This window comes from Microtus oregoni, unplaced genomic scaffold, assembly GCF_018167655.1.
Source record: "Microtus oregoni isolate MIOR12 unplaced genomic scaffold, Mior012 000015F_ref0000493, whole genome shotgun sequence".
NCBI lineage: Eukaryota > Metazoa > Chordata > Mammalia > Rodentia > Cricetidae > Microtus > Microtus oregoni.
Window position 1 is genome coordinate 44,196,619 of NW_024543074.1, and position 144,179 is coordinate 44,340,797.

The following is a 144,179-nucleotide window of genomic DNA, read 5'->3' on the forward strand; positions in this document are numbered from 1 at the left end:
CCCTCTATATGCTGTGAATACCATTGGTTAATAAAGAAATCTGCCGTGGCCTATGATAGGGTAGTGTAGAGCTAGGCAAGGAAAACTAAACTGAATGCTGGGAGAAAGAAGGTGGAGTGGAGGAAATGTCATGTAGCTGCCACTGGGAATAGACATGCCAGAACCTTGCCGGTAAGTCACAGTCATGTGGTGATATACAGATTAATAGAAATGGGTTAAATAAAGATGTAAGAGTGAGCCAATAAGAAGCTAGCGCTAATGGGCCAAGCAGTAATTTAATTAATACAGTTTCTGTGTGGTTATTTTGGGGCTGAGCAGCGGGGAACAAACAAGTGGCCTTCTACAACAAACAGCCAATGGCTAGGCAGGATTTCTGGACAGAGAGAATGCTGGGGAGAAGAAGGTAGACACCAGGAGACAGAGCAAGCAGAATAGACAGTAAGGAGATAAGGTAATAAAGCCACAAGACAGAAAGTAAATTAATAGTAATGGGTTAATTTAAGTTACAAGAGTTAGAAACAAGCTTAAGCTAAGGTTGATTTTCATAACTGATAAGTCTCCACGCCATTTTTTGTAAGCTGGTGGCCCCGAAAGGAAGATCTATATATAGTAGTCTTATCTCTAGACGCAGTAAACATATTTCCAACTGCTTGCTAATACTGTTGATAATGTGTGTAGGGGTCTCTTTGATCATTCAGCCAGCAGTTTAACAATCCATGGAAGACAAGGAGGTAGTTTGGTTCAACATGACTAAGTAGCAAGTGTTGGAGTATTTAAGCACAGCACAATTCAGTGAAAATTTCCCTAGTGTTAATTAACTCAATCTATGTGCACAATAAAGCTTAAGACACAACTGTATCAAAATTCTTTGTAAAGTACATGTGACATTGTCCATAAAGATAGGTTGTGTAGATAGTCAAGCTCATGATAAGGGACTGGGGAGGATCTGGTGCAAAGATCATCAGGCTATTAACTATGTCCATCCCAAGCCTTCTGCACAGATAACAGGCTGTGCATCCCTCCCTTTGAAGAAACAACCCTGTGCTTAACTAGCAACATTCCTGGTTCCTCTAGTGCTTATCTGTGAGTACAAGAACCTTCATACCTCCTGCAATGTGGGGACTTTATTGTTGCAAGCTATTTGGTTACTCCATGTAAAGTTTGTTACTGTGATTGGTTTAATTTAAAAAAAAACTAAATGGCCAATAGCTAGGTAGAAAGTATAGCAGGGATTTCTGGACAGAGAGAGCTCTGGGAAGAAGAAAGGTGGAGTTGCCTGCCCGACAAAGAGGGAATAAAACATGCAGGAGAGGTAAAAGCCATGAGTTATGTGGCGACATGTGGATGAATAGAAATGGGTTCATTTAGGTTAGAAGAGCTCGTGGGGCAAGCCTAAGCTATAGACGGAGCTTTTATAATTAACAATAAGTCTCTGTATCATTTTTGTTTTGTCTTTTTGTGAACTGGCAGCCCAAAGAAAAATCTGTCTGCACTTTATTCCAGTTCTTTCTCCGGCTAAGATCTTGTGATGGTTAACTTTGTCAATTTGACATAACCTAGAATTGCTTGGGAAGAAAGTCTCAGTAAGGGATTGTCTACATTGGGTTGAACTGTGAGCATGCCAGTAAGGGATTATCTTAAATTAATGTATGTGGGAAGACCCACCCCAGTGTGGGCACCACCATTCCCGAGGCAGGGTATCCTGAACCATGTAAGAGTGGGAACATCGAGTTGAGCACACGTGAGCATGCGTTCATTTCTCTGGGTTCTTGGCTGTGGCTATGACTAGTTGTTAGAAGTTTCTGCCTTGACTTCTCCACAATGAGAGACTTCAACCTGAAGTTGTAAGCTGAAATAAATCCCTTTCTCGTCTAAGTTGCTTCCTGTTGGGGTATTGTACCACCACAACAGAAATGAATGAGAAAGAGATCTATTATAGACTTATAACTATTTGAGCTGGGCACAAGGCTGAAGTGAGAAGATCCCTCAGCCCCAGAGGAGTTTAATAGCTGCCTGGACATCTTAGCAAGATCTATGTCTACTTGATTGTTGGAGTGCTTGCCCAGCACCCACAAAGCCCTGGCCAATGTCTGATGCCTCACATTGCACCAACCAGGCATTGGGGTACATGTTAATGTTCTAATAGTATTGGTATTTTAATGTTAGTTAACTAACATTTAATATTTTGACTTTTTTTTTGCTCTTTTGGTTTTTTTGGGGGGCCCACCACCCAGCTCCCAAATAAAACATATGGAGGCTTAATTATTACTAACAAATGCCCTGCCATAATTTGACTTGCTTCTTCCCAGCTTTTAACTTAAATTATCCCAGCTACCTTTTTTTGATTGATAAATATTTTTATTAAAATAGCCATGTACAAAATCATCATCCAGAAACCAGTTCTTCTATATACTGAGAGTGAATATGCTGACACAGGAATTAGGAAAGCATCCCCATTTACAAAAACTAAAAAAAAGACAGAATATCTAGGAGTAAATCTAAGAGGCTTTACAAAGAAACCTTTAAAACACAGAAGAGATAAGGATTCTAGCAGATGGAAAAGTTCTCCCTTGTTCATGGATTAGCAAAATTAATATTTTTAAAATAGCTATATTCAGGCTGGAGGGATGGCTTAGAGGTTAAGAGCACTGACTGTACTCCAGGAGGTCCTGAGTTCAATTCCCAGGAACCACATGATGGCTCTCACACTGTATACATAATAAATCTTTAAAAAATGGCTATATTCTACCCAAAATTTAGCAATTAGCTAATTAATCTATCTACTGATCTAATTTAATGTATGTTCAGTATTATGCTGAGTTAACAGATTCACATGTGATCTGCTTGTTTACTTTTTCTGGTACTGCGGAATGAATCTAGCCTTTGTGCAAGCTTCACAAGTTCCCAGCTACCTTTTGCCTCTGGGCTTCCTCCCTCCCTTTTTAACTTCTGTATATCCTACTCCATGGCTGGCTGGGTAGCTGGCCCCTGAAATCCTCCTCCCCTTGTTCTTCATTGCTCCCCCCTTGCCTCCTTTCTCCTATTTATACTCTCTGCCGGCCAACCCTGCCTATCCTTGCTCCTGCCTCACTATTGGTTGTTCAGCTCTTTATTAGACCGTCAGGTGTTTTAGACAGGCACAGAATCACATCTTCACAGAGTTAAACAAATGCAGCATAAACAAAAGTCACACAGCTTAAAACAACATTTCCCAACAGATCATTAGTCAAAAGTAAACTGCTTCATATAAGTTCTTGTCTCTGGTTGTGTTTTTTAGTAGTTTGAGGTGGAAGACAGACATAGAGGCATACATCTTTAATTCCAGCACTTGGGAGGCAGAGGCAGGCAGATCTCTGAGTTGAGGCCAGCCTGGTCTACATAGGGAGTTCTAGGACAGTCATGGCTACATACAGAGACCCTGTCTCAAAGAAACAAGTAAAATAAAAATAGAAGGCATAAACCAGAGTTGTTCTGGCACATTAGGCAGCATGGTCTTAAACGACAGGAAAGAAAACTGTATTTCCAAGTGGTGGGAAGTCAGCCTAACAGTAGGGGTAAGACTGGAGGCTGCCAAAAACAAGAACAAACAGAAGTCCCCTTCAGTCTCTCGGAGATAGTCTGGAGAAGCAAGCGGTTTGTGCAAAGTGATGGGCTCCTCAGTCTGTCATATCACCAGCCCCATGGATCCCAGGTCACAGGTTCCAGCCTGGGCTAGGACAAGGTGTTCCCAGGGCCTTAGATGTGGATACTGAACAGAGAGAGGAAAAGGCTGTCTTGGCCCTCCTTTGGCCACCCTGCCAGATATGATAGCCAAATCTCACTAGTTTGTACTCGTTCTCTTCCTTACACCTTTGATTCCTGGACAGGGAACTGGCCTTTCTGCAATAGAAGGTTTTTCTGTCCAAAAGGCTTTGGCACCCTGCCGCAATAAAGAGCCCTGGGTGCATGGAGAGTGCCAAAGGACAAACACCAGAGCCCTGTTGTGGTGAAAAATACGACTCCATTGCTCCCTAGTGGGCCTGTGTCCCTCTGGTGTCTCCTATAGAGGCCTCAGGGAATCTTCAAGAGGACACAGGGACAACTCGGAGGCCTGTGACCCGGCCCTTTTAGTCCAGGGCGTGTCTCTGACTCAGCACGACTTGACTTGGCGAGTCCCAGGCCACAGTTGCTTCTTTTCAAGGTGAGGATCCTGCTGTTCCAAGGACACTTCTCCAGCCCCTCGCAGTCCAGTGCTGAGCTAGAGCCACGCCAAGGCACAGAAGCGAACTCCCACGCTGGTGTGTGTGAAGAGGTGGCATTCCTGTCACCCACAGAGGTCTCCTGCGAGCACGGATTTGAATAAGTGTCGCGTCCGCCAGCCGGAGCTCAGACTCCAAACTTTCACGGTGGAACAACGGACACCACCCCCGGGCTAGGCCTGGCACGACGCGGACATTGAAGCCAGGGTCAACCCCTTAGAGATCGTGCTCTCCGGACGCGGCCCCTCCCTGTTGCTTACCCTCCCACGTGGGGCTGAGAAAATCGGAGCTCCGGACTTGCTGCAGGCACGTTGCACAGCAGATTCTAGCTGGAGGCCCTGAGTGGAACCCAGCTGGAGGCGGAGCCGACCCGGGAGTACCGCCCCTCTCGGTAAATGCACTAGCCTCTAGGTGCCTGGCCCGCACAGGGGGTGTGGTCCCGAGAACTCGGCTTTCCCCAGCTCCACGCCAGGTCCTGGGAGATTTTGCAGCACCTGCAGCCCGCTTGCATTCAGCCACCGGGAAGACCCCGGCCGGGAGCCTCAATCTTCCGATCCTCTTCTACCCTCTCCTGCAAATTGTGAAGGAAAGGTTGGGAGCATGCGTGATTACGACGAGGCGACCGCCTTCCTAGGAGACTGGGGCCCCTTCCAGCGCCTCATCTTCTTCCTCCTCAGCGCCAGCATTATCCCCAATGGCTTCAATGGGATGTCAGTCTTGTTCCTGGCAGGGTCACCGGAGCACCGTTGCCTTGTGCCTGACACCGTGAACCTGAGCAGCTCGTGGCGCAACCACAGCATCCCGTTGGAGACGAAGGACGGACGACAGGTGCCTCAGAGCTGTCGCCGCTACCGACTGGCTACCATCGCCAACTTCTCTGCGCTGGGGCTGGAACCAGGACTGGATGTGGACTTGGGGCAGCTGGAGCAGGAGAGCTGCCTGGATGGCTGGGAGTACAGCAATGACGTCTTTTTGTCTACCATCGTGACCGAGGTAGGTGACAGAGCTTTGCTGGAGACAGACAGTAGGAATGGACATTCCATTGCATCAGTGCCCCCCAGCAGTCCCTGGCAGTGCCTGGGTTAATGTCACACTCAGTCTCAAACCTCCCAGGCACAGTGGAATTATAAGTTCATTTTCAGCACAGGCTCAGAGCTGATGATTTCTGTGTAGCATGGAAGGGATGGAAAAGAGTGTTGTCACCAACTGCCTTTTCCTTTCTGAGTTTCACAACAGATAGTTTCTCAAGAGCGTCAATGCTTCCCTGGGCAGGCCAAACCCCATTCCGTCTTGATACATAGTCAGAGATCCTTCCTGGCCACAGAGGAGAGAAGGAATGTGGTGGTCTCTTGAGCTCAAGTATGCACACACACCAAGGAGCTTGCGACAGAGAAGGGCCTCTGTGTTGAGGCCCCAGTTTCTCCAAAAGGAGGCTGCTGTCCCTTGACGCTGGCTGGAAGCAAGGAGTCAAAAGCAGAAGCTGGCCTTTGGACACTCATGGAGGGACCCATACACCCGTAGGAAGTGTCACCTGGTGGGCAGAGGCTCCATCTGGGACCACCTACCTCTATGTAGTCTGGGAAAGGGTTCCCTAAGTCACCAGAGTCTGGATGTGGACCTGTTCCCTTTCCCTGTTTTCTACTGCACAGATTACTCACAAGCTCTTGCCTCTTAACATATTGGGTTATTGGAAACATGTATTGTGTTTCTTGATAATGACCAGGTGATAGCAGGTCAACACACACACTCTTTCTGGAAAGAGCTTCCCCAAGGACTGATTTCCGGCTTTCCCACCTCCCAAAGCTGCCTCTGTTCTAGCTTTCTCCCAAGGGGGTAAGGGGGGTGTAAAAGCAACAGCAACACAACAAAAACTATGTTCTTCCCAAGGGAGGGGGCGACAGCTAACAGCAGCCTCGCCTACTTCTTTATCTCTTTCCCCCAGGACTATGTAGCAGTCATCAAAAACATGTGTCTGGCCCCAGGGTGCAGACAGCTAGGGTGTGGGTCCTGGCTGCAGACCTGAGATGCCTGTCGGGGGCCATATCAGCTGTGTTGAGAGTTAACGTCAACCCTACTTAGTGTTGGATGTCAGAAGCCAAAATTCAAATCTTGGCTTGTTTTATGTGTGACTTTGGGTAAATAAACTTCATGGAATAGCTAGATCTGGAGATACAGCAGGAAGGAGTCATAGAATATGAGGCAAATCTGGAGACAAGGGATGGCCCTGTTTAGCAAAGAGCATGGCCGGTCCTGGGAACAGGAGCCCTGTAGATTGGGTAGGTGGAGTTCAGGAGAGGTTAAGAGGCTAGAGCTGCCTCTAAGGCCAGCTTGCGCGTATTCTGAAGAACTGACTATATTTTGAGGACCTGGAAATAGCAAGCCTATGATCTATGTTTTTATTTTCTTTTGAGACAAGGTCACAGGTGTAAGCTTGTCTAGTGTGTAACTCACTGCACAGCCCAGACTGACTTTGAACTCACAGTGATCCTCTGCCTCCTAGATACAGAGAATTAGAGCTATATACCACCTCTCCCAGCCCTATCTGTGCTCCTAGAGTCCAATCTAACTGCCATGGAAAGCAAGATTGGGGGAAGGCTGTGGAAGTCACTCCTGCAAGAGAATACTCAGTCAAGGGTGGCAGCTGTGGAGGATGCAGGTCTCATGGAGAGTGGGTGAGCCTGCGCCCCCCCCAATCACGCTAGCACCCTGCCTGTGTCTGGTCCTTGGGTGGCCTTGCTGTGCCTGGCCCCAGGGCATCTAAAACTGAGAACAGCTCATCCTTTAGTTCTGGAATTATTCCCTGCATTAGAGTTGGAGGTTAGACTCACTGTCTGCAGCCTTCATGGACATCCACTTAACCTGGCTGCTGTCCTTCTGGATGGTTTTGTTTGCCTAAGGCTTGTGATGGGGGGAGGGGGGGTGAGTAACTACCAGCTTTCCAGTCCATAGGTGTGCCACCGTGCTGTCCCCAGGGGCCTTTGGGCACTCCTAGTAACTCCTTCCTCATGTACTCACGTGTGCACACGTGACCTGCTTTACTCGGTGGCCTTTCTCTCCCTCGCTTGCTTTTTTGGATGGTGGGAGTCAAAAGGCAAAGGGCGCTGGTAGCTGGAAAGAGAAGGAGAGGAAGCAAGAACCAGAGTGAGCGGGGTGGGGTGGGTCTCTCCAGAGGGGGCAGTAATTCAGAGTCTGGGTGGCAATTAATCGAAATAGAAACAAAACAAGTATTGAGGAGAATGTGGGGAAGATGGAACCCCCGTGTATTACCCGTGAGAATATGTCACTCAGTCCCAGTTACCACTGCAAGCCCCTGACATAAGCAGTTTATAAAGAGACAAAGTCCAGGCCTGTGATCATTGCCTCCTGTCACTCTGAGGATCCTTGGTGAGGCAGAGCATACTGGTAACGCGGGTGCGCTAGAGTGAAGCAGCTGTCCTTGTGGAGAAGACACATAGGAGGGAGAAGGAGGAAGAGACCAGGGCTCCCAAATCTCCTTCCAAAGGCCTAGCTTCCTTCCAGCGGGCCTCACCCCTTCAAGAAACCCCAACCCAACCCACAGCAGCTTTAAGCTGGGAGCCAAGTCTTCAATAAATAACTTTCAAGAGACACTTAAGATCCAGCCTACGTCCCAGCACCCAAGCAGCCGAAGCAGAAGGATGGCTATGAGTTCCAAGCCAATCTAGGACACAGCGTGAAACCCTGTTTCCAAACAAAACAAAACCCAAACCTCAGGAGAATGTGCAATGACACAGCTGCCGCGAGAAGAGTGTTACTGTCCTTCAACAAAGTAAAAATAGAAGAAACTGGGTGTGGTGGCGCATGACTATAATCCCAGAGGCAGGAAATGGAAGCAGAAGCCCAGAGTCATCCTTGGTTACATGATGAGTCTCAGAGCAGCCTGTGATACAATGACCCTGTGTCAAAGAATGGTGTAGTAGTAGTAGTATAGAATTACCATACAAACAACCCTTTCCACTTTAGGTAAACACCAAAAGAATTGAAACCAGGGTCTCTAAGACTTATCTGTTAGGCTGGGAGAGTCTTATCTGTTAGCAGCATGTGCTCTTGCGGAGGACGGCAGTTCAGATGCCAGCATCCAAGTCAGGTGGCTTACGAGCACCTGTAACTCCAGCTCACACCGGCACTCTCCCATGTGCACATTCACAATGAATGCATGTTACAAATTACCCACCCATCCGTGTTCATAGCTGCATTGTTCTCACTAGCCCAGAGATGAATGCACCCTGATCTCCATCAACTGCTCGAAGTTTATCTGAGCAACAGAGTTTGATCTCACTCTAAGAGAAGGCAAGTAGTGGGCACAGGCTCTATGAATGGCTGGTGAAGACATCATGCTTGCTGAAACAGGCTAGTCCCACAAATACATCACTTCACTTACAAGACTCGGGTAAAGCACAGACATGACAGCATACCCCTGGAATAGCACTGAGAAGGGGAGGAGGAAGATCAAGGTCAGCCTGGGGTACATAGTGAGACTCTGACTCAAAACATGAGAGGGGAGGGAGATAGAGATGTTGGGGCATATTATTTTCAGGTGTGTGACTTTTGTTTATGCTGCATTTGTTTAACTCTGAAGCTGTGTTACTCTGCCTGTCTAAAACACCCGATGGTCTTAATAAAGAGATGAGTGGCCAGGAGCGAGGTAGGAGCAAGGACAGGCAGGGCTGGCAGACAGGATAAATCGAAGGAGAAACTAGAAACGGGGCAAGAGAAGAAGGAGAGGAGGACATCAGGACACCAAACTACACAGCAAGCCATGGAGAGAGAAGTAAAGTAAGGTATACAGAAATAGAGAAAGATAAAATCCCAGAGGCAAAAGGTAGTGGATAATTTAAGATAAGAAAAGCTGGCAAGAAACAAACCACGCTAAGGCCAGGCATTCACAACTGATAAGCCTCTGTGTGATTTATTTGGGAGCTGAGTGGTAGGCCCCTCAAAAAGACAAAAGAGTAAAACCATCACACAACAGAGAGAGAAAGAGAGAGAGGAGGCAGAAAGAAAGGGGAGGGTGGAATATGAGATAACTGTAGGTTACTGTTGCTTGATGTGCTCCGAGGACATTCCCAGCTTTGTTGTTGTTGTTGTCGTTTGTTTTTCAAGGCAGGGTTTCTCTGTGTAACAGTCCTAGCTGTCTTGGAACTAGCTCTTGTAGATCAGACTGGCCTCGAACCCACAGAGATCTGCCTACCTCTGCCTGCTGCATGCTGGGATTAAAGATGTGCACCACTACAGCCCAGCTCCAGAATTTTTTTTTTATCATAGATGCTAGAGTTTTCTTTCAGAGCCTCATGCCTATGTAGCCAGTGCTCTTGCCCACTAAGCCATCTCCCCCACCCTCTGTACAATTTCTCAAAGAGTAGATGAGCAGTGTCCACCTCCAGAGCAGTGGCCCTGTGTGGGCCATATCATGTGTGACAGAAAAATGGTGTCACAGGTTGAGTAGTGAACAGCACTAAGCACAGACCCTGGTTACCTTCATCTCTGCCTGGACATTGTGGGTATTTGGGGAACTTTCCCCAAGGCTTGGGTTGTGGCAGGTAGAAAAAGTGATGACGTTTGTTGGATGAGAGTTGAACCCCTGTCCCCACAGATGCAGTGCCAGGACCTGAGAACAAAAGATATGCTAGAGCCCGTGCTGACTTAGCAGTGACAGTGAGCGAAATGACCTCACCCTGTAAGGCTGAGCCCAGGGCTCCTGACAGGTCCCTACAGCCTGTGACAAGAATAGAAGGACTGTCCTAAGAATGTGCCTCTGCCTCATCCTCCACACCCTGATATTCTCCAGAATGAAAAGTCCATCCGACTGTCCCTGTGCCCCTCCCCAGGAGGACAGGGTCAGCCAGGAGTCCAGAGAAATGCCTTTCATAGTTGTCAGGAGATGGGAATCTGGTGTCTGGACTGTGGCTCCCTTGTGTACACCTGTCTCTGTGGGCTTCCACATACAAGTCATTTCCTCCCTTAGGGGCTGTGTGTGTGGTACAAGCCATTCAGTCTCTGTAGCTGCTAAGAATCAAATTTCTTATCCTTATTTTGAAATAACTTATGATTCAAAGAAAAGTTATTAAAATAATACAGACCATTTACACATACAGCTAGCTTACACATACAGCTAGCTTCCTCTGACCTTAGCAATTTCTTTATTGTTTTTCTCAGACAGGGTTTCGCTCTGTAGCTCAGACTCACTGTATCATCCAGATAGGGCTCCTCTTGACTCTGCCTCCCACCCCCATGCTGGGATAGCCAACTGTGTCACCACACCCAGATCTGACACTATCAATTTAAATTGCCCATAATGCATTTATTTAAGCAGGGAAATTAACATTGGTCAAAGTACCACTAGCGTCGCATGTCTGTGTTCTGATCCGGTCCATCGTCCCACCACACTTTGCTGTCACATCCTGGTCTCCAGTGTGAGACGGTTTTTCTGCCTTTCCTGATCTTTTGGGACCATGATGTGTCTTCTGTGTTGTTTTAATGAATGCCCCCCAACTTGGGTTTGTATAATTTTCCCACCTATGCAGTTTGGGATAAGAATGCAGCTGAAGTGTTATGTTTTCCCAGCGTCAAGCCAGCTATATAATGCTGACAGGGTCTTAATTGCTAGCAATATGAATATTGTTCATTTGGTTAAGTTGGTGTCTGCTGGATTTTTCTGCTGTCACTGTTACTGTTTTCCCTTTCATAGTTAATAAACATTTGAGGGGAGATATTTGGAGATAATACAAATTTTACCCCCTGAGTTTAGCACAGATCTCCAAACTTTGACTGAGGTGACTAGTTCGGTAGTCTTTGCCTAGCGGCAATCTGAGATGATTCTAGAAATAAATGCTTCCCCTCCACAGGCGTTTGTTTCTGTGTATATTTATTCATGTATGCGTGGGCTCACATCTGTTTATTTCATTTAATCAGTTATGCCTACGACTGTCCTTAATATTAATATGTCAGAATATTAAGCTGTATGGCCTTGAACCAAGTCATTATTCCCTTTAAGGAAAAAGAATAAGAATACGAGGTGAGGGTTTTCCATCTCTGGACTCTGGGCTGGAAGTTTCTGTGATCACCCCAGGGAAGGGAGTGTCTATCCTATCTAGTAGCTAAATTATCCACAGGGTAGTGTCTGTGCAGGAACAGAGGCAAAGATGTGTGGGACTTGAGATAGGGAGCTTCTGTTGGGGACGAAGGGACCCTGAGCACCCTTTTAAACAACCTGCGTGATAGTGGACGATTTTCTGCCGCGGTGGTCCTACCTTTATCTCTAGGGTCATGATTTAGTTCTCCAGTAGCTGTACCTGAGTAAACTCAGATGTCTCCTGCCCTGAGGCTGAAGGAGCAGAGAGACACGCAAGGGCGGGGCACTGGGCATGAGCTGGCTTTTGCGTGTCTTCTTGGCCTTAGTCCACAAACTAGAAGTGCCTATGTGAACCAGACCCAGATTCACCTAGGCTCTGGGCTTCAGGCCTCAAGGGAGTCCTGTGTCCTGAGGGCCAACCTGCTCCAAGACCCTTCAGTAGCCTAACATGGAGCTGCTGCCCACCCTAACTGCCTTTGCCCTCTTCTGCAGCTGGCTATGTCCCTGGGAGTCTGGGGATGTGGTAGCTGGAAGTGTGACTCCCTCGTATAGAACCTGCACAGAGGGCCTGTGTCCCAGGAGGCACCAGCCTTGTGCCTCCCTTCCTGGGGTCAGGACACTGGTTTTATTCATAGCCCCAAGGTGGGCCAAGTTTTCAGAGGAACATAGGACCCCGTTACAAGCTCATAGAGAGCTTCAGAGGATGGGAAGGAAACAGGGGCACTGACTAAGCCAGTATGGGGATGGCCACTCCAGCAGACTTCATCTTGCAACTGAATTTAATACAGACTGTTTCCTCTGGAGTCTAGGCAGGCCTGGCCAAGGGAGTAATGGGCAGTTTGCTTTGTTCTACTCCAGCTAACTGGAGTTGTACAGGTCAGAGCCTGTGACAGCTCAGAAGTCCACCACTGGGTCCTGACATGAGGCTCAGGTTTAAATGGAGGACAAGAATTCTGCTCAGCTAAGGAATCCTGGTCAAGGTGTGGTCCCGCCCATCATCACCATCTGGACTCCAATCTCTCTGGCAAAGTGAGCTGACAGGCTGCCAGACTGTGTGAGATTTTCTTTCCAGAAAGCAAACAGGCCCTCTGGCTGGCACCAGCTTCCCAGAATTTTCCTTCTCCCAAGAGCTCCTAAGGAAAATTACAATTTTTTCAGGTCCATTATTGCAGAGAGGAGAGTACAGGTGTCTCTTTAGATTACCTTCATTCCTGCCAGGATGGTTATAGGATACTCTAGGATACTGCTGGCTGCCAGGATGAGACACTCGTGCCCTCCCTGGAGTCATTAAACTAAAACAATGGGCCCCAAGACACCAAATTGGCAAATTGTCTGTCGAGATGGCTTGAGTATTAACTAAATCCCTCAGCACTCAGATTTGCTCTCATGGTTTCAAAGCCAGCGTTCCTGCCAGCTCCAGGGAGACTTTATTTCCTGTCAGCCTTCAGAAATCTGGCTTTTGCCAGTAAACAGAGGAAGACTCGGGGAGTGCCCCTGACTTGTGTGTACTTCCTTGTCTACTGGCTGCTCTGTCACCGTGGGGCTGTGTTCCTCTGACAACTGGCTCTAGGATGCCAGAACGCACCTTTGTTCTCAGGCTATTTCACCCGCTGCCAAGCCTCGGGATAAACAGACTTTGTCCATCCCTCCCTGTGGGTAGCAGAACCCATAGACAGAGTTCAAGGTGACATGGTGACAGCAATCAGGCAAGCTAGTCAGGAGGGGCCTGGCAAGGGGTCTCGGGCAGCACTACTGTTCCTTCCTGTTGCTGGTTATTTTCTTATGTGGAAGGGCTGTGTTGGTACCTGACACATATCTCCAATCCCCCCCCCCCACCAAAAGACAAAAATCTCTATGTGTGACCTAGCCAGTGTGGAGGGAATTGGGGGAGGGGTGGAGAAAGGATGGGGTTTACTGCTATTACACCGCAAGTTCCCAACCCACTGTACTCTTATAAGAAGTATGGGTATCCGAGGGTAGCAACTCCTGCTCAGTGTTTGCAAGAGGGCGGACAGATGTGGCAGCCCACGCCTGCAATCCCGGAACTCAGGATGCAGAAGCAGGAGGATTCCAGATTTGAGGACAGCCTGGGTTACACAAAGAAATCCTTTCTCAAAATGAAATAACTAAATAAATCGCAGTGCCTGGAGCCAAACTCATCCTGACTCCTTGGGGGTGGGGGTGGGGGTCCCTGAGCAGCGGCTGGTACAGATTCAGTCTATTTGTTCATAGTCCCAGAGTAGGGCCTGGGAAGGCCATGATAGATCCTGTCCCCAAATACAGGGGCAGATTCAGGTCCCCTAGGGCCTCTTTCCCAACTCCACCTTGTTTCTCAAACTTTCAACTAACGGCTATTAGCAGAGCCCCATGCTCCTTGGCCATTGCTCTAACCCAGAAGTTAAACCCGAGTCAGTAAAAGAATGGCTTTCTTTACATTTTTGGACCCCAAAGAGAAAAATTCTTAACTTATGTCCACCTTGTCTATAGCAATATTGCAATTTACAAAAAGGATTAAACAGAAGCCGACTTAGGAGCCTGGGGTGTAGCTGGGTTTGATTCCCGATGTTGCATAAACTGGGTGTGTTAGCCACACCTGTAATGCCAGCATCTGGCGGGTAGAGGCAGGATTGCCAGGGGTTCAAGGAGCCCTGCTGCATGGCTAGCTGGAGGCCAGCGTGGGATACATAAGAGCTTGCCTTGGAGAAGAAAACAAAAGCCTGCATATGATTGATAAGTCTGCACATGTAGATTTGATGATAAGTTAACCAGAACTATGAAATGGCTCTTTTGCCGCAAGTCAGCTCTTCTGGCCACAGCTCACAGCCCTCTCCTCACTCTTGCGCAGAACTTTCTGGATAAAATTTAACTTTGTAGATCGTGTGACACTGTTACAGCCAGTTTTTGTTTTGGTGGTGTCCTTGGTAGAGCCCCAGACCTCTTGCACCCTAAGTGAGTGTTCTCACACTGAGCTACTTCCCCAGCCTTGGGTAACCACAGAACTCCTCGCCGACACCTCTCCACCTTTGGTAGCTCTTTCTGTAACCCAATCCAAAGGAAGGAAGACACGGAGATCATTATTAGTTTTAGCAGTTGCTTGTCTTCCATTGTTTATAAAGAAACATATATCGCTGGGCGGTGGTGGCACACGCCTTTAATCCCAGCACTCGGGAGGCAGAGACAGGCGGAACTTTGTGAGTTCGAGGCCAGATTAGTCTACAAGAGCTAGTTCCAGGACAGGCTCCGAAGCTACAGAGAAACCCTGTCTCGAAAAAAATAAATAAAAAATAAAATAAAATAAAGAAACATATGAACTGGGCAGTGGTGGTGTACGCCTTTAATCCCAGCACTTGGGAGGCAGAGGCAGGTGGATCTCTGTGAGTTCAAGACCACCCTGGTCTGTCTACAAAGCAAGTTCCAGGATGGCCAGGGCTACACTGAGAAATGCTGTCTCTAAAAACCAAGAAAGAAGAAAGGAAAAAAAACTATAATAAGCAAATAGCTAAGAGGACCAAAACAAAACAAAACAAAAAACTTGAAGCCAAATATTTGCAAATCATGTATGTGACAAAGGCGGGTGGGGGGTGGCCCATCATTAAAAGGAAATACTGCGCCTACAGAGGACCTGAGTTTGGTTCCCAGAATCCACATCAGTTTTCGGTCCAGAGACCTGATGCTCTCTTCTGACCTCTGAGATCATCTTCTCTCTTGCTCTCTGAAAAATAAGGCAAACGTTTATGTCAGAACATATGCGTTAAAGGACTTATATCCAGAATGTGAAAAGAACTCTTAGAACTTAATAATAAAATGACATGCTTACTTCGGCAGCACATTTACTAAAATTGGGAAGATACAGAGAAGATTAGTGTGGCCTCTACACAAGGATGACACGCAAATCCATGAAGTGTTGCATAGGAAAAGAGAAGACAAACCAGCTTTCATAAAGGGAAAATCACTTGGTTATTTTGGAGAATAGTTATTTCTCCATTTCAAAAAAAATCTACAAACCAGCAAGTAAATGAAAAGATTCTGAGACTTCCCAAACAGCGTGTCTGCTTCCTGATGAAACAGACTTGTTACAAACACTCTCTCCAAAACAAAGCTAGGGCAACAACCCGTCTTCTCCCCCACACCCTGGCACACAGAGATGGATACAGTCAAGAAAACAGGATTCTTGTTCCCCGTGACTCACAGTGTTTCATCCAGAAAGGCCACCAAGCCCGGCCCCACCTCATCCCTGCATTCCCTAAGCTCTGGGTTACAGCGGCTAAAACCTGGTGAATGCAGTCAGGAAGTCAAGAGGCTGCCATCCTTTCTCCACCCATCCCCTGCAAACAGTGGCAGCTCTGTCCACCAGCCATTAGGTCCAGAACCCCAGGGCCTTGATTGCTTTTTCCCCTGCTTATTTCTGGGTCACAGGTTCCATGCAAGAGAAGAAAGCCATGAAAGTTGATGGGGAGAGAGAGAGAGAAGCCAAAACCACACAAAGGGCTTGCCCACAGTCAGCAACTTCCTCATGAAGAGGTGCCACCCTGAGAGGAACAGGCCGCTCTCCCTGCCCACTGCTCTTACGGTTTCACCTAGGATACAAGTGGCCTAAAGATCACTGAAACTGTCTGTACACGGGAGAAGAAGCCTAGGATTGCTCCAGAAAACAGCAGGGATTTGGGGGTAACTCAAAGGTATCTCTAATAGAGCAACCAGCTAATCCACAGGTCACCTCATCACCAGAAAAAAAAAACATTGAAAAAAGCAAAAAAGCAGCTGAGAGCATCCTTTCTGAGGTCAGAGCAAACCTCAGAATGACTCCACCCAGTGTCTAACTAGAGGTGACCCAGCTCAGTGGTAAACATGGGCAAAATATGAACGTTAGTCCACCGGGAAGTGACATATTCTTGTAAAAATAAAGAAGAGAAGTCACCCAGACTTCTGCTTCTTCAATGTTTAAGTTTTAGTTGCGATTCTTGGTTTATTTAGTACGTGTGTGCATGTGTGCAGCAGCAGGTAGACTTCAGAAGATAACTTGCGGGAGTCAGTTCTCCCCTTCCGCTCTGCGAGTACCAGGGGTCAGTCTCTGGCTACCAGGCTTGACAAGCCGCTGAGCCATCTTGCCAGCCCCTGCTTCTTCGATTTTAAATAAATGAATTGAATAGTAAATCCCAAAATATTTACTTATTTATATTATTACGTATTTAAACTTTTTATTTTATGTGCATTGGTGTTTGGCCTGCATGTGTTTCTGTGTGAGGATGTCTGATGGCCTAGAGCTCATGACAGTTGTGAGCTGTCATGTCAGAGCTGGGAATAGAACCTGGGTCCTCTGGAAGAGCAGCCAGTGCTCTTAACCACTGAACCATCTCTCCAGCCCTCATTATTTCATTTTTTTTAAAAAAAAATTATTAAATTTTTCATTTATTTTTCATACCAACCACACAGTTTCCCCTCCCTCCTTTCTTCCCATTCCCTTCCCCCCACCTCCTGTCTATCTCCCCATCCACTCCTCCTCTGTTCAAAAAGGAGCAGACCTCCCATGGGAGTCAACAAAGCATGTCGTATCACATTAAGACAGGACCAAGCTCGTCCCCCTACATCAAGGCTGGGCAAGGCATCCCTGCATGGGAAATGGATTCCAAAACGCTAAGTCAAAGACCAGGAATAGGTCCCAATCCCACTGCTCCTCTGCTAGGGGCCCCAGAAACAGACCAAGCTCCACAACTGTCATCCATATACAGAGGGCCTAGGTCAGCCCCATGCAGGCTCCCTAGCTATTGGTCCAGAGTCTATAAACTCCCATTAGCTCAGGTCAGCTGTCCCTGTGGGTTTCCCCATCATGATCTTGACCCCCCCTCCTTGTCCTATAATCTCTCCTCCCTCTTGTCAACTGGACTCCTAGAGGTTGGCCCAGTGCTTGGCTGTGGATCTCTGCATCTGCTTCCATCAGTTACTGAATGAAGGCTCTCTGTTGACAATTAGGGTAGTAACCAATCTGATTATAGGAGGCCAGTTCAGGCACCCTCTCCACTATTGCTTGGAGTCTTAGCTTGGAGTCTTCCTTGTGGATTCCTGAGTATTTCCTAAGTACCAGGCTTCTCCCTAACCGCAAAATGCCCCCCTCTATCAAGATATCTCTTTCATTATTCTCCCCCTTCATCCCACTCACAACTTAACCAAACAGATCCCTCATGTTTCCAACCCCCCTCCCTGCCAGCTCCTAGTTTACCCAGGAGATCTCATCTATTTCCTTTTCCCAGAGAAAACCTTATGTCGCTCTTAGGGTCTTCTTTGTTACCCAGATTCTCTGAGGCTATGGATTGTAACCTGGTTATCCTTTGCTTTACATCTAATATCCATCCACTTATGAGTGAGTACATAACATGTTTGTCTTTCTGAATCTGGGTTACCTCACTCAGGATGATTTTTTTTCTAGTTCCATCTATTTGCCTGCAAATTTCATGATGTCATTGCCTTTTACAGCTGAGTAATACTCCATTGTATAAATTTACCAGTTTCTTTATCCATTCTTCAGTCGAAGGACAATAATGCTGCTATGAACATAGTTGAGTAAGTGTCCTTTTGGTATGATTGAGCATCCTTGGATATATGCCCAATATTGGTATAGCTGGGTCTTGAGGTAAATTGATTTCCAATTTTCGAGAAACCACCATACTTATTTCTAAAGTGGGTGTGCAGGTTTGTACTTCCACAAGCAGTGGAGAATGTTCCCCTTCTCCACACATCCTCTCCAACATACACTGTCCTCAGTACTTTTTTAAATCTTAGCCATTCTGACAGGTGTAAGATGGTATCTCAGAGTCATTTTAATTTGCACTTCCCTGGTAGCTAAGGATATTGAACAATTCTTTATGTGTTTCTCAGCCATTTGAGATTCTTCTGTTGAGAATTCTCTGTTTAAATCTGTATCCCATTTTTAATTGGATTATTTGATACCTTTATGTCTAATTTATTGAGTTCTTTATATATTATGGAGATCAGCCTTCTGTCTGATGTGGGGTTGCTAAAGATCTTTTCCCATTCTGTAGGCTGTTGTTTTGTCTTGTTGACCATGTCCTTTGCCTTAAAGAAGCTTTTCAATTTCAGGAGGTCACTTTTATTAATTATTGATCTCAGTGTCTGTGCTATTGTCATATTTAGGAAGTGGTTTCCTGTGCCAAAGTATTGAAGGCTACTTCCCATTTTTTCTTCTATTAAGTTCAGTGTAATTGGATTTACACTGAGATCTTTGATCCACTTGGACTTGAGTTTTGTGCAGGGCAATAGATATGAATCAATTTGCATTCTTCTACATGCTGCTATCCAGTTAGACCAGCATCATTTGTTAAAGATGCTTATTCTTTTCCCTAATATAATTTTGGCTTCTTTGTCAGATATCAGGTGTTTATAAGTATGTGGATTGCCAGGCAGTGGTGGCACACTGCCTTTAATCCCAGCACTCGGGAGGCAGAGGTATGTGGATCTCTGGGAGTTCAAGGCCAGCCTAGTCTACAAGAGCTAGTTCCAGAACAGCTAGGGCTTTTACACAGAGAAACCCTGTCTCACAAAACTAAAATAAATAAATATGTATGTGGATTTATATCAGGGTCTTCAATTCAATTTTATTGATCCACCTGTCTGTTTATATACCAGTATCATGCAGTCTGTATTACAGGGATGGTGAGACCTCCAGAAGTTCCTTTATTGTACAGGACTGTTTTAGCTATCCTGGGGTGTTTTGTTTTGTTCTTTCACATGAAGTTCAGGATTGTTCTTTTGAGGTCTGTGAAGAATTGTGCTGTGATTTTGGTGGGGATTTGCCTGAATCTGTAGATTGCTTTGGCTAAGATTGCCATTTTTACTATGTTAATCCTACTGATCCATGAGCATGGGAGATCTTTCCATCTTCTAATATCTTCTTCAATTTCTTTCTTCAAAGACTTAAGGTTCTTGTCATGCAGGTCTTTTACTTGTTTGGTTAGAGTTATCCCAAGATATTTTATATTATTTCTGGCTATTGTAAAGGGTGTGGTTTCCCTGACTTTTTTCTCAACCCATTTATCATTTGTATATAGGAGGCTGCTGATTTAATTAATCTTGTATTCAGCCACATTGCTGAAGGTGTTTATCTGCTATAGGAGTTCCCTAATAGAATTTTTGGGGTCTCTTATGTATACTATCATATCATCTGCAAATAATAAAAGTTTGACTTCTTCCTTTCCAATTTGTATCCCCTTGATCTCCTTTTGTTGTCTTATTGTTCTAGTAGATATGGAGAAAGTAGACAACCTTGTCTTGTTTCTAGTAGATATGGAGAGAGTCGACAGCCTTGTCTTGTTTCTAGTAGATATGGAGAGAGTGGACAGCCTTGTGTTGTTTCTAGTAGATATGGAGAGAGTGGACAGCCTTGTCTTGTTTCTAGTAGATATGGAGAGAGTGGACAGCCTTGTCTTGTTTCTAGTAGATATGGAGAGAGTTGACAGCCTTCTCTTGTTTCTAGTAGATATGGACAGAGTCAACAGCCTTGTCTTGTTTCTAGTAGATATGGAGAGAGTGGACAACCTTGTCCTGTTTCTAGTAGATATGGAGAGAGTGGACAACCTTGTCTTGTTTCTAGTAGATTTGGAGAGAGTGGACAGCTTTGTCTTGTTTCTGATCTTAGGAGAACTGCTTTAAATTTCTCTCCACTTAATTTAATGTTTGTTGTCAACTTGCTGTATATTGCTTTTATTATATTTAGCTACATTCCTTGTATACCTGATCTCTCCAGAGCCTTTATCATGAAGGAGAGTTGGATTTTGTCAAAAGTTTTTTCAACATTTGATGAGATGATCATGTGGTTCTTTTTCTTTATATGATAGATTACGTTGACAGGTTTTCATATGTTAAACCATCCCTGCATCTCTGGGATAAAGCCAACTTGATCATACTGGATGATTTTTTTATGTGTTCTTGTATTCAGTTTGCCAGTGTTTTATTGAGTATTTTTGCTTTAATGTTCATGAGGGAAATTGATCTGCAATTTTCTTTGTGTGGTTTGGGTATCATGGTAACTGTGGCCTCATAAGAAGAATTTGGCAGTTCTTTCTATTTTGGTTGTTTGGAACAATTTGAGGAGTATTGGTATTAGCTCTTCTTTGACATTCTGATAGAATTCTGAACTGAAATCATATGACCCTGGGCTTTGGGGGGGGGCTTTTAATGACTGTTTCTATTTCCTTAAGAGCTATAGCTATAATTAGACTATTTATCTGGTCTTGATTTAATTTTGCTGTGTGGCACCTATCAAGAAAATTGTTTTACATTTTCCAATTTTGTGGAGTACAAGTTTTGAAGTATGACCTAATGATTCTCTAGATTTCCTCAGTGTCTGTTGTTATGTCTCTCTTTTCATTTCTGAATTTGTTAATTTGGGTTTTCTCTCTCTGCCTTTTGATTAGTTTGGATAGGGGTAAATCTATCTTGTTGACTTTCTCAAAGAACCAACTCTTTGTTTCATTGATTCTTTGTATTGTTCTCTTTGTTTCTAATTCATTGATTTCAGCCCAGAGTTTGATTATTTCCTGCCACCTACTCCTCCTGCATAAATTTGCCTCTTTTTGTTGTAGAGCTTTCAGGTGTGCTGTTAAACTACTATTGTGGTATTTCTCCAAATTCTTTATGTAGGCACTTAGTGCAATGAACTTTCTTCTTAACATTACTTTCACAGTGCTCCACAAGTCTGGGTATGTTGTGGATTAATTTTCATTGAATTATAGGAAGTCTTTAATTTCTTTCTTTATTTCTTCCTTGAACCATGGTGGTTCAGATGAGAGTTGTTCAGTCTCCACGAGCTTGGAGATTTTCTGTAGTTTGTGTTGTTGTTGAACTCTTTAACTCATGGTGAGTTAAAGGGGTTATTTTAATTTTTTTGTATCTGTTGAGTTTTGCTTGATGACCGAGTATGTGGTCAGTTTTAGAGACGGTTCCATGAGGTGCTGAGAAGAAGGTATATTCTTTTGTGTTTGGATGAAGTGTTCTGTAGATGTCTATTAAGTTCATTTGAATCATAACGTCTGCTACTTCCCTTGTTTCTCTTTTTCTGTCTGGCAGACCTGTCCATTGGTTAGAGTGGGGTATTGAAGTCTCCCACTATTAATGTGTGGGGTTTGATGTGTAGTTTAAGCTTTAGTAATGTTTCTTTATTGATGTGGGTGCCCTTGTATTTGGGACACAGATGTTCAGAATTGGGACTTCATCTTGATGGATTTTTCCTTTAATGAATATGAAATCTCCTTCTCAATATTTTTTATTAATTTTAGTTTGAAGTTCATTTTGTTAGATATTAGGCTAGCTACACCAGCTTGTTTCTTAGGTCCATATGGCTATAATATGGTCAAAGAACTATAGGAAATTAGGATGGTAAAAATTAAAAGAGGCATGGAGAACATTCTCATCAAATACAGAATACCAAGAAAGAGGCAGACACTGTGCATATGTGTGTGCGTGTGCGTGTGTGTGTGTGTGTGTGTGTGTGTATGCGTGTGTGTGAAGTAAATAGAAACTCTGGAGTGAAAATAAACAAGAGCTAAAAATAAAAATCCCAAGAATGTGTTGGTGAAGAATTGGACTGGCTGAAGAATGAACCAATGAATTTTCAGATAGAAGATTAAAAATTACAAAATTCAAAGAGCAAAGACGGGAAAGGAATAACAAATGCACAGAGTCTCAAAGAAACACAGAATGCCACTAACGCACCAATATATACACAATGGGAATAAGAGGAAGATAAGAAAAGAACAGCAAAAAAAATATTCTCCAAGAAGACAAATTGGATGGAAAACATTGCTCTCCCCGTCTCAGCAGCTCAACAAACTCAGTAGAGTAAGACAAGGAAATCATTATTCAGATATGTCATAATAAAAGTACTGAAAGATAAACACAAAGAGGAAAGTTTGAAAACAGCAAAAATATGACTTGTGACATTCAAGTGAACTCAAATGTGGTTAGCTTTTCGTGTTCACAAATAACCAAAAACCAAAGGTAGTGGTGGTGATGGGGGAGACATTCTAACTGCTGAGAGAAAACAATGCTCACTCCTACCAGCACCTCTTGCTGTATACCTCTTTAATTTAGACCATCCATTGCTTGGGGGGGGGGGGCAGGTTGTAAAACAGGACTGCCACTTTGGAAAATAGAATGAGAACTCCCTTAAGGGTTAGACAGACACCTACCCTATATCCTAAGTATTACACCACTATACATATAATTAAGAGAAATGAAAATACATGCCCACACACATAAATACTTATGAAGGCATTATACACTGTAGCCAAAAACAGTGCAATGCCTATACATTTAGATATAAAACACATGCTATAGCAATACTGTGAGTATCATCCATCAGTAAAGAGGAAGGTAGCACTGACCCAGGCTTCCACTGCATGATGAACTTTGAAAGCATCACCCTAAGTGAAAAGGGCCTATAAAAAAAGACAGCATAACAAGGCAAAGATGTGGCTCAGCATCAATGTGCTTGCCTAGCATGGGCAAAGCCCTCTGTCCAGCCCCTAGTACTACAAAACAAAACAAAATCAAACAAATTTAGGTCTATATGATATGAACTATCCCCCCAAAAGAAACTCACATGATCAGAAAATAGATGAGTTTCATAGGCTGGGAAGAGAAGCCAACAGGGTTGCCTGCTAACGGGCTTGAGATCTAGTTCAAGAGTGATGAAATATTCTAAAAGTAGGTGTCGGACCCGGGAGATGGCTCAGAGAGCAAGATGCTTGCTGCACATGCATGAGGACCTGAGTTTGGATCCCCAGCACCCATGTAAACACAGATGTAGGATTGTGTGTCCATGATCCCAGGGTTCCTATGACCAGATGGAAGGCAGAGACAAGAGAATCCCCAGAAGCTCATGGGCTAGTTAATCTGGCATACACAAGGACAAGCAAAAAGCAAGATGCTCCAACTTCTCTGACCTCCATACACGGACCATAGCAATCAGGCACTAGCATTATCACACAGAAACACACATATACATATATGTACACATAAATGCACAAAAACAAAAGGACCACGATCAGATACTAGCACTATTAAACACACAGAAATACACAAAGGATAGGAGACACTGCTGACTCAACTCTATGGCTACATTAAGAACTGCAGAACTACACATTTTACAAGCGAGACTTCTGTAATGTACATCATATCTCAACAAACCTGTCATTAACAGAAGAAATTAAACACTCGGGGTTCTTGTTTGTTTCTGTTTTTTTTTTTATTTTGCAGATGATCAAGAAATTTCACAGCCAAGTTATAAAGAAGGAGCTGGGGTGGATATGTACTTTGTTGTTAACTCTCAGCTCTTCCTTTCCTCCTGGGAGGACACTGTAGAGACCCGTTGCTAACTCTTAAATGGACCGATGCTAATTTCTCACTCACAGTCATCTCTGGGATTAAGTCTGTTTAGAGAAGGATTTTATGCCCTATGGTAAGAGCTTTCTAACTTTCTTCATACTTGAATGGAAGTTTTATTTCTAAGAATCTTTCCTCAGGCCACATTCAAAAGTAAACACTAAGCTTGTTACCCACGCCACTTTAAGCCATGGCTTTCCTTAGTGGAGAGGCACAGGTCATTTGAGAGGGAATTTTTTGCTTAAGGAAGTTTGTTTGCACTTCTGCTTTCTGTCTCAGGAGGGACTATGGTCTCTTCTTTAAAGATGATGAGAAGGGGGACTGGGGAGATGGCTCCATCAGTAAGGTCCTCATGCCTGCCTCGAAAGCATGAGGGCTCTGTTCGGATCCCCAGTAACCACATAAAAGCCTGACATGATGGCGTGTGCCTGTAACCCCAGTGCTGGCAGGCCGTGGAGACAAGCAGATTCCACTGACTCCAGGTTCAGTGAGAGACCGTGACTCAAAATACACACAGTGGAGGAAGACCACATGTGCATACACAGGCACCCTGACCCATGGCCTGCACAAACACACCCACAGGCACAGGTATGTCTACCTGTATGCATGCATACAAGCATATGCATGGATTTCACATACATACAATTTTTTAAATAAAGCAGCAGGCTGATAGAGATGAATGTGCGGGCAAAGTCACATGTCAGAAGTGCCAGAATCTAAGAAAACCTGTGTTCTTTGCTCGGCATCAGACTGCCTTCTGGGGGTTTCAATTTTGTGTAGGATGCATCTTTATGGTCCTTCACAGCTTTGGTACGAGCTCACAGTCATCTCTGGCTCGAACTGCTTGGATAATTAAAAATCAAAGGTGTCTTTCAAGTGCAGCGCATAGAACTCCCTAGCCCCAGGCCCCATTTTTCTGTTACTCTTAATTGGCTAGTATTCACTCATCAACAGTTTAGGTATGTACCAAGTGCCCAGCCTGTGTTGTTCTAGGCTATCTAAAACACAATTGTACCGATTATTCAGGTGTGAGAACATTACCCTTCTGATGAAGGATAAGAGGGGAGGCTGCCTTGTTTCTTTCCCTCTAGTTAGAGAGCAAGGATGAAGTAGCCCAGAATAGAACCTGCTCACAACAATGCTGGGTTCATGCAGACACACGGGCATAGCTGGGCTGTCTTGCTTGACCTTGAGCTTTATGAAGGAAAGAACTATGTCCTGTGCATGCCCAACACAGATCCTGGCCTGGGGCAGATTTTTAAAGCCTTCTGACCAAATGATTAATTAACTCCACTAAACCAGTGCACTAAAAAAACAATTTGGACGAGTCCCTCCATTGCTCCCATGCCTTCATTTATTCACTTATGAAACAAGGAAAAAAAAAGGAGTACCCATCCCATAGGACAATGTTGAGAGCTCTCGAAGCAATAAAACGTGCATACTAAGCATCTGATATGGCCACTGGGTGTGGTGGTACAGATCTGTAACCTTAGCTCTTGGGAAAATCAGAAGTTCAGGGTCATCCACAGATACATAGCAAGTTCAAGGCCAGCCTGGGCTATCTGAGACATTGTCTCAAAATAAAAATACACTGGGGTTGTTATTCTTATTATGACTTATGTTGGGAGATGTAAGAAGCCGATAGTGACCTTCCATCTCTTCTTCTCTTTTTTGTTTTCCTCCCAGCAGTGATAAGATTGAATCCAGAGCTTATGTATGCTGGGCAAGCACTCTGCCACTGACCTACATCCCCAGTCTGTTCCTCATGACTTTTGTGACCTGGTTTCTATCTACTGAAACAGAACCGAAGAAACATGGTACAGCTAGGTAGATCACACTCTGCTCTGTTGTAGGAACCCCAGTCCTAGACCCTGAGGATCTAGGGGTGCACATCTAGTCCTCCTTCCCCCGCCTAGCTTGAATCAGCTGGTTGCCACTTTTTAATCCTCTCAGAAAAGAGAGGGGAAGTCTGTTTTGAAAACATTAATGTTTGGCTTAAAAGGTCATCCCCAGAATGAGGCCAGCCATGCCCCAGCTGGTCAGTGGGGCATCCACCGTTAGACTCTGATCCTCTAACTAGAAGTATGTTTGTGTGTTCATGTGTGTACCCACATGTGGGGAGAAGTTCCATCCAATCAAGAGAAACAGGTCTTCTAACAGATATGTTATGTTGCCAAAGGGAGTTCACTGGATCCTGGCTAGGACTTTGTCTGCAAACCCAAGCTCCTCATGGCTTTCCAAAGAGACTCCTTGGGCACAAAAGCTCTCAAAAGGAGACTAGAGCCCTAGAGCAAACCATGGACAGCCATGTTGTTTAATCACATTTACCAGGATCTCCCAAGACATACAGTACCCCATATGGGACTGAGGCAAATGGCTGCTGTGTGTTCACAACTGGTCAGGACACCCTGTTGGGCACCTCTTCCTCTTCATGGAGGGAAAGAGCTGTACCCACAGCTGTAGATAGAAGTTTCTGTCCTACCTGGTCCCACATCCACTTAGTCCCAAAGAAGCACATAGAGACTTATATTAATTATAAACTGTTTGACCTATTGGCTCAGGCTTATTATTAACTAGCTCTAAACTACTTAAATTAATTCATAATTCTTATCTATATTTATCCATTTGGCTTGGTATCTTTTCTCAGTAAGGCATTCTCATCTTGCTTCCCTCTGTATCTGGCTGGTGACTGCCTGTCTGCCGTTCCTCTTCCCAGAATTCTCCTAGTCTGGTTGTCCCACCTATACTTTCTGCCTGGCTACTGTCCAATCAATTTTTTAATTAAACCAGTACAAGTGACAAATCTTTATAGTGTAGTATTTTTACAGTTTATTTACAGTATTATTCCAAGCTTTTCTTTTCGAAACAAGAACCCTGAATCTATTCTCCTTTGTTTAGCTTTTTTCTGATCATTATCCATAACATCTTGTAACCAAGATGCTAAACAAAAACAAAAATTTATAATACATTTTTTGGAATTTGGTCACAGTTATCTAGGCTACTTCCTGCTGATTGGGGGTGCTGATAATCAAAAACTTTAGGATTATGGTCAAATCCTGACTGAAGTATTCTGTAAGGCTGAATCGTCTCAGTCAGCAGTCTTGAAGCTGTTCTGAATGTAGAACTCAGAGGAAATCACAACAGAGGCACTCTGAAGCGTTGGATCATCTGGGCTGTCTGTTCCCATTGGCGATTTTTCAGGGGGGGGGTCTTCCTTGATCAAACCTTATATTTCTTAACACAGAATGAATCCACAGCCTCTCATTTCCTGTGGAAACAAAAACAAAACCTGTTCTCCAAAGTGACATATCTTTGGACTTAAATTTTGAAGTCAAGACTTTTTCAAAATATTTAGGTTGGATTAATCCAACAGCATTAGTAATCAAATATCTTTTAGCAGCTGTTGTTCCTCCAGCAGTCAAACAATTCAAAGACAACACAATAACATACAGTATCCAGATTATCTGTGTATTTTCCATCTTTACATGGCTTTTATTTTTTACTCTATTTGTTTTATTTTTACTTTTAAATCTTGGTTTTTTTGAGTCAGGGTTTCTCTGTGTATCTTTGGCTGTCCTGGAACTCACTCTGTAGATGAGACTGGCCTAGAACTCACAGAGATCCACCTGCCTCTGCCTCCCAAGTGCTGGGATTAAAGGCGTGCATTGCCATGCCTGACTACTCTATTACTTGTTTTAAGGACTTTATCTATCCTTTTTCCTTTCTATACCAAGCCTATATATTTTTTAAACACACTGTAAACCCTAGAGGGTTTTTCCCTGAATTTGTATTTACTATATATCTCTATCTTTTTCTGACCACATGAGTCTTTAATCCGCTAAACTGCATGGCTGGGATTAAAGCTGAGGCTTTAGCAGCTGGCTCCTTCCAATTCTTTAGCTGTGTGAGAGTCTAGCTTCATGGTGGGGGTACTGGCAGGAGCCAGATTTATTGCCACAGCTCTGTTGAGTTTCTGTGTCCAAGCCACCACCAAGAAGCCTGATGCTGGTTGCTCATAAACACCACTTAAGTGTTGGGTGGCAGAACCTCTTAAAGAGCTGCAAAGTTTTTACCGCTAATGCTGAGTCAGAAAGCCTCTCTTAAAGGAGCCACAACCTCTGCTTGCTGCCAGCAAACGGAGCCTACCAGAGAGAAGACAGTTACCAAGAAGCTGCACTTGACTCTGTTCTTGTCTATATAGAATTTTTTTAAAACTTTTTCAGGCTTTATGTGGAAATTCTTGCCAAATGTTTGGGTGCCATTTGTAGATGGAAGTTTTTTTTCCAGCCTGGTTGAGCAGTTATTCAGTCCTAAAGAAACACACAGAAGCTTATATTAATTATAAACTGTTTGGCCTTTTAGCTCAGTCTTATTATTAACTAGGTTTTACAACTTAAATTAACCCAGACTTCTTGTCTATGTTTAGTCACGTGGCTTGGTACCTTTTCTCAGTAAGGCATTCTCATCTTGATTCCATAGTTTCCAGGAAAGAGAGTTGCAGGGAACTGATCCATTTCCACCCCTACTCCCAGCACCCATGCTTTGGTCCAAAGAAAACAAGTTTGATTACCATTCCCAACAGGCTACCTCATGATAGGCAACCTATGCAGTCACACAGAGCCTGTACACTTGATCACAATATTCTGCTTTGGGTGCTATGAAATCCTTCCCCCCCCCCCTCTTTTCCAAACCTTTTTTTTTCTTTTTGAGACCAGGACTTGCTACATAGTGCTGTGGAATAATCTTTTCGTGATGATGTGTCTTCGCCAAGGTACCTTCTGAGTGGGTTAATAAAAAGCTAAATGGCCATTAGCTAGGCAGGAGACATAGGTAGGAGAGTCACACAGAGAACTCTTGGGAGATGGGCAGAGTCACCAGCAGGCACACAGGGAACAAGAAATACTAGAGGACAGGTAAAAGCCACAAGTCATGTGGCAACACATAGACTGATAGAAGTTGGTTAACTTTAGTTGTAAGAGCTAGTTAGTAACAAGACTAAGCTATTGGCCAAGCCATTAATAATATGTCTTCTTGTCATGATTTGGGAGCTGGCTGGCAGGACAGAAAAAAAAATTCACCTACAGTGTAGCACAGGCTATCCTCAAAACTCTTAATCCTCTATGCTTACACCACCATACCTCTCTGGAAACCCTCAATTTCAGTGACTAGGAAGATGGCTCAGCCAATAAAGGTTTGCCATGCAAGCAGAATGACCTGAATCTGCTCCCCAGAGCCCATGTGAAAAAGTTCAGTGTGGTGGACTACATTTGTTATCCCAACACTGGGGAAGGTAGACAGAGGAAACTCCGGGAGTTTCCTGCCCAACTGGACTTGCCTAATTAGTGACACCCTGCCTCAAAAAATAAGGTGGATAGCACCTGAGATGTGATAATCGATGTTGACCTCTGACAGGTGTGTGTGTTCATGTGTATGCACATGCACACAAGCGTGCACACACACACACTGAAAGAAAAGAAGAGGGAAGGAGAGAGAAGAAGAAGTGGAGGCCACCTAAATTTTGTCCTTGCCCATAAATCTCAAGGCCCAAATCAGGAGCAGGAGAGAGAGCACGAGCAAGGAACTCAGGACCACAGGGGTGCACCCACACACTGAGACAATGGGGACGTTCTATTGGGAACTCACCAAGGCCAGCTGGCCTGGGTCTGAAAAAGCCTGGGATAAAACTGGACTCTCTGACCATAGCGGACAATGAGGACTACTGAGAACTCAAGAACAATGGCAATGGGTTTCTGATCCTACTGCACATACTGGCTTTGTGGGAGCCTAGGCAGTTTGGATGCTCACCTTACTAGACCTGGATGGAGGTGGGGGTTCCTTGGACTTCCCACAGGGCAGGGAACCCTGATTGCTCTTCGGGCTGGGGGGGGACTTAATTGGAGGAGGGGGAGGGAAATGGGAGGCGGTGGCGGGGAAGAGACAGAAATCTTTAATAAATAAATAGATTAAAAAATAAAAAAAGGCAAAGTGCACCAAAAACAATTGTCCTTGCCACTTTTGAACCAGGGATCCAGCAAGTTCAGTTTGCATTAGGTAGAATTCCCACCTCTTGTTTTTGCTCATACTGGGTCTGGCTCTATCTCCATAAGCCTCTCTCTTTCCTTCCTGTCTCTAAGTCCATCTATTTATTTATTTATCTTTAGTGTCTCAAGGTTTCTCTGTGTAGCCCTGGCTGTCCTGAAACTCCCTATGTAGACCAGGCTGGCCTCGAACTCAGAGACCCACTTGCCTCTACCTCCCAAAGGCTGGAATTAAAGGCGTGCACCCCATGCCAGGCACTAAGTCCTTTCTTTGCTTCTCTAGTTCAAATTCCTGACAGTGAAACAGTTTTTGTTTTAAACCACAAAGCAGAGAACATTCTATGAAGCTCTTTGCTGCCCAGATGCAGCTGAATAGTGACAGTTAATGGTTGGCATGGTAAAACCGCTGCTGGCATAAGATTTGTTGCATTCCATGCAAGGCTGAGTGTGGTGACAGAGGCCTTCTACCCCAAGTCCTAAGCAATTATCGTCTGGTGTCATATTCCTGGAAGAAGAGTGGGAGCTCTTTGCCCTGCCTTTGGAGATGCAATGACTTCTGGGTGTCTCTGTGTGTCAGGGTTCAATCTCAAGCCACTTTCCTAGCCTTGGCCAGCTTTTTTGGAGGAAGGTAGCCACTCGCTCAGGCACACCTTGCCTACTCCTTCTGATCTGTAGGGTGAACAAGCCTAGGAACCTGGCTGGACAGCAGCAGAGAGCTGATTGCCTGTCCTGTCTCTCGGAGCCCATTCAGGGACCTCAGGTCCATTTTCATTTCTGAGTAATGTCCTCTTTAGCTTTATTTAACATTAATATGGATGGGTGGGTAATGGGGGGGGAGGCGTGGGTGTATGTACCACAGCATGCATGTGGAGGTCAGAGGGCAGCTTTATGAAGCTGGTCCTCTCCTTCCACCCTCACGTGAGCTCCAGGAATTGAACTCAGGTGGCCGAGCTTACTCAGCAAGCACCTTAACCCCTGAGTCATCTTGCTGGCCCCATTTCTTGGTGATTATAAAGAAAAAAGACTTGGGCTGGCAAGATGGCTCAGTGAGTAAGAGCACTTGCTATATGGCTGCTCATGCACCTGAATGTGAATCCCTAGGACTCGTGTAAAAAAGTCAGGCGTGGCTGCACACACCTGTGACCCCGGCATTAGAGGTTGGAGACAGGTAGATGCTGGGAGCACACCGGCCAGCTAGCCTAGTCTAAATTGGGAGCTTCCAGTTCTGTGAGAGTGAGAGGCTCTATTTCAAGGATATAAGACAGGATGTGGTAGAGAAAGACACCTGATATCTTCTACCCTCTAAAAGTGTGGATGCACACTCACATGTGTGTAATACACACATATAAAACCATACACATATACCAACACACACAATAGAATAAAGGCTGGCTCAAGTCAAGGTTATGAGTGCTGAGAAGTTCAAGGCCAGCGGCTATGTCTAGTGCAGGCCTTCCTGCACAGGGCATCAGTGCAAGAAGACATAAAACTCGTTTATATCTGTCCTCTAACAAAGCTGCCGTTCCCTTTGGATTAGGCCCCACCCTGATTACCTCATTTTTTTTTAATCACCACCCAAAATTCCTATCTCCAAACACCATCATTGAATTAATTATGTTTACTTCCTTAACACCTCACAATAGGGATTAAATTTCACCATGAGTTTCAGTGGGAACAGTCACATCATAGCACCAAGTGAGGTATCAGTCTGGATAAGTGATTGATAATCTCAGATTGATCCTTGGGTTGCTTCTGAAGGTGAGGGAACTGAGTTCCTGGTCCATGTTCTTCTTCTGCAGAGCCATGCTTGGGCATCCTACCAGCATCGTGAGCTGGAGCGGCCTTGATCGGAGGAAGTCTATAGGGGAGGCCTTAGGTCTCGGGACCTAGGCAAGCTGGTGCTTTGCAGAAGGCATGACCACAAGGGTCACGAGGGTCACCAGGCCCTTCTAAGCTGAGCGGCTGGGGTAGCGGAAGCCATTGCCACAGGCAGACCCTTGGGCATACAGTCTGCTGTGACTCCTGGCTTGAGTTTTTATCGCTTCCCTGACTTTGTTCACCTTGATCGCCTTAGCTTTTCGGTTTATGCTTTCCATTTGTTAGTGTTTCTAACCCCCACTCCCACACTACAGAACTACAGAATGCAGTATGGACTGATGCATATGCAGGAACTATTTTAAGTCAACTACACTTTGAGGGCAGCTGTGGGGAATAAGAACAGAACTGTTCCACAAGTGCCACAGCTGTAGGATGCCCACACAGTCGGGCAAGGGGTAGGCTGGAGGGTCCCTCTCCTCTGCTAGCCCATCTTGTGACACACTGCTCCCATACACACCTCCAGGCCAAAATATATGAGCACACTTTGAAATCTCTGCAGCCTCCCTTGAGACTGGGCTGAGCTGACTCCAGGGGAAATCTGGGAACAGAAACTCTGGCTGAAACTGGTTTTATGGATCCACCAGCAGGAGCTTGTTAGTGTAGTAGCAATCCACAAGGCCTGGGGACTGGGAGGAACCACACTGCTGGGAAGGCTGGGTGGGAGGGAGGGTAGAGGAGTGGAGGAAGGAGGCTCAGACACCCCTTGGAAAGGGTGGGGCGTGCTGGCACAGTGGCCCCTGGAGTGGGTTAGATGCTCCATCTAGGTTTGAGGGGATCAGGGAACCAAGACTTCTCAGAGAAATGTTTAACACCTCACAGCACTGAGGCTATTTTCAGTCTTCGACAAAGATGACGTTTTACTCCTGGACGAGCTAGCTGTGCCCTTTGCCCTTCTTTTCTGGCCTTTCAAACCTCTCTCTTCTGTGCTGTCTTCTGTGAAGTAGAGGAATGAGGATCTCTTCACTTCATACTGCTTTGTGGTTACGGGCTTGCCAACCTCCTTATAGATAATGCGAGCAGGTTGAAGCCCTCTCCCCCCTCCCAAAGAGGGAGCTGGGTCTCAATGGGAGGCAGTAGCATGCCCCCCGGGCTTCTTGTCACACTGAATGGCAGAGTCACACCCAGAGCTACGAGGCCTGTGCTCTGTGCAAGGGAGGACAGTGCACCTGACATCCATCTGGCGCTCCTTGGAGCGGGGCACGGGTGGGTCCTGCTGGAGGACTGGGCTCACGTTGCATGCTGTCTTGTTGGCAGTGGAATCTGGTGTGTGAGGATGACTGGAAGACACCCCTCACCACCTCCCTGTTCTTCGTAGGCGTTCTCTGCGGTTCCTTCGTGTCTGGGCAGCTGTCAGACAGGTAAGGACTCTGGATGGGGAACATGAGGTGGAGCTCCTTATCAGTCCACAGCCTGTCTTGACACAATGCCAAATTCATGGGCTTTTTACACAGACAAGGATCCTCGAGGCACCGAGTGGATAACAGGAGAAGCCTAGCATTTGGGAGGCTGGGGTCTGAGGAGAGGATTAAAAGTTTAATGTCAACCTGAACTCTATATCAAGACTCTATCTAACTAAGTAAATCTTTCCCAGATAAACCTAGTGTGCAACCTTGACTGTAGCACCCCTACATAACAAGACCTGCCCTATCTAACTACAAACTAGCTAAGTAAATAAATAAGTCTTTCACAGATGGTACTAACATGTAACCCTCACCTCCGCATCCTGCCAAGACTTCTGTCACACTCCCAATCTGAACTCACAGGTCTTTGACCATCTTTGATCAAAGTATCGACCCCAACAGAAAGCAGGGCCCTTGTGCCACAAGCCCCTTTGCAGAACAGGATGCTGGTATTATCATTGCCCCTGACTCTGCCCCCAGCTCTTGACAGGGCAGGGGTAGGTGACATGTCACTGCTGCACAAACAGCCAGCAGCTCGAGTAAAGCCAAGTCCTGTCAGATAGGCACTCTCGGAGGCTGGGAACGGAGCCATGGCTGGGCCTGCAGCCATAGAACTGACCCAGGCTGGCTTTTGGTCACCAGAGCCTGCAGGCTTCACAGGGACAAGATTGCATTATCCTGAGTTGTGTCCTGCTTGCCCTATATGTTCTCTTGTGGCTACAGCAGATGGGAGTGTTTAATAGCGGTGCTGGACAGCGCTTCCTGGGAATCTGCCCCCACCGCCAGCTTTAAGGCCCAGAGGGAATGGGGCAGGGATGCTCCGCCCTGCCCACTGGTCACTACCGGAATAAAACATTAAAGCTTAAACCAATCAGTGACACAGCAGACATGGCTGAGAATGACATCGTCCCAGAAAGCAAAGGTTTGCAGCTGTAGAGACGCATCGACATACCTGGGCAACTGCATAACACCCCAAGGCTCAAACTGCCTTGCAGACAAATAATATTTGGAAGACGTCAGGTGCTGGCATGAGTGTGGGTGCTCCTTGACTTTCTGTAAGCCCTGTCCTAATAAACCCACCCTAAACCGAAGAGATTAGATAGGAAAAAAAAAACTCTTCACACGCCTAATATGACATGCTAGCTCGGCAAACAGCCAGATATCTGTCAGGAGTGTAGCTCACAGTCACTGCTCAGCACAGAGAGAGAGGCTCCCAGGCCTCATCCCTGTCCAGCAAGGAGAGTGGAGAAAATATGAGTACAGAATTCCAAGCAGGGATTCTAAGTAAATGCAGAGCACTTCCCACCATTGCAAAATCATGAAGTCCTAGGTTGAACCACTGTGAATCAAGGATTGTCATTTTTCAAGCTCACTGGGTGGTTCCAAGTGCAGCCAAGGTTAAGAAGCAGCAGCCCCTGAGGGGGTTTTTAAACACACAGAATTCCCATGGGGATGGTAAAAGTATCTGCAATCTTATCCACTTCTCACAAATGGTGTGGCAGTTTCTACCAGTGCTGCCTCTTTCTTTCTTTCTCTCTCTCTCTCTCTCTCTCTCTCTTTCTCTCTCTCTCTTTCTCTCTTTCTTTCTTTCTTTCTTTCTTCTTCTTCTTTCTTCCTTTCTTCCTTCCTTCCTTTCTTTCTTTCTTTTAAGACAGGCCCAGGATGGTCAAGGATGGCCTCAAAACCACTGTATAGTCAATGGTGGCCTTGGGCTTCTGATCCTCCTGCCCAACCTCTCAGGCGCTGGAATTACAGCTTATGCACCATTCTGGGGACCAAAGCCCAGAGCTTCATTCAGCTAAGCAAGCACTCTGTCCACTGAGTCAGACCCCTAGCCCTCCCATGCCTCCTTCTAAAGATCAGATTTGCCCATGTGGTCATCACAGAAGATGCCCGTTTCCTCTAGAGGCAAGACTTAGCACCCCAAAAGGTAGTTCCCGGGCAGGTGGATGCTGGAGGCCTCTCCAGGGAGGAAGCTAACAGGTGTCAAAGGGAAAAGAAAATATCTCAGTCTTGAGACAAGACAGACCCTATGGTGAAGCTAGGCTTGGTGTTACAACACACCCTGAGTTACGCTGTTGTGTTGTGTTCTATAGGTTTGGCAGGAAGAAAGTCCTCTTTGCGACCATGGCTGTGCAGACTGGATTCAGCTTCGTGCAGATTTTCTCCACCAGCTGGGAGATGTTCACTGTGTTATTCATCATTGTGGGCATGGGCCAGATCTCCAACTACGTGGTAGCCTTCATACTAGGTAGGAATGACTTTCGAGACTTGGTGTCCCTTCTTTCCACCCTGTGTAGTTCTGGGCAGGAGGGAGCTACTGAGTGTGAGTCCAAAGTGTCCTCAACTTTAGATACATGTATATATCTAGGGGGGTGGGCTGCAGCTATGGACGCCTCAAGCCAGTCACAGCCTGGCAGGGGCTCAGAGGGGGCCATCTGTACTGGACTAAAACCAAGAGCTGGAGCTGGGAAGAAGTAGCCACACAACAGTAGACACATCCTCAGGAGCAAGGGGCTTGGAACAGGAGATCCTGGGGTTGGGGAGACAGCAAGGATGTGAAGTCCTTGATCTGGGATATAAAGGCATAAGGCTGGTGGCCTACGAAGGGACTTAGGGGGGTTGATAAGGCGTATATGCAGTGGGAGAGTCACTTGCTCAGTGTCAAGAATTTGTCCCACCTGGGCAGATATGCTGTGGCCTAGATCTGAGTTCACGCCCTGAGCAGATGAGCGTTGCACAGGACGGCTGCACCTCTCTGATAACAGTTCTCCTGTCGGAGGGAAGACCAGGCTGAAAGGGCGGGCAAGCCATCAGTTTCTAGGCCCTAGGGAGGTTCTGGGGAAAAGTGAGGTGAGCTTCATGGAAACCATTCAGGGCTGTTCTCAAAAGTGTGAGCCCCACCACCAATATGCTCTCTGATCCCCCCGTCAGGATGAGAGGAAATGAGAGTCACCCCAAGCGCGATGAACATCAAGCCCTACAGTCTTTAGAACAACCATGCTAGCCGACCCCAAATTACCCCAGTTTGTCCCTATTGTCCCAGCACAATTATTGATTGTGTCTCTTCAATAGCACTTGTGCCTTTCTTGCACCTGGCTATGTGGCTCTGATTGTTCTCGGGAACCTGTGACTCACTGGCCTTGGCAATGGTGTGTTCTATTAGCCAAAGACACGCACACCCTCTGTCAGGCTGCCAAGGTGGAATTGTCCTAATTCCATTCCTTTAATTATTGATGAAGGGCTTCTTGCCACAGGCCCAGCCTCATGTCTGAGGAGGGACGACACACGAGGAGGCAGAGCAGGCAGGAACCACATGTTCCCAGCAGGTGGCCCTCTATTGAGCAAGCCCTGGCATGAAGAGAGCTGTTCTCTGCCCGGGACCAGGGGTGGAACGGGAATTTTTCCGAGGTCATCTGTGAGGCCGCACACATGTTATCAGGAAGCAGAGATAGGTGAAGGCTAAGTTTTAGGACAGCCTGGGCCATGTAGCAAGACCATAGCTCATAAAAGCCAAACAAAACTCACCATTAAGAAAAACTGCCATTCTGTAGAGAGCAGAGAAATTTGTGCTGATGGAAGAGCTGCCAACAGTGACTGGTGTGGCCCTGGGGGAGACCTGAAGGTCACTCTGGGCAGAAGGACGAATCTAGAGCAGCCCAGGCTGGATTTGAGAAGGGGTCTATGCAGAGCAGTCACCCTTCTGATGCACCTGGCTTATTGAGAGAGAGAGAGAGAGAGAGAGAGAGAGAGAGAGAGAGAGAGAGAGAGCACAAAAGTGTGAGCACAGGAGTGTGGGCAGGTGGGAGGCTGTGGGAAACACCAGGGGTCTTTCACAATTGCTCTCCGTCTATTTCTTAATGTAATGTTTATTTTGTGTATGGAAGGGGTACACGTGTGCCTTAGCTCATGCGTGAAGGGCAGAGAACAGCTCGATGGGGTTCATTTTCTCCTTTCTTCATGTGGGTCCCTTGGCTTCACCTCAGATTGTCACGAGCCAACCAGCTGACCATTCACCTTATCTTTGGACTTAAGATCTTACACTGAGCCTAGAACTCTAAGGCTAAACGGGCTGGTCAGCCCACCCCAGGAATCCTCCCGTCTCTGCCTCACCTGTGCTGAGATTTCAAGCATGTTTCACGGTGCTCGGCTCTTTTAGGTAGGTCCTAGGGATTTGAACTCATTTTCTTATTTTTGCATGGCGAGGACTTTATCCACTGGCTCAGCCTCCCAGGACCCCAACCCCAGCTGTTCAAGACTCACAGAAAAAGACCTGCTCCTCCAGACAAACAGGGGCTCCTGCTCTGAGAGCCTTTTCTGTGACAATAGGGCAGTGCCACAGCTCTGGCCTTCCTGCTACCCACTTGGCCATGGTCTCACGTGCAGGGTAGAGAAGGAGGAGAGGGCCAGGTCAAGGGTAGGTTGGAGCTGAGGTGTGTCAAATCAACAACCAATAGAAGGCTCCCTGTCGACTTGGGTCCACACCCCTCATCCTAGCGGGCCCTACAGGAAACTGCTAACAGTAAGTAGGTCCTGGGATAACATTTGTACTAAGACCTCAGGTCTGAAAGCCTGTGAGTGTCACTGAAAACAGGTCTGTCTCAAAACAGGCGGAGTTCCCAGTCAGTTCCTGAAAGGGAGAACTTGGTGGAAGGACAAACTCCGTGGCTGCTGGTTTTCCTGCAGCGCTGCAGCGCCCTCTGGTGTGTCAGGACTAAAATTGCTACATTCCCAGGGCATTTGTTGGGGTTTTTCTTTGAAGCCAGATTTGACCCCAACAGATTTTCATTTAAGAAATTCTGTCTGTGCCTACACTTTATCCTCCATACTCTGGGAAAGAATCTAGATGCTTGGGATGGTAAAAGTTCAGCTTGGAAATCAATCTTTGCACTGATTGCCTAAGTTGAATTCTTCCCAAAGCTGTACAGAGTCTCCTTCTGGGCTTCTCTTAACCCTCCCCAGGCTTGCCAGTCTTAGGTTGTACAAAAGGCCAGCCAAACTCTCCAAAGCAACACAGAATGCGGAGGAAGTGGGACTCAAGATCAGGGTCAATGACCTCCCGCACCCCAGCTTTCTCCCAGACTCTATGTCATTCTCAGGCACAGCACCATAACCTGCCCACAGACTTCTGGGTAAAATGGCAGCAGCACCCTCCTTCCTCATCTATAAAGAACTGCCTTTCTGTTTTCTTCAGGAAAACCTAGCCACCTCCTGTCTCGACTGATTCATCAGTATTTTCCAGGGCTTCTAACACCAACACCCAACCACTACCCCACCCCCACCCCTGCTATCCCACGCTAGGACAGTTCTTTAGACATGCTTAAAGCTTGCCTCCTCTTGTCCCTATGTTTCCCTTCAGTAAGGGTACAACTGATGGCGCCTTCTACAGCTTTGACTCACAGGAATCTCAGATTTCTTTGAAATTGGACTAGGCCAGTTATGTAACTTTTATCAGCCTTGATATTTTTATTACCTCTTAATGTATTTATCTTCGTGATACTGAGGATCAAGCCACGGGTCTCCTGAATACACTGTATAGTTGATGTACACACCAGTCCTTAAATGCTTTTAACTTGAAATGTAACTTTGACTTGTTATTTGAATGGAATGACGTAGCCAAATACCAGACTGGCTTAGCTCAAAAACCAAAATTTTATTTTCTGCATCATGACAGCATGGCATGAGGCCCCTGGTCACATTGTGTCATTCGTCAGGAAGCAGAGAAAGATAAACACCTGTGCCCAGTGCGCCTCTCTCTCTGTCTCTGTCTCTCTCTGTCTCTCTCTGTCTCTCTCTCTCTCTCTCTCTCTCTCTCTCTCTCTCTCTCTCTCTCTCTGTCTGTCTCTCTCTCTCTCCAGCTGTGCACACTATCCCATGCCTGACACCATCCATGTTTAAGGTGGATCTTTCCTCCTCAGTTAACCCAATCTCAGTTAACACCCTCACAGTTATACCCAAAGACTTGTCGCCTAGGTGATCCTAGAGCCCATCATGTTGACAAGCAATATTTTAACCATCTCTGGGGGATTTAGCATAGAGGAACCCACATTCTCCCCACATTGTGACATAGGACACACCCTCTCAGCTCATCCTAGCAGATGCACATTTCCCAGGCTTGTTTCCTGAGCTTGATTCGGCTGTAGGCCTCAGCCGCATTGAGGTGCATGTCCTGCTGCCTCCTCGTGACGTGTGCCTAGTGGTTCCTGGAGCTGACTGACAACGATATGATGTAAAATCCTCCTGAGTAGAGGAGCCACTGAGTGGGCACAATCTCCTAGGGCTGGTCATGATCTCAGCAGAGCCAGGACACACTCTTTGATTTGGATGTAAGGTTTCTGCTCTCAAGAGACACTGAGAAGCCAGGCTTTGCCTACAATTATGAGTCTATGGGGGGGGGGGGCAGAGTAGGAGGACGGGGATCTGCTGAGCAGAGCTGGAAATCATTTCTGCCACAGGTCTTTATTCTGGGTGAGAACACAGAGAGTTTATTACATCTGCCTACTTGAGGCCCTCTCCTGGTGTTCCCTAGAGAGAACTGCTTGGTTATTAGCCAGTTTAATGATCAGACTATGAACGACATCCATGGTCTCATTCATCTCCCCTGTGTCTCCACTAGCATCCCAGCTGAAATCCATGAGACCATGAGAAATGAAATCCATGAGACCATGGATTTGAGCAGGCAATTTTCCTCCTGAAGGCTTGACATATGTAGGTTGATAAATATCGTCAACATCACTACATCGCTGTAGTTCATTTGTTTGCTATGAGTTTGTTTGGATTTTGTTCGAGTGTATACATGCATGTGTGATGTTCATGTGTATGTGTGGTACCCCTGTGTGTGCATGTGTGGAAACCAGAAGTTAAAGTCCTATGTCTTCTGCTACACTTTCTCACTAAATCTGGAACTTACCCATTTCAGCTACGCCAACTGGCCAGGAAGCTCTCAGGATCTTCCTGTTTCCATCCCCCAAGTGCTAGAGTTACAGACGTGTGCTACCATGTCTGGTTTTCATATGGGCTCTGGGGATTTGAACTCAGGTCCTTATGATTGACTGACCACCACTTTACCCACAGAGCCCCCCAACCCATTTGTTTGTGGGGTTGGTTTTTTGTTTGTTTCTTTGTTTTTGAGACTTGGTTTCATGTAGCTCAAGCTGGCATTGAACTCGGTGTATGCAGCCAAAGAACTCCTGAGCCATCCCCCTTATATTTGCTGAGCGCTGGGATCTTAGGTGTGAGGTGTCACATCCAGTTTGCATCACTGTCACAGATACTTGAATGTAGACAAGTGGCTTTACCTCCTTATGCCTCAGCTGAATATCTGCAGGGCCAGAGTCAGAGAGATCGTTATGTGAGCAGTTAGCCTGGAATGGGGCTTGGAGAAGTGCTCAAAAAAGCGATGGCTGTGAAAATGATGGTGGTGACAACGATGGTAATGATAATAATGTGGTGGTGATAATGACGCTGATGATGGTGGTAATAATATGATAATGATAAGTGATAATGACTGATGATGGTGGTGATCGTGTATGTCTTGGTTACTGTTCTGCAGCGGTGATCTCACACCCTGACGGAAAGCAACTGAGGGGAGAAAGGGTTTGGTTCAGCTTATAGTTCCGGAGGGGCTAGAGTCTATCAAGGTGGGGAAGGCGTGGCAGCAGGAGCATGGGGCTGAGCTGGCAGTCAGGGAACAGGGTGATGACATTTTCTCCCCACCCCAACATGGAGAGAAAAAGAAGTGGATTCGGGCTATAAAACCCCACATTCTACCCTTAGATGTACTTCCTTCAGCAAGGCTCCACCTCCCAAAGGCTCCATCACCTTCCCCAATAGCGCCAGCAGCTGAGACTAAGTGTTCAAACACACAAGCCTATGGGGAACATTTCTCACTCAAATGACAGCAATGCATAAGGAAGGGAGAGACCCCAAAAGTGACAGAGCATTAGGACTAATAAGGAGTTGTTTGTACCGTCCACCTTGATCCACAGGCTGGCAGATCTCTGTCCTTACCTGCTACCTGGAGCATAGCTAACTCACCTGTGTCTGTTAGCATCTGCTCTACGACCCTGTCCCAATGCTACCATTTATCTACTGACCTCACACACAAATCAGAGTCTCACTTAGTCCTCTGTGCTTTTCTTTCCCATGATCAGATTCTCTGCTTCTAGATTTCTGCTTAGGAAGAACACACGCACGCGTGCGCGCGCGTGCACACACACACACACACACACACCCCACATACCCATTCATTATCACATCATAATCCCAGCCAAAGACAGCCAGGCTATGGTAGAATGTGTTCATTCATAAATTAAGGAAAGATCTGGAAATGATACTCAAGAAGGTCAAAGTAACCAGACACCACCCTAGGGAAAGAGTCTGCAGGCAGTGGGATGGCCCTGGGGTTAGAAGTCTGGTCTGCAAAAAAACTGTGGAAATTGGGAGACACCCAGCAGGAGACTATGAAGTTCAAGGTCAGCCTGACCGTTCTCAAGAAACTGAAAGAAAGATCAGAAGGAAACCACAGAGGGGTGTGACTCCCTTTTTCTAGGACCACGTCCCATGCAGTGGTGCTGCCCACATTTGGGAGGGGTGTTCCTAGCTCAGCTAACCCTATCCAGAAATTCAAGCATGCTCATAAAGTTTTGTCTTCTGGGTGAGTCTAGATTTTTCAATTGGGCAATCAATATTACTAGTGTGGGCAGGCCCTACACAAAAGGTAGGCCCTTGGCCATATCGCTGTCCTTAGGTCAGAGGGCCCAGAGTGGATAGAATTCTAGTGTGCTAGAATCCTGACCCGAGCCACAAGGCCATCTCTGAAGACCCGCTGCTAGTGACCTGCTGTGTACTTGCTGCAAAGGACAGAAACCAGCTGCCAACACATCCTTCCCCAGCACTGCAACTGCACGCGCCCTTGAGCCTTTGCACTGGTCACTGGGTGTGTGTTCAGTGCTAGGGCGGCCACTGCAGGGACAGCAGACCAGCTCCTTCCCTGCCGTCCCATCAGCGAGCACTGTCTGCCTGGGGAGCATCGGCTCCAGTGCTGACTGCCAGCCCTGGGAAGATCCAGAGGCAGCTGGCTTCTAGGTGTCATGTCCAAGGGTTCAAGGACAGGAGTGCGTCCTGACAGCCGGAAGTGCCACTGTTGTCTCCTAGACCAGTGTCTTTTCGCAGTTGTGGACAAGCGTCCCACACCCTGACTCCATACAGTGTCTCAAAAGAGCCACTTCTTGTCTCCTGGACAGGACCGTCTGTGTCTCCCACTGGCCTCTTATTCTGAAGATGCAGCATTCTCAGAAGGCATTGGTAGGGCCCTTGTCATGCGTCCATGGGTTCAATCCCGAGTAATGGAAAGAAACCCTGTCTCAAAAAGCAAACGCTGGCCGGGCGACGGTGGCGCATGCCTTTAATCCCAGCACTCGGGAGGCAGAGGCAGGCGGATCTCTGTGAGTTCGAGACCAGCGTGGTCTACAGAGCTAGTTCCAGGACAGGCTCCGAAGCCACAGAGAAACCCTGTCTCGAAAAACCAAAAAAAAAAAAAAAAAAAAGCAAACGCTGAAGAGAGTGGAAACGCTAACTCTGCCTCCTTGTTTTGAACAGGAACTGAAATTCTGAGCAAGTCAGTTCGAATTATCTTCTCCACATTAGGAGTCTGCACATTTTTTGCAATCGGCTACATGGTGCTGCCTCTGTTTGCGTACTTCATCCGAGACTGGAGGATGCTGCTGCTGGCACTGACACTTCCTGGGGTGCTGTGTGTCCCCCTGTGGTGGTGAGTACAGCCACCTTTCCAAGTCAGCCTTCCGCTGTGGCAGGCGGACCCAGAGATGAGCCCACTGCCCACCCAGCTGCATCTGCATGCTCTGTACTGCAGCTTGCCCCGGTGCCCCCACACCTCCAGCACCCTGCATCTCTGTGAGTGGGCGCATGCACTGTACAAAACCAGGTTCTCGGGAATTCCAGCTTTCTTCCAGATGCTTCCCACTCCAGTCCCATGCCCATTTTCTTGTTGTTTGTGGCACTGGTACTGTTGGGCAATGTTTTAAACTCTGTCCTCAGTTTTGGGCCCCTTCCGTTTCTTTAGAAATCCTTTTTCTCTCTTCAGCCACAGTTCAGATGGTCCCAGTTACCCATGAACTCCACGTACATGATGCAAAGAACAGAACCAGAAAATAGTGCCCTGTTTTTCTTCTTATTTCCCAAACAATACACTCCAGCCACTCTTACACTGTGTTTGCATTTTATTAGGTGTTGAGAGGCTGATGGTGGGTAGCTCAAAAGCAGAATGCCCAAGGCCTATCTCCAGCAAACTCCTCACAAATGGAATGATACACATTGTGTTGGATATTATAAGTAATCCAGAGATACATGCATAAAAAATGTGTATAGATTATATACAAATCTTATACCTATTTTATTTGAAGTTGCTTTGTTTTGCTGTGCTGGGATAGAATTCAAGGTCGTGTGTATGCCAGCAAACATTCTTCCACTGAGCTACACTCTAGTCCCAATTTGTTTTAGATGAGACCCTGCTATGTTGAGCTCCTGGCCAAGTGGTCCTCCCACCTCAGCTTCCTGAGTAGCTAGTGTACAGACACACAAACCACTGTGCCTGGCTATGCCATTTGATGTAAGAGGGTAGAACATGAGAGAATTTGGGGATCTGTCAGGGATCCTGGGATCAGTTCTACAGCGACCAAGGAGCATGCAACTGTTCTTCATAACTATTATCTAAGGTGTACTTGTTACATATATGTGCTTTGTCCTAAAAATGATAATTATTTTTTCAGCAGAATTTCCTGTATTCTAGGCTTGCCCTGGACTCCTCAATATGAGCCAAGGGTGGCCTTTTTTCCTTCTGCCTCTACCTCCCAAGTGCTAGGCTAACAAGTGTTTGCCACTACAAACAGTTCATGTAGCACTGAAGATGGAGCTCTGAACTTCATGCATGCTTGGCAGGCTCTCCCTGAGTTATGTGCCCAGTCCCCAAATCGGCTGTGTTAGAACAGTCTTAGCGAAGGTGTTATTTCTCCTATGGCAACCCTGCCCCCATGGAAACATTCATTTTAAGATGGAGACTGAACCTCAAGCCCCTGTGAATACTGGGCAAGTGGTTTGCCTCTGAGCTGATGCCCTCCAAGGCTTCCCCAAACCGGTTTTAGGACAGCAGTTGTGGAAATAGCCAAGTTTGGAGATCTCGACTAAGTCTTACCAGGTAGGGGGTAACTGGAAGCTTCTGGAAGAGAATGAATTTCTTGTTTGTTTGTTTTTGTTTTTAGAGACAAGGTTTCTTTGTGTAGCCCTAGTTGTCCTGGAACTCGCTTTGTAGAACAGGCTAGGCTCTAACTTAGAGATCTGCCTGCCTCTGCCACCCAAGTGCTGGGATTAAAGGCGTGCGCCACTGCCCGGCAAGAACAGATTTTTACAAATAGAAGTAAAGTTCTAGTCATGGCCCCCATTCAGAATTTCTCTGCTCTCTCATATTAACAGGACAAAAGGAGTCTGCTTGCGCTGTTGTTTGCTTCCTCTCTCCTAAGTCATCTTGGTTTTACTGCGTTCTGTCAAAATCCGGTCTTCTAGAAATGGCCTATTTTACTAACTGCTCAATTGCCACCTGCTTACATAGCTAAGGTAATAAAGGTTTCCTTGGTCAGTTTGTGGCATCTACAGTTTGATTCGCTTGACCACCCTTGACACTTGCCTGGGAAACTGGCTAGAAGGACCTTCTTCTTTCTGCAGCTGTCTTGCAGCCACAGGGGTTGACAAGAGTCTCCCTTGGCCTTACCTGAGGGGATGGCTCAGGTGGCCTCCTCCAGGCTACTTCCTTTATCCCCCAGCCTGCTGTGGTTTTACAGCAGTAACATTTGAGAATGAGAAGCATATGAAGGTTTAGGTAGAATTAGTATTTGGGGAAAAAAAAAAAAAAACCTTTCCTGGCTTGCTTTGCTTTGTTTATGATTTCACTGGGGTTTGAAAGATCACTTAATTTTTTTCTTTTTTTATTGTTTGTATTAAGCTATATATTTTTCTCAACTCCCCTCACTTCCTCCCCTCTCCCATTCTACCCTCACCTATGACCAGATTTACTCAAGAGATCTTGTCTTTCACCTTCCTATGTAGATCCATGTATGTCTCTCTTAGGATCCTCTTTGTTGTCTAGGTTCTCTGGGACTGTGGCCTGTAGGCTGGTTTTTCTTTGCTTTATGAGTGAGTGCATACTACATTTGTTTTTCTGGGTCTGGGTTATCTCACTCAATATGTGTTTTATAGATCCATCCATTTGCCTGCAAATTTCAAGATGTCATTATTTTTTTACCACATTTTCTTTAACCATTCTTTGGTTGAGGGGCACCAAGGTTTCCAGGTTCTGGCTATGACAAACAATGCTGCTATGGACATCGTTGAGCATGTCTTTGTGGTATGATTGAGCATCTTTTGGGTATATACCCAACAGCAGTATTGCTGGGTCTTGAGATAGATTGATTCCCAATTTTTTGAGAAATTGCCATACTGATTTCCAAAGAGGCTGTACCAGTTTGCACTCCCACCAGCAATGCAGGAGTGTTCCCCTTACCCCACATCCTCTCCAGCATAAACTGTCATCAGTGTTTTTGATCTTGGCCATTCTGACAGGTGTAAGATAGAATCTTAGAGTTGTTTTGATTTGCATTTCTCTAATGGCTAAGGATGTTGAGCATTTCCTTAAGTGTCTCTCAGCCCTTGAGATTTGTCTGTTTAGGTCTGTAACACATTTTTTATTGGATTATTTTTTCTTTGGATGTCAAGTTTCTAGAGTTGTTCTTATATTTTGAAGATCAGACCTCTGTCCGATGTGGATGAAGATCTTTTCCCATTCTGTAGGCTGTTGTTTTGTCTTGTTGACCATGTTCTTTACTTTACAGAAGATTCTCAGTTTCAGGAGGTCCCATTTATTAATTGTTGTTCTCAGTGTCTGTGCTATTGGGGTTATATTCAGGAAGTGGTCCCCTGTGCCAATGCATTCAAGTGTATTTCCCACTTTCTCTTCTATGAGGTTCACTGTGGTTGTTTTTATGTTAAGGTCTTTGATTCATTTGGACTTGAGTTTTGTGCATGGCAATAGATATGGATTTATTTTTATTCTTCTACATGTTAACATCCAGTTATTGCAGCACCATTTGTTGAAAATGCTTTCTTTTTTCCATTTTATATTTTTAGCTTCTTTGTCAAAAAATCAGGTGTTCACAGGTGTGTGGATTGATACCCAAGTCTTTGATTCGATTCCATTGGTCCTCCTATCTGTTCTTATGCCAATACCAGGCTGTTTTCATTACTTTAGCTCTATAGTAGAGTTTGAAGTTCAGGACTGTGATACCTCCAGAAGTTCTTTTGTTGTACAGGATTGTTTTGGATATCCTGGGTCTTTTGTTTTTCTATATGAAGTTGAATATTGTTCTTTCAAGGTCTGTGAATTTTGCTGTGATTTTGATGGGCATGAATTGAATCTGTAGATTGCTTTTGGTAAAATTGCCATTTTTACTATGTTAACTCTACCTACCCAAGAGAATGGGAGAGAAAGATCACTTAATTTTTAAAATGTTTATTCATATGGGTGTTTTGTCTGCATGTCTGTCTGTGCACCATGTGCATGCAGTGCCTGGGACAGCCAGGAGAGGGCCTCAGATCCCCTGGAACTGAAGTCACAACAGTTGTTGGTGACCATGTGGGGCCAGGAATTGAACCCTGGTCTTCTGGAGGAGCAGCCAGTGCTCTTAATCTACTAATCCTGGAAAGACAGCTTTGTGAGAGTTAGATATTATGCTGATTTATCTGGAAGTTTCCAGTGGAGCCCAGGCTGAGGGTCAGTAAGGAAGGGCAGGCCACGCTCCACACAACTCTGTGCCTGAGAGAAGCTCCAGATTGGTTACTTTTCCTATTGCTGTCACAAAATACCTGACAAGGAAGGAACCCCTGGCTCACGGGTTGGGGGTACAGCCCATCGCTGCAGGGAGGCCGTGGGAACAAGGACTGGAGGCTGCTGGCCACACTGTGTCCACAGACAGGAAGCAGAGAGCACGGAGAGCTGGCGCTCAGCGCACTTTCTCCTTTTATTCAGTCCAGCTGTGTCAGGTGTCTTCCCACCTCAGCTAACACAGTCCAGAGCTTGTCACGAGCTTGCCCAGAGGTCCGATATAAATTCATTGAGATGTCATGCTGTATGCTAGAAATGGAATTTGTGTGCTGATTAATACTAGGATGTTTGCAACGCTAAAATGACCCAGGACCATTTTGCTATGTGTTTGCTAACATCAAATCCTGTGGTTATAAAAGGTTATGAACCATTGCAAATGAATCCTAGGTTTATTCCCGAATCTCCCCGGTGGCTGATATCCCAGAGGAGATTTGAAGAGGCAGAACAGATCATCCAGAAAGCCGCAAAGATGAACAACATCGTGGCCCCGGCAGTGATATTCAATCCTCTGGAGGTGAGTGAGCGCGTGTGTGTAGACACCTCCTTCAGAGATCAGCTCTGCAGTCTTTCTTTTATGGAGTTTAATGCAACTCACTATTTGTTAAGTGCTCACAAGGCACCAGGAACTGCACTGGGTATCAGGGATGTGATCGTGGTTACATTCTCAGATAAAATCTTGGGAGGCATGGTCCTGCACACCTGTGGTCCAGCCTTCTCAGGAGGTGAAGGCCTGAGACTTCTTACGTCTAGGCACTTAGGGTCAGCTTGAGTAACATAGTAAGATACTACCTCTCTTACTAAAAATATGCCTAAAGGATTATTTATAAATTAAAAACAATTTTAGGCATTTGTTATATTTTGTTCTTTTTGTTTGTTTGTTTGTTTTGCTTTTTTGAGACAAGATTTCTCTGTGTATCTCTGGCTGTCCTGGAACTTGCTCTGTAGACCAGGATGGCCTCAAACTCACAGAGATCCGCCTGCCTCTGCTTCCTGAGTGCTGGGATTAAAGGCGTGCGCCATCACTGCTCAACTTGTGTGTTTCATTTTGTTTTGTTTTCATTTGTTTCAATTCATATGCACAGTTGTTAGTTGGCAGTTTTATTCCCTTAGTACCTAATTTGTGTGATTCTTTGTGAATTCTGGATATTAACCCCTTGTCTGCACTGTCACTGGTAAAGAATTTCTCCCAATTCTATCAAATATTTGCTCTATGATCATATCTAGAATATCTAGAAGATTATTTAAGGTTTTTTTTAGAAGTTTTAGTATTTCCAGTTTTAAATTAAGACCTTTTGTCCATTTTGACTTGATTTTTGAAGAGGTAAAAGATAGGAAACTGATTTTATTGTTTGCAGGTGGAGATCCAGCTTGTCAGCATCATTTGCTGACCAGGCTATCTTTCCGTTTTGCAAGTTTCCAGTTTGTGTTGGCATTTGTGCCTAACCATTGCAAAGTTACATACTGATGATTTTTATAACGTAAAACATATAACATATAACATAAAACATATAACCTATCTATTGGTTCTTTGGGACTGTCACATCATGCACCCCAATCCTAATCATCTCCCAGCCTTTCCATGTCCACCCTTTACCCCTGTATCCTTCTCCCCAAAAGAAGAAAAACAAATCCATATCCTTCCTCCATCTTTCCCACCTCTCCAGCACATATTCTTTTGTCATAGTGGCCTTGGGCACCGCAGTGTGTCACACAGTATCCCTTTTGCTCAAATAGCTTTTTCTGCAAGTGTTCATTGCAATGAGCTGTTGGCCATTGATACCCCATCAGCACTGGACCATCACTGAACCCCTCTTAGATGTCTGATACCACCCTGAGTCATGGAGGTCCTGCAGCTATGCTTCAACAGCTCAACAGTAGCAGTGGACCAACTCAGAGCCCTGGATGTAGGCTGGGGTGGTAGCTGTGTTGGTCAGTCTGGGCTTCCACCTCTCCTGCACCCATGCCCTAGGAGACAGCTCTCCTGCTCCAGTGCCCAGGGCTGTGGCCAGCTCTCCCATGAGGGGTGGTGCCAGCTTTTCCACTGGGGTGGCCTGTGAGGGTTAGAGCCAGTTCTCCTTAGGCCAGTGAGGGGCAGGGCCAGCTCAGCACAGCTCTTAGACCTCCACGTGGTCCTGGGTGGCAGAGAAGACCCTGGGCATCCTCATGGTCATGGCCCTCAGCCACAGGTCAGGACTGAACAACACCATGGACTCAGGCAACAGTGCAGATCACCCAGATCAGGATGGCCCCAGTGGAAGCATGGCCCTTGGACATCAACACGGCCTCCATGGTGGTCCAGACCACAGGCATCCATCTGGCCCTTGGTGGAAACACGGGCCATGTACATCAACACAGACTCCAACTGTAGCTGGACCACAGACCCAGACTCAGTCCTCGGGTGCAGCCCAGGCCAGAAGTTACCTTGGCCTCCGGTAGCAGCACAGGCCCCCTCTGATCAGTAAGGCCCCAGAAGCAGCATCGCCCTTGGACAGTAACATGATCGCAAGTGGTGGCCCAGACCTCAGGCCTCCACCTGGCCTGGCCTTCGATGGTAACACAGGCTACAGACATCAACATAGACCCTGGTTGCAGAGGGCCACGGACCCAGACATGTCTGTTGGTGGCAGCAAGGACATCACATGGTCTCGGGTGGTCACACAGGCATTCACGTCAGCCTGCCCTTCACTGTCTTCCCGTCTTCAGTTTCGCCTCTCTCCACAGCACGTGGACCACTCTGCTCATCTCTCCAAACATTTCCCCACAGTTTGCTCATGGTAGGGACACTTGCTGTATGGCACCCACAGCAGGCCTCTTAGGCTGATGGCTTTGAAATACTCACCGTACCTGGAAAACGTACACCTGAGGGCTGGTCGACCCTCAATTCCCACTGTATTCTGAATTACACCAAGGCCTGCTAGAAGAGCAGTACATGTCCTTGGTTGTTGTGTCGTCCACGTCCTCAATGCCCAAGAGCACAGGCTCAAGGCTCTGCTCCTGAAGGCAGGCGGCCATGTGGAAATGCTGATATACCATGACATTTACTCATATTGTGACAGTGAGGGCTTTTGGGGTGTCAGGTCAGGCTGGTTCCTGGAGACGAGAAAGCTGAGACAGAGCCCCCACGCAAAACTGTAGGAGGCAAGCGCAGTTGAGACAAAGGGAAGTAATGACAGAGGAAAGAGGCTAAGAACCCCAAGGAGCAGACGCTACATGGCAGCCGTACACAGAAAGATAGTGGGGTGGCCAAAGCCTGAAGAGGCAAGTTCACACTTGGAGGATGGTGAGATTAACATGGATGAACAGAGAAGTCGGTGAGATTAACACAGATGAGCAGAGAGGTCAGGGTACTGCTGGCCGGATGAGGGAGAGGACCCTCAAGGCCTTGGTGGCTGCATTGATGTTATGCATGATGTATGCTAGGGCCTGCACTACTGGCTTCACCAGCAAGCAGAACTCTGTGGGGGATGGTGGACATGTCAGTGACAGACCCCAAGGACTTCAATCATCCCTGGTTATCAGGAACCTTTCCAGAAGCAGCCACCTTGGCCATGGCTGGAATCTTCATTTCAGTGGCCACGAGCCCAGACTCTCAGAGGGCTACCTGGACAAAGCATCCTTAATTTTTGCTGTTTGAATTCAAAAGTTCATCCTAGTCCCTAGTAAACTTAGACACAAAAAGGACGTTGTCATAAATAATGCTTCTGCCTTTCAGGGCCATGTGTGTATTAGTGTTTATCAGATGGAAAGTTTCATTTCTATCTTCAAGAAATGCAGTGTGGCCGGGCGGTGGTGGCGCACGCCTTTAATCCCAGCACTCGGGAGGCAGAGGCAGGCGGATCTGTGTGAGTTCGAGACCAGCCTGGTCTACAAGAGCTAGTTCCAGGACAGGCTCCAAAACCACAGAGAAACCCTGTCTCGAAAAACCAAAAAAAAAAAAAAAAAAATGCAGTGTGACAGTGTGGTTATGGAGGTAATATTTACATCATAAAATTGACATGAACAAAAGAAGAATGAAGTCCAGAAGCACAAACCCCTGGATGGGTCCTTTCTTCTGCCTGCTGTGATGTGCATCTGTCTTGAACTGGACACACCCACTAAGGGAAATGGATCCCTTGATTTCCTAGCCCTGACAGTTCCCCTGCCCACCACCCGCTAGGACCCTGTGTAGGAGTGTCTGCAGCAGCCTGCACCGCCAGTGCAGCCTTCTCAGAAAGCCGGTGAAGAGACCATGAGGTACAAGGCAGTCTACCTGACTCATGTGATGCTCATGGTAGCCACTGCTAGGGCTCTAGCCATGAGCTTCATTTTTCAGGAAAGGAGATGGAAGCACAGAGAAATGACTTGCCAGAGATCACACTGCTACTGAGCTGTGGTTTTTCCTGGGTTTCTCTGGGATCAAGTGCATGCTCTAATGAATGGCAGATTTCCATTTATGTCGAGGTTATGCCATTAACTTGGACAGGAAGCCATGTAGAGTCTCATCATCTTGAAGAGCAACCTTAAGCTTCCCTGGCTTTGGAAGAAGCCCCTTCAACCTACTCATGTACCTTATCCAGAGACATTTGGGCGGCTCATCCCAGATCAAGGACAATCATGGATTCAATAATATTCTTGTCCGGATGTTTTTGCGCCCTTCTCACTAATCATGGTCACCTAAGAAAGCTTTAAGTAAACAGGTTCCCAGGTCTTCAGTCCAGTGAAAGATTCAGAGGAATCTTGCCTGAGGGGACCTGGCAGTCTGTATTCCAACAGAGGCCCTATGGAAGTGGGATGTGTTGATTCAGCCTGGCCCTTGGGTCCTGTGATGTATGTGGGATCCCTAGAGCCCTGCATGAAAATGTCCAGGTCCCACGAGTTTAAGCTTTCCTTTTGCTAACAACTATATTATATATTATATTATATTATATTATATTATATTATATTATATATTGCTGGATATAAATCACCCACATCTTGCAACGGAGAAAGAGCACCATGAGGGCTGAAAAGATGGCTCAGTAGTAAAAGTGCTTGCCACATAAATATGAGGACACAGGTTCAGATCCCCAGAACCCATGCAAGTGTCTAGTAGGCATGGTGACCCACTTATAATTCCAGCCTTGGAAGGTGGAGACAGAGTGTCTTAGTTACTTTTCCATTGCCGTGACAAAACACCATGACCAAGGCCACTGAAGTCATTTAACTGACCTTGGGTTTCCGAGGTTTAGCCTCTGATGGCAGAGCAAAGGCGTGATGGTAGGAACAACAGAGCGCTTACATCCTGATCCACAATTAGGAGGTAGAGAGTGCACACTAGGAGGAGTGTGCCTTTCAAAACCTAAAATCTGCCCCCAGTGACACCTGCTCCACCAAAGCCATACCTCCTAATCCTTTCCAAACAGTCCTGCCAGCTGGAGCTAAGTATTCAAATATATGACCCTATGGGGGCATTCTCATTCAAAACACCACACGTGGGATCCCTAGAACTATCAGGCAACAAAATTAGCCATGGTAGAGATTCTAGGTGTGATTGAGAAAGCCGGTCTCAGCAATGAGCTGGGAGAGTGATGGAAGATGATTCCCAGCATCAGCCTTGGGCCTACATATGTACACACACACACACACACACTGACCCCTAGACATTTTGGAACTTCATGGCTCCTTCAAATCACTAGGCTCCACAGATCCCAGCTCAGTGTGATAAAGGCTACTCACATGCTAAAGCTGAGTGGAGGAAAAGTTGGTCAGCACTGATCAGTGAGGCTGAGGTCATTTATTTTGAAGGCTTCTATTTAAAATTGGCTACATCAAGCATTTCAAAGCATTAGAAACTCAGGAAACAATATGGGAGATGGGCAGAAGAGCGAGAGCAGATGATGAGGAGAGATTATGTGAAATGCTAGCTTTTGGACATGGCATAGCCATTGCACTAAGGAACTCGCAGCAGCTGTGGTTACTGCAAGCCCCAGCCCTTCAACATCCCAGCATGGGAGTGGGAGATCACATCCATCCCTGGTTCTAGCTGAGGCGTTATCGGTCGGTAATGGCTGCTGGCGGGGAAAAAGTCATTTTCTTCATGGGTGTAACATGAAGGATGAGGAGAACATGCTGGGAAGAAGACAGATTCCAGAGGGAGTGGGAGAGGAGTATGATCAAAATCAACTAGAGGCGTGCATGAAATTGTCAAAGCCTGAATTTAGAATTGTGTTGTACATAAAGAGTTAGAATAAGTACCACTCTTAAAGATGTTCTTGCTGGCCTCAATTTCTGGACTTAAAGAGCTATCAAAAGTTCTATAAGAGTTGTAGGAGTGGGCTAGGATGTAGTTCCATGGTAGAGAGCTCACCTAGCACACGAATGGCTTCAATCCCCAGTATCAAACCTGGCATGGTAATGCATGCCAGTAATCCCAGCACCGGGAGGTGGAGGAAGGAGGATCCAAACAAGATCATGTTCATCTACATAGTGAGTTAAAGGCCAGCCTTGAGATACATGAGACCCTATCTTAAAATAATAACAGTAAAATGATAATAATATTTTTAAATTAATTTTTTAAAAAGAGTTGTATGCCCAAGTTTTCCCCATAGGTACTTCCTGCCTACCTCTTTATTTTATGTTTTATTTATGTTATTTTAGCTACAGGAGCTAAATTCCTTGAAGCAGCAGAAAGTCTTCATTCTGGACCTGTTCAAGACTCGGAATATTGCCACAATAACAGTGATGTCCGTGATGCTGTGGTAAGCAATGAGCACTCTGGGAATGCAGATGTGTGACACCCAAGTATGCAACTGACTTGCTCTAGTTGGAAGGAATGTGACAAAGTCTAGGCATCCCCCGCAGCAAAACGAGGACTGTGGAATGCTAGACATGTCTCGTATTGATTGATGGAACCGAATACTGGAAAAGCTATAGGTAGCAACAAGTCTGCAGTATGGGACCCCACCGTGGAAGGTGATGGGCTTAAGGCTGCTGATGGCCCTGGGGACCAAAGCAGAAGTGTTAAGTCTCCACCTGCTTTCTGGAACTAGAACAGTGAAGTTAGTGTCACCTGCCTCCCCAGTAGCAAATTAACATGTGATTATAAGGCACAGAAGTAATGACCTGACTTTATTACCTAGATTTAGTCACAAATCTTCAAAGAAATAAGGAAGGAAAAGTAATAACAACCTATCTGCCCCAGAGATAACAACACACACACAGACAGACACATGCACACACACACATAGACACAGGCACACACATACTCACGTATAGACACATGTGCACACACACCGCTGAGTACCAGAATTGGCAGGGCCTCTACTTTAGAAAAATGCTGTTTTGCAATTAGAAAAACATCAGTAAGAAATACCCTGGGCCACAGCTGCTGTGAGCTCTCTTCAGTCTTAGCTGTTGGCACACATCACTCGTGTAGTGTATCCCGACTAATGGCACCAGGAGCGCCACGTGTGAGTCACTGGTTCTCTGCGGCAGTAAGGTTAACTTTTTCATGTTGTTTTGGATCAGTCCTATGTCCCCACCTGGTCTAACAGAGACATCTAGCATATTCTGAAAGCTTTCTTCAGAGATGTGTGCTCTCCTGTCATGCTCAGATGTTCTCACAGGGGCGTCTGCACTGTTGACCAGTGGTCTATGCAGAATAGCATTGTTCTACAGCACTTTCTGCAGAGACAGGAATATTTATAATCTGTGTTGTCCATCACAGTAGCCACCAGCTCATGTAGCCACTAAGCATGTGAAGTGTCATTTCAACTGAGAAACTGAACTTATAATCTCACTTTAATGTATTTCCATTCAAATAGTCCAACATGGCTAACACCTACTTAGAGGACGCAGGACCTAGACCAATTCATGACCATCATAAAAGTTTAGAGAGCCATGGGCCACTTTGTTTGTGATTTATCATTTGTCTGTCTTTCAGGATGCTAACCTCAGTGGGTTACTTTGCTCTGTCTCTCAATGTTCCTAATTTACATGGAGATGTCTACCTGAACTGCTTCCTCTCTGGCCTGATTGAAGTTCCAGCCTATTTCACAGCCTGGCTGCTGCTGCGAACCCTGCCTAGGAGATACATCATAGCTGGAGTGTTGTTCTGGGGAGGAGGTGTGCTTCTCTTGATCCAAGTGGTACCTGAAGGTAAGAAGTTAGCCCAGGCTAACAGCATCCCGGAAAACCTGGATACATTAACGACCTAGAGTGTCAGTACTGGTGACCAGCCTCTCATGAGTCACCACTCCTCCGTAACACAGCTCTGACATCACCAAACGTTCATCAGATAGACAGGTGACAGCTGACTGTGACATTTCCTATGTTCCCAACAACTGTGCCAGCAGGGTATGGTGGCCCATCCCTATAATCTCAGCACTTGGGAAACAAAGGCAGAAAGACCAGTTCAAGGCCAGTCTCAGCTGCATAGCTAATTTGAGGCTAGCTCAGGCCGCATTAGACACTGTCGAAAACACAAACAGAAGCAGCAGGATAGTGCATGCAGAATGGCCCAGTGGGTAAAGGTGCCTTCCACCCCACGCTAAGGACCCAACTCGCATCTTTGGAACCCCATGGGAGAAGGAGAGGACTGACTCCAGCATCTCTTCCTTTCACCACACCTATGCCCTGACACACACTTGCCCACAGACATAAAACTAATAAATGTGGGGGTGGTGCAGTAACACTAACCAAAAACTCCAAAGTCAAAGGAAGATGTGTTTCCTTTCCCTAATGTATCTAACTTTCTCCTTTTGTTAAAAGACAAGCTGATGTATTATTGATATATTGTAATATGTAAAGAAAACTGTTTCTTTTTGCGGTTAACTTTTTAACCCCTGCAGTACTAAGGTTTAAACCCAGGGTCTTGCACTAGCTGACTATATCCCCAGCCTTTTGTTTATTTTTATATAGAGGCAAGGTCTTGCTAAGTGACACAGCCTGGCCTTGAACTCATTACATAGCCTAAGATAACTGTGAATTTATGATCCTCCTGCTTTAGCCAGCGAAGTATCAGTAGCTGGGATTACTAGCACGCGCCAGGAGCTGGAAGGATAGCTCAGTGGTTAAAGTACATAAGGACCAGAGTTCAGATCCCAGAATACGAATTGCTGGGCAGGCATGATGGTTCACCTGTAATTATAGCCTTGCATGTCTACACACATAGAAAATCATGCAAACAGCATATACATTTGTACACCACACGAACAAAAAGAAAGAATTTCTTTGAAAGCATGTACCAATGATCCCAACTAGAACTAGATTTCTTAATAATAAAAATCAGGAAAGGAAGGGCTGGCCCCTCTCTTTAGAGATTAAACCTAACTATATTAACATCTAACAACTCACCGTGAAACTGCTGTAACAACAAGAACAACAACAAAACACACACACACAAGTGGACAGGGGCCTCAGTATACATTAATAATCCAGAATAAGAGTAGCTCCGGTCAAGGCCACCCCTCACCTTCCATCATCAACCGTGTGCTGATGGGGATGTTTGAGGACAGAGTCTTGTCCAGCAGTACTTTATGAGGAATCACCACACCGCGGAAAAGGAGACCATAAGGGAACCGAGTTCGTATCAGTTCTAGAAGCACCTGTCTGAAATGAAGCTCTTTTCCAGACTATAGCTTCGTGTCCATCGCTCTGGTGATGCTGGGGAAATTTGGGGTCACCTCTGCCTTCTCCATGCTGTACGTCTTCACGGCAGAGCTCTACCCGACCCTGGTCAGGAACATGGCCGTGGGCATCACCTCCATGGCCTCTCGGGTGGGCAGCATCATCGCTCCCTATTTTGTTTACCTGGGTGAGATTCCTCTTGTTCTGTCTTCAAATTCATGGTTTGTTTTAATTTTTTAATGTATGTTGCATGTGGGTGTTATGTGCGTTGTGTGTGTGACCAAGGGCCTTCTTTGGCCAGTCCCCTCATAGGAGGGGTTGGTGTCCTGTGCCGGTCACATACTCTGCCTGCTTAGTTTCACAGCCCGGCTGCAGGCACATTTCATCTTAAAGCCCTCGCCAGTTTCTTTTCATGATGATTCCCAGTGACCCCTTGGATGTAGTAGTAAGGGATCCTTCTGCTATGACTCTATTAGGTTCCCTTTATCTTCTCTCTCTCTCTCTCTCTCTCTCTCTCTCTCTCTCTCTCTCTCTGTGTGTGTGTGTGTGTGTGTGTCTGTGTGTCTGTGTGTCTGTGTGTCTGTGCGTGTGTCTGTGTCTTTTGATCTAACAAATTTTGTATTTTATGTGTATGGTGTAAGCATATCACTTTTGTCCCTGGTGTCCAGGGAAGTCAGGAGAAAGTGTCTGATCTCCTGGAATTGGTGTTGTGGAAGGTATGAGTCACCATGTGGGTGCTGCAAATGAAACTTGGACCCTCTGCAAGAGCAACAAGTGGTCTTTACCATGGAACCATCATCCAGGACTGAATTCTTACATGGATAACCCCCTCAGTGTTAGCAGGAAGCAGGCAAAGGAATGGAAAGAGCAGAGATTCTAACTAGTGGACGGGAGTTAGGAGTCCTTGTTCTTGATGGAACCAGACAACAGAGGGGTTGTGAGAGCAGGGGCAGACAGACACAGAGTGTCAGGATGAACGGCACACAGAGGATGCTGTTGAGTCCTGGGCAGATAGACACAGAGTATCAGGATGAATGGCAAGCAGAAGATGCTGTTGAGTCTGGGCAGATAGACACAGAGTGTCAGGATAAATGGCATGCAGAGGATGCTGTTGAGTCCTGGGCAGATAGACACAGAGTGTCGGGATAAATGGCATGCAGAGGATGCTGTTGAGTCCTCCCCAGTGGTTCGGTGGCTAGGCTCAAATTTTCTTTGTGGTATATATGAGTTCTTTATAGTACAAAGAAGCCAGTCTTCTGTATACATTTTATACATATTTTATAAATATTTTCCTAAGTAATCATTTAGAGTTTACTTAAGTTTTTATTTTGGGTTGTTTGTTTGTCTTCAAGAAAGGGTTTTTCTATACAGCTTTAGAGTCTGTTCTAGGACACTCTCTGTAGACTAGGCTGGCCTCGATCTCACAGAGATTTACCTGCCTCAGCTTCCTGAGTGCTGGGATTAAAGGCATGTGCCACCACTGCCCTGTCCAAGACAGAAATATTTAGTTTCTGTATAATCAAATATAGCAGTCTTAAATAATATTAAAAGGGGCTTTAGTGGGATGTTGTTCAGTGTTCTGAGCCTAGTCTTTATTAGGAATTGACTGGCATAAACAGACTTCCTTATTTTTCTTCCCGACATGTTGGTTGTCTACCAGATCAAACATACACACACACCCCAGATATGAATTCTCAGAAAAGGTACACTCTAAATCCATACAGAGAAAGAAACACATTTTCCTAAATTTAACACACCCTGCACATCTGCTCTGAGCACAGCTGCTGAGCAATACTGTGACAGCATACTGTATAGGGTGGTGCCAATTCTCACGATACTTCTCAGCTACACTTAGATGATCCAGTGCTAGGCCCCTAGTTCACAAGAAGCTGAGCCCAAGAAAGATCCTTTAATATAAGATGCTATTTCTGTTAGCCAAACAGAAGACTCAAGAGCACTGTTTACCTTATCAGCCAAAAAAAAAAAAAGATACTATATGCATGACTGTTGTTTTTCTGTTCTGTGTACAGAGGAGCAGCAAAATGAGGATCTCTTGTCCTCCTGTCCAGTAGCTCCATAAAGAGAAGTCGAGCAGGGCTAGCATGGGGCTCAGTACAATCCTTGCCTACTAAGGAAGCACAAAGCCCTGGGTTTGACCCCCCCCCCAGTACTGATTAATCCATGGATAGAGTCACAGAGGTGAGGGCAAGAGAATCAGATATTCAAAGTCAACCTCAGCTACATTGCTAAGTCCTCTAACCACCCATCTCAAGTTACCACACCAAAGGAAGCTTTGACAGTGAAGACTTTTATCCAAGGAACATCTGTCATGCACAGATGAACAGTAGCTTAGAGCCTAGCAGCATGCTAATGTACAACCAGGAGGTAAATAATTGTAGGAGTGCAGGCTGTGGCATCCCACTGGAACAACCTGTAGTATTTTGCTGACTCTCCTTCTTCTGAAAAAGGTTAGCCTAAATCTGCTCTCACAGCCTGTCTGCACCTTGACAAAATGACTCCCAGGAGCACGTGCGTATCTAACTGATGCTCTGTGTCTACTGCTTTACAGGGGCCTATAACAGACTCCTGCCCTACATTCTCATGGGCAGTCTGACAGTCCTGATTGGAATCATCACGCTTTTTTTCCCTGAAAGTTTGGGAGTGGCTCTACCAGAGAACTTAGACCAGATGCAGAAAGTGAGAGGGTAAGTAGCAAAAGGATTGGAAGAATAAACGTGGGAGAATATCGAACATGGTCTGGAAAAGAGGAGCTCTGAGTGGAGATTAGCAGAGGGGCACTGAGGAATATTGGCATGGCAACGGTGGAGGGATAGAGACCAGTGGGGCAGGAGAGAACAAAGCCCAAGAAAATAAAAGATCTGGCCTCATTATATAGTGTATATATAAGTATACATATATAATATATGAGAAGATTTTAAATGTTAAGACAATTAGTGTTCTTATTAGTATATTAGTATATTGCTTCACACCAAAGATTGTGTGTATCGAGCTGTTTCTAAAAGATGTTTATTTTCCTTAAGAGTTAAAAAAAAAGAGTCATTGCTTTCAGAAAAAAAGTCAATAAAGATACCACAATTGTTTGGGAAAAAATAAAATAAAAGAATTCAGAATATGATTTAAAGCAAACTAACCAACCGCATATCAACTTAAAATCCTTTGGGAAGAACAGGGCACACACCTGTAGTCCAAGCTTCAAGGGAAGAATAAGGTAGGAGGGTCACATGAATACAGGAGTTCAAGACCAGCCTGGATCAAATGATGAACCCCCTCAGTATCCATTCATCCATATATACATGCATACATACATATGTAAAAATAATCAGAATTTTTAAAGAAAAAAATAAATCCTCTCAATACATCAAGATAAATTCTAGAAAGAAAAAATATTTAGGACTGAAAATACAAAATTATGAATCTACTAAAACAAAACAATTTGTGTAAATGTGAACTGAGCAAAGAGGGGGAGACAAGATCAAGAGCTAAAGGTCATCTTACACACTGAGACCCTGGCCCCACACCAAACAACCAACAAAAAACAGCAAAATCAAAGCTGATAAGCAGGGGGGAACTATGTAAAGCACAAATGTAGACAGAGGCTGATGTCCCAAGTTCTGCAGTCATGGGGAAGAGGTTTTGCCAGCAAAGGACAGGAACTGGCTGCTTAGAGAAGGTAAAATTTAACTGTGCAGCACACATGAAAATCAATCTACTCATCATATGTATAAAGAAATAGAGGAGCCCGTGAGATGGCACAGAGGGTGAGGGTGCTGACCACCAAGACTGAGCACCTGAGCTCCGTTCCTTGATCCGAGAGTGGAAGGAGAGATTTGATTTTCCCCCAGTTATCCTCTGTAGTGGATACCGTTCTGTTGTGGTGGTAAAATGCCGTGGCCAAGAACAGCTTACATGGAAAGAGTTTATTTTGGCTTACAGTTCGTTTGCATCCATGTAAAAACCAGGCATGACTTCTGTAATCCCAGTTCCAGGAAAGCAGAGGCAGTGCTGAGCCAGGGGCTTGCTGGCCAGTCAATCCAGTCAAATCAGTGAGCTCCAGGTTCAGAGAGATACTGCCTCAAAAACCTAACGTGCACCTACATACACATTTGTGTGCGCACACACACATCCACACATATGAGAACACAAATCTGGGTGTTCTCACAATCTGGCTCAATTCTGACACCACACCTAGCATCAGACCCCCCAGGTGTGAGGGCCCAATCCCACACCTTTCTCAAACTGTGACTGCCAGCCACAAGTCATTCTCACTAATGTTTGACTTGGCTACAAAAGTCTGGGGTCCCACAGCTCCCATCTTTGTGTTCAGCCACTTGTGAGGAAGCCTCACAGCTTAGGGAACGCTTCCCTCACCAGCCGTCAGCACCTGAAGAATACAGGCAGCTGCGTGCTGGAAACCCTGAGTGTGGGGCTACTGCTCCCCTGACAGCAGAGGCAGGCCATGGTTCAGGAGCTCCCCAAACCCCACCGGATGCAGATTCTCCATCCTGTGCGCTTGATTGATCACTCTATCCCCACCCTGCCCTTCTCTGCAGAGGCTGAGAGAGCAAAGCCACAAAGGTCTGTGCTCTTAGATGAAGGCTTCTTCCTTCTGGCAGCCTGTCCCCATGCTGTGCTAGCTAAGCGCTCCTCATAGAACTCAGGAAACCACAAGAGATTCGGGAGCTCCGTGCCAGGACCCAGAGGCAAAGCCCAAACAGGAGTAAAGCTCAGCGGCTAGATGGAGAAACTGAGACTCTGAGCTGCATCGGCCTGGCTCCAAATTCCCAACTTATGGCGTAAATTAACTAATGGGGAAAGTATTTGTCTTCTCAGCCGTCGGCCTTCCCATTTATTACATGGGAATATTTATGTGACTGCCTGGGGGTTCTGTGAGATAAAGTGTTAGCCGTGGCAGACCATAATAAAGCTAAGTCCGTATGTGTAGATACTGGTCTGTCACAAATTTGAACAGATACCTGCATTTGGTAATTCATTTAATCATTATAATTCTTCATGATAATCCTTCAGTATTGCCATGAACTTCCTGCTACCCTTCAATCCTTTCTTCATGGAAACTGGAGAGCTTAGATTCTAGGTTTTGTGTTTAATCAAGAAAGTAGCTCAAATAAATCCTAAGTCATGAGGTCTGCACCTGTTAGGTTCTTTAGTTAGAATTCACAGGTTTTTCCCTGGTCGAATGGGGAAATGTTTTCCGATGTCAGTCTGGTGTTTTAAGGAGAAGAGTCTTAACTGTCTAATTTTCTTCTGCCATTGTTTTCTTTTCAGGTTCAGATGTGGGAAAAAACCAGCAGCCTCTGTGGACAGAGAAGAAAACCCCAAGGTTCTGATCACTGCATTTTAATAAGGGATCCCCTGCACTTGGCAACCTGAGACACAGACGTGAGATGACCCGGGGGTGATGGAACACACCTGTAATCCCAGCGTGTAGAGGGGGGCAGGAGGATCAGGAATTCAAGGTCAGGAGTGCCAGATCAGCCTGGACCACAAGCAACCCTGCCTCAACAAAACAAACCAAATCCAAGCCTTTACTGCTGAAAGGGACTAACAGGAACATAGGTGTTAAGCTGGACTTGTGGAGAAAGGCATGGTGTCCTCTAAACTCTGGCCCACTCTTCCAGATAACCTTCTTGTTTTTAAGAACAAACATTTCTAAAGTGTCTTGACCACTAACTAGTCAGAGACATAGGTTTGTAAGATTTTTCTTGAAAAGGTGTTAGTCACGGACTGGCAAAATCCATATGAAGATTAACACACATTTCCAAAATGCTATCCAAATAAAATTGATTGTATTATCACAACTACTTGATGGTAACAGTGTTTGTGTGTTTATGTGTCTGTGTGTGTAAGGGCAGAGATGATCCAGCATGTTCAAGATGAGAGGAGTTTCTGTAGCCAAATGATCCTTGGATAGTAGGTCCTGAGCCTTTGATGTGTAGTTGTCACCCTGTGCTAAAGAGTCATACCAAATAGATGTACAGTTCATCCATTGATCTGCACACTCTGCAGAACACTGTCTTCACACGTATCAGCTGATCATAGCACCAATGCAGACAAAGAAGTCTTTCCAGATCTGAGGGCATGGCTCAGTTAGCAAAGCGATGACGGGGCATGAGAATGTGGTGTCAAAACCTAGGAAGGTTGAATGTAGCCTTTATAAAATATAACCATGACTATTAAAAACACTAGCACGCACAGGCGCTGGGTTAAATCTCCAGAACCAAAAAAATCCAACACCCCCCCCCAAAAAAAAACACAAGAGAAAAGAACAAAAAACACTGAAAGAAATTTTCATAAAATAGGAACATCTTGTAATGTTCAAACTATTAGCAGACCCAAAATTTTAAAGGCCTTAAAATTATACTATCCACTAAGGTAGCCACTAACTAGAAGTAGCTGCTAAGTATTTAAATGAGCATGTCACTAGATTCAGTTGAAATGTCCTGTAAAATGCACACTGAAGTCTTAAGACTAAGTATGAGAAATAGGGATTAATGGTTTTTGATAAGAATCAAATGCATTTCAATACTCTCTATGCCAATTTATGATGAAATGATAACATTTCAGATACATGGGGTTAAATATATTATTACAAGTTATTTCATACATTTTTTTTACAGTGGTGGGATCAAACGCAGCGCCTGGAGCATGCAAGGCAAGCACTCTCCCACTGAGCCACACGTGCTGATATTTTGTATGTGCTCTAACAGATAAAGCTTGCCTGAAGATCCGAGGGCAGAGCTAGCCACTAGTTAACCAGGGAGTGGTGGTACACACCTTTGATTCCAGCACTTGGAATCTCATGCCTTTCATCCCAGCACTAAGGAGGTGGAAACAAAGTGATATGGCTGGGTGGAGAGAGAAATAAAAGGCAGTAGGAGACAGGAGCTCAGCCCCTTCTGTCTGAGAATTCAGTAGAGGTAAGAAGTCCCTTTAGTGGCTGGCTCCTTTACTTCTCTGATCTTTCAGTACTTGCCCCATATCTGACTCCAAGTTTAATTATTAAAACCAATTAGAATTCACACTACAGCCCCACCCCAGCTCTAAAAATTTTTAATATGCAGCATTGCCAGGTAGAGCCCAGGACACCCACTGACAACTCAATTTCACTTATCCCTCCCTTCGGGGGACATAATTATAATTAAAATTGTTTCTTCTTTATCTAAAATTTGAGTTTAACCAGGTAGATTTTTCATTTATTAAATCTTGAAATTAATATGTATTAACTTGTATTAATTAATATGTATTAATTGTATTCATATGGTTAATTTTAATTGTGATGGTTAAATGTTGTCAACTCTATGGCATCTAGAATCATCTAAGAGAGACACCTCTAGGCATACCTGTGAGGAAGTTTCTAGACTGGGTTAGCTGAGCCGGAAAGACGAACCTTAACAGTGGGCAGGCCTGGGATCCGGGACTAAATAAAAGGGAGAAGACAGCTGAGCACCAGTATTTATCACTCCTGGCTTCCTGACTGAGGACAGGTGACAAGCAGCCTCGTACTCCTGCCACCATGCTTTCCCAGAGTGACTGACTCCACCCGCAACCATGAGCCCAAACAAACCAACCCTTCCTTCCCTCCTTCAACTGGTTTTCTCCAGCATTTTGTCTCAGCAACAGGAAATGTTACTAATACAAGGGCTACCAAAACAATTTTAATTATAATGTACACCTGTTGTGCGCACCTGTTGTCCCTGCTACTTGAGGGAAAGAGACTGGTGGTCATTTGGGGTCAAAGTGGTAGAAAAAAATCAGGTCAACACAGCAGGCTCCATTTCATAGATATAAATAAAAAATATTACTTTAGAATCACACAATTACTATTTTTATGCTCGAACTTTTTCTAATTTCAGGAAATATCATCTGCACAAAATAATGGCTTTCATTGTGAGGTTATTTGTTTTGACGCTGTGTTTCATTGTGTATCCCTGGCTGGCCTCAAATCCACAGAGATCCTCCTCCTTCTGTCTTCCTAGTGCTAGGATTAAAGGGCCCTGCCACCAAACCTGGCAGGTTTTTTTCTTTGTTTGATATTTTTACCAGTCAGCTCCTGAGTTAACTGTAAAAATAACTAATCAGAGGGTTTAACCGTAGACTAAGATCCTTATTCTTGAAGCTAATTTTTTACACTTGCTTAAATCAATTTGATGAAAGAATGATTTCTTAAGAACATAAAGCACATGGGCTGGAGAGATGGCTCAGTGGTTAAGAGCATTGCCTGCTCTTCCAAAGGTCCTGAGTTCAATTCCCAGCAACCACATGGTGGCTCACAACCATCTGTAATGAGGTCTGGTGCCCTCTTCTGGCCTGCAGGCATACATGCAGACAGAATACTGTATACATAATAAATAAATAAATATTAAAAAAAAACAAATTTAAGATCAATTTAAAAAAAAAAGAACATAAAGCACAGAAAGAAATCGGAAAACTAAAGTTCATTGTTCGCAGCCTCATGACCACGGTCTCAAAATCTGTCTCAATCATTTCAGTGAATATTATAATTTTATTTTATGTGAATGGGCATTTTGCCCGCATGTGTCTTTGTGCACCACGCGTGTGCCTGGTGTCCAGTAGGGGAGAAAAGGACTTTCATTCCCCTGATACTGAAGTTACAGAAGGTTGTAAGCCATCGTTGTGTGCTGGGAATCGAACTCAAGTCCTCTGAAGGAGCAGACTCTCGGCGGGACACAACTAAAGTTAAGAGGGTAGGCTATTTAATACTTAATATCTAAGCCTTCCCCCACTGAACATCCAGCCTGGTCCCCAAGTCCCTAAAGGGGCCCTACTCGAGGGTGTGGCCTCAGAAGTCCCGCCCCCTTACCCAGCGGAGGCGGGAAGCTACAGAGGCCCCGCCCCCAGCGGCCCGCGCCCACTCTTGAGGAGACCTCAGCTCAGGGCTGCCCTTCACCACCCGCCCAATTCTGAAGCCAGGCTCCGACCCGCTTCTGCACTGCCCAGCCAGCTCGGAGTCCTGGGCCGGGTCGGGCGCCCCACCGCGGGTCACCTAGCCTCCTACGCCTTCCCACTACGGCGTGCCTCAGAGCTGACCCGCGAGGCGGGCCCTGTGGCCTAAGCCCAGACCCAGAGCCCGTCATGGCCTCACGCCTAGGTATGATTGGCGCTGGCGGGTCTGAGGCAGCGAGAGGAACTCACGAGCTTGTCCCTTGGTAAAGGTCAGCAAAAGCGGTCCGCGGCTGGTGCTCCGCACGCACGCACGCACGCGCACTGTACACTGTGCCCCGCCCCCTGCGCCGGGCTGTCTTCAGGTTCTCCGCCTGACTCTGTGAGCGACTAAGGACTGTATGTCAGCCTACGATGACCTGACCGCCTTCCTGGGCGAGTGGGGCCCCTTCCAGCGCCTCATCTTCTTCCTCCTCAGCGCCAGCATCATCCCCAATGGCTTCACTGGTTTGTCAGCCGTGTTCCTGACAGCGATCCCGGAGCACCGTTGCCGCATACCGGACACTGTGAACCTGAGCAGCGCGTGGCGCAACCGCAGTATCCCGTTGGAGACGAAGAACGGACGACAGGTGCCCCAGAAATGTCGCCGCTACCGACTGGCTACTATCGCCAACTTCTCCGCACTAGGATTGGAGCCGGTACAGGACGTGGACCTGGAGCAGCTGGAGCAGGAGAGCTGCCTGGATGGCTGGGAGTACAGCAAGGACATCTTCCTGTCTACCATCGTGACCGAGGTAGGTGGCAGCCCCCTGTGAGGGTCTGGTGATACCAGGGGTGGCTCTTGTAGTCCTTCGTTCAAGGAACAGGCTCCCTGGTGATGGGCATCCTCCAGTCAGGACGCCCAGGAACACAGATTTATGAAATGACTTCTAGCCACGGTATGTCCCTCAGAGCACAAGTGTCAGGCTGGCCATCCGTCCTTAGAGCCACATTGAAGATGAAGTCCAGAAGGTCCTGCTTCTAGAAGCCCTAAGGCTCTGAGTGGTGCGACTTTGTCTAGTGATGTGATCCAGAGGAGCCTAGGACTTGGTCCAGGGAAGTGCCTCCTTCTCAGCGTCTGTGTTCAGAAAGGGATGTTCAGCAGAACTTTTCTAAGTTAAGGAAGCATGTGTCCCAAACTCTCTTCCTTTTCTCTAGTTACTCTCCTTCCTTCACCCATCCTCACCCCAAATGAAGTCTCATCCTGCCCCATGAGAAACGCCTCAAGAGATGCCCCATGAGAGATGCCCCGTGAGAGATGCCCCATGAGGATTCCCCATGAAAGAGGAAAGATGCCCCATAAGAAATTGGGGTTTTTTGTTTGGTTGGTTGGTTGGTTGGTTTTGGTTTTTTGAGACAGGGTTTTTCTCTGTGGCTGTAGAGCCTTGTCCTGGAACTAGCTCTTGTAGACCAGAGGATTGCTATTTCTTAAGGACCCCTGGGTCTGAAGATCTATTCAGGGTGACTTTTGTGAGGGGGATTGAGACCAGGTTTCCTTGTCTTTGGAGCCTGTCCTAGAATTAGCTCTTACTTTTCCTTCTTCTGGGTTTGTTTTTGTTTTTTTGTTTTGTTTTGTTTTGTTTTGTTTTCTGAGACTAGGTTTCTCTGTAGCTTTGGTGCCTGTCCTGGAAGCAGCTCTTTTAGACCAGGCTGGCCTCGAACTCACAGAGATCCACCTGCCTCTACCTCCCAAGTGCTGAAATTAAAGGCATGACACCACTGCCTGGCTATTATAAGTGACTTTATATGGAGTCCTTTCCACAGTATTCTGAGACAAGAGCACTGGTGGGGTTTAATTATGGCATGTAGCCTTCATGTGGAGAATGATGGAAACCTAAATCCTCAACCCCCTGCTCTTTATTCTTCGGTGACTCTGTCTTACCCATTGGAGTCTCTAAGCTGGAGTTGTGAAAGCTGTTTAACGGTGCATGTGGATGTGTTTTGGGGACTTAGGCACCAATTGTCATTTCCTGGGCTCTCAGCAGTACTAAGTATGCAGAACAATGAAAGAGCCCTATGTGATGCCGTTGGGCATCAGGGTCACTGAATGTCAGGGATAGGGATTGATCAGTTAGGCCTCCTGGAGGAGATAACTTCTTGGTGAACCTAGCCATTAGGTCCAGATCCAAGAGCAAGAAATGGTTAGAAGAGGATGTAAAGCAATAGCAATAAGGAAAAGCTAGGGGTCCATCCATGTATGGCATCTAAGCCTCCTGGAGGCCAGAGACTGAGCTTCCCTCCTTATGGAGGCTCCCAGGTATGTTGCTTCAGGGGGTTGTGACCCTTCAAGGGTAGAGTCTGAGAGCATCCCTGCAAAAATCAGTGCCTGATTTCTTTGAAAGGTTGAGAGTTGATGTCTCCAAAACCTGTGCCAAACCTGCTACCTAAGTAAGTAGTTAGAGTAAAAGCTAGCCAGGCCGTGGTGGCACATGTCTTTAATCCTAGCACTCGGGAGGCAGAGGCAGGCGGATCTCTGTGAGTTCCAGGCCAGCCTGGTCTACACAATGAGTTCCAGGCCAGCCTGGTCTACACAGTGAGTCCCAGGACATCCAGGCCTACACAAAGCAAAAACAAAACAAAAAGCCAGTACTGACTAAGTTGATTAGTGCTTTTGATCTATGAGTCCACAGAGAAGAGATTCTCAGTTGCTCCACATCCTGGTCTCCAAACTCACAGTGCGTGGAAGCAAGTGGGATCTGACAGAGGCTACTGGGTGACACCCATTCCTCAGATCTGTTTCTGGCTGCCCAGAGATGGGCAGTTGAAATCTGAAGGGACTTACTGACATCTCTTGAACTTTTACCCTGACCTTGAGGGTACTGGGTCACTTGTGTCACTTGCCCTCACTCACTGTCACGCTGCTTGCTGCCTAGGGTGGACGCAGTACTGGTGAGCTCCCCAGAGGAAAACTAAGCAGCAAAAGTCCAGATCCTTTTGACCTACCGCTGCTGCCAATGTCATCGTGTCTTTTTTTTTTTTTCCCAATGGATCTGGATGTTATTGAGCTGTCTTAGCAGTTTCGTAAGAGCTGTATGCCCTTTCACCTACTTACAGGTCAGCAGTCTTTGCGGGAGGCGAGTTTAATACTTTACTTAGCTCTTTTGTTTGGGAATACTGGAATGCCTGACTTGAAGTTCAAGGCTTGTCCTCTTAGATGAGCAACTGCTGTTGAAAGCTGCTGCTTTAACATTCTGATGACTTTTTCCAAGACCTGATCTCTTTCAACCCACACCTAGCCTGCTGACCACAGCAGCTAGTCAGTCCCCTGCCTGCTAAATGTCTCTAAGCCTGCCCTCTATCCCAAATCAAAGTAGATGTCTTTTAAGTACACTAGTATTGAATAATTATTCTCCTCCTCCTTCTCCTCCTCTTTCTCTTTCTCTTCCTCCTTCTTCCCTTACTCCTCCTCCTTCTCTTCCTCTTCCTTCTCTTCCTCCTCCTTCTCTTCCTCTTTCTCTTCCTCCTTCTCTTCCTCCTCCTTTTCTTCTTCCTCCTCCTCCTTCTCCTTTTCTCCTCTTTATTCTTCTCTTCCTCCTTGTCTTCCTTCTCCTTCTCTTTTTCCTTCTCCTTCTCTTTCTCATTCTCCTTCTTCTCTTCCTTCTCCTCCTTCTATTCCTATTCCTCCTTTTCTTCTTCCTTTCTTCTTCTCTTCCTCCTCCTTCTTGTCTTCCTCCTCCTTCTCTTCCTCCTTCTTCTTCTTCTCTTCCTTCTCTTCTTTCACTTTTGAGTTAAATTTTATGCATGATATACTAAACTTTGCAATAGATTAGATTTCTATTTCTCCATGAATCTTGACAGGGTACTGGATAAGGGAGATTTTTTATTGAAATATCTTTATTGGATGATTGGGTAAATAATTTATGAGACTTTTTACAATGCTTAAGAACTAACTGATAGACACAAGATAAGCTTGAGGAGCTACAAGATTGCCTGGAATGCTTTCAGGAAAATGTGATTCTCCCCTCCTCCCCCACTTGGCTTTTTGTGTGTTGAAAACCAGGCAGTGGGGTTGGCCAAAAAAAGGAGATCCCTTCTATGAGGTTGGAGAGCTTTGGAGCCCACATTTCAGGAAAGCTCGGTGAGCTACATGCTTGTAGCCTGGCCCCTCTTCCTGCCCCTCACTCATCTCTGGGACACTTGGCAACTCCTACCCACCATGCTGTACTTCTGATCCAGGATTACCCCTTCTTCTGAGAACCTGTCTGTTTTTTACATTGCTGTGCCACCTGCTCTGTGGTTTCACAGAAACCCTGCCAAGCCTGCAGGCAGAAACATTTCTGTATGGCTTTCTGGTGCCTATGAGTTCAGGCTCCTTCAGCTGAAGTCTGGCATGGCTCTGCATTGTCCTACACCATACCCATCTCTGCTTTCCATGAGTCTCTTGCCAAGGCATCAGCAGGACTCCCACTTGTTCTCTGGTGTTCCAGACTAGCTTTTCCAGCAGTCTTGCTTCTTGCCTAGGTCATCTTGGAAAATGGGAATTCTTCCCATCATTATCCACAACTCACTGGATGAGAACTCCTAGCACCCTAGTTGGTGGGTTTGGCATGAGTCTGAAAAATAGAGACCAGAGAACCTTGGAGCCAGGACCTTACTGCTTACCTGTGTTAGCCACCCCCTTGCCCACGCCCTGCCCACTTCTGAGATCCACAGACACTAATCTTTGCCTTGGTAGCTACATGGCAAACCAAAGCCACTTGCTGGCCCTAACTTCTTGTGCACACACAGCCATAGTAGACACAGCTGATGGGAGCAGTGACACTGAGCCCTCTCTTACTGAGAACCAGCACTCTGGGTCAGGGTTCAATAATGACACAGTCAGGAGTCATAGAGCAAAGAAAAGAATTCATCCTACAGATGAAAGTCTGGTGCTCATCTGTACTCTGTGCAGATGGGCAAACACTGTAAAGGAAATGATGGTGTTTAAGGGCAGTGGCCCTTTTATTCATTGAGCCACTCAGCCATGTATCATTTAGTTCCCAGGTCATTGCTCTGTTCAGGGCATGGTGGGCATGACAGAGGTTGTTAGAGCAGGTACTACTTCTCTTTCCTGAAAGCCCTGAAGCAAGGGTCCACTATAATTTCTTCTTCAATTTTATTTTGTGAAATTGAGTCTTGCTAAGGTGACTAGGCTGACCACAAGTGATCTTTCTGCTTCAGATTCCTGATTGTTGGGACTATAAACTCTCACCATTAATTGTAATAGGATTCACCATTAATTGTAGTAGGGGACAGAACACAATGTTTTAGGGATTAATGAGTATCAATAGGAAGTGAGACCTGCTAGTGTGCTTGGTCACTGATGCAGACACACTAGGTACATCTCAGGGAGACTTGTGCCTCTTGGTCATAGATCCTATCACTTTTCTCTTCCAGCTGGTTCATGGGTGCAAGAACATTTTAGTCTCAGAAGACTGTATCCTCTCTTTCTCCCTCCCTCCCTTCCTCCCTCCATTCATCCCTCTCTTCCTCTCTCTTTCTCCCACCCCTTTCTTCCCATTGTTGAAAAGAATATTCATTATATATGAGGTAGAGATGTGCCTCTTTAAGTTGAGAGGTGACTCAGGGTAAGTATGCTTGCTGACACTGGATCCCAGCTCCCACATTGAAAAAAGGCAGGAAGGGAGGGAGGAAAAAAGGAAGGAAAGTATTATCTGAGGTTTCTATACTGCCCGGTTCCCACAGTCATTAAATCCCAAAGAAATCACACAGAGTTCTACATTAGTTATAAACTGATTGGCCCATTAGCTCAGGCTCTTATTAACTCTTATAACTTATATTAGCCCATTATTCTTGTCTGTGTTAGCCACGTGACTTGGTGCCTTATTCGGTGGGGCAATCACATCTTGCTTGTTCCATTGCTGGGCCAGGACTGCACATTAGGACTTCCTTCTTCCCAGAATTCTCCTGTTTTCATTGACCCACCTATACTTCCTGCTGGCTACTGGCCAATCAGTGTTTATTTAAAATATAATTGACAGAATACAGACAATTGTCCCACACCAGGAAAGGGGTGTGGGGCTTATGAGATGTCTAAGTGTTAAATATCATTTTGTGCTCATCCAGAGGACCTGAGTTCTGTCTCTAGCACCCATGGGCAATTCACAACCACCTGTTATTCTGGCTCCAGAGGATCCAGTACCTTTTGGTCTACACAGGCAAGTATACACATGTGACATACACTCACATAAACACATAAAGTTTAAAAAGTCATAGACAAAATTTTAAAATCATTTTTAAAAAGACAAATAGAAAGCTGGGCGTGGTGGGGCACACCTTTAGTATCAGCACTCCAAGAGGCAGAGGCGGTGGCTCTCTGAGTTTGAGACCACAGCGAAGCCCTGGCTCAGAAAGCAAGAGTGTGGAGGGAGCCAAGCATAGCTATGCTGTTTAGTGAGAGACCCCATCTCAAAGGAATAAAGCAGGATAACCAACATACTCCTCTAGTCTCCATGTATGTAGGTATAAAGGCCTGTACAGACATACATGCACATATACTACATATGTATTACATAATAAAAAAACCATATCTTCTTTTATAAAAGCCCAACAGTTGTTGTTTTTTCTTAAAGATTTATCTTTGTGAGTATTCTGCATGCATGTGTTTGAAGTACCACATGCTTGAAGTGGCAAAAGAGGGCATGGGATCCTCTGACAAAAAACTCATCAGTGATTGAGACATAATTGAGATAAAGAGTCTATCTAAGTGGACAGTTTGGAGAGCTCTGGCACCTATGTTAACATACCCTTGAACCCACTACTACTAGAGAGACACATTTCTGACTAGAAAGAAGTGTGGACCCTGGTCATAGCTGTTCTCGATTCTCCAAGTTTGGGTCCCTTCTTCCAGTTCTCCATCTATGATGCTTGATGCATGGCCAGTACTACAGAGCCACCTACCAAGTAGAAGAAGCATTGATGGTCTAGCCTTCGAGTGCTTTAGTTATAGCTGAGTAGCCAGATGAGTACAGGAATACTAGGTTCATGTGTAAGCTCATCAAGCAGGAATGCGTAACTTTGACTATGATCCCACCCCTCCAACAAGAATTCAGGCCAAGTCGAAATGCCTATTGCATTGGATATGAAGGTTGGCAGGTAAATGAATAGGTGGGACTCACCCTGTGCTTTTGAGAACTCTTGTCCTTAGCTGACTATTCACAGGCTCCCTATAGCCAGTAGGAGACAAATATTAATGTAAGCCAGGCCCTGAGAGGTATCAGGAACTGTCAGTGGGAGTCCCTGTAGGTGTCCAGGTAGGGAAGAAAACCCTGTAAAGAGATAAGAATGAAAACCCAGTTCAAATTGACTTCATCAAACTGGATCAGACTTTGATGGTTTATTCCCAATATATTTAAGCCTAGTACAATTTTTGGGGAAAAGTTTCCTGGTGTAATACAATTCCCAGTGTACAAAGAAGAGCAATTACGTTGAAATGCAACTCAGGGTACAAGTCATTTCATCCAAGAAGATGGGTTCTAGAGATAGGCTGTTTGTACTAGTTTAAGGGCCTAAGGGTCTGGCCTACTCTGTCATATAGATAGCATAGATGTCATTTGGGCTATTTGCCATCCCAAGTCCTAGTTGTAGGAGCTGGGGGAGCCTCTGGCTATCAGGGTCATTGAGATTACTAGCCACCTCCAGTCCTAGTTGTAGGAGCTTGATATGGCCTATGACCTGGTCAGACAGATAACACAAATCACCAAGCAGTTAATCGCTTGCAAGTCTCAGCTTTCTGGATGGAAGAAGAGGTTTTTCATCTTTCTTATTGGAAAAACAATCCTGTGTGCTTAACATTCCTGGTTTCTCCGGTTATCTGTGGGTACAAGGACCTTCATGCTATGCTCCCAACACTGTCAGTGGTGGGTGACAGCATAGTTACTTCATTGAGTTCACCTCTTACCCAGACTAAGGACAGGATAAATCAAGCAGCGGAAGTGAAAGCCTGAAAGATGCTCCCATGCCTGCCTATAGATGAGTTTGACTTGCTTTTATATGCTATCCAGCCTTGAAAGTGTGTTTGGGAGACTTATTGAGGTCCACAACTCTAGAACTCAATTGTAGAATCCTGTGTACATTTTCTTTTCCTTTTTTTAAATCTAAATTTATTTTTTAAAATAATCTTTTCTCATTTTACATACCAATCCCAGTTTCTACCACCTCCCCTCCTCCTGCTCCCCCACCTTCTCCTCCACCCCATCCCTTAGTCACTCCTCAGAGAAGATAAGGCTTCTCATGGGGAGTCAACAAAATCTGGCACATGGCTTTCATACAGGACCAAGGCCCTCCCCACTATATCTAGGCTGAGCAAGGTATCCCTCTAAAGAAAATGGGCTCCAAAAAGTCAATTCAAGCACTAGGGCTAATTCTTGGTCCCACTGCCAGTACCCTTACAGACTGCTCCAGCCATACAATTGTCACCCACATTCAGAGGGCCTAGTTTGAGCCTGCTGTCAGTCCAGAGTCAGTGAGCTCTCACTAGCTCAGGTAAGCTGTTTCTGTGTGTATCCCTATCATGGTCTTGAATCCTTTGCTCATATTATTGTTCCTCCCTCTCTTCGACTAGACTTTGGGAACTCAGCCCAGTACTTCACTGTGAATCTCTGCATCTGCTTCCTTCAGGCTCTATGACCATTAAGATAGTCATCAATCTGATTACAGGGGAAGGCAAGTTCAAGCAACCTATCCAGAATTGCTTAGGGAACACTCATATCACAAGGACTTTGCTCAGCTGTTCATAGCAGCATTATTTGTCGTAGCCAGAACCTGGAAACAACTGAAGAATGGATAAAGAAAATATGGTACATTCTTTTCCTTTTTTACCATTCCTCCTCCACATCTTCCTCCCTTTTTTTAACAAAAGACATGATCTGATGTAGCCCAGATTAACCTTGATATTAACAACCTTGAATGTTGACGTTCTGATTCTTCTTCCCAAGTGCTGGGATTATACGCATGAATCACCATACATGCTTTGTGCAATACTAAGGATTGAACCAGAGCTTCATGTATGCTAGTCAAGCACTCTACCAACTCAGCTTCATCCCAATCTTCTTCTGAATGGATTTCTTGTCTAGCATGGATGTATCAGTCACAAACCATCACAATCCAGCAACTTACCCTCATTTCATCTTTGTTTTAGTAGAAGTAATACATTTTATCATATTTGAGAATGACAATAGCCATAATGTAACCTATGACAAACAGCTTCACAGAAGCTCACCCTCTGCCTGCCATCATTGACTCCTTCAGCTTTAGGACTCAAACCATTCATATGGCTTTAGCAGTCACATATGGATGGTGGTCACTATAGGAACCTAGTATCTGGGTGCTAGCACCACCAAGGCAGGTGGAGCCTGGAGGAGCAAGAGCATCTAGGTCCTGATGCTCAGCATGCTTGACTCCTGCTGGTCTCTGCTTCCTTTTTGACTTGGAGATCAGCTATCCACAATTATCCCCTGGGTTGGGATCACCACCCATCCTAACTCATCCTAAAGTACATGTTACTCCAAAGTGAAGAGCTAGTAGTATGCCTGAGACAGCAATGGAGGTTCTTTATGGGCAGCCAGTTGGTTGCCCTTCACACCCAGGTACAGGTAGACTGCATGAACCCAGGACAGCAGAGAGGCCCAGCTGTTTATTCCTCTGCCACCAGCCTAGAAGACATTCTCTGTGAGAGCAGCACTCTCCCAGCCTCTGCTGAGTGCTGGGGAGGCAGCAGGCTCTGTGGAAGGCAAGCAATAGTCTATGAGAGACAAGATGGCGGGGAGGCACCTGCTTTCTCTGCATTGCTGCCCAGATGAGCCATTGCTTGTGTTAGTGAGCACATATACTCAGAACATTCAGGGATGCAGGGTATTCCAGTTCATTTAACAAGAAACCTTACATTTCAGAAAAGAAGTGAGTGATGCATCACTTTGCTTTTCCTACAGTGGAACCTGGTGTGTAACGATGACTGGAAAGGCCCTCTCACCACCTCCTTCTTTTACGTGGGTGTGCTCTTAGGCTCCTTCATTTCGGGACAGCTCTCAGACAGGTAAGGTGTCTGGTACTGATCAAGGAGTATGTTCCTTTCCTTTGATTTTAGCTGATGGTGTTCTCTTAGACTATGGCCATTTGTTTCAGAAGCAGCAGCATCTATGTCTAGCATGGACTTCCAACAACTTCCAAATGGGCCAACCTCTCATATAATTTCCCAGTTCTTGTTGAGCAGAGAAACCATGTGTACCCATGGTCCAATGACCAGTTGCCTTGCCATGATTCACTTCTATATACCTGTGGCCTCCTTTCCCTGGGAGATTATAGCACTCTCGTATGAAAAAAAAAGGGAAAGAGAGGTTGTTGCTATCCATGTGGATGTGCTGTATTGTAGAGCACTAGGCAATAACCATGGTGCCCACCTCTGTATTCTAAAGATAGGATTCTTTCTCCCTGAGAAGGTAAGAGAAGATTGAGATCTCACCAGTCAGTTGGTGGTGTGAGGAGCAGAACTCTGGTGTCCCTTAGGTAAGTGGCCTGTGATTATAGCTCTTACTGTATGACCAGGATAATGATTGTTATTTGTTACAAGCATGGTATTTATACAGATTTTTTTTTGGTTTTTCTGTAGCTTTGGTGCCTGTCCCAGAACTAGCTCTTGTAGACTAGGCTGGCCTCGAACTCCCAGAGATCCGCCTGCCTCTGCCTCCCGAGTGCTGGAATTAAAGGCGTACGCCACCACCGCCCAGCCAGATTTAAAGCTTTTATCTGAGTTATATCAATGGCTCAGAGAATTTTTAAAAACTTGAAATTAAAGCAGTGGGTGGTGGTGTACACCTGTAATTCCAGTATTCAGATGGCTGAGGCCACAGGAGCGAGAGTTCAAGGCCATCTTGGGCTACTCAATGAGAACCTGTCTCAGAAGCCAAAAGTAACAACTCATAAAATTATATGCAAACGGTTAGGGATGCAGAGTTGTTGTTATGTTTGATCAAGGTCAGTAGCTTTTGTGAAGTTCTCAGAAGGGTCTATTATGCTATATCCCTTTCTTGGAGCTTTATGATCTATCACAGACTCCTGAAGGTCAGAAGAGAGGCTTGCTCCGGAGCTTTGGCCATGGTGGCTCCGATAGAATTCTTCTATACCCAGTAGCATCCAGCTCAGAGAAAAGTCCAGGCAGAGACAGAATGTTATTCTGTCTGGGAAGTAAAGCTGCATTGCTCTGTCACATACACTCAATGTGATATGATTACACATTTTTATCTATGGAGCATCGTCACTTCATTACTCAAAATTTTGGGGCTTTGTGTGTTGTTTTGTATGTTTTTATTTATTATTTGTGTATATATATTGGAGGAGATGTATGTATGCCAGAATGCCAAAACATGCATTTGGAGGTCAGGAGAAAACTGTGTAATCTCACTTTTACTTTCAGAGATCCAACTGAATTCATGAGGCTTACATTTGCTTTTTGTGGGTCCTTTTTTTTTTTCTTTAGATAAGGTCTTTCTTGCCTTACGTGACCTGGTATTTGTTATGTAGGCCAGGATGACATTAAACTTGGGGCATTCCTCCCGCACACCTTCCTGATGCTAGAAATAAAAGAATGTACCAGCACACTCAGCTAATGAAAATTTACGTAAGTGTGTATTTCATTAGATTTATTTTCAGGAGTCACCAAGTGATTAAAAACAAAAATACTCAAAGCTACCAGGGTGCATTAAAGAGGTCAGTAGGCTGCCAGTTGTGGTGGCACACTTCTTCAGTACTTGAGGAGGCAGAGATGGGTGGTTCTCTGAGTTTGAGACTAGCAGTGTGTTCTAGAACAGCTGTTACCCTGAGGAACACTATTTCACAGAGACAGGAAAAATTAAAAACTAAAGAGGTCAGTAAGCTGTGACCATAGATTGCCAACTCTGGATTACCCTGCTGGAAAATGATGTTTCTCTTAATCTAGTAACAAGCATCAACAGATGGCTTTCATTGGTTTAGCAAATATGTAGTATGTAATGAGTGTCAAACACTGTTCTACATACAGCAAACCCTAAATGCCAAAGAGGGAACCATATCCTTACAACCCTCTGAAGCAGGAACTGTTATTCCCATTCTATAGGAAGGGAAAGTTAAACATGATAGTTAGGTTACATAGGGGCAAGTATCTGGTTATACTGAGGCCCAGAAAGACTTGATCCTTTGGTTTTCTAGACTACTGTTAAAGACTTCTGGAACTTGCCTATTGGCAAGGCAGATAGACGGATTCAACTTACTGAGGAAGTGATTGTTTTCCTTGGCAATGGGAAATAATAATACCAGAGGCTAGGGTACTGTGAGAGTGTCTGACGGGGCCAGAGGAGGCTTTACTGAGAAGCAAAGCATGAGCTGAGAGTGGAAAGATGAGTAGAAATTTGTGTCAAAAGTGATGGAGAGATGAAGAGATTCCAGGCAGGAGGAACAGCCATGCATTAAAGTCTCGACCGAGGCTGGGGAATAGAAGTCCACTGTGGCTGATGTCTGGAGAGTAGGGTGGAAACAAAGGGCCAGAGGCAGGCAGAGGCCTGAGCAGATGGGCAAACTGGGCTTAGCTCAGATCACAACGAGGCATTTAGGTTCAGTGAGAAGCCTTGAGAGTTTTTTTGTTATTTTTTTTTAAACTTGAGTGTGACATGCATTTTAAAAAAGAATTTGACAGTCTAGTATTGATGGAAGGAAAATAAGAGAGACCTTTTTTCTTACACACACAACCTCTCTCTCTCCTTTTAGTTTTTGGTGTTTTGTTTTTTCAATACAAGGTTTCTCTTCTGGACAGCACTGGTTATCTGGCACTCCCTTTGTAGATCAGGCTAGCCTGAACTCACAGAGATCTATCTGCCTCTGCCTCCTGTGTCCTGGGATTAAAGGCGTGCACTGCCACACCCAGTTTACAAGAGAGAACTTAAGGGATCAATTAAAATATTTTCAGTGCTTCTTTCAGAAGATGATAGGAGCTGAGCATAGGACCAAGGATGGAGAGATGAGAGTGAAATCAGGAAGACTTGCTGACTATAGGGAGTGCGGACAGAAAAGGCCGCTGGCCTTCATAGCTAAGACAAAGAACCACATTTGCAGGGGAGGCATTGGATACAATAGGAAGGTATTGAATTTGGGGTGATTACAAGAGAGATTCTGTGAGAGGTTCCTGTAGGTGTAATGGCAGAGGAGGGGCAGGAGCAGGCTGAGAGGTTCTTCAGGTAGAAGTGAGGAATTTAAGGGTAGAATGACCACTGAATCTCAAAGGAATTGATTTTATGTCAAAATCAAGGAGGAAGTGCCCAAGCTGAGTGTAGAAACCATGCCAGTTGTGTGCTAGGTTACATAGATCTTTATGAGCCATCTTAACCTGTATGCCATGCATGGAACACTATGATCACCTGAGGAAAGGGGAAGTCCCACACTAAAGGGTTTGCTCCCAAAGAAACAATGGAAACAAAATTCATGAGCATGCTAGGCATCACCTTCCCTACAGAGGGGAGATGGAGTGTGTTGGAGACCTCAAATTTTTGAGGCAGGGAGCTAGGGATATAGTCCAGTTGGTGAAGTGTTTGGCTAGCATGCATGAAACCCTAGGTTTTGATCTACACACCGAATAAACCAGGTGTGATGGTGCACCCCTGTAACTCCAGCACTTAGAAGACGGAGGCAGGAGGATTACAAGTTTAAGGTCATGCTCAGTTACAGTGACTTACAGGCCAGCCTGGGATACATGACACCCCTCTCTGAGTGTGTGTGTGTGTGTGTGTGTGTGTGTGTGTGTGTGTGTGTGTTGGCTTTTGCACCTGAAATCTCTTTTAAGCAAGCTTGCTCAGCCTGGAAATGAAAGCACTGAGTGCTATGTTCTGACTGCGGTCCTCGCCTGCAGCGCCCAGCATTACCATAGCCTGTTGCACAGCCAGAGACATGCTAGGGCTTGTGAGGACAGCTCTGCACCTCACTACTTCTGAGTACGAGGTTGACAATTAAACCAGATTATGGCCTCAGTTGGTGTTCAGAGGAACAGCAGTAACTTTTTAATATGGGAGAAATGTTGAGCTTTCTTCCTGGAATATTATTAAGTCGGAATTAAGATAATTTTATATTGTCATGCCTTCCCCCCTCCCTGAGATAGAGTTTCTCTGTGTGGCCCTAGCTGTCTTGAAATTCACTCCATAGACTAGGCTAGCCTCAAACACAGAAATCTGACTGCCTGAAATTGAAGGTATGCACCATCACTGCCTAGCCCATTGTCATGTCTTTTATGTGACAATATCAGGCTATCATTTTGTATTATGAGAGGTTCAACACTGGGAAGAAGTAGATTAATAGTTCCTGGTTTTGTAAATGTGTATTTTGCCATTTTGTTGACAGCCTTTAAAAATGAGGTCTGTGGGTGGGAGAGATGGCTCTGGGTAATGGTACTTTAGTTCTGGAAGCCAAATTACTTTAGATTCTGTCATTGTCACAGTTCAACCACAATGGAGTGGCCTGACAACTACCAGCAAGTCAAGCAGTAGAACTTTGTGCCTCAGAAGCCCATCCAGTGTCTGCCCCACCCAAGTTAGCACCCGTGAGTAACCACTTCCAGGCCGGAGAAGCACTCAGCAGTGAGTGCTCACTGCTCTTGCAGAGCCCTGTGTTCTATTCCCAGTTCCCACATTAGGCAGCTCTCAGCTGTCTCCAGCTCCAGCTGTGGGGGATCTCATTTTCTGGTCTCTATGAGCACCTGTACTGACACATGTATGTATCCCCTACCCCACAAACATATATGTACACATTATTCAAAACAAAAATCTGCAAAAAAGCTTCCATTGAATAAGGTTATAGAAGAACCACTTCCATGTAAACAGCTGGGTGGCTTTGCTTTATAATCCCAGGGATGAAAGGGCAGGAGCAGGAGCTTATTGGCCAGCCACCCTAAGCTAATGGGTGAGTTCTAGATGTCAGTGAGAAACCCTGTCTCAAAATGAGGCAGACAGATCCAAGGGTCACCTGATGCCATGTGGCTCAGGCAAGCAAAAGTCACCAATGGGGCTGCCTGGGTCCTCATAGTCTGATGTACCTGAAGGCATTCACAGACCCACCAAGTGCCTTGAGCACCAGGTAGGTAGTTGCCATTATGATGAGCAAGTCTATGGTAGAGAAATGGGAGAGAAAGAGAAGCAGAATTGTTCTTGTGCTATGGTAAGAGGCAGTTCTGAAGAACTGAGGGTGGTGACGAATTGACTGATGTTGGTGACCTGCCTGACACTGGGGCCAGGGTAATGTCTAGGCCCAGGCTGCAGCTGAGGTTCATGTCTGGGTCCAAGGCCCCACTGCATCCAGACTCTTTGTTGATGATTGTGGCTTCTGATATGATGAAAGGACATGCAGATGCTAAGGGTCTGGGCCACCACCTAGGGCCATGTTGGTGTCCAAGGGCCATAGTACTCAGGAGGCATGCCAATCTGAGTGGCCTGTGCCGCCACATAGAGCCATGGTGAGCCTCAGCTGCTGCCAGTGACCATGTCTGAGTCCATGGCCCTGCTACAGCCAGGGTCTGTGTTGATGTTCTGTGACTCCTGATACCGCTGGGGCTGTGCAGATTCCGGGATCTGGACAGCCACCTGAGTCCATATTGGTGTCCAAGGGCCTTATTGCTCCCGGGGCCATGCTGCCATCAGGGCCATGGTGACATCAGGGCCTAAGCTGCAATTGGGGGCCATGTTCCTACTGCAACAGGGATCTGTGATGATGTCCATGGCCCATGTTGCCATAGCGGGTCATCGGAACCATGTCTGTTGAAATGCAAGGGCCATACTGAGCCAAGCCTGTCCCTCCCTGGCCCTGGAATAGTTGGCTCTGCCCCTTGCTGGACACTGCAGAAGGAGAGCTAGCCCTGCACCCCTATGAAAAAGCTCCCGTCTACCCGTACTGGGGAGACATGGCCCTAATGGTAGGAGCCTAAGAGAGCTGGCTCTGTCCCTCGCCTGACAGGTCAACTCAGCTACCACCCAGACCCACATCCTGAGCCTTGGGTTGGCCCACACTGACTAGACATCTACCCCATCTCTGACATGCTGGAGTGCGGGAAGGGACTAGTGCTGCAGTGATAACTGCAGGCAACAGCAGGCTATCTGAGAGGAGTTTCAGCAAAAGTGCAGTGATGATGCTGTACCAGAGGCCTTAAACTAAACCAGTGGCTCATTGCAATGAATATTTTGCGAGTGGGGGCTGATTGGACATACTACATGAAGTGCCACAATTCCTGGTACCAGTAGAATGAATGAAGAGGTATTAGAAAGACGGAGGAGTGAGGTGAGTTTTGTTTGTTTTTGTTTTAAGTAATTTGGGGGGTGTGCTGCAGGGGTGAGGGAGGGATGTGGAGGGACGGGGAGATGGGTGGGGTTGGGGTGCATGACGTGAAATTCCCAGAAATAGGTTTAAAAAAATGATGTGGGCAGCTTCTGAATAATGACACTGAGATTGACCTCTAGTTTCTACATGCATAAATACACGTGCACAGGAGAACATGTACACACACGCACACGCACACACACACCAAAGAAAACCTCCAAAATGAGATTCTTGTTGTAAAGAAGATATGTAAAGAGAGCAGACAGCTTACGTCCAGGGAAGGGATTGATGCGTTTTTTGATGGTACTCAGGAAAACTGCAACACAGTAGGCAGATGGACACCTACAAACCTGATAAAGCTTTGTTTCAGGTGTATCCGAGGGTGTTTCCCATAGTGTGCGAGTCTACATGGACTGAGGAGAAGGTCCTCCATGCAGACAGTGTGGGTGAATGTATTCTCCAAAAAGAACCATGACCAAAAGAAAACAGAAGCATGCTAATCTAAGAAAGACAGCAGTCTGCACTGTAGATACTGATGCAAGTCTGCTGCTCCTCTGACCGCCTTCATGCAGTTGCCCATAATCTGTCCCTGTAATAAACGGTTTTGTATGTCGGGTTGTTTTTGTAGTTTTTTTTTTTTTTCATTTGTGCTGGAAGTTGAATCCAGGTCCTGGTGCTTGCTAGGCATGCCCTCTGCCACTGAACTATGTTCATCTCCTCTCATTATTTTGAATTACCAGTATCATTATCTGTAATTCATTATGCTTTTCATATTTGCATCATTATCTATTATCCATTATGCTACATATTTCATATTTGTATCATTTCCAATAGATACTATTGTACTTCCACAATAAATGAAGAGATGGATTTTTTTGTATATCTGTACTTGAGAAAGATAAAAATTTCTCCAGATCTCAGCCCCTTGGGTGACCCACGGAGGGTTTTGTTGTTGTTTTTTAGGGTTGTTTGTTTGTTTTCCCAAATATTGGGGGCTGGAGAGACAGTTCAGACATTTAGAGTGCTGACTGCTTTTGCAGGGCTTAGGTTTAATTTCCAGCACCTATATAAAGGCTCACAGCCATCTGTAACTCTGGTTCTAGGGGATCTAATGCTCTCTTCTGACCGCTGAGGGGTACCAAGCATAAATATTATGCTCAGACATATATGCAGACCAAACACCTATAAACATAAAATTAAAATTTTTTAACTCAAGCAGAAAAAACAATCAGATTGCATGTCTGGTGACCTTTTACATTTTCAACATAAATGTGCTTACTGGCAAAAATAATGACCTGAGTTCAACCTCCAGTACTCATATGATGGATGGAGATATCAACTTCATAAGTTGCCCTCTGATCTCCACTTGGGTGCACCCCAATAAATAAAAATGAAAGAAAAGTTTAAAATGAAAAGGTTGGAATTGTGAACTGGGGTATACCTCAATAGTAAAACACTGACCTAGAACAAGGTTTCTGACCCTGGTATCACAGAAGAAAGACTCAGGTTACATGGTTGCTTCAGCCACCTACAGTTATTAAATCTGAGTGCACACAATTGCCAGGCATGTCTGTTACCACATTGCGGACTTTGAGCCATTTCTTTGTATTTATAAATACTTTGCTCCTGAATGTTATATACAAGTGACTATTTTATGTTTATCAAAATATGTGTGAATGTCTATTTAATTGTGTAAAGTATATGAAATTTCTGTTGTGCATTTATTTCTCAGACCCTTCTTTAAAATGTAAATAATGCAGTTAATTTTTTTTAACTTGAGCCGGGCGGTGGTGGCACACACCTTTCATCCCAGCACTCAGGAGGCAGAGACAGGCAGATCTCTGTGAGTTCAAGGCCAGCCTGCTCTACAAGATCTAGTTCCAGGACAGGTTCCAAAGCTACAGAGAAACCCTGTCTCGAAACACCCCCCCCCAAAAAAAGAATTCACTTGGGAGAGAATATACTCAATATGTTACAAAAGACAAATTGTCAAGCAACTATATATTCGAGTTTTTTAACATGTATTTTGTCTTTAAAGTTATTATGAATATGTGGATTTAAACATAACAAATGCCTTTCTAGCCCCTGTAGTCACTAGCATGAGTGAGGTACTGCCTTTGGAGCAGCCTGAATGTCCAGGCTACAAATTCATCCTGGAAAGTATCAGTGACAGCATGGGGACAGAGAGTAGAACCATCCTGGTGCCAGTCCTTATAATAGGAGAAAGCACCTCTCAGTGAAACCAGTTGCTGCTGCCTCTCTCAGCTGTTTATCTGTGATCCTCTTCTCCTCCCCAGGTTTGGTCGGAAAAATGTGCTGTTTTGGACCATGGCTATGCACACAGGGTTCAGCTTCCTGCAAGTCTTCTCTGTGAACTTCGAGATGTTTACTGCGCTGTATACCCTTGTTGGAATGGGTCATATATCCAACTATGTGGCAGCATTTGTCCTGGGTATGGACATCAGTTGGAGTTCAGTTCTATATACTGTGTTTCACTTTTCTGGAGACAAGTTGTGATGTCCCTCAGGGAAAACTGGCTAGAATTCCCCCAGTAAATAAACCTAGCTTACCAGCTGGGAAATTGAGCCTGACAATGATTTCTGACTTCTGATGTCCAGTTCTCTTCTGGCCTCTGACTTGTGGCCCCTTGGCCTTATTAGTACTTAAGCCATTAACTAGGATTCACCACGGGGCATCCATTCTTAAAGACTTGCAAGGCAAGGGCCTAGGTAGCTAAGGAAAGAAGGAGGCACACCAGCGGGGGGGGGGGGGGGGCATGAAGGGCGGGCTCCCCAGGAAAGGGAGATGCCAAAGAGCATTGGTGGCTGTCAGTGTCTGCTAAGGACAGTGAGCTGAGAGGTCCAGTTAAGGTTCTGTCAGAGTCCACCCTTCAAGGCTCTGACTCAGACTAGCCACCTTGTTCCCACTGGAAAGCTTCTGGTCTCCCTGTTTGGAAGAGCCTTGCTGAAGCAATCAGATCATTGGGTTCCTTAGGTTGTATTGTGGAAAGCATTATTACTTTCTTTTCATATTTCCTAGAACATCCTATTTTCCTCGAAGGATAATAGTTAGCATGTGTGGCTGGGGATGATGATGATGATGTTTTCATGAGAGCACTGTTGCCCAGGGACCTCAGAGAAACACCCAGGAGCAAAATCAAAGCAGACTTAGTTCAGATGCAACCCTTCCCAGGGCCTTAAAACACAGCTAACTCTGGCTCCCTCCTTGTCTCTACACTGAAAATGATACCACAGAAAAATCGTAAGAAAATAGCCCTAATTAAGGTTAACTTGACTCCACCCTTGTTTTGAACAGGAACAGAAATTCTCTCCAAGTCAATTCGAATTATATTCGCCACCTTAGGAGTGTGCATATTTTTTGCATTTGGCTACATGGTGCTGCCTCTTTTTGCATACTTCATCAGAGACTGGCGGATGCTGTTGCTGGCAATCACTTTGCCAGGAGTGTTGTGTGGGCTTCTCTGGTGGTAAGTGTGGCCCCGCCCCTTGGGCCGACTGCCTTTGGGGAGGCTTCTGTCTCATGTCCAGTAGAGGGCAGCAGTAGTTCACAAACCCCAATTCCAGATCCCAGAAAAACCAAGTGAATATTATTTATAAATCAGGTCAGAAAGTCTCTCCATACTCAGAAAAGCCTGCTAGTCCTGTGCCCTGTTCTAGGCTGAACTAAGAATTTGCTGCATGCAGATAGGGGCCAACCTAACCTCTGGGGAATTCTCAGATCCCCGTACAAGACAGCAAGACCTGGGCTGTAGATGCTTGATGCTGTGGCTCCAGGCATGGGTGTCGGGAGGTAAAGAAAGGGAGGGCTTCAGAAGTGAGCTTCCTTGAGTGGCTCTGCAGAGGAATGCAGGCTCCAGCTACACTTCCAACAGAGGGCCATTGATCAGGCAGAGCATAGGCCTCAGAAATAAGCCATGGAACTTGACAGAGGAACCAGGCAGGAATCACTCCTTACACTAGATTGGACTAAGGTGAGATCCTCATCCATGTACAGTGGTGAGCACCCTGGAGACTAGTGGGGGAAGAAAAATAGTGCATTATGGCTCCTGATTATGACAGCGGAGAGAGGGCTGCCTGGGGACAAGGAAAATATCCAGTAAGACTCCAGCCTTGATACCCATGCTGCTTTGTGGAAAGAGACTGACGAGTCCAAAATCAGAGGTGGACTGAGGAAGAAATGATGTCAAGTGATCGCTGCAAGTTTCTGTGGATGTCGGGGACAGAGTAGAAGATGGCAGGATCTGGCTGTGCCTAACTCTCTGCACCAGGAGCCCATCCTGTGCTTGTCTCCTTAAAGCCCTCAAGGGGGCAGCACTGCTGCAGACGGGCAGGTGCCAGCCAGAGTGGAGATCCCCTTGGGATGTGCAGGATGAATTTTCCTCACATAGTCAGTGTTCAGCAGAACTCATAGCTTAGGGAGTGCTGGCCCATCTCTATTTTCTGGCTTATGAAAACACCTGATTGTAGAAGGAGGTGAGCAGATTTGCTTTTTGTCCTGCCCAGCTCCTGCATGGTTAGCTTTATACCCGAAATAACAACATACAAACTATTCATTTAAGCACTGCCTGGCCCATTAGTTCTAGGTGCTTATTGGCTAATTCTCACATCTTGGTTAACGCATTTCTAATAATCTATGTAGCACCACAAAGTGGTGGCTTACTGGTAAGATTCTAACCTGCGTCCATCTTGGAGAGGAGAGCTATGGCGTCTGATCATCTGTGCTTTCTTTTTCCCAGCATTCTGTTCTGTCTACTCCACCTATCTAAATCCTGCCCTATCAAAAAGCCAAGGCAGCCGGGCGATGGTGGCGCACGCCTTTAATCCCAGCACTCGGGAGGCAGAGGCAGGCGGATCTCTGTGAGTTCGAGACCAGCCTGGTCTACAGAGCTAGTTCCAGGACAGGCTCCAAAGCCACAGAGAAACCCTGTCTCGAAAAACCAAAAAAAAAAAAAAAAAAAAAAAAAAAAAAAAAAAAAGCCAAGGCAGTTTCTTTATTAACCAATGAGAGTAACACATAGACAGGTGACCCTCCTCCATCACTCCACACACTCCCTCTGCACCTGAAACCTCATTTCCCGTCTCTAGTCAAGCATGCCCAGCCTCTAGGAAAGCACGCGACAGGAGGCATCACTAGAATGCACGTGTACTTTCAGGTGTATCCCTGAGTCCCCCCGATGGCTCATCTCTCAAGGCCGGATTAAAGAGGCAGAGGTGATCATCCGCAGAGCTGCCAAAATCAATGGAATTGTTGCACCTTCCCCTATCTTTGATCCAAATGAGGTAAGTTTGTGTGGAAGGTGGTGGGGAGACTCACTCTGGCCATTTTAGGTCAGCACCATACAGCACAGCTCACGGGAGCTCAGCCCTTACTCTACCCAAACCCCAGCCATCCCTAGAGCAAGGTCTGTTGAAATGCAGAAGTTAAAGGCATAGAGAGATGATTCAGTCTGTATAGTGTCTGCCACATAAGTATGAGGACCTCAGTTCAGATCCCAACAACCAACCAAAAAGCCAGGCATGGCAGAGTGTACCTGTAATCCCAACACTGGGGAAGCAGGGACAGAAGGATCCCAGGGACTTAGTCAGGACTGGCTAGTCCAGCCAGCTAACCAGTCAAGGAGAGATCCTGTCTCTAGTGTAAGGTAGAAAAGTGATTGAGGATGACATCCTAAGTCAACCTCTAGCCTACACACACACACACACACACACACACACACACTCACATACACACACACACACTCACATTCCTGTGGTCCATACACATGTACACCCATGAACATGTATACACTCGGACCTCTGAGGGTAAGTAATGGTTCTAGATACTATTCTCTCCTATGGACTTTTTTCCATGCTTACTTTACTTCCTATCCAAGTAACATAAAGTAACAATATATTTTAACCATTTCTCTTTCTTTATTTCTTTTTAACATAGGCTCTCAATATGTAACCCTGACTGGTCTAGAAATCTGTATAGACCAGGTTGGTTTCAAACTCACAAAGATTTCACTGCCTATGACTCCAAAGAACTGGAACTGAAGAGACATGCTATCATGTCTGGATTACTTTTGATAAAAAAAAATGCCTTTTATTAGCAAGAGGCTTCCATCAACTTTAGCTTTCTGGAAAGTCGCTGTTTCTTATTCCTCAGGGTGTAGATGGATTTTCTTTGGACCACCAGGTCACAAATAATAACACAGAGACTTATTATTAATTACAGAAGCTCAACCTTAGCACAGGTTTGTCCTAACTAGTTCTTATAACTTAAATTAACCCTTACTTTTTAATCTACGTTGCGGCTCAATACCACATCTCTCTGTGCTTCCCACCCTGCTTCTTCTGGGCTGGCCATTCAGATATTTATTATACAAATCACAACATTACATCTTCACATGATGTACAGATATCACACAACATCAGGGATTGTCATCAAAAGATAATCTGAACACTGGTAGATTTGCACTCAGTAGTGTTCTGTCTCTGACAGCTGTTTTTTCTGATGGCCATCTCTTCCCTGTTCTCATATTCCATGAGTAATTTCTTGTAGTGTAAGCTGCAGGCATGTTTGAGATGCTCTGGGCTGCTGAGGGCTGGGGGCTAGTGAGAGAGGAAGCAGTTGTTACAGGCAGCAAAGAGTCCTTAAGTGGTGGTCCAGCAGCCACAGTCACTCGTCACTCACCAGCTCTAGAAGGTCTTGAGGCACAGAAGTCAGGACTGGAATGTGACTGAGGTCATTTTAAGTGAGGTGGAGTCAGTCTGGGTGAATGCTCCAGCCTCGTTAGCACCACTGAGGAAATGGAGCCGTTTCAGAATTTTTGAGTCCAGGATGATTTTTCACTGAACTACTGAGTGGGTAAAAACAAGTTCCCAAAGTGTGTTGGCTAAGAAAGAGCATCAGTGTGTTTAGACATGAGATTTAGTGATGGCCTTGGCTCTGCTGAATCTCATAAGGAGTTACTCTGGGTGAAATATGGGTGAGTTTTTCTATTTTCAATTTGATATTCTTTTTCTGGAAGAAGACCAGTAACTACATAGTATAAGAACTCAAAATATTCATTATTTAAATGTTAGTTCAGTAAAATACACAGCCTTATTTTTCTCTAACTGAGATAGCAGGGAGTCATCCTTGCATGGGAAACCTCAAAGTCCTCCCTGAAAGGTGGCAGTGAGCATGGGCAGGGTAATCCAGTGAGGTGGCTGTCACCTTGTGGTGTAGGAGGTCCTTTCGTCGGTGTATTCCTTTTCTTGGTTAATGAATAAAGAAACTGGCCTGGCCTGTTGATAGGGCAGAATTTATGTAGGCGGGGAAGACAAAACTGAATGCTGGGAAAAACAAGGGCAGAGTCAGGGGATTCCATGGATCCAAGGCTGGAGGTAGCTGTGCTGAGACTTTGCTGGTAGGCCACGACCTTGTGGTAATAAACAGATTAATAAAAATGGATTAAATTAAGATGTAAGAGTTAGCCAGCAAGAAGCTAGAGCTAATGGGCCAAGCAGTGATTTAATTAATAGAGTTTCTGTGTAATTATTTCTGGTCTAAGCTAGTCAGGTGGCTGGGATGAACAAGTAGCCCTCCTTGGAACAACATTGGTTTTCAATTGCTGGATACCTCTCTTTATCCCTCATTGCCCTTCAGTTTCCTTTTGTCGTTGACTAGGCCTACAGGGGGCCTTGGTCATCAAAGGTCACTATACTTCTGTCTTTTCAAAGAAGAACCTTAGGATGCTCCCTAAATCTTGAGAAGTAGATGGTGAAAATAATGGGTTGCAGGTCAACAGACATTTTCTCCTTCTATACCATTAACTGTATTCTTCCTGCAGTTACAAGATGCAGGTTCCAAGAAGCCTCACAAACACCACATTTATGATCTGATCCGAACCCGGAATATCAGGATCCTCACCATCATGTCCATAATCCTGTGGTGCGTAAGTGAAACCTGCCTGAGCCTTCCCCACTCTCAGAACTCTTTGTCTATAAGCATGCTTAGACCGAAGCTAAAACCTCTGTCCTCACATGATACAAGGTTGTCCTTGTGATGGATGGCAGCCACAGGGACATCTTTTGTAGTGGAAGCCCAGGAAAGGAGAGAGTGATCAGGAGAAAATGTTAGGATCTAGGGATCCCACAAGGGAATCCCACAGGTCCTTGCTTAGCTGTTCCTGTCCCTTGTCCCCTCCCTCAGTAGATTCTGTGTGGTAAATAGGCAGGAAGAGACTGTCAGCAACTCTGCTACGCTCATGGAGACAGAGGGAGCTCCCCTACAGTGAGGCCACAGTGTCTGTCATTTGCACATGCACCCTGCACATCCCCATGCCTGGCTCTTTCCTCTTAAAAGTGTTCTCTGTTGATGGCCCACAGTCTGGCTGGGACAGTTGTGGGTTTGAAGAAGGTTTATCCTTTAGGTTCCAGGGGCTGCTAAGAGCTTACTGGAAACATGAAAGTGGCATATGGCCCTTCTGGGATGTTCATAGAGCAGTGGTTCTCAACCTTCCTAATGCTGCAACCCTTTAATAAGTTCCTCATAGTGTGGGGACCCCCAACCAAAAGATTATTGTCCTTGCCACTTTATTACTGTAATTTTGCTACTGTTATGAATTATAATGTAAAAATTTCTGGAGATAGAGGTTTGAAAAAAGAGTTGGGACAATGGATTTTTATAAATGTTTTGTTGTAAGATTTTAATGGTGAAATGCAGGTTGGGACTTCTCCCCTAATGATTAAGCCAATGTCAATTAATAATTTTGCTGAGACACTTTCTTTATGAAATGTTGTGAAGGTGCATTGGCAAACTTACCCAGGGAAAGTTAACTTTTATGCTAGGAAGTAAGGCACAGGATGAACTGCCCTTCCATTCCCTGTATCAAGAGCAGTTCAGAACTTCCTGAAGATGAATGTCTTTCAAGGTGTATGGTTCTGGGGTGATGGGTGCTGTTTATCTGGGTCTCTTTTGTTCCCTGTTGCAGGTTGACCATATCTGTGGGCTATTTTGGACTTTCTCTTGACACTCCTAACTTGAATGGGAACATCTACCTGAATGGCTTCCTTTTGGCAGCTGTTGAAGTCCCAGCCTATGTGTTGGCCTGGCTGTTGCTGCAGCATGTGACCCGGAGATATTCCATGGCTGGTTCCCTTTTCCTTGGTGGCAGTGTCCTTCTCTTATTGCAGCTGGTGCCCTCAGGTATGGATGGTGCTTGTTTGCAGGATTGAGTCTTCTGTGTTCCACTTTCCTTGAACCAGGAAGTGAATACAGTCAAGACCATTAGATCTATGTTACAATGTACACTGTTACAGTGTCCAACGCTCACTTAAAAATCAAGAGGTTACCCAGGTGATAATTGCGCACATCTTTAATTCCAGTACTTGGGAGGTAGGGGCAGGCAGATTTCAGTGAGTTCAAGGGCAGCCTAGTCTAGAAAGAGAGTTCCAGAACATCCAGAACTGTTACACAGAGGAGACCTATCTCCAACAAAAAAGAAAAAGAAAGAAAAAAAGCCAGGAAGAGCATTTCAGAAAACTTGATAGAAAAGGGAAAACTAGTCACACCTGTAATCAAAGCACTTAGGAGGAGGATGCAAGAGAATGAGAAGTTCAAGGTCTTTTTTGGTTATATTGGGAGTCAGATGTCAGCCTAGCCTACATTAGAGCACTGAGAGGGAATGAGCCCAGTAAACGTCAGGGTATAAAAGGAACTAATAAGTGAAGATGAGGGAGAGGTAAAAGAGAACTGAGGCTATGGGCAGGACTGTGCTGGTAAAACTGACTTGATAATGCACTAATAGACAGGAGGAGCCCTTTCTGACAACCTGGGGAACAGATGACAAGCCTTATTTGTCCATCACTTGGCAGAATCATTCATGGCCCTATGAATTTTGGGACCTGTGGTGGTAACTGTGAGACTGTACAGAACAACCCGGTGTGTGGCAGAAGGAACCTGAAAGTGACTGCAGTGCCCTCACCTGAGCTCAGAGTGACCTGTGGGTCACAGTAAAGTCGATTGGACAATCATCCCTAAGTTCAGATGGCCTATAGATATTTTCAATGACTTTGTTATACTTATTTATTGGGAGCAGGGAGACGTGCTTCCCAGCACACATGTAGAGGTCAGAAGAGAGCTCGCAGGAAGTGGGAAGAGTCAGTTCTCCTCTTGCACTGTGTGGGTCCTGAGAATCACAAGTTCTCAGGCTTGGCTGAAAATGCCCTTACCCACTGAGTCACCTCAAAGCCCAGATCTGTGAACTTGTTGAGTAGACTGTGAGCATGAACATAGCTAGAGCTGGACTCCCCCATGCATTTCCAAGTCCTGGTTAATTCCACAGTGCCCTCAGTGTGAGCTTCTGCGGAAGCAGCTCATCCCTAACACAGGAAGACTTCTGGAAGGGTTGGGATGAGGGGCACATACTGTCTGGGCCTCTAGGTTGAGGAACACATTTGTCCTCATATAGCTAAAGTGCCCAGTCTCTTTATAGGAATCCCCTTAGAAAGAAATCTAAGCCATAGTGTTTTCTCCCAATAGGAAGGTATAGGAATTACCCAACTCTCTCCACCCCGAGTCAGGGAGAAAGTAAGTTCATTTTAGGCTAAAAGGGAAGAGAACTCCTTCAGGGCAACCCTTACACTGGTCTTTCTTGCCTTTGCTATCATTCCTTTTTCTCTCCAGACTTAATTTATTTGTCTACTACCCTGGTGATGGTGGGCAAGTTTGGAATCACGTCTGCCTATTCCATGGTCTACGTGTACACAGCTGAGCTGTACCCCACTGTGGTCAGAAATATGGGTGTGGGGGTCAGCTCCACAGCATCCCGCCTTGGCAGCATCCTGTCTCCCTACTTTGTTTACCTTGGTAAGTACCATGGAGCACTGGAGCAATGGATGGGACAAAAGCTCTAAGTACCTTATATGTGAGCTGGACACAAGCACCTATAATCAGCAGGATGCATCCATACTGGGACCCTGGATGGAGAAGGTGCTTTCCAAGTGTAGTAGGGAGAAGGCACCCATTTCAAATGGAAGATAGCTCATAGACCAGCTAGATGGGATTGAGAGAGTGTTGGTGTCTCTATTTCGATCTCCCCAGACCTTCCATCACCAACTAGATTTCTTCATCCTAAGAAATTCTTTAGGGAGTCAGTTTACTTCACTAGAGGAATTTCTTCTTGGAGTTAGGAACATGGAGAGAAACCTGTCCATCCAAGAGGTCTGAGTGATGGACTGACAGTTGCCGTAACTTAGAACACTTCATTTCTTCAGTGTGTATGTTGAGATCAGAGGATAATTTAGGGGAGTCTTAAAATTAGTTCTTTATTTGAAGCATGTGGATCCTGGAGATCAAACTCAGGCCACCAGGCTTAGCAGAAAGTATTTTTACAAGCTGAGCCATCTCCCTGACCCCATTTACTTTCAAGATCGTGGCTCACTAAGTTGTGTGAGCTGGACTTGGACTTGCTCTGTGGCCCCAGCAGCGCTTGAACTTTAGTTCCTCTTGCCTTGGCCTCCCAGTAGGTGGCACACAGCCTTCATTGTCACACATGACAGGGTGTTTATGCCCTGTGAAGATCTGCCTTCTGACATTATATAGCAGGACTCCTTCCTGGACACTGCTGCTCCTCTGCACATCCCTAGCTCAGGGGAGGACCTGCCAGTGTCCCGAGAGTAGCAGGTACTCTGAAGGCTTAGTACATGGCTCTAAATGGCTGTAGCCCCTTGTCTAACCGGCATGCAAATCAAACTGGGACACATCTGCACAGGTGGAAAGTTGCTCCTCTCCTAGACAAGTACCTTGTGTTCCGTGGGAACCCTGCAGCGTGGTGACTCTGCTTCCCTGTACCTCTCCCTGTCCATTGTGGACACTGCTGGACACATTGTGCCAGGACTGGGTTCTGAGACTCTCTAGATGCCAGCCTTCACTCTAGTAGTCTAGGCTTTGGGAAGCACTGAGACCAACAGTAAGGTGAGTCCTATATAAAGCCCTGAGGAAATATAAGGTCTGAATGAAACCAGTGTCACTGTAACCTGGGTCCTCTGCTTGACCACAGGTGCTTATAACCGCCACCTGCCTTACATCCTTATGGGAAGTCTGACCATCACGACAGCTCTCATCACCTTGTTCTTCCCAGAGAGCTCTGGTGTCTCTCTCCCAGACACCATTAACCAAATGCAAAAGGTCAAAAGGTAAGAGACCTTCCTTCTCACAGTTTAGATGCATTTGGTCAGGTTCTGGCCATGTCCTTAGGCCCCAACCTCTTTGAAATAGTGCTTCCTGCAGACTGTCTCACAAATAACTGGACTACTTTAACCATGGTGCTGTAAGGACAAGGGCCTGATCCTGTGTGAACAGGTGTCCACTTGCATGACCATAAAAGCAGCCACTCTAGTTTAGTGCAAAGACTATGGGAAACTTCAGAATCTGCCATGTCTTTGGTTTTTCTCCAGATCTGGTTTGTTTCTTTTGTGACTGATAGGTATTTTTGTAAGATTTGTAAGTAACATTTGTTTTCCTTGTTTTAATAGAGTAAAGCGTGGGCCACGCCAGAAACAAGTCACCAAAAATGTTGTAGAAGCCGCTCCAGAATCCTAAAAAGCACAGCCTTCTAACACCCCTCCAGAAGGTAGAAAATCTGCATGTTGTCAGAAACGCTGTCAATTACGAAGGGCTTTTCTGTTCTGTTGACATCGTGTCTAATGTACTCATGGATGGGTGCATCTGTCCAGAGAGACACCTTCCTCCAGGGACACCAAGGCTAATTGCAGACAGCTTGCCCATCCCATTCTAGTGGTGGACTTGGCCCTTCCAAAGAAGTCAATGAGTCTCTTGAATCAGTGGGACTTGGAAGACTATGCGAAACTTTGTAAGACGGGTAAGTTTGCACAGATAGAGATGCAGGTCCATTTTTCCCTCCTCTCCCTAACTAACAAATTCATGGGAAAAGGAATAGGTGTTGCTCGGTTAGGATGCACAAGGCCCTGAGTTCCATACGAAGAACCAGAAGGAAACAAAACTTCTTCAGAAAATAAATGATTCCATGGGGAGTTTGATTTCTCATCTTTCCTAAGTTACAAAACTCCTTACTGTGATTGCTTCAACTCACAACAGGAACACAAGACCTAGGGCACCCTAGAGGGAATGAAGGTGGGAGCAGGTACATAAGGTCAGCAGTGTGTGGGCGGTGACTACTCAGTCCCACAGCCAGCTGTGCTGTGTATGTCTGGTCAGAGTCCTGGGCTTGTCCGGGCCGTGAGAAATCCACTGTTTAGGCCACAGCTTGGCTTCCACTGCTGTGTAAATCAGAATCCCTGGCTACCAGACACTTACCTGTGCCTTGAAGGGCATGTATTGGTAACAGAGTGCCTCTTCAGCACTGTCATGGGATTGTTTTGTTTGTCGTCTGTTGTTGTGTCTCAAGTTATTCACCCTTCAGCAGAGACTTGGGAACAGTGTTTCTCAGCTCTGCATTACCCTGGCTGGTGTACAGTTGCCGCCATGGAAGTGCAGTTGCACCTCCCAGCCTTAGCCACTGTCACTGCTCTGAGTGCCCAAACAATAACACTACACTTGTTCCTTTTACGATGTATAATCATGGGGAAATTCAAGAAAGAAATGTAAGTTGTGTTGACAGTCTCTCAGAGTTGCTGGCTGCAGCCGTGTAACATCGGTGGGTATTTGTGTTCAATGTCATTGTCCCTTCTGATATTGCACACACTTCACCTTCTTTAAAGAAAGAAACAATATTTGGTGGAAACTACTGAAGTTCCTTGGGCAATGAGATAGCCTTAATAAACAATGATATTTTAAAATAATAACAACTACCTATAATCTTTATTTCTAGAATTGGTTAGGATTTGTGGGATGGCTAATCTTGGTTGTCCACTTGACTACATTTGGAATTAACTAAAACCTAAGCAGCTAGGCGCACATGTGAGGGCATTCTGTTAGTTGGATTATTTGATGTGGAAGACCTCCCCTAAATCATGGTCATTTAATGTCAGAAACTTCACTCTAAACCTGGGCTTCACCTCCTGGTGACAGCTCACAAAAAAAGAACATGGAGGAAGAAAAGTTTTTACTGCCTACTTGCTCTCTCTTTCACTGGCTAGTTCATCAATCCTGTCCTAAACCATTCCTTCACTGGTGTTAGAATCCACCTCTAAATTCCAGCATGGACTAAAAACTGACAGTCCTCTAGGACCTCCTTGGTCCTCCTCCAGTACTGGATGGGATTGCTGAGATATCCAGTAATGTGGAATGAACAACTCCCAGATCAGTAGCCTTTCCATCAGGTATAGGCACTGTTGAACTACCCAGACCACCTCCGCAAGCCACTCTAATAATTCCCTTTTTAATATCTTGCTTCATTCTGCCATTTCTGTTTCTTCAGAGAACCCTGAGTAATGTGCCTAGAAACACCAGCATGCAACTCTTCTGTAGGCTAACTATTAGTGTGCAGGGTTAAGATTTAACTCATACTATGCTATATAATAGGCATCTACCCAATATTGACCATGATTTGCACCAGCCTGGTGCACTCAGCCTGGGTCTCCCTGGAAAAAGCCTGAGCTCGGAGCTTCTGTACAGTTCTGTACTCTACCCGGAATAAGACTCTGAGGAACAGGAATGCAGAACAGGGAAGGAGGGAGGCCCAGTCCTAGGATGCTTACTGTGTTGGTCAGCACCTAAGAAAGAAATTGCAGGGTCCTGAGTCTCTGAGAAAGCCTGGGAGATGCATCTCAAAACCGTCTTGCAGCATGGAGAAAAGTGGGGAGCATTTGCCTCATCACCCATTTAAAAAGACAACACTGGGGTCTCTGTTTCCTATACACACAAAGATCCTGTCCCCTGGATGGAATGCATGAAGCTAAACACTGCTGACCCAAATGAAGCCCTTCAGGCTGCACCTCATCAAAGCTGCCCAAAGCCTGCTTGAACTGGCCTTGGAGCTCCTGAGTAAGGGGTAGAGCAGAGAGCACTGGGCTGGAGTGGTGTACAAGACACACATGTTGATGACCAGTGTTTGCCAGGGTGACCTGTGCTGGAAAATACGATGGGACCTAAGTCCAAAGCTCAGCTGTTGCTTGGACAACTGAAGGCCCTGTCACATGACAAGCAGGGGCTTCTGGCTCAGGAGTAATACAGACAGCATATCTGGAAGATTCACTTTCCTCCCCTCAAACCAGGTCCTGAGCTGGCTTTCCGATGGCATGCCTTCTCAGGAACCCCAGATTATAACTGCAGTTCTCCCCAGCATACCCTGCTGTGAGTGAACAGCTGCTACTCTGGCTTTTATTCTTGGGGTCTGGTTCCAGACATTCAGGTCCTCCTGAAGCAAAAACTGAGCTGCCCGAATGCCCTGAGCTCGCTCTGTGGGCAGCAGCAACAGCCCAAGGCCCTCTGACAATCCTCACCATCTGCACAAGCCTGCTGTACTTATTATATAGTCTTTTTCCATGGAGCGATGACTTCAGAAGGACCATCTTCAGGAGAGAGGCATGTGAGCGATGAGGCCCTGAATGTCTATGGTCATTGGAGCTGGCATACACAACACACAACACCAGGAATGAGTAAAGATTTAGAACATAATCTTTAAAAAACAAACAAACAAACAAACAGAATCTCTCCACAGTCCAAGGTGAAGGCAAGGATCCCAGTATGGTGGTACACATCCGCTATCCCAGAATTTAGGATGCGGAGACAGGATCATCGTTTAAAGATCTGCCTGGGCTACATTATGATACCCTGGTTTCAAAGAAAAGGTAAGGGTTTTTCCCCTCATTATTATGTCTATTTCTGGCAGCAAGCTTCTTTTTTCCCCTGTGTTCTCATGAATTGCTAAACAGCTATTATTTGACAAAGAATTATTCTACTCAACACTTCTCTAAGTGATACTGCACAAGATGGGTCAGAAAGCCCTCTTCTCTTCTGGGTAATAAGAAATTTTTAAAAAGCATGCTTTGGAGTTAGGTTTTTTTTTTTCATTTATTTATGTTTAGAGATGAGGTTTCCAATATGTTATCTAGGCTGGTCTCACAACCATGGGCTCAAGTGATCCTCCCACATCGGCCTCCAGAGTGCAGGGTTTATGGGCATATGCCACTGTGCCTCATTTAGACTTCCGTCTATAAATGCTTTTCCTAATGGTCTTTGAGCTGATAGAAATTCTGGGGCAATATATCATCAACCTTGCTATGGTTTTGAACTGACACATTCTCCACAAACTTGGGGTTTGAACACTTGTACCCAGCTGGTGGTGCTATTTTGAGGGGTTGTGAAACCTTTTAGGAAGAGCTAAGCTGGTGAACTTAGTCTACTAAAGCCATGTCTTAAAAAGTATAGCTGGGTCCAGAGTTACGGTCTACTGTGATGTGAGAAACTTCTAACACATGTTCCCACCGACTACTTAAGTCATCTAACTTAATGTGTTCTTATTAAAAATTAAGTTGGGACTGGAGAGATGGTTCACTGGCTAAAAACACTAGCTGCTCTCACAGAGGACCTGAATTCAGATCCCAACCTCCATATGGCTCCTTACAACCTTCCATGATTGCAGTTTCAGAAAATCTGATGTCTTCTTCTGGCCACTGGGGAGACAGAGACAGGAGGATCTCTGGGGCTTGCTGGCCTGCCAGCCTAGCTGCATCTATAAGCTACAGGTTCATGGAGCGCTCCTGTCTCAGAAAAATAAGGTACAGAGTGATTAAGGAAGACATCTGACGACGACCTCAGGCCCCCACACTCAAAGGCAAACACCTGCATGAAACCAGGATTTGGCTCTACCTATGGGAATTCCTTCCTCTCTTCATGGCTGTTCTAGTCTAGAGTCTGTTGCTGTAATAAAACACTGATCAAAATCAGCTAGGGAGGAAAGAGTTCATCTTACAGCTTACAGTCCATCACTGAGGGATGTCGGGAGGAACTCAAGGCAGGAGCCTGGAGTCAGGAGGCTTACTGGCTTGCTAACCCACAGTTGCTCAGCTTCCTTTTTTATACAGCCCAGGACCACTTGGTCAGGGCTGTCACCTCCCACAGTGAGCTGGTCCCTCCTAAATCAGTCATCAGCCCCCCCCCCAAAGTCTGCAGGACAATCTAATGGAGGCAATTCTTCAGTTGAGGGTTCCTCTTCCCAGGTGGATCTAGTTTCTCTTTAATTGAGAAAAGTTAAGCAGCACCTGTCTAAAACCTTGCAAGACTTTGTTTATGCAAAAACAGCCAGAGTTCCACTCTGCTCCCATGAGTCAGAACTGCCCTATAACAAGCAAGAGACTTGTGCAAGGCTTGCCTTGGCTTTCTAATGTTTTCCATTTTCTTCATGCTGCAAACAAAAAAAAAAAAAAAAAAAAAAAAAAAAAAACCACCTTCTGAGGAAGAGCTGTGAGCTGCTGTTTTCCTATCGCCATCATTTGGGCTGTCTCCCTTTCCCTCTGCTCCTGCAGGAGACACAGAAACCTCCTGTGTATAGACCAAGGCCTCCATCCTGCAGGGCGTGTGCAAGGTACAGAAACACAGAAACACAAAGCAAGCAACTTGCTGTTATGCAGTTCTTTGTTTCTCTCTCCGTGTGTGTGTGTGTGTGTGTGTGTGTGTGTGTTTGTGTGTGTGTGTGTGAGAGAGAGAGAGAGAGAGAGAGAGAGAGAGAGAGAGAGAGAAAATACAGAGAAAATTTTTACAGAGCCCAGAGAACAGTCCAAAGATATAACTAACTGTATATGTCCTGTCTTTCCCAACAGCAAGTGTTAAAAATGCTTGAAGTTGTCACGTACTAAACTGAGCTTAAAGCATTTGGGCAAACTTTATGACAGTTTCAGCCTTGGCAAAAACTTGTTTCAGTGGACTAACCTCAGCAAATTGTGAGACTTAGTATTAGAAGCCTTGCCCAAAGACTGCAGTGCATCCTCAGTGCTCTGTGTGAAGTGACAAAGTCTAGACTTCAAACTGTCCTGTCGTCATGGAGACACTGCAAGCAAGGTAAGTGCATCCCCTGCTACTCAAGGGTTTGTCCTTGTGGAGCAGGCACCAAGTTCCAGGTCCACAGGGAAGTCAGGCAGTGGTGGTTCATGCTTTTAACCCCTGCACTCGGGAAGCAGAGGCAGGTGTGTCTCTGTGAGTTTGAGGCCAGCCTGGTCTACAGAGCAAGTTCCAAGACAGGCTTGAAAGCTACACAGAGAAACCCTGTCTCAATAAATAAATAAATAAATAAATCTGGAAAGAAAAGAAAAAAAGGGGGGGGGGGTCTGTGTTTGAGAAAGGTGACCAGATGTCCTAATTTATGAAAACATGAGGTCTCCCTGTGCTTCATCCTGGTGGGCGTTGCTTTAGCACATTGCATTTAGTAAGTCACAGTAATTGGGTTGTCAGCCCTCATTTTGTGGCTTGTTTTCACAAGCTATGCCTTTTCTCCAGGACTCATTTCTTTGTCCAAGCAAAAATGAAGCAGCAACTGTAGCAGCTTCCTTCTCTTACCTATGAGTGAGGGTGGGAAAGAGTGGTGTCTCCAGAACCACAGACACTGCCTCCATTCCTGTGAAGGAGGGCAGGAGAGAGAGAGGTGTCTCCAGAACGACAGGTACCACCCTCGTTGGTTAGATTTGACCTTGGGTGTTTGGACCATGATTGTGTCAGGGTCTTATGTAGCCCAGGCTGTTTGAAGTTCATGATTCCTGAATTTCCTGCCTTTCTACCTCCCAAGTAATTATTCCAAGTGTGACCTACTGCACCTTTACTTTCTGTCTCTATAGTTTTACATATTTCTTGCATTTGCATATAAATTTGATTATATAATATAGAACCCATTGTGACTGGCTTCTGTCATTCAGTCACATCGCTCTGAGGTTTATTTTCATTTGACACAGGTCAGTAGCTGTGATGGCTAGTCTTGGTTGTCAACTTGACTGTATCTGGAATTAACTAAAACCCAAGTGACTGGGCACACTTATGAGGGATTTTTTCCTTAATTAGATCATTTGGAGTGAAAAGATCCACTTGTAATCTGGATCTTTAAGGCAGGAAGATCCAAGTTTAATCTGGACCACATCTCCTGCTGGCAGCCTATATGAAGTTTTGGGAGTCATCAGAGTCCAGCTACTGACTGTGTGTGTGTGTGTGTGTGTGTGTGTGTGTGTGTGTGTGTGTGTAACTAATATATATAAAACTATATATAACTATATTTATATAACTACTTGGCAAATTCTCAGGGACACACATATTTAAGATACGTAGCAAAACTTATCAGCTAGTTGGTAGCCAACTGCAGCTGCAGCTGTGAGGAGGTTTCTGCTGTCTCTTACAAAGGAAGAAAACTAAACCATTGAGAGATCTAAAGAAAAGACAAAGAATACATGCATTATTTTACATTTCTTAAGTGTGATTAATAATATCTGGACATGGTTAGTCAATTAACAGTCTTTCCTATCACCTGACTATCAGGACCTAAGCAAAAAGTCTACTCCATCAAAACCGGTACAAACTGTTCATTGCTATTTTGAGTCGGAGCAGGGAGGTGCAGGTGAAGGATGCTTGGGGAAACAGAGGTGCTAAAGCTCTTGAAGGACTGTGATATAACAAGGCGGACGCCTGCAATTTCATAAGTAAAGTCTGTGAGAGTTCCGTCTGTGATCTGTCCAGGACACATGTCTGGCCAAACTGCTCTGCCAGTAAGCCAAGGACAGAGAACAGGCTTCTTAGTTTCTAAGTGCCCATGAGATTGAGGTGCAATCATGAGATTGCATATACACATCACATGAGCTGACACACTACAGTGTGGCTATTGGGGAGACACCATAGCTGCTCACCAGAGCAACAGTTTCCAGAGCCGATGGGCCTGTGGGCTTTGCCCACACAGAATTATCCTCCATCAGACCCATGCCTCTGGTGGTTGAGATCTGAACACTAGCTGTCGCCTGCTGTGACTCTCTCATGGTCTCTGAATGAAGGAGATGGAAGAGGAAGCTCTCTTTCTTCTTCTGCTTGTTCTCACTCTCTCTAGCAAGTCCATTCCTTCACTGGCATAGGAGCACTACTCCTTCAGGATTCTGGTATAGACCGAAGGCCAGCTGAGACATCTAGTCTCATGGACTGAATAATACTAGATTCTTGGACCTTCTGTTGATTGGCAGCCATTGTTGGATTAGCTGGACCATACATAGCATGTAAGTCATTATAACAAATTCCCTTTCTATATAGGAAAGATCTATTTTGTAAATTCTGTTGCTCTAGAGAACCCTGACTAATACAGTAGTTTTTTTTTCTATTCTCTAGTATCATCTCATCTTGTACACTGTATTTTACTCATCCATTGTTAGTCAGTGGCTATCCGGGTCGTCTCTGCTTTCTGCCTGTTATGAATACAAATATGACATTCACACACAAGTATGTCAGGAGTCCCGCAGAGCAGTGCAGCTGCCTGATTCCGGGGCATTGGCACCTGGCCTTTGATCTGCCTCCTGTGACTACTACCTTCTGTTTGAAGTATTTCATCTTACCTGAGTGCTTCCTAAAAGGTTCAAAGCCTATGCAAAACTTGGTTGTGGTAGAACCCAAAAAACTAAGATGTCCTGTGACTGGGAACTGCTTTGGCATGTGTCCCTTTGGAGAGCTCAGATAAGAGATTTCGGTATGTTGAAACTGACCTGTTAAGATGTGAATTATATAACAATAAATACACCTCTTGCAAAGCTACAGTCAGTTCACTGGGAGCAGCAAAGGCTAAAAGTCACCCTAGCGGGACCCTGTTTCTTCCACAGACCTGCATGAAACCAAACACCTAGCACAGTAGACAAGTACTCCCGTGAACATAGATCTTCTTTTACAGTCTCATTGACTTTAATTGTTTAATTGCTTTACTCTCCTGTGCCATGAACCCATAGGGAATGGGATCCTTAGCTCAGCTGCTTTCCTGGACAGAGCAGTCTGGCACTAAGATGCAAGATATCTGATATGTGACCCCCAAGGGGTCTTGACCCACAGATTTAGAACCACTTCCCTAGGTGATTCTGGGATGAAGTAAAACCTTTCAATGTTAAGTATCCATGGTTTCTCTTTGTTTTTTCAGGCTATCTTTTGGGGTAATGAGTTTATTGTTTTACATGTATTCATTTATTGTGTGTGTAGGCGGGAACATATGCCAAAGGACAACCTCTAAGAGACTGTTCTCTCCTTCTGGTGGCAGTGGTAGACAGAGAGAGACAGAGAGGTGGGAGAGAGGGAGGGAGAGTGAGAGAGAATGAGAGAAGAGAGAGAGAGAGAGAGAGAGAGAGAGAGAGCGCCTCACCATACTGTCTGGACTAGAGAGAGGGGGAGAGGTCCACTTGACTTGGGGTGGGGGGATTGGGAGAGGGTGGGGCTTGTCTCTTAGAGGGACAGGGTACCCAGGTGACAGAGCAGGCCAGCAGATTTATTACAACAGTATATTTCTAGGAATTGAACTCAGTTCTTAATGTTTGGTGGCTAACACCTTTATCACCAAGCCATATTGTTGCCCCATTTGTGTCTTAATGCAGAGTTTTAAATTTTCCTCTTCAGGACTCTGACCCACTCTTTACTAAGAGAATTCTTTGACTCTGAAATATTACTATGGCTAATGATACCTTATTTTGTCACATTATTGTTGTACAGGACTGCACTCCAAATCAAACAAACTCCAGCTTTGCTTCACTACAAAAGATCATCCTATCTGGGGTTAACGGTTTGTTTCCCCTCACAGAAGATCAGGGAGGGTCACTTGAGTATCCACCTACTCCCTGCCTCTTGTTGGATGCAACTCATCCCTAATAGCACATGGTCTCAGACACAGACTGGAGTGTACAGACCAGGGAGACTAGGCGAAGAGGGACACTCTGGCTATGTGGCTACAGGAAGCTCTCATTTCTAATGCATGCTTTCCGTTCTGGCCTTTTGTATGGGGAAGAGAACACCCAAACTCTGGCAAGTAACTCCCCTCATCTTTGCTCTGAAAGTACAGAGGTGTGTCATTGGGACCTTGAGAGAAGGGTTAAACTTTGGTTATGCTCCCCAAGGGAAGGAATCTAGCAGCAATTGTTTACTGTGCATTTCCTCTTACTTAGTTGCTGGCTTATGGTGTGAATAAAGGCCATCAATTGTCTTTAGTTTGGTCTCACACCTTTCTTCCTTTCTGGACTCTCATTCACTCTGACAGTTTTCCTGTCAGTTATCTTGAGACTCCTATGTAAATGCTCATGCCACTTGTGAGTCGTGATGGCCTTTGCCTCTTCCTATGTCGTATTTGTTTTCATTTCTGTCTCATGTGGCCTCTCCTTTCTCTAGAGCTACATGACATGATAGGGAGAGCAGACACCCCATCTGGTTCCACTTCTTAAAATCATAGTTTCATGGCTCAGTGGTTAAGAGCACTGATTGCCATTCCAGAGGACCCAGGTTCAATTCCCAGCACCCACATGACAGTTAACAACTCTAACTCCAAGATCTGACATCTTCACACAGACATACATGCGGGCAAAACACCAATGTACATAAAATAAGAATAAATAAATTATTTTTAAAAAGAACACTTTTTTTGTTAAGTAAGATGTTAGCTGTGGATTTGTAGAAGGTAACCTTTATCAAGAAAAAATAAATCCCTTTATTGGGTGGCTCTGAGATCCCACTGAAAACAGTAAAAAAGCAACAGATTCCTTCTTCCATATCCTTTTATATGGGCTGCCCCCAGGTGCGGCCAGAGCTAGGGTGGATCTACCCATTATAGTTCTTAGGGTTTAGTTGATTCCAGGTGTAATCAAATTGACAACCAAGATTGGCCATCAAGACAGGGTTTCTCTGTATAGCTTTGGAGCCTCTCCTGGAACTCACTCTGTAGACCAGGCTGGCCTCCAACTCACAGAGTGCTGGGATTAAAGGCATGCGCCACCACCGCCTGGCTGTAGCAAGTGCTCTTAACTGTTGAGTCATGGGTCATTTATGTGACAGTTTTATAACTTTTAAAATACCAGTTGTATTTTTTCATTTCCTACTTTTTATATAGACTTGTTTTATTTTTAATTTTGTATGTGTTCGGGATGCAGTCACATGACTCAGCACACATGTGACAGTCAGAGGACATATTCTAGAAGTTTATTTTCTCCTGCTATGTGAGTCCCTAAGACTGAGTTCAGGTTGTCAGGCTTGGCAGCAAGCACCGTTGCCCTCTGAACCATCTCACCAACCAATTATTTTATTATTATTTATTACTATTATTATTATCTACAGTGTTTAGAACTGTCTTAGTTAGGGTTTTTATTGCTGTGATGAAATACCATGACCAAAACAAAGTTAGGGAGGAGCGGGTTTAATTAGACTTGTATTTCCACATAACCGTTCTTCACTGAAGGAAGCCAGGACAGAGACTCAGACAGCAGGGACCTTGAGGCAGGAGCTGATGTAGAGGCCGTGGAGGAGGGTTGATTACTGACTTGTTCTTCATAGCTTCACCAGATTGCTTTGTTATAGAATCCAGGACCACCAGCCCAGAGGTGACTGTTGGGGGCCAGCCTCAACAAAAATACCCTCTTCCAGAGTGGAGGTGTGGGAATTTAGAAATACAGTAAAGACTACGAAGATGCGAACGAAAATAATAAAATGCAGAAACATATAGAATAATTTGGGGAGGAAATTTTTCAATGAGTACTGAAAATTTACCCATGTTTAATTTCCAACTGGTTAATATACCCCTGACCCCCAAACGTAAGAGTAAAACAAAAGACTGCATTAACATACAAATTGAAAGTCGAGGCTACTACATTCATTGCTCAGGCCCTAGACTCGTGCCCTAGACTCTGTAGGCAAACCACTCCCTGGGTGCAATCCCAAGTTATTTCCTTAAAGGGAACTGGAACCTAGTTGGTTCCTTAGACTTTTGTTTTAGGTAGGAACCAACTACTTCCCTATTCCAGGAGCAAAGGGCTGACAACCAGCCAAAAGTGTTGACAATAGCCTTGAGAGAGCAGAACTCTGTTTCACAACTAGGTGGGACCTTTGAGTTAGAAGCAAGATAACCTTGAATGAACTAAAAACAAGTCCCAAACTTTCTGACCTTGTGGCCTCTTTGGGCCTCCACCAGTGTCGGTGACTTCGCGTCCAGAGCCACCATGGGCTGGACCCTCACCTGTCAATCACTAATTAAAAATACCCTACTGGCTTGCCTACAGCCCGATTTTATGGAGGCATTTTTTCTGTTGAGGCTCCCTCCTCTCCCCAGGAGTACTATAAGGTTCTTAGGAGCAACTGTCTTTTCTTGTAGGTAGCTAATATGGGTCAGGTTAAAGCTTGGTGTAGAGCACTTTCTTAATATGCACAAGGTTCTGGGCTTAGTTCCTATGATGGCTAGTTTTATGTCAATCTGACACAAGCTAGAGTCATGGGGCTAGAGGTCAAAATGGTTGGTAGACTGCTTGCTTAGCATGCACCAGGTCCTGGATTCCATCCTTAACTGCATAAAAGTCAATGTGATGATGCTTACCAAGTGCAGCACTGGGGAGGTAGAGGCAGGAGGATCCATACTTCAATGTCATCTGAAGGCACATATTGAGTTTGGGGCCAGCCTGAGATATATGAGACCCTGTTCCCAAATATTATTACTTTTTAAAGGAAAAAACAATCAACGACAAATGTGTTCCTAACTCTTAGTAACATAAAGCACTCCCCCTACACTGAAAATACCGAAAATCCCAGACAGAGAAGACATTGTAAGACCTACCCTAGGGGCTCTAGTATGTTCCAATTGGAGGAAAGAAGACTGGTGTCTGTCTTAAAGACACTAGTGTGAAGAGGGGGGAATGGATAACAAGAGTCATCACACTAGACAGGTTGGTTGAACAGATTTGGAGGACATAGGACTTTAACTTTGATACCATAAAAAGAAAGAAAAAGAAGACGTGTTTTGTGGTGGGTACTGCAGCTATGGGCACCTTGAGTCAGTCACAGCAGGTCAGGGCTCATGGTGGGGGTATCTGTACTGGGTCAGGATGAGGCTAAAACCAATAACTTGAGCTTGGAATAAGTAGCCACACAACAGCTGATACATTCTCAGGAGCAAGGGGCTTGGCACAGGAGGTCCTGGGGGAGGGACAACAAGGATATGAAGTCTATGATTTGGGTTATGACAGCAGAAGGCTGGTAGGCTGGTGGCCTATGAAGGGAGAGGGGACAACAGGGGAGTCAGAGCAGGTCAGGTTAGGAGCAATGAGGGGGATCTGTGCCAGGCAGTCAACCCTCAGTGTCTTTTCCTTCCTTCTTCCCTTCCTTCCTTTTTTCCTTCTTCCTTTCTTTCCTCTTCATTAATTTAGTGTGTGTGTGTGTGTGTGTGTGTGCATGCTCATATGTGTGCATGTATATAAGTGTGAGCACAGGCGTGTGGGCATGTACAGACTAGAGGGACTCATTGGATATCTTTCAAAATTGTCCCCTGAAGTATTTGTTTTTATTTTTTTAATGTTTGTCTTTGGAAAGGGATGCACACACGCCAGAGCACATGTGTAAAGGGCAGAGAACAACTTGATGAAGTTCATTTTCTCCTACCAAGCGTGCCCCTGGACTTGAACTCAGATTATCAGGATTGGCACTGAGCACCAGCTAGCCATCTGCCTTATCTTTTGACATACACTCTTACACTTAAACTGGAGCTCTCAGCCCACTCCAAGGATCTTCCTGTCTCTGCCTGCCCAGCCCTGGGATTATAGACATGCTCCACAGGGCCCAGCTCTTCTAGGTAGGTGCTAGTGATGTTAGCAGCTGCACATGAATCACCTGCTATTTTAATTATTATCTGTGTCCCAGGGCCCCTCAATCAGTGCCCCTCTGGCCACTCAGGCCAAGGCCTGAAGGGGCTTCTGGTCCCACAGGCCCAGCTCTGCTGTGGACATGATATGTAGGTTTAAGTTAAGTCTATATCATTCTATTTATCAATAAGACTTGGGAGTCAAAGGCTGGGGTGAAAACTTTCTAGCTCAGAGAGATTGAGCAGCAACTAGATGACTTGCTTTTTAGCAGTTTTTTTCTACTAGCCAATGTCTCTTCACAGCTATTGTTCCTTTCTCATTAGTATTTTAAAAATTTAAAGTTGAGCTGGAAAGATGGCTCAAGGCTAGAGATATGACCCAGAGGCTAAGAGCACTGGCAGCTCTTCCAGAGGTCCAGACGTCAATTCCTAGTAGCCATGTGGTGACTCACAATCATCTATAATGAGATCTGGTGCCCTCTGAATATACTCAGGCAGAATCCTTTCTATATAATAAATAAATAAATCTAAAATTTTAAAGTTAAAAAGCACTGTGTAATCTATCTCTAGGGGTCATTATTATCCCTTTCTGTTTATTAAGTATATCTTTTAAAGCAAATTTTATCTTTCTATAACTGTTTGTTCTGTAGGATTATGTGGTATATGGTAATATGCGTTATGTTGTAATATGCAAAATGTTTCATTTTACTAGAGACATAAACCGAAGCATTATCAGTCTTAATTTGTACAGGTATCTCCATGATAGCCTTGACATCTAAGAAATGTGTAATTACAGAATCAGACTTTTCAGAACTTAAAGAAGTTGCCCGTTAAAATCCTGAATCTATGATATGGTACATATATTTTGATTTTCCAAACTCTACAAAATGAAACACATTATTTGCCAAATTTCATTTCTTGGGTTACTTGCAGGTAGTGGAGTTTGGTTATACAAACAGGATATTATTTCCTTTTAATTTCCTTGACCTGTTGCCATGTGATAGAAAAATCTTTCATCAAATTTTGCTGTTAACATGGTGTTTGTTGTGAAATTCTGAGGCTTCTAGAACATTTCCTGCCAATAGCTAATCGGTTTCATCATTACCTTGTGCTAGAGGGCCACGTCAACACATATGAAATGCATGTGTTATATACAAGGATGATTTCTATTTATGATTACTTGTTGTAGCTGAATAAATAACAAAATTAATTCTGAATCATCTGGAATAACTTCAGCAGTTTTAATACATAAAACAACTCTTTCTGCATACTGAGAATCAGTAAATATATTAAGAGGTTCTGTAAAATTTAATAATACTATGAGAATAGCATATAATTCTGTTTTTTTTAACTGAACCATAACATCTTTGAGCAACTTTGCTTAGTTTTCCTGACTATAACCTGCCTTGCCTGATTTATTTGTATTAGTATAGAATGTAGGTGCTCCAGAAATTAGTTTTTCCTTTATTATATGAGGGAGAATCCAATTAGTTCATTGTATAAACTGAAGTTTCTTTCTTTTGGGATATTTGTTGCTAATCTCTCTTCAAAAAATTACTGCAAGCCCTTTGCCAGAGTTCACTTTCTGCCCATAATGAGGCAATTTCAGCATTTATAAATGATACCACAATTTCTGTTGGTCTGTTCCTGATAATTGAAAAAGTCTCAATTTTCTTTTAAGAATCAATTCAGAAACCTTTTACATAGGTCTTTAATTGATTCAAAGGTTAACTTTATTGGCTAGTTTCAGGCGTGTCCGGGTGTGATCAGAACATCCCACAACATGCTAGGGATTTGGATCACTTTCTCCTTCTTTCATGGCAGGCACTTTACTCACTCATCCTTCTCCCCAGACCCAGAACCAGCACAAACACCAGCCCCTCAAATCCCTGAGAATAAGATCTCTGAGAGCCTCTTCTGTGAGAGAGGGGCAGTGCTACAACTCTAGTGCGACTTTCCACAGTCCTCCCTCTTCCCTGCGTGGCCGTGGCCTCACTCCCGGGTAGGGAGGAGAGGGCCAGGTCAAGGGTAGGTCGGAGCTAAGGTGTGTCAAGTCAACAACCAATAGAGAACTCCCTGTCTGTTTGGGTCCACACCCCTCATGCTAGCAAGCTCTACAGGAAACTGCTGACATTAGGTCTGGGATAACATTTGTACTAAGACCTCAGGTCTGAAGGCCTTTGAGTTTCACTGAAAACTGATCTGTCTCAAAACAGGCAGAGTTCCAGGTTAGTTCCTGAAAGGGAGGACTTGGTGGAAGGACAGAAACAGTAGGACTAAAATAGCTACATTCCAGAGACATTTGTTGGGGTTTTTCTTTGAAGCCAGATTTTAACCCAACAGATTTTTATTTAAAAAATTGTGTCTGTGCCTACACTTTATCCTCCATGCTCTGGGAAAGAATCTAGATGCTTGGGATGGTAAAAGTTCAGGTTGGAAATTAATTTTCACACTGATTGCAGAAACTGAATTCTTCTCAAAGCTGTACAGAGTCTCCTCTGGGCTTCTCTTAACCCTCCCCAGGCTTGCCAGTCTTAGGTTGTACAAAAGGCCAGCCAAACTCTCCAAAGCAACACAGATGCAGAGGAAGTGGGACTCAAGATCAGGGTCAATGACCTCCCGCACCCCAGCTTTCTCCCAGACTCTATGTCATTCTCAGGCACAGCACCATAACCTGCCCACAGACTTCTGGGTAAAATAGCAGCAGTTCCCTCCTTAGTCATCTATAAAGAACTGCTTCTCTGCTTTCTATGGGAAAACCTAACCACCTCCTGTCTCGACTGATTCATCAATTCAGTATTTGCCAGTGCTTCTAACATCAACACCCCACCCCCAACCCCTGCTATCCCACGCTAGTACAGTTCTTTAGACAGGCTTAAAGCTTGCCTCCTCTGGTCCCTATATTTCCCTTCAGTAAGGGTACAACTGATGGCAGCTTCTACAGCTTTGACTCACAGGAATCTCAGACTTCTTTGAAATTGAACTACACCAGTTATGTAGCTTTTATCAACCATGTATTTATTTTTCACTTATCTTCTAATGTATTTATCTTTTTATATTGAGGATCAAACCACATGTTTCCTGCATACAACTGTTTTGAATGGAATAGAAAAGACAAAGTTCAAAAACAAAAATTTTATTTTTTGTGTCATAGCAGCAGGAGTGTGAGACCCCTGGTCACACTGTGTCACTATTCAGGAGACAGAAAAAGATGAGTGTCTGTGCCCAGCTCTCTTTCTCCTTTTCCCCCATCAATAAGAAATTTACTTATTTTCTGGGCAGTGGTGGTTCACACCTTTAATCCCAGCACTCAAGTGTTAGAGGCAGGTGGATTCTTGTGAGATGGGAGCCAGCCTGATCTACCAAGCAAGTTCCAGAACAGCCAGGACTACACAAAGAAACCGTGTCTCAAAAATAAAATGAAAGGAAAGGAAGGGAAAGGAAAGAAAGAAAAAACAAGTTTACTTATTTTTTAAAAATCCAATGTTGGCATTGTCCAGAAAATTTTAACAGGTTTATTTATAATTATTGTAAAGTTGAAATGAGTTCCCTGAAACATTTTGCTTGCATTATTGCTTTACATCTTGCATTTATATTAAAATTTCACACACAAATGAAAATGGCAAAACTGCCAATACCTGATTTCTGTCCCCTATTTTTCCACTTGGAATCATATACTTAGGTAACTCTTGATGCCATAGGAAAAAAAATCTCTAAGATTCAGAACTACTGATAATAGGAGGAAGACAGAAAAACCATTTTTGAGAATAAAATGTTTCTTCTCATAGTGGACTCTTTTAATTTATTTATTTATGTATACAATTTCCTTCTGCATGTACACCTCCATGCCAGAAAAGGGCACCAGATTGCATGGCAAATGGTTGTGAACCACTATGTGGTTGCTGGGAATTGAACTCAGGACCTCTGAAAGAGCTGCCAGTGCTCTTAGGCTCTGAGCCATCTCTCCAGCCCTTCATAGCAGACTCTGAAGCACGTCACCCACATATGTGGCATGCTAGCTAGATATCTTTTGGCATAATTGTTACATGTTTGGCATGGATAGCACACAGGTTGGTAGCTTAACAATAGCCAACCAGATAGGCCACATTTGCCTCCTCCAACACGCTAACAGCTGCACTCTAAAGGCCCAGATACGTTTTGAAGACCTGAGCAATTTCTCGCACCCAACACTAGAAGGGGAGTTTGAGAATCAGAAGGTCAGTGGATGATTTCTGATAGAGTCTGATTTGTTGTTGATGCTGTTTTGGGTTTTGTTTTTGTTTTGTTTTTCAAGACAGTGTTTCTCTGTGTAGCTTTGTCTCTGTGTAGCTTTGGAGTTTGTCCTGGAACTTGCTCTGTAGACCAGGCTGGCCTCCAACTCACAGAGATCCACCTGCCTCTGCCTCCCGAGTGCTGGGATTAAAGGTGTGCACCATTACTGCCCAGCTAGAGTCTGATTTTCTAGCGTCATAGCACCAAGTCTGTAAACATGAGGTTTCCTTACCCCTCCAGTAGAGCTCGCACTCTTGAGAGTGGGTTTTGTAGCCAGTTGTTTTCAGGGTGCTTTACCTTCTATGGATTTGCAGGTTGTCTGCTTTGTATGAGCCATGGTATGGGCACCTCCTTACTTAGCCCTTCTTCGGCTGGAGCTCTGCTAGTGAGAGGCAGCGCTGGCATTACAGTGGCACTGTTGGCTGTGAATGCCCTTTCTCCTTTGTATTCGGTCCTGCTCCCTATCCCACATCCTGGCACCACCCACAACTAGAGTGAATCATTCCTCCTCAGTTAACCTAATCTATAAACTTACTCATAAGTATACCCAAAGCCTTGTTTCCTCGGTGGTTATAAAGCCCAGCACATTGACAAGAAATATTAATCTTAATCAGGGGACTTAGCATCGAGGAACCCACACTCCCTCCCCATTGTGATACTGGACACACCCCCTCAGCCCATCCTAGGAACATGAGTCTATGGGAAAGAGGAGGAGAACAGATCTGATGAGCAGAGCTGGAAATCATCACTGCCGTAGGTCTTTTTTCCAGGTGAGCCCAGAGAGTGCAGAGTAGATTCTAGAAAAAGCTAGAAGTCCATGATAAGAGGATGCTGTGCTAGAATCCTGACCCGAGCGACAAGGCCATCTCTGAAGACCCGCTGCTAGTGACCTGCTGTGTACTTGCTGCACGGGACAGAAACCAACTGCCAGCACATTCTTCCCCAGCACTGCCAACTGCATGCGCGCGCCCTTGAGCCTTTGCACTGGTCACTGGGTGTGTGTTCAGTGCTGGGGCGGCCACTGCAGGGACAGCAGACCAGCTCCTTCCCTGCCGTCCCATCAGCGAGCACTGTCTGCCTGGGGAGCATCGGCTCCAAGTGCTGACTGCCAGCCCTGGGAAGATCCAGAGGCAGCTGGCTTCTAGGTGTCATGTCCAAGGGTTCAAGGACAGGAGTGCATCCTGACAGCCGGAAGTGCCACTGTTGTCTCCTAGACCAGTGTCTTTTCGCAGTTGTGGACAAGCATCCCACACCTTGACTCCATACAGTGTCTCAAAAGAGCCACTTCTTGTCTCCTGGACAGGACAGTCTGTGTCTCCCACTGGCCTCTTATTCTGAAGATGCAGCATTCTCAGAAGGCATTGGTAGGGCCCTTGTCATGCGTACGTGTGTTTAATTACTCCATCCTGAGAAACGTATCTTCAGGTGGAGTTTGTATTCAGAAAAGAACCTTTCCTGGCTTGCTTTGTCTCTTATTTCACTGGCATTTGAAAGATTACTCAATTTTTTTAATTTTGTGTATATGGGTGTTTTGTCTGTGCACCATATGATGCAGTGCCTGGGACAGCCAGGAGAGGGCCTCAGATCCCCTGGAACTGAAGTCACAACAGTTGTTGGTGACCATGTGGGGCCAGGAATTGAACCCTGGTCTTCTGGAGGAGCAGCCATGCTCTTAATCTACTAATCCTGGAAAGACAGCTTTGTGAGAGTTAGATATTATGCTGATTTATCTGGAAGTTTCCAATGGAACCCAGGCTGAGGGTCAGGTCAGTAAGGCCACGCTCCACACAACTCTGTGCCTGAGAGAAGCTCCAGATTGGTTACTTTTCCTATTGCTGTCACAAAATGCCTGACAAGGAAGGAAGGGTTTTCCTGGGCTCATGGGTTGGGGTACAGTCCATCACTGCAGGGAGGCCGTGGGAGCAAGGACTGGAGGCTGCTGGCCACACTGTGTCCACAGATGCAGCAGACTTCTCGACCAGCGAGAAAGAACAACCACCACACGAGGATTCTTCTCAGATCACGCTTTATTGGAGTGCCCTTGGTTGAGAGAGAGCAAGAAGCGAAGGGGCCCGAGAGCACTAAGGCAGCTGCTTATATATGGAAATGGCACACGGGTCGCCCTGTGATTGGTTGCCACCAACAGCTGACACCAGACTGCATCGGGATAGGCCCAGGGACCCTTATCCACCACGCATGTGGGAAGCGGGGACACACAGCTCTCAAAAGCTTAGCCAAATATGGAGTTGTTTATTTCCAACAAGACAGGATGTCGGCGCCAAGATGGTGATCTTGTCCGGCTCCCTGCAGTTCCCCCTTATTGTTTGTGAGCAATGAGGGCAGGACTAACGTCATCCAATCTGACCCCCACCTCATGATGTGTTGGTGGATCGAGGATGGAAGATATTCTCCATGGACACACCTTCCCCTGTACAAAGATATTCTCCATGGACACACCTTCCCCTGTGCAATGGGTACTCGAGGAACCCCGGGGGTGTAAAGGCTGTGTCGCAGGAACCTACATCCGCACACCTACCCAAGTGTAATGGATCAACAGATCCCATGGGGTGCATAGGCTGTGCATGATGGAAGCCCTAAGCGTCTCTTAGTGCTGACAACCATATCTGGGGGGAGGAGCCACACTCCAGGGTAGCTAATGCCTGAGAGATTATAACCTTATCCCGATATAGCCTTATCCCTATTGGTCTGGGCTCGAAGGCGGCAAACCAACCACAGGCACAACACACAGCCACCCAGGCAGCTTGCCAAAAAACATGCCCACGCAACTGAAAGCACAGGGCCCCTTTCTCTGTAATGTTACGCGCTTCTCCTAAAGGGGCCACTTCAGACTTATACATTAAAAATGGTAAATCAAGGTTTCTATTGGTGGTAAAAATCTGGGGAAAACTGTGGCATCATGCTGAACAGGCATCGCCTTTGGGAAGGCTGACAGGATTTCCCATCTGTGCTCCGCCTTCCCCTGGATCCACATCATCAGGATCTTCCTCCAGAGACTCAGCCTCATCCTTAGGAACTTCCTTGATCATGTGTGTCAGCCGGCTCGGAACCCAAAGCGGAGCCTCTTGGCCCTGTGGAAAAACACATACAGCTCCCCTGGATCTTGCCACCACAAGATCCGGTCCATACCATTTGTTATCCAATACATCTTTCCACATCACATATTCCTTTTGTTCCATAGGGCCTGCTGCGTGCTTTTCAGCTGCTGCAGTACCCGACTCATTCAGGTTTAAAAAATTAAGTGTGAAGAGAGCAAGGGAGATTCTTTCCCTGGGGGAAGCAGATTCAGCTATTCCCCCTTTTTGTTTTTGTAGAATTTTTAAAATATTTTTGTTGGCTCTCTCCACAATACCTTGTCCTTGTGGATTGTATGGAAGACCCGTAATGTGGGTCACTTGGAGCTGTGCACAAAAGGCACAAAATCCATGGGAGGTATATGCCGGGCCATTGTCTGTCCTAAGGTGTAGGGGTTTTCCTCAGGCAGCCCAGGCCTCAAGGCAATGTGTTTTTACATGAGTTACCTTTTCTCCCGCTAGGGGCGTGGCATGAATAATGCCAGAAAAGGTATCCATTGATACATGTAAATATTTTAATTTGCCAAATTCAGGCACATGGGTAACATCCATTTGTCACAACACGTTAGGTTGTAGTCCTCTAGGATTGACCCCAACATTAGGGGGGTGCAAAAAGGTCACACATGAAGAACAGGCTTTAACTATTTCTCTGGCTATCTGTCTGGAAATATGAAATTTTTTTTCTAAGGGTATTGGCAGGCACATGCCAAAGCTTATGAAAATCTCGTGCTAATTCTACAGGGTCCGAGACGGCCAAAGCCATGGACTGGGTAAGGCAGTCAGCCAAATCATTGGCCTCAGACATGGGTCCTGGAAGCAAAGTATGAGCCCGAATATGTCCAATGAAAAAGGGATTATCCCTTTGTAAAATGTATGCTTGAATTTGACACAAAAAATTGGAAACCGTACTTGAATTTCTAACAAAGGCAGCCACTTTCAATGAGGCAACAGCATTCATCACATATTTAGAATCTGAAAATAAATTGAAGGGTTCTGAAAATCTTTTAAAAACTTCCAGCACGAGCACGGTCATACATTCCGTGACTTGTGGGGAATCAGGTCGAAAATCAAGCAAAATGGGATCCTTACCTTGAATTACTATGGCACCTTTGTCAGTTTTGGAGCCATCAGTAAAAACAGTCAAGGCCATATTAATGGGCTTTTTAAAGGTAACCTTAGGAAAATACATTAAGTTCCTTTCCACAAAATTTAACAGGGGATGTCTTGGATAATGATTATCAATAAGGTTAGGAAAAGTGCAAACCAAAACAGCCCATTCATTCACTGTAGCCGCCAATGTCTCCACCTGTCCCTTTGTATAGGGAATAATCAATCTATCTGGCATGGTTGCAAAAGATGTTAAGCAATGTTTTATTCCCAATACCGCTTGAGAAGCGACCAACTCGGGATAATATTGAATAACTTTGGTACCTGAAGAATTACCATGGATCCACCATAAAGGGCCATTTTGCCATAGCACCCCAGTAGGGTAACGTGCAGTTTTTAAGATGCATAAGAATATGGGCAAAGCAGGGTCGACTCGGCATAATTGTGCCTCAGTCATTGCTTTCTCCACCTGTTTTAAAGCCTTTTCAGCCAAGGGGGTCAAAGTTTTGTTAGAATTAACATTTGGATCACCTTCCAAAATAGAAAACAAGGGCAACAACTTTGCCTGGGGGATGTTTAAATACCCCCTAATCCAATTAATATCCCCCAATAATTGTTGAAAATCATTAAGTGTCCTCAAATGATGGGTGCGAATGGAAATCTTTTGAGGGGTCACCGTAAAAGGGGATATAATTGTCCCCAGAAATTTTATAGTAGTAGTCTGTTGGATCTTATCAGGTGCCAAGACCAGGCCCCAATGGCATAGGGCCGAGGCCGTTTCCTGGAATGTGGCCAGGAGCATTTCCTGCTAAGAGGCAGTCAACAGGACGTCATCAATGTAATGAATTATTCTCATTTTTGGGAATTGTTGTCTAACGGGTAGGAGGGCCTGAGCTACATACAGCTGGCATATTGTCGCGCTATTGGCCATTCCCTGTGGGAGCATTTTCCATTGATAACGAGTATCGGGTTGCTCATGGTTAACCGATGGCAAAGTGAATGCGAATCGCTCCCTATCATCCGGATGCAAAGGAATGGAAAAAAAACAATCCTGATGTCCAAGGCCAGCTACGTGGCAAGGCAGAGAGTAAGGGTAGTCCCCTCTGGACTGCACCCATAACCTGCATCTGAGCATTAACTGCACGCAAGTCATGTAATAATCTCCATTTTCCTGAGCTCTTCTTAATAACAAAGATAGGGGTGTTCCATGGTGAAACAGAAGGCTCCACATGCCAGAGCCGTAATTGTTCTAAAACCAGGTTATTTGCAGCTTCCAATTTTTCTTGAGAAAGGGGCCACTGAGGAACCCACACCGGCTTATTGGACTCCCAGGGTATGGGCACAAGACTGTTATTGGAAGCCAATTCTTCAGTGGCCCCTAGGAAAAACCCAGGCCCCTTCTATTTTGTTTTTTTATAGACTCTATAGGCCTGTGACAACCTTGAAGATTTTTCCCCAGGCCCTTAGATGGAACAAAACCTTGTCTTTTCATCATACTTTTACTAGCCTCTGAATAATCACTAGTTAGCTTAAGTTTCAATTGATGTTGGATGTTACGGCCCCACAAATTAATGGGGATTTCAACCACGAAGGGTTGAATCGTGCCTTGTTGGTCCTCCATTTTCCAGACCAGCTCTTTGGCACTCATGTATGGCGTGTGAGCGTAGCCCAGCCCTTGTAAGGATTGAGATGACTGTTGCAATGGCCAGCACTTAGGCCAGGCTTGCAGCTGGATGATACTCCGGTCTGCCCCAGTATCCACCAATCTGGAGAATATCTTTCCCTCTATCATTAAATCCAACATGGGCCTCTGATCCGGTTCCATAGATAGACAGGCAAGGTCCACTCCAGTGGAGCCCAACCCCCTGTCATTCCTTTCCTTAAGATGCGCAGGAAAGGTCTCATGTCTCATGCTTAGATGGTAGTATAAGCAGTTGGGCAATCCTGTCCCCTGGCGCAATAGAAATCACGCCACAGGAAGAATGACACAGGATCTTAATCACTCCAGTATAATCGGAATCAATGACTCCTGGAAAGACAATCAAGCCTTTCATAGTGGATGAGGATCGCCCTAAGACAATCCCCATTGTTTCTTTTTCTAATGGGCCATTCATGTCAGAATCAACCACCTGAATTCCCATCTCCTGGGTTAATACCAGTCCGGTGGAGGCACGGAGGTCCAACCCTGCTGAGCCTGAGGTTGCTCAGCGGATACAGTCGGGTTGGGAATGATGGTCTGCTGCAGTGCCCCATAAATTTTCGGGCCCTGGGGACAGGGGGCCCCTCAACCTGTTTTTTGACTCCTGGCCACCGAGCTGTACAACGGGCTGCCCATTGATGTCCTTAAGAGACCGGCATTCACTGGCCCAATGCTTCCCTCTCTTACATCTTGGGCAAAGGTATATCTATGGTATATCTAGCTGTAACTCCATAGGTTCGAACTGCTTCCACTAAATCCTTTAACTGTTTATAAGATACAGGCTCATAATATCTCTCATTAGTCTGCAGGTCCTCAAAAACTGGAAATGTAGACGCTAGATGTGCCCATGTATCTCTTTTAATAAAATGGCATCCCTCTCCCACTTGTGAATAGGATGGAGGCACAGGGGGCGGAAGTGGTTCCCGAGGCGCCAATGGGCCCATACCCACCCCTGCTGACGCATTATGTGCGGGGGGGGGGGGGGGGGGGGGGGGGGGGGGGGGGTCCTCCACCCATATCTTTCCTCCTCATAGCCAGCGGCGGCTTCCTCCAGTTCTTCCTCCTCCTGAGGGTCTAACTCCTCCTCAGACCGATCCAGGCCCGCAAATTCCTCGAGCACTGGATAGAGGGGACCTCCCCTCTTTTCATTTGCCTCCCCTTTAGGGAGGACTGCATCAGGATCCTTTTCTTTTACCTTTTACCTTTTCTTTTGTTTTTACCTTTTCCCTTTTTCTTTTAGGCCTATCCAAGTTTTTTCCCTTTGAATCTGATTTTAAAAGACTGTCCTGGTGTTTAACCAGGGCTCTCTGCCCTTCTCTCGGAACGTCCATGTTGTTTTCCTCCCTGAGGCCGCGGCCGGACTGACGGCAGCACAACCAGAAACAGCAGGCTAGGACAAACACCACAAACGCCAAGAACACGAGACCAAACACCCAAGGATCAACTCCTGCAAACAGCATACTTGGGGAGACTGAAATCAGCATACTGGGAGAAACTTACCGACATCACCACTCCGCGTGTTGAGTTCTGAATCCTCTTTGGCCCCTCGCCTGGCAACCAAAGATCCTGGGGTTTCGGCACCAGCTGCGGCAGACTTCTCAACCAGCGAGAAAGAACAACCACCACACGAGGATTCTTCTCAGATCACGCTTTATTGGAGTGCCCTTGGTTGAGAGAGAGCATGAAGCGAAGGGGCCCGAGAGCACAAGGCAGCTGCTTATATATGGAAATGGCACACGGGTCGCCCTGTGATTGGCTGCCACCAACAGCTGACACCAGACTGCATCGGGATAGGCCCAGGGACCCTTATCCACCGCACATGCGGAAGCGGGGGACACACAGCTCTCAAAGGCTTAGCCAAATATGGAGTTGTTTATTTCCAACAAGACAGGATGTCGGCGCCATCTTGTAATGGCGATCTTGTCCGGCTCCCTGCACACAGACAGGAAGCAGAGAGCACGGAGAGCTGGCGCTCAGCGCACTTTCTCCTTTTATTCAATCCAGCTGCGTCAGGTGTCTTCCCACCTCAGCTAACACAGTCCAGAGCTTGTCACGAGCTTGCCCAGAGGTTGACTCCTGGGTTATTCGAGATGCTGTCTACTTGATCAACTTGATCAATACAAGCACCTGGGTATACAAGAGTAGAGCTGTGTTCTGCAGGAAGAGAAACCACTGTCATTATCACCATCAGCGAGTGTCCTTGTCCCTTTCCTCCCCTGCTAAGCTAATGGGTTTATCTGAAAAGAAGCTGGTGGCAGGGAATGCTCTTAAGACACATGTTATTCTGTGTCCTCATTGTTCCCAGCTCGAGTTGTCACTTTGGCCTAAGGATTCTGTGTTTCTGACAAAAAAAAAATTGTATTCAACTTTACATCTTATGATTCTATCAGAGGCAGAAAGAGAAACGGGCAGCAGTCACAGAGTCCACACAAGATAAGAGGTATCTGCCTGGGGACCATAGCAGGGACCTCTGATCCTTAGTCCCCAGAATTCAGCAGGGCAGAACCATTGCAGAGCCCTGCCCATTCTTAGTTACAAGAGTTTTTCTGGGGACTGGAGAGATGACTCAGTGGTTAATATCATTGGCTGCCCTTCCAGAGGTCCTGAGTTCAATTCCCAGCAACTACCGGGCTCACAACTATCTGTAATGAGATCTGGTGCCCTTTTCTACCACCCTGGCAAAAACTGTACACTTAATAGATAATAAATCTTTAAAAAGAGAGAAAGAAAGTTCTTCTGTCACCCATGGACTGGCCCAAGTGCTACTGGTGATGGGCACATTGTACCAAGGACAAAGCTGCCCCAGGCAAAGGGCAGCCAGAGGCCAGTACTAATGAGATGAAGGCTTAAGAACAGATTTTAATTTTCCTATTTAAAAAAAATGAGTTCTTAGTTCTTACCCAAACAGCTCATCCTTTAGGGTAAGACTTGCAAAAGCATCAGCCAGTAGACTGGGGTGGGAAGTGGCTATGTTTAGGCAGCTATGTATTTGCTGCCTGTTCAAAATGAGGCAGACTCCAACAGTATACCACCCATTACCTCTGAAGAAAACCTACAGAGACTGTAGTGTGCAGCCTCCACCAGTGTCCAACATAATCAGCTCAGCTTGAGATGTTGCTCCAAGTATCAAGGCAATTTGAAACCACAGACCCCTGGCCCTAAGAAGAGTAGGCTGAGAATGGGAGAGGCACCTGGACAAAACCACCGCTGTGATTTGGGATTTTTTTTAATGCCCCAAATTCCCATTAAAAAGCTAGACAGTGAATGATCACAGATGTGAGTGTGTGTGTGTGTGTGTGTGTGTGTGTGTGTGTGTGTTAGAGCACAGGGGCAGCAGTGAGAAAGGGGGCCATACATGGACTATACAGAAATCTCTACAATGTCAAGCTGATCAAATTTTAGAAAGCCAAGGTCATTGATGACTTTGACCCTACAGGAAGGAAGGAGAGAACCCCGAGCAGGTAGAGAGGGCCAGCAGTTCAAAGTCACCTTTTACTAGGTGGTAAGATTGAGGCCAGCCTAGGCTACATGAGGCCCTGAAGAAAAGATAGGGAAGGAAAGCAGAGGAGAGAAAAGAGGAGGGAGGGAAAGAAGGGAGGGAGGGAGGAAGGAAGGAAGGAAGGAAGGAAGGGAAAAAGAGGACATTGCTAAGCATAACCTAGCTTAGTGTTGTTAATGTGCTTACACTTTGCCTGCGCAAGGGCCTGAGTGTGACCTTCAGAACCCATATAAAATAGCCTGGGTATGTTACTAAACACCTATAATTCTAGTCCAGGAAAGGGACGACAGCAAACCCCTGGGGCTCCCTGTGCACCACCCTAGCCCCTTGATGAAATCCAGACTAATGAGAGACAGTGGATGGTACCCAGGGAGGAATGACACCCACAGACCTCTGCCCTCCACATGCATGCACACACATGTGCACACCCACCTGCATTCACACATGCAGTATGCACACATACACAAAAGAATTTTGAAATGTGTTTTTATTTAATTCTATGACAACTCCCTCCCAGTCTTCTTCTAAAAGACCAAGTCATCATTCCCTGTTGTCTAGATGCAATGAAATGTCATACTGTGCCCTAGAAATAAAGTTTACGTGTTGAATAACAATAAGAATTATTTTAAATCAGGATGGTTAAAACATTAAAATTGGGGGCTGGAGAGATGGCTCAGAGGTTAAGAGCACTGGCTGCTCTTCCAGAGGTCCTGAGTTCAATTCCCAGCAACCACATGGTGGCTCACAACCATCTGTAATGAGATCTAGTGCCCTCTTCTGGCTTGTAAGTATACATGCAAGCAGAACACTGTATATGCAGTAAATAAAGATTTAAAAAAAAAAACACATTAAAATTATCCAGGAGAACCATGATTGCTGGTATTTCTTTATAATAGAAACCAGGAGGAAAGAACTGGCCCCTTCTCTTTAGAGATTAAACATAACTGTATAACATCTAACAACTCACCATGAAACTGCTGTAACAAATAAGACACGTGGACAGGGGCCTCAGATTACATTAGTAATCCAGAATAAGAGTAGCTCCAAGTCCAAGGCCACCCCTCACCTTCCATCATCAACCATGTGCTGATGGGGATGTTTGAGGTCAGAGTCTTGTCCACCACACTGCAGCTCTCTCACACACCAGCTTTAAATAAAAGGTAATAGATGTTCACTATGAAAGCCCCAAATACTATAGAAAACCTTGGGAAATGTGCTTTCCCTCCTAACTCCACAGACAACCCTAGAAGTAGCCGACCCAGCAGTTCAGTGAGTACAGCTTCAGATTTGCTTTGTGCAGTAGAAACACGTTTCTGAACCATCACAATTATGCATTGGGTATAACTTCTTAAAACATAACATTATGTCCGAATATCCTTTCATGTGAGTATATATTACTTTGGGCTCTCTTCTTAATAAGTACTGTCTTCTAATATATGCATGTAGATAATTTATTGAACCTGGATCCCATGGGCTGACAGGCCAGTTCCAGGTGTGTGTGTGTGTGTGTGTATGTGTGTGTGAGAGAGAGAGACAGAGACAGAGACAGAGAGAGACTGACAGATACAAAGGAAGAAAGGTGATAATTGAGAGACAGGGAAAGAATGGAGGAGAGGGCACGCTTGGGCCACAGTGTTCATATGGAGATGAGAGGACAAGTTGTATCTGTGAGTCTTAATGGATGGAAGGAAGTGCACAAAGGCCAGAGACTCAAGTTTCACAGTTTGAGTATCCCTTACCACAGGGACTCTAGGTTCTCCTTCTACCTTGTATATCCTGGGGACTGAACTCAGATCCTCCTGTTGGACCTTGGAGTCCAATTACTGAGGAGGAGTTGCCCCAAGAAAATACTCTCACACCACAGTTGATGTAAGAGCAAGAGGATTTAATTAATTCTGTCACGACAGGGTCTTTCAGCATTCGAGGAGCCAGAAAGACCCCCACATAGCTGGTACAGGCTACTTTTAAAGCAAAAAGTCACAGAAACAAGAGGGGAGTCTGGGGGTTGTTTTTCATCCTAACTGTATCTGAGGAACTGAGTCAATATTCCTTGACCAAGGCCGAGGAAGTGAGTCAACATCTAAGGGTTATCTTGTGCCAATTCCAATAACTAAGGTCTATCTGGAGAATATCCACAGGACACAGGGAGATGGAAAATCCCCAACATTCTAGTGCATGCATGTGAAGTTGTTAGGTCTTTGGTTCACAGGGGAGGGGGGTAAGCACTAAGACTGAGAGGCCTCAGAAATGGCCTCAAAGTTGTCAGAAATGGCTTCAGAGTTATTCTAGAGTTTTACACTCCCTGGGTGGGAGAATATTGGCATCCCATTGAACCCCCTCCGTGTCTCACACAACAGAACCAGACTATGACTCACCAGAAGGCCTTCATAGACGCTTGCTGCGTATCTCAGTATGGCACTTCACTCTGATAGCCTGAAAACTGAAGGCAGCCTCAGAGCTTTGGAACATCTCAGAGCAGAAGCAGCTCCTCAGCCCTGGAGTTCAGGAGTGAAAGTTCATCTCTAAAATTTGAGTGGGTTGTCTGAATCTCGCTGGGGCCTCCAGAAAATGTTAATCCCAATAGCAAGAATAAGATCACTACTGTAATGGTCTGTCCTGTCCCTTTAAGAGTACAAGCAATGCCTACTCCCTCCCCCCTCCCTGTCCTCTGAGGCAATCTGGTCTTCAGATTCCAGCCTGAGTCTTTTCCTTTCTCTCTCTCTCTCCCCATCTCTCTCTCTGCTTCTGTCTCTCATTTCTCCCCACTTCTCTCCTTCCCCTCTGTTTTCGCTCTCTCTCTGTCCCTCTCTCTCTGTTCTTTCCCCTTACCCCCTTCCCTTCCATAGCCCACTAAATAAATATCCAACTTCACTCTGCATGGCATACCTAACCATTTGGGCCTTTCACCTGCCCCGTGGCTTCCTGCCTGGGACCCAGCTGCCTTTGTGGCCTGCCATGGTCTTGGCTACTGCCTACCACTGCTCAGAGACCTGCAGCATGGCCTCATGGCCCACTGCCCATTGCCACCACTTGAGGACCTGCAGCATTTCTGCCTCTGTGCCCCTTGGGGTCCACAGCATTTTACTTAAACCATTACAACTACCACAATTTGAGTCAAATTCAAAGCAAGCTTGATTTTTTAGGGGCTGCACCAAAGAGCTGGCCAGCAACTGCCTCCTAAGTCGGGTTAAAGAGAGAAGTTCTGAATCCACGTCTTGGGCCCTTTTAAATCATGAATAGTTTTACAGAAAGGAAAAAATGGGCAATAAAAAAATACCAAAAAAAAAGCCATATGATCACCAACCATGTGATTAGAAAGGTCAGGAAGGGTCAGGGTAGTCTCAGAAATAAATTAAGGTCATGACTTGGGAAAGGTCAGGTTTCAGGAAACAGAGCTAGCTACTCAACTCTCACAGTAAATAGAAACTTATTTTTAAAAATACAGCATAATGAGTCCTGCCTTTAAAATGAAGTCAGGTAGGTTTCTCGCTCTCACCACCCATCTCAAGTTACCTCACCTAAGGAAGCTTGCTCTGACAGTGAAGACTTCTATCCAAGGAACATCTGTCATGCATGGATGGACATGCAGTTAGCTTAGAGCCTAGCAGCATGCTAATGTACAACCAGGAGGTAAATAATTGTAGGAGTGCAGGCTGTGGCATCCCACTGGAACAACCTGTAGTATTTTGCTGACTCTCCTTCTTCTGAAAAAGGTTAACCTAAAATCTGCTCTCACAGCCTGTCTGCACCTTGACAAAATGACTCCCAGGAGCACGTGCGTATCTAACTGATGCTCTGTGTCTACTGCTTTACAGGGGCCTATAACAGACTCCTGCCCTACATTCTCATGGGCAGTCTGACGGTCCTGATTGGAATCATCACGCTTTTTTTCCCTGAAAGTTTGGGAGTGGCTCTACCAGAGAACTTAGACCAGATGCAGAAAGTGAGAGGGTAAGTAGCAAAATTGGAAGAATAAACGTGGGAGAATATCGAACATGGTCTGGAAAAGAGGAGCTCTGAGTGGAGATTAGCAGAGGGGCACTGAGGAATATTGGCATGGCAACGGTGGAGGGATAGAGACCAGTGGGGCAGGAGAGAACAAAGCCCAAGAAAATAAAAGATCTGGCCTCATTATATAGTGTATATATAAGTATACATATATAATATATGAGAAGATTTTAAATGTTAAGACAACTAGTGTTCTTATTAGTATATTAGTATATTGCTTCACACCAAAGATTGTGTGTATTGAGCTGTTTCTAAAAGATGTTTATTTTCCTTAAGAGTTAAAAAAAAAGAGTCATTGCTTTCAGAAAAAAAGTCAATAAAGATACCACAATTGTTTGGGAAAAATAAAATAAAAGAATTCAGAATATGATTTAAAGCAAACTAACCAACCACATATCAACTTAAAATCCTTTGGGAAGAACAGGGCACACACCTTTAGTCCAAGCTTCAAGGGAAGAGTAAGGTAGGAGGGTCACATGAATACAGGAGTTGAAGACCAGCCTGGATCAAATGATGAACCCCCTCAGTATCCATTCATCCATATATACATGCATACATACATATGTAAAAATAATCAGAATTTTTAAAGAAAAAATTAAATCCTCTCAATACATCAAGATAAATTCTAGAAAGAAAAAATATTTAGGACTAAAAATACAAAATCATGAATCTACAAGAACAAAACAATTTATGTAAATGTGAACTGAGCAAAGAGGGGGAGACAAGATCAAGAGCTAAAGGTCATCTTACACACTGAGACCCTGGCCCCACACCAAACAACCAACAAAAAACAGCAAAATCAAAGCTGATAAGCAGGGGAAAATATATAAAGCACAAATGTAGACAGAGGCTGATGTCCCAAGTTCTGCAGTCGTGGGGAAGAGGTTTGCCAGCAAAGGACAGGAAATGGCTGCTTAGAGAAGGTAAAATTTAACTGTGCAGCACACATGAAAATCAATCTATTCATCATATGTATAAAGAAATAGAGGAGCCTGTGAGATGGCACAGAGGGTGAGGGTGCTGACCACCAAGACTGAGCACCTGAGCTCTGTTCCTTGATCCGAGAGTGGAAGGAGAGATTTGAGTTCTTCCAGTTATCACTGTAGTGAATACCGTTTTGACGCTGTGCTCAAATGCTGTGACTAAGAACAGCTTACAAAGGAAGAGTTATATTTTGGCTTAGGTTCTCCATGAGGTTGCCCATCACAGTAAGAGGCATGGCAACAGGAGCAGTAAGCTAGCTGATCACGTGTCATCTGCACACAGGAAGCAGTGCACTGCTCCCCTGACAGCAGAGGCAGGCCATGGTTCAGGAGCTCCCCAGACCCCACTGGATGCAGATTCTCCATCCTGTGCGCTTGATTGATCACTCTATCCCCACCCTGCCCTTCTCTGCAGAGGCTGAGAGAGCAAAGCCACAAAGGTCTGTGCTCTTAGATGAAGGCTTCTTCCTTCTGGCAGCCTGTCCCCATGCTGGGCTAGCTAAGCGCTCCTCATAGAACTCAGAAAACCACAAGAGATTCGGGAGCTCCGTGCCAGGACCCAGAGGCAAGGGTCAAACAGGCTTAAAGCTCAGCGGCTAAATGGATAAACTGAGACTCTGAGCTGCATCGGCCTGGCTCCAAATTCCCAACTTATGGCGTAAATTAACTAATGGGGAAAGTATTTGTCTTCTCAGCCGTCGGCCTTCCCATTTATTACATGGGAATATTTATGTGACTGCCTGGGGGTTCTGTGAGATAAAGTGTTAGCTGTGGCAGACCATAATAAAGCTAAGTCCGTATGTGTAGATACTGGTCTGTCACAAATTTGTACAGGTGCTTGTGTTGATAATTCATCTAATCATTCTGATTCCTCAGTATAATCCTTCAGTATTGCCATGAACTTCCTGCTGCCCTTCAATCCTTTCTTCATGGAAACTGGAGAGCTTAGATTCTAGGTTTTGTGTTTAATCAAGAAAGTAGCTCAAATAAATCCTAAGTCATGAGGTCTGCACCTGTTAGGTTCTTTAGTTAGAATTCACAGGTTTTTCCCTGGTCGAATGGGGAAATGCTTTCTGATGTCAGTCTGGTGTTTTAAGGAGAAGAGTCCTGTTTAATTTTCTTCTGCCATTGTTTTCTTTCCAGATTCAGATGTGGGGAAAAAACCAGCAGCTTCTGTGGACAGAGAAGAAAACCCCAAGGTTCTGATCACTGCATTCTAATAAGGGGTCCCCCACACCTGGCAACCTGAGACACAGACGTGAGATGGCCCGGGGGGTAATGGAACACACCTGTAATCCCAGCGTGTAGAGGAGGGCAGGAGGATCAGGAATTCAAGGTCATCCTTGGCTATGTCAGGAGTGCCATTTTTGACCATAATAAAGGCTATAAAAGAAATACTTCTATTCAGGTCTCCGTCATTGTTTCTATTTTCTTTGTGTTGCGGTGAACCTATAGCCCCAGCGGGCTCAGCGGGAACTTCTTCACCACTGAACTACACTCCCAGTTAGGCCTTAGGAAACAAACGGACAGAATTTGAAGACTGCAAAACTCTGGCCCTGAGGTGACTTAGGTCACTAGCCCAGCCTGGTGCCCACCACTGGTACTAAGTTTGAGGAAGCTGTGTCTAGTCACTTTCTGAATGTTTCACACCTTAGAGCACTCACCTCTACTCTTGGCCAGACCCAGCCAAGCTGGTTCTGCAGGGGTGGATGACCTTATCACCAAGGTGATATTTAGCAGACTGCTTAATAGGTTGCAAAAAAAAAAAAAAAAAAAAATACAGGGACTTGAACTATTACCCAGTGTCTCTGCCTACGTTGGCATGGAAAAGTCTAAAACCTGATCCTGTGAACCTTGAGCCTAGATTCTGCCAGCACTGGGTGCTGCAAGCTTCCCATTCAAACCTCTGAGCCATCTCAGAGGCAGTGAGTGGCTCAGTCCTTTAATCCCAGCACTAAGGAGGCAGAGACAAGTGGATCTCTGAGTTTGAGGCCAGCCTGATCTACAGAATGAGTTCCAGGATATCCAGGGTTACACAGAGAAACCCTGACTAGAAAAATAAAAAAACAAAGCAAACAAACAAAAAACTCTCATGGCGATTCCCCCCTGAGCCTCCCCCCACCGCCCTCTCCCCTGCTATCCACCAGTCCTCCACACTGCTCTGCCTTCCCAACTCCGCTGCCCTGTTTAGGGGCACCCACCCTTAGTTGATTTCCACATCTCCTCATTGCTAGGTTTCGGAGTGGGGGTTCACGAGGGACACTGAGATGTATTATGGGAAATAAGGAGTATACTGGAGGATTTATTGATACTGTGAACAGGAAGTGTGGCAGGGACTCAGAAGAGAGTTCACCACCTGCCCCACTCCACCCCTGCCTCAGAGACAGCATGGCAGGATCTCTGATGAAGGTCACAAATGGGGTGTCTTTTTATAGTTTTCTGAGGCTGGAGGACGTTTCATAGCTTAAGTTTGTAGCCACACTCTTGGATTCATAGAGGGCAGGGGCTGGGGAGCAGGATATGTGGCCACCAGTACCCCCTTTGATGCTAACTCACTTCCCAGCTGAGAGAGCCTGGCACCAAGACCTCTAAGGACGCACAGACAGTGTCTCAGAAGGTGCATGTAGGTATCCTGTTGAGTGTAAGGACCTTCAGTTGGCTCAGAACACCTCAAGACCAAGTTCTCGGCACAGAGGAGATTTATGTGTCCCAAAAGGACACACAGGACAAAGACAGAGACAGGAGCTAGAGTGGGAGGAAGAAACAGGGGAGAAGGGGAGGGAATATTTGTACCAGAGGGATAAAGAACTGCTTCTGGATAGAGAAGAGACAGACATGGGCCATAGGCAAATGGCAGTTTATAAAGGTAAAAAGGGAAACCCTGTGTTAGGGTGAGGCATTTAATTTTGATTGGACAGGTTAGTTAGAGTAGTCACAAAAGGGCTTCTGATTGCTGGACTTCAATACTTTGATAGCTGGACCTTAATAGTCAGCCTCAGGAGAAGGAAGAGGCCGAATAAGGGAATAGACCTTGGTGGATAGCTTTAGGAATGTAATCTGAATCCTTTGCTTTTTAGCAAAGCAGAGGAAATGGGGGAGGAAGGCAAGGCCTGCCAGAGCCGTGTTTGCCGTGCTCAGGCAGGCTAGAGTCCCCTCACTGGGGCTGAAGCAGACGGTGTGGCTGAGTAGAGGCTAGGATCTAATGTGACATTCTTACCCCTGCCCTTGCCTTCCCAGGCCTGGCTTCCCCTTGATGCCCCCTTCCTTCTGAACCCTCCCAGGAAACTGCTTGTCTCCCACCTGCCAGGAGCTTGAGAGCTGGGCAAGGCCTCTTGCACCATCTCTAACCATCTCCAGCTTTTCTGTGTAACATACCTCAGCTGGACAACAGCCAGCCTAGTTATATGCCCACATTCTGGGAACTCTGCAGGAGCCTGAACAATCAGTCCCTCGCCTTGGTGTCACAGTTCTCAAAGACAGGGCCACACCCAGACTCCGTGAGTCTCAACCACTCCACCCCCTCTATGAACTTTGTTTTCCTTCCATCCAAGCTTATTCTGTCCCCCAAACTTCCTAATCTGACTTCTAAAATCCAAGTCCAAAATAAACCGGCCGGTTTCCCCTCCAGCCCAGGCTGAAGCTGAATTGAGATGTGGCCGGGATGGTAGCTGATTGCTGGGAGAGACACTCTGGGTTGTGACTGGAAATGCCAGTCTGCGCAGACACCAAGTCACAAAGTTGTGGGATTTCCTTTACTGATTTAGGGTGGGAGGGACGTGAACAAATGGCTGGACTTGGGACTTTGAAATTCAGGTGAGCAGGGTGATAATACAATGGAGGAACTAAGGTTTATTGACACAAAGGATCATGGGCTGCAGATTGAAGAGAACAGGAAGTAAAGCATGACGTGAGTCAAATTTGCTATGTTCATCTGTCTGTGTGTGTGAGAGAGTGTGTGTGTGAGTGTGTGAGAGAGTTGTGGGTGTGTGTGTGAGTGTGTGTGTTTGTGGTATGTGTTTGAGTATGTGTGTGAGAGAGTGTGGGTGTGAGTGTGTGTGTGTGTGCACGCATGTGCGTGCACACACACGCACACTCAAGCATGCACATGCACCCATGCCCTGCTTGTGGGTGCCAGAGCTCAATGCCTTCTCAAATGCTCTCCGCCTTATTTTTATTAGCATATTTGATGGGATCTCTGCAGGTGTCAGGCAGAGAACCTCAAAGAGGTGGAAGTGAAAATCAACCTGCAATAAGATTTTGGGGAGTCTGATATCACGCAGTTTATTCCCAACAAACTTAAGCCCCATATAATTTAGCGGGTGGGAGTGGGGATGTTTCTGGAATTATTCTGTTATAGAATCCCGTTGCTCAGGAAGCATAATCACATTGACACTCAACCCAGGGTGCATGCCATGTCCTTCAAAAAGATGGGTTCTAGAGATAGGCTACCTGTACTAGTTAAAGGCCTAAGGAAGGGTCTGGCCTGTTCTCAGCCAAACAGATAGCATAGAGGTCATTTGGGCCATTAGTCACCTCCGGTCCTGGTTGTGGGGGCTTAGGGATCCCCTGGCTGTAAGGGTCATTTAGATTACTAGTCACCTCCGGTCCTGATTGTGGGAGCTTGATATGGCCTGGCCCAACAGATACACAGATCACTAGGCAGTTAATCACTTCCAATTCCCAGCTTTCTGGATGGAAGAACAGGTTTGCTACATCTTTCCCATTGGAAAAACAAGCCTGTTTTAACAGGTGCTTAACTGGAGATCTGTGGGCACAAGGACCTTCATGATATGCTCCCAACACAGATTGTTTTATTTATTTTTATTTATTCTTTGAGAATTTTATACATGTATACAATATATTTTTGCCAAATTTGCCCCTAGCCTCCTCCTTCTACTCATATGGATCTCCCCCATCCCCCTCCAACACTTCATGTCCTCTTTTATTTTTTAATAACACACCAAGTCCATCTAGTACTTCCCACATAAGCATAGATTCTAGGCCATCCGCTGGAACAAGCTCAACTTCCAAGGCACCGCACCCCTAAAGAATGGCTGTCTCCATGAGCAGCTAGCAGCCCTCCATAGCTCCTCAGCTAGGTCCACTTGGAGTTCATTGACTTGGCTAGACTGGCTGGCCAGCAGCCCCGGACATCCTCTTGTCTCTACCCTTCTGTCATTGAAATTAAAGGTAAGGGCAACTGCATCCAGCTTGCTTTTGTTTTTGTTTAATGTGGGCACTAAGGCTAGATCTCCTATCCTCATCCCTGCACAGTGATAACTTTACCAACTGAGTCATCTTCTCAGCTCCACACTGGCCTTCTTTGTCATTGCTGGAGTTATGAGCCTGTGGCAGTGTACAGTATCTGGCAATCCTATCAAGAAAGACATGATGTTCCTCCACTGAAGATTTTTTTTAAGTGACCTGAAAGGCTGTAACTTATCTTCAATTACATAGTGAGTTCCAGACTAGCATGGACTGCAGAAGAAGAAGAAGAAGAAGAAGAAGAAGAAGAAGAAGAAGAAGAAGAAGAAGAAGAAGAAGAAGAAGAAGAAGGAAAAGGAGGAGGGGGAAGGAGGAGAGGAGGGAGGAGAGAGGTGGGGAAGAAGAGGGGGGGGAGGTGTGAGAGGAAGGAGTCAGGAAAGGAGGAGGGAAAAGAAGAGGAGGAAAGAATGTTCCATTCCTGTGTTTTGTTCTTTGCAGGCTTTCTTTTGATAGTCTCTGGGTGGTGTCTGTCCACACAGGCAAGGGTGGGTCTTTACTTGGTGTACTGATTCAAATTCTTTCTGGTTTCTTCTAGAACAAACCCTCACAGAAACACCTGGGCATAATATTCCACCCGCTACCTAGACATTCTTCCCAGGGAGGGAGACACATAAAACTGATTTCACACAGAGTTCTAACTGAACCTGCCACATACTGACTGCTAACTCTAGAAGCTGAGTAGACACTTCACTTCTCAGCAAAGGGCTCATCTTTAGTCCCACCCCTCAGGAGGCAGAGGAAGGCAGGCAGATCCCTGAGTTCAAGGCTGTCCATTGTATGAAGAGAGTTCCAGACCAGCCAGAGCTGCATGGTGAGACCCTAGAATAAACAAACAAACAAATTAAAACCCTGCAGAAACAGGTGCTGAAGAGATGGCTCAGAGAGGTTACAGACATATGCCTCTCTTCCTGAGGACCCAAGTTCAGTTCCCAGCACCGCATCAGGTGGCTCACAACCACCTGTAACTCCAGCTCTAGGGAATCTGGTACCTCTGGCCTCCTAGGACACCTGAACCCACGTGCATATATCCACACACAGACACAAATATATATGATTTAAAAAGAGTAAAAACAAATTTAAAATTATAAAATTAAACCTTAAACAAGCAAACACCAGAAGATAACTTTGCTGATATGGGTGTAAGGAATCGGAATCTTTGAAGTTGCTTACAAGAATGTCAAAACTACAGTTACCCCCCTACAAACATGAGAGAGAGAGAAAGAGAGAAAACATAGGTTTGGGGATATAGCTTAGTGGTAGAGGGATTTCCTAATATACACAAGGCTTATTAGGTTTGATATTCAGAACCACCAAAAAAATAAAATTCAGGTTTTGGTGGCACACGCCTTTAATTCCAGCGTTCAGGAGGAAGAGGCAGGCAGATGTCTGAGTTTGAGACCAGCCTTGTCTACAGAGTGAGTTCCAGGACAACTAAAGCTACACAGAAAAACCCTGTTTTGACAAGCAAACAAGCAAACAAAAAAAAAATGGCATTCCCACATGACCCAGCAATTCCATATCTAGACATATACCCAAAAGATCAAAAGAGCCAGAAGCTGGGGAAATAGCTCAGTGCTCAAAGTGCTTGCTGTTCAAGAAAAGGGACCAGAAATGCTAGGGGGTGATGTCGCACCCCATAATTCCAGGTCAGAAGGCAGAGAGTCACTGTTCAACTGCTGTAAACAGACACCATGACCAAGGCAACTTATAAAGCAGTGGTTCTCAGCCTTCCTAATGCTGTGACCTTTCAGTACAGACCCCCCCCCAACCATAAAAATATTTTAATTGCTGCTTTGTCACTGTGATTTTGCTATGTTTTGAATCATAGCGTAAATCCTTTTGGAGCCCCACAGGCTGAGAACTGCTGTTACACAAGGAAGCATTTAGTTGGGGGATGGCTTACAGTTTTAGAGGCTTAGTCCATGACCATCGTGATGGGAAGCAGGAAGGCACAACACTGGAGCAGTAGCTGAGAGCTTTACGTCCTGATCTGCAGGCAGCTGGGAGAGAGAGAGAGAAAGAGAGAGAGAGAGAGAGAGAGAGAGAGAGAGAGAGAGAGAGAGAGCGCAATCCTCAAGGGAGACTTCCCCAGCCCCCTTCTGGTCTCTGGAGGGTCTTTGTCCCTGTGTGTGTGTCTGCTATATGTGTGTGCTTCCTCACCCCTAGTGAAAGCCTTTCTTTCACTGCTCATCCTATCTGATCCTGTTTACTGTGTTTGAGAATTTCCCTCAGTCTATCTGTTATGCTTGAGTTTTTCCTATCTTTTTATTCTTTAGCTGGCAGAGAACATGAACTGGATCAAGACCCCTAGACTAACCAGACCACCATTTTACACACACCCATCTGTGTTTCTATTTGATGGTGAGGATCAAACACAGGGCCTCGTCCATCCCAAGCACATGCTCTGTCTCTGGACTACACACCCAGCTCCCTAAATAGCTCCTATTTTGCCCACTTATCTCTTCTACAGATGCCACACTAGTCAGACCATAAGAAGCTCTTGCCTGTGTTCTACCAGAGCTTCCTGTCCAATAGACCTGTCTTCCTTCCTGTCAGTTCCTCAGCTCAAAAGCACCCTAAGAGCCTCCCAGTCAGGATAAAACACACACATATGCACACGCACGCACACACACACAAACACACACACGCACATGCACATGCGTGCACATACATCCTTGGAACTGTCTACAGGTACTCTTAGGTGGATTTCACCTCCCGTCCTCATGTGTGACCTATGTCCCATACCAGCTCACTTTGATTACTGTGTTTCTGTCACACCTCACATTTGTGACTCAAGACATTCCAGATATCCTCTGCCTTTCCAGTCAGTCCCCATGCTGTTCCTCTGGTTGGTAACATTCTTCCCGGGTCTTTACAGAGGCCATTTGTTTTCTTTCTTGCAGCTCAGCTCAGACATCACCTTCGAGAACAGTGTTCCCTGCCTGCTCACTCTCAAGTAGCCACCACCAGGTGCTTCCTACCTCAGCAGTCTCGTGCTCATTCTTGGTACCAACCACTCTGGGAAATTTCTCTTTATTCCCACCAGTGTATTGGAGGCCTCCCAAATGCAACTAAAGCGTGAGTGTCCAGAGAATGATTATCACACTTCTCACCCAATCCCCTGAGCCCGTGTTTGGCATGTACCAGCCTATTCATTCCTTACCTTTGCCAGGTGAGGAACCAGATTACATCAGTGAGCCAGTGTCCCCACAACAGACTCACCAAACTTTGAGGAAACTTATCTTTCTTTTTATTTATTTTTTTCCCTTTGTCTTATTTTGCTTTTCTGTACACATAAAAAAAAATCCCTATATAAATCATGGAGAAAAGAAGACAAGGTATGCCCGTGCTTTAGTGAAGAGAAATGGGAAGGCAAAAGGGTGAGCCTCATATGGAGGAGTAGGGCATGTCACTTAATGCTTAAATAGTCTCTGGAAAAACAAAAACAGAAAACAAAAAACTGGAGGCATCTCCACAGCCTTAGAGGAAGGCAGAGGTGGCCTTTTCAGTAAATTTTCTCCACTCAAGTGTCCAGAAGCGGGGAGAGGCAGCCACTCTTCTTCCCACTCCGGGTCACCTTCTTCCTTGTGTGGACACGTGCTGCAGGGCTCGGAAGGCAGAGATTCGCTTGCGGGTTAAAAGTCAGCATCTCCAGATGCACGTTGAATTCCTCCATCTCAGGCCCTCTGAGGAAAGAGGCTTTACCTCTGGAGGCCAGTCATCTTCTGGAGGCAATCCAATGAGAGCAAAGATTTTGCCTAACTGGCCAGCTTCGGAGTTTCCACAGAAGGGAGGTTTTCAGCAAAACATGTCTGCAAAGACACAGCTGTAGATTCTGGCTAAGACAAGGTCAGCCAGCCGGACTGCCCCGTTACTTGTCACCAGAATGTTCTCTGGTGTCAGGTCCCAGTGAACAATGCAATATGCATGAAGAAAATATGGGCTGCTTAGAAACTGACCCATCAGATCCCTGATGGTCTCAACCGGCAAGCCTGGTGGGGGTGCTTGTCGCGGTATGTCCTTAGATCCTGGTCAATATGCTCAAACACTAGGGTGACCTTGATGTCTGGATCAGTTCCTGCAAGTAGCTACAACAACATGCTCAAAGCCTCCTCAGTTAAGACCACCTCATGAGCTGTGCTAATGGAAAAGCTCCCTCTAGTTCATTCTCCATTAGGAACTCTCACACTCCTAAGCATCACAAAGTGGCCCTGATCTCAGGCCTTGTACATCATCCCATGGACACCAACATCAATTTCAGCCTCTGGTTCATATTGAAAGGTAGCCATTCTCAGAGCAGGGGATTGACTTATGCCCAACCAAGAGCTGTGGAGGTGGCCCTTTATCAGGCCGGGAGGGTGTCACACACTGGGGATCCGTCCTGGGTTGCTGAACACTATGGGCCAGACTACAGACACTATTTTTTTAAAAAAATAAAAATAATAAGGTCTCTTGATGTTTAGTTGGCCTTAAAGTAGCTGAATTTCTCCTCTGAGTGATCAGCACATACACTGAAAAACTGAATCTTCAGCACTACTGTTGACATCTTTCCTGTGTGTTCTAGAATCTGACAGCCTTTCTTCAAATGGTAAAGGGAAAATTTCACATTTCACGCAGAGCTAACCCAAAAGGAGTGAGCTGAAGTTACTACTGCTGTTAATACTATGGGGTTTTTCTCTTTTCTTTCTTTGTGCATGTGTGTTTGTGCATGAAAGTGTGTACGTGTGGTATGTGTGTGTGTATAGGGTGTATGTGTGTGTACATGTGGTATGTGTGTGTAGGGCGTATGTGTGTGTACATGTGGTATGTGTGTGTAGGGTGTATGTGTGTGTACATGTGGTATGTGTGTGTAGGGCGTGTGTGTGTACATGGGGTATGTTTGTGTGTGTACATAAGGTGTGGGGGTATGTGAGGTATGTGTGTGCTGGTCTATAGGCATAGTGTGTGTATGTATGTGGGGGGGTGCATGCATTTGAGTATGCATATTTGGAGTGTTCACATGCAGGAATTCAGGTGTCTCACTTTTCAGTGCATTTCCTTATGATAGGATCTTTTACCAAACCTGGATCTCATTTTTATGGCTAGACTGGAACCTGGATCCTGGGAGGCTCCGGGATCTACCTGCCTCTGCTGCCCCTCCCAGCACTGGGATTATAAACTTGTGCCGCCACATCCAGCTTTTACATGAGTCTTGAGAATCCAAATCCAGCCTCTTGTGCGTCTGTGGCCAGCACGTTATTCACTGGACATCTCCCCAGCCCATACTGTTGTTTTTGACATTGAGTGCCTGGGGACTGCTACAGAGTACTGCAGCCCCACTGGCAATCAAAGCTCTGCCCCTCCACATCCCGCTAGCTCATAGCTGCTGTTTGTTGAAAGGAGCTGCTTGTTCATCCCAGTTGCGCAGAACCAAAATAATCACACAGAAACTGTATTAATTAAATCACTGCTTGGCCCATTAGCTCTAACTTCATATTGGCTAACTCTTACGTATTAATTTAACCCATATCCATTAATCTGTTCATCACCACGAGGTCGTGGCCTACCAGCAAAGTTTCAGTGTGTCTGTCTCTGGCAGCAGCTCCATGGCTTCTCTCTGACTCTGACTCCTTTCTCTCAGCATTCAGTTTAGTTTTCCCTGCCTCTCTAAGTTCTTCCCTGCTATAGATCCAAAGCAGTCCTTTATTAACCAATGGTATTCACAGCATACAGAGGGGAATCCTACATTACCTCCCCTTTTCTGTTTAAATAAAAAAGGTTTTAATTTTAACATAGTAAAATTACATATAACAAAATAGGTATCAAGCAAGAATTACAGTTACAATATTTATATCTACTTTATGTTTTATTATAACTAAGGAAAACTATAACTATAAATTCTTCAACTCCATCAGAGACTCCAGAAGGATATATTACCTAAGTAAACAGGAAGTGCATTGTAAGCAACTTCCAAAACTCTAGAAATGACAGAGACATCTCACTGCCTGGGCTGTCACCAAAAGTTCTACTGTACCGTTGGGGCATCCATCTTCAGCCTACAGGCCCATAGTATCCGGCAGACTTTTTAAGGAAGCAAGAAATTTCAAAGACAGTTCCACCTATATTGGCAGTTTGTCAGTCACTTTCTTCTGTGTCCTGCAGAATGTCTAGCAGACTCTTTCATGAAGCAGGAGCCCCAAAGGATGGTCTCACCTTTAGGCAAGTTCATCAGTCATTTCTCTGTGGGTGCTGCATGTCCAGTTCATCAAGCAGTCCAGACAACAGCAGTTTCTTGCCCAAATGGCTAACCAACTCCATAAGGATCCTCTTTGATGCCCATCTTCCTCTTGAAGTGGATTGGAGCTGCCTATCTAAGTTCTGCCCTGCTATAGGTCTAGAGCAGTCCTTTATTAACCAATGGTATTCACAGCATAAGAAGTGAATTCCACATCAGCTATTTTCTGCCCAGAGCATCCATATGCAAGGTAGGATTGCTTAGGATGCTGTCAGGTGAGATGGAGAAATACCTATTTCTCCAGTCTGATGTTCAGACCCAATGAAAACAATGTTCTACAGTTGTCTGTGCAAAAAGCCACTGTGATACTTAATCTTGATTGGTTTGAGAAGCACCTAGGAGATTTGTAAAGCATACCTCCCAGTGTGTCCATGACAGAGCTTCCACAGACTAGATTGTGAGGGTTATAATCTAATTAATAGGCCAATCCAGTGACAGACTCAACATTTGCATAGAGTGAGTAGACATTGGAGGGAGTGGATCACAGGGGTGGTGGAGGTGCCTTAATGGGTCTGCCTTGGCCCTGGCTCTGTCCTATGGCTCCTTTGCTTTCATAACTGCTATGAAATGAGCATCTCTGCTTTGCCACACACTCCCCAGCATGATGATATGCCTAGCCACAGCCCTGGAAACAATGGAGCCAGCTGACCATGGGCTGAAGCCATCTCAACCATGAGCCAAATAAACCCTTCCTCCTCTAAGTGAGTTCTCTCAGTATTTGTCACAGCCTCAACGACAAAACCTGACTTACACAAACAGCTACTTCAGAGTTCTTAAGGTTATTTTTATTATTTTTAATCATGGGTAGGGGAGTCTCAATATCACAATAGAGAATGATGAGGTACTTCAGTGTTTCTCTGTGAAACACTGTTTCTCTGACTCGTTTAAATTGTAACAATGTCCTCCAAACCCATTAAATATTGTCAGTTTGTAAATGAAGGATTTCATGATTCTTTTAATGACTGAATAGCTTTCCACTGTGTGTGTATCCATATATACGTGTGTGTGTGTGTATTATACACACACACCTATATGCATACACACATGCATATTCTCTCTCTCTCTCTCTCTCTTTCTCTGTCTCTCTCTTTTTCTCTCTCTCTCTCATTTTTATTGTCTATGACCCCAGCCATGGTATGGTGCAGCTAAGAGTTAGGATGGGTCTTCCCACCTCAGTGAACCCAGTCTATGAACTCTCTCTCAGGCATGCCCAAAGGCTTGTCTCCTAGGTGACGTTAGATCTTGTCAAGCTGACAATATTAACTATCACGTGGACTGAATCATCTCCCCGGCCCAGATCTGACCTTTTCTTCTATAACCAGAGGCTGTGTTCTCAGTACACTGCACTCACTGTACATCTTGTATCTTGGGGATATAAGAAGGACTATATGTGTGTTTGTTCTTCAGGATTTTAACGTCTGACTTGACTCAAATAATGCTAATTATCTATTGCCACAAAACATAATGTCCCCAAACTCACAGCTTAAAACAACAAATGTTTGCCTCCTCACGATACTCAGTCTCTCACGAAGCTGAAGTCAATCTGTTCCCAGTCTCTCAAGGCTCTAATGATGCTGAAGCAACCTGAAGTCAATCTGTTCCCAGTCTCTCAAGGCTCTAATGATGCTGAAGCAACCATGCCAAAGACTATGAGTCCTAGTAGAGCAAAACACCCACCCACACATAAAAAAAATTTAAGATTAATTTAAATAAATTTTATAACTGTTACCAGAGGCCTAACTCTGGGGATCTGAACAGACCAGGTTCTGCCAGATGTGTCTTCCAGGGTCCAAACATCAGAGAGAGATGAGCAGTAGTGAAACAGAAAGACAATTTCTCTATGCCCAGCTTAGAAACTACATTACAGGTATTAACAATAGCTTCAAAATTATAAACAGAAAGAAGACAAAAACAAACAAACAAAGGGTGGTATGCCTTGAGATCTCACTCAGAGTGATTTGGTTGATCCTGATTTCAGAGTTGTTTCTGTGAGTCCTGCTAGCACAGAGAACCATAGAAACTGTGATTGGTTCCCAGCAGTTGATTGGCTGCAGAGTTCACCATTCCTGGAATTCAAAGTAAGTGGGTGTGGTGTGGTGGTTTGAATGAGAATGGCCCCCATAGTTTCATAGATTTGAATGTTTGGTCACCAGGGAGTGGCACTCTTTGAAAGCCTTGTTGGAAAAAGTGTGTCACCAGAGGTGGGCTTTGAGGTTTCAAAAGCCCATTCCAAAACCAGAGTCTCCCTCTTCCTGTTGCCTGCAGATCTAAATGTAGAACTGTCAGCTACTTCTCCAGCACCATGTCTGCCTGTGTGCCACCATGCTTCCTGCCATGATGACAATAGACTAACCCTCTGAAACTGTAAGTGAGCCCCAATTAAACATTTTCCTTTATAAAAGTTACCATGGTCATAGTATATCTTCACAGCAATAGAACACTGACTCAGACAGTTGGGAAGGAGAAATAATTGGGAAAGAGAGAGCAGTTTAGAGGGTCAAGATAGAATCCATTAAGACAAAGAGACAAAAGGACAGTTTCAAAGGATCAAAGGAGCCCCAGTCAGTTCCACCATTACTAACTACAAAAAGTTAGTTACAGACATCAACAGGACACAAGGCCCTTCTATGGGCTAGCAATACCAGGAAGCCAGGACCATTGGCTGCCATCTAGGAGGCCCATTATCATATCTATGCCTGTTTGAATCCATTTAAAATAAGCTTTTTGTGTGTACACATGTGTTTGGAAGTATGGATGTACTTGCCCACATATGCATGTGTAGTTGTCAGAGATTGATATTGGCATCTTCATTAGTTACTTTTCACCTGAATTTTAATTTTTTAAAATTACACTTTATTTGGTGTGTGTGGTGTGTGTGTTTGTGTATGTGTGTGTATGACACCGCCGTTGCACACATGTGGAAAGAAGAGGAAAATTTGCCAGAGTCAATTCTTTTCTTCTACCATGTGGATTGCAGGTGTGATAGCTATTCTTGGTTGTCAACTTGATTGTATCTGGATGAACTACAGTACAGAAATGGAGGACACACCTGTGATCCAGATCTTGAGGGAGGAAGACAACATGTCATTGGTCTGGATCTTGAGGCTATAAGATAGGAATCTTGAGGTAGGATGACACAATCCTTTACTACAGATCTCGAGGTGGGAAGACACACCTCTAATCTGAACCACATATTATATATGTATAAAGACATGGAAGAAGGAAGGTTCTCTTCATCTTTGACTGCTTGTCCTCCCCTTGCCAGCACATCCATTCCTTCACCTGAATTGTAGCCTACTTCTTTTGGGATTCCAGCATATACCGAAGACCAGCTGTTGTAGGAGGTCCTTCTGTCTTTGTGTTGCTTTCATTGGTTAATAAAGAACCTGCTTTAGGCCTGTTGATAGGGCAGAAAATTAAACAGAATGCTGGGAGAAAGAAGGCAGAGTCAGAGAGATGCCATGGATCTGCTGGAGACAGATGCTGGAAATTTTACCGGGTAAGCCACTGCCACATGGTAATACATAGATTAACAGAAATGGGTTAAATTAAGATGTAAGAGTTAACCAATAAGAAACTAGAGTTAATGGGCCAAGCAGTGATTTAATTAATACAGTTTTTGTATGGTTATTTCAGGGCTAAGTTAGCCGGGTGGCTGAGACAAACAAGCGGGCTCTCCCTGCAACAACCAGCTAAGACACCCAGTCTCCTGGGACTGAGCAACTACTAGAGTCTTGGACTTTGCATTCACAGATAGCTGTTGTTGAGCTGAAGCCTGTAAGTCATCCCAGTACATTCCCTTTATACATACTTACACACATACTTACATACATACATACAGAGAGAGAGAGAGAGAGAGAGAGAGAGAGAGAGAGAGAGAATTTGTTCCTAAGTTCTGTGACTCTAGAGAACCCTGACTAATATCAAACTCAGGTCATTGAACTTGGGAGCAAGCACTCTACCCACTGAGTCATCTTGAAAAACCTAATGTTTTCTATTATAGTGTAAACTAGCTTTTATCTATGGTAAAATAAGACTTATTTTTACCTGGTTTTCTTTGGACAGGAGTCAACATTCTTTTCAAAGAGGTTTTCAATTATTTTGAAATGCTCAATACTATTAAAGGATACAGGAAACTGGTTTATTACCAAGAAGTTGTGCTTTCTTTCTTGGTAATTTCAAATAAGGACCAGTTATGATGTTAGCAAGAAACAAATTCTCTTCTAAAGGCATAGCCATGGAGATTCAGGAAGAAGGAAGGCTGAACAGTCAGATGCAAAGAATGACCAGTGCTTATGATAACACTTTTACCATTGCTCACTATGAGTTCCAAGCATGCATGTGTTGCCCAGGGTGGCCTCATATTTACTATCCTCTTGCCTCTGTCCCAAATGCTAGAATTATACATATACTATAACACCTGGCTCAGTGTAGTTTTAGTTTAAAAATCTATGTGTTATGTAAATGTTTTCTGTAGTGGTCTGAAGAGGTATGGCCCACATAAACTCATGATTTGAATGCTTGGCCCAAAGAGAGTGGCACTATTAGGAGGTGTGACCTTGTTGGAGTAGGTGTAGCCTTGTGGGAGGAAGTGTGTCACTGTAGAGATGGGCTTTGAGGTCTTACATTCTCCAAGTACATTCAGTGTGACACTCAGACTCCTTCCTGCCACCTGCAGATCAAGATGTAGAATGCTCAGCTCCTTCTCCAGCACCATGTCTGCCTGCATGCTGCCATGCTTCTCACCATGACAATAACTGACTAGGCCTCTGATAAGCCAGCCCCAATTACATGTTTTCCTTTATAAGAGCTGCTATGGTCACGGTGTTTCTTCACAGCAATAGAAACCCTTACTAAGGCATGCATATTCCCTCATCTGAGAACTGGTGGCAATGCTGGATTCCCTTCTATATTTTTGTTTTCGGTTTAGCCTGTATTAAATGCTATCGTGATTGTATTGTTTTGTTCTGTTTTAAAACAGACAAGCAAGCAAAGGCCCTAGGTTCAACCCCAGGACCACAAAAACAAGTAAGTAAAACAAAATAAAAGCAAGAGAAAACACAAAAACGTTAAAAGGCATTTTCACAAAATAAGAATATCTTGTAATATTTAAATTATTACTAGCAGCCAAAATTCTTAAAGTCCTTAAAACAGTACAACCCAATATGGTAGCCACTAACTAAATATAGTTGTTAAGTATTTAAAGGTGTACCTCACCAGATCCAATTGAAAGGAGACTCAAGTACACACTGGACTACTCAGACTTAGCATGAGAAATGGGATTCGTGATTTTTAGTAAGAATCAAATGCATTTATAATTTCCATATCAATTTTATGATGAAATAATAATGTTTCTGATACACTAGGTTAAGTATATTACAATTTGTTTCATACATTTTAAAGAAAGCTTTTTTTTTTTAACAGTGGTGGAATCAAACTCAGGGCCTGGTGCATGTGAGGCAAGCATTCACCCACTGAGTTCCACCCCAGCTCTAAAAGCTTTGAATATGCAGCATTGCCAGGTAGAGCCTAGGACACCTGCTGACAACTCAGTTTCACCTAGCCCTCCCTGCAGGGCACATAATTATAATTAAAATTGCTTCTTCTTTATCTAAAATTTGAATTTAACCAGGTAGATTTTTCAGTTATTAAATCTGAAAATTGTATTAATATGGTTAATTTTAATTGCAATGGTTAATATTGTCAACCATACGGCATCTAGAATCACCTAAGAGAGACACCTCTAGGCATACCTGTAAGGAAGTTTCTAGACTGGGTTAGCTGAGCCAGAAAGACGAACCTTAACTGTGGGCAGCATCCATTCCATGACCTGAGGTCCAGGACCATTTAGGAAGACCTATCTCAAAAAAATAAGTATAATAAAATTACAAATGGAACGTCTCATTTTATTAGGCAATGTTGCTTTAGAATCACACGGTTGCTGTTTTATGCCTTTATTATTAGAATACATTACTTAGACAAAATATTGGGTCTCATGGTAAGGTTTTGTGTTTGTTTATTTTGAAATAAGAGTTTCACTATGTAGCCCTGGCTGGCCTGAGAAGGCGTCTGCTACAAACCCAGGCAGGTTTTTGATGTTGTTGCTGTATGTTTTGTTTTTGTTTTAACTAATTGGTTCCTGAGTTAACAGTAAAGATTACAAATCTGAGAATCCGAGACTAAGCTCATTAATCTTGAAGTTAAATTTTTTTCCCATTCCTTAAATCAACTGAGAAACAACCAAATTATTTAAGAACACAAAACAGGGTGGGAGTCTGGGAATTAAAATTCATTGCGCCCTTTCTCATGGCCAGTTCCAAAATCCATCCCTTTTTAATATACATACTACTATTATTTTATTTTTATGTGTTTTGCC

The 144,179-nt window shown here is 45.2% G+C and overlaps 2 protein-coding genes, 1 long non-coding RNA gene, 1 other non-coding gene and 1 pseudogene across 8 annotated transcripts; 3 read left to right on the forward strand and 2 right to left on the reverse strand.

The window, feature by feature from the left end:
• Positions 1-4,624: 4,624 nt before the first annotated feature.
• Positions 4,625-62,410, forward strand: Slc22a4 (solute carrier family 22 member 4). Of its 5 annotated transcripts, none has more exons than XM_041665640.1 (10): positions 4,625-5,231; positions 32,895-32,998; positions 35,137-35,291; positions 42,641-42,812; positions 47,379-47,505; positions 53,607-53,707; positions 54,892-55,106; positions 56,581-56,763; positions 59,146-59,281; positions 61,881-62,410. In XM_041665640.1, the coding sequence occupies exons 1-10, from the start codon at positions 4,839-4,841 to the stop codon at positions 61,954-61,956; spliced, it is 1,662 nt and encodes a 553-aa protein (XP_041521574.1). In that variant the 5' UTR covers positions 4,625-4,838; the 3' UTR covers positions 61,957-62,410. The 5 variants fall into 5 exon arrangements, with proteins under 5 accessions (XP_041521574.1, XP_041521576.1, XP_041521577.1 ...); XM_041665642.1 differs by having other exon boundaries at positions 5,134-5,231; positions 32,956-32,998; XM_041665641.1 differs by lacking the exon at positions 4,625-5,231 and adding an exon at positions 25,510-25,551 and having other exon boundaries at positions 32,956-32,998.
• LOC121457254 lies at positions 15,138-15,244 on the forward strand. The gene has a single exon (XR_005975747.1). It is a non-coding gene; the product is annotated as a U6 spliceosomal RNA (small nuclear RNA).
• Positions 61,340-65,807, reverse strand: LOC121457020. Its single transcript, XR_005975673.1, has 4 exons — positions 65,769-65,807; positions 63,956-64,032; positions 62,579-62,744; positions 61,340-61,909 (listed from the first exon to the last, which is right to left on the reverse strand). It is a non-coding gene; the product is annotated as an uncharacterized LOC121457020 (long non-coding RNA).
• On the forward strand, positions 65,478-94,664 carry LOC121457019 (solute carrier family 22 member 21). The gene is made up of 10 exons (XM_041665645.1): positions 65,478-66,310; positions 75,485-75,588; positions 84,173-84,327; positions 85,191-85,362; positions 87,049-87,175; positions 89,713-89,813; positions 90,856-91,070; positions 92,550-92,732; positions 93,925-94,060; positions 94,400-94,664. Exons 1-10 carry the CDS (start codon positions 65,918-65,920, stop codon positions 94,464-94,466), a joined length of 1,653 nt encoding a protein of 550 aa, XP_041521579.1. The 5' UTR covers positions 65,478-65,917; the 3' UTR covers positions 94,467-94,664.
• Positions 94,665-135,102: 40,438 nt separating this feature from the next.
• On the reverse strand, positions 135,103-135,818 carry LOC121456363 (annotated as a pseudogene).
• Between the last annotated feature and the right edge of the window lie 8,361 nt (positions 135,819-144,179).

Excerpts from the sequence above, each read along its gene's own strand:
- LOC121457019 (XM_041665645.1), top strand. The coding sequence starts at position 65,918 with ATGTCAGCCTACGATGACCTGACCGCCTTCCTGGGCGAGTGGGGCCCC. Across the intron at positions 84,328-85,190 it reads TGTGGCAGCATTTGTCCTGG|GAACAGAAATTCTCTCCAAG; the intron begins GTATGGACATCA and ends TGTTTTGAACAG. Across the intron at positions 89,814-90,855 it reads ATCATGTCCATAATCCTGTG|GTTGACCATATCTGTGGGCT; the intron begins GTGCGTAAGTGA and ends TCCCTGTTGCAG.
- Slc22a4 (XM_041665640.1), top strand. The coding sequence starts at position 4,839 with ATGCGTGATTACGACGAGGCGACCGCCTTCCTAGGAGACTGGGGCCCC. Across the intron at positions 42,813-47,378 it reads CTGTGTGTCCCCCTGTGGTG|GTTTATTCCCGAATCTCCCC; the intron begins GTGAGTACAGCC and ends AATGAATCCTAG. Across the intron at positions 53,708-54,891 it reads GTGATGTCCGTGATGCTGTG|GATGCTAACCTCAGTGGGTT; the intron begins GTAAGCAATGAG and ends TCTGTCTTTCAG.